The following is a 144,179-nucleotide window of genomic DNA, read 5'->3' on the forward strand; positions in this document are numbered from 1 at the left end:
AGACAGATAAAAGATTTGAACTTAGGTCAATGCATATATCTTACATTATTAGCTTTACTTGCCATTTCTGGCCTCTTTGTTCTTTAATGTAAAAATCATTATATATAGTTTATTCTCAGAATCCCTCAAGTTTTACATTACAAACTGGTTTTTGTTACATGTCAAAGTAGGAAGTTGGGCACCTACAATAAGGGGCAAAGAGACAAAATGTTGCATTGGAAAGGGCAACAGGAGAGCTAGTTATTCTCCCTTTCCCCATTACTAACCAGCCATATGGCTTTGGGCTTCCACAGGGAAGGCTACAAAAAAGAGAGTAAACCTGAATGGGCTATCCTTAAGACATCTAGTCCTATTCCTTCGTTTTTTTAGATAAGAGACTAAGTGGTTTATGTAATTGACAACGTGGCAGACCTGTACAGCAAACTTCCAACTAGTGTTGTTGAGTCACACTGCCCCTCCTTAAACAAACATTTACTGAGTGCCTTACTGTCTGAGGCATTCTGCAGCAGTGTTTCCCATTAGGCACTGTAGTACGGATTATAAGCTACTATTTTTGGCTACTTTCTTTCCTCTCTAATTTTTTTTTTCACTCGACCGCTTTTAAAACGCTCCATTAGATGCAGAATTAAAGGGGAATAAAAGCATAGTGCAAGGCTGGCGTCGGAACCGAGGGGCACGACCCGGGTCAGCTGCTGGTTCCATAGCAGACCCTACAAAGGCAGTGACACCTTCTGACCAAGGGTGTGACTCTCAGATTATCTAAGTGTATGACCGGGCCAGGGAGAGGCGAGGCTGTGCCTCTTAGAAACAACGCCTTTGGTTTTCCAGTGACCCTACTAGTAGGGCGACGGGAAGAAAACTCTACTGTGCAAGATTCCTACGCCTTTGGCTTCTGCTGTGTGGTGCCAACTGCCCCAGGCATTCCGCCAGATCTCTAGGGCTCTGTCTCTCCACCCGGGTTTATCCTGAATTCCAAGTCTCCGGCAACGTTTCTACCTGGGCGACAGCAGACCCGAAGGGGCATTTCATGAACGCTGTTGGCCTACAATACCCGACTCGCGCCGGTGGCCCCAAGGCCGGCAGGGTCACGCTCTTTTAGAAATCCAGGGAAAGGCCACAGCTTAGGTGTTGCCACGCGAGGTCTTCTGGAAAGGCAGCAGCCAATCCTCGTGAGGCATACACGAGCCTCAGCCAATCAACGTCCGTATTGTTCCTGTGTACCGCCCGCACCGGCCCTTTTTTCCTGCTTCCCCTGCCCTGTGCCTGTAATCGCGGCTGTAGCTGCTGCCGCGGCCAGACCTCACCGGAGTCTGGGGACCGGCCTTCCCTGGCGCTGTTCGGTTCCTCCTGTTGCCTTCATTGAGGATGAGTCCCTGCGCAGCTGTGTACCCACCCCGAGTAGACCGCTGGCGCACTTTCATCTAGCGACTGGTGAGGGAGGGCTCGACGTGGCCCTACCGTGCGGAGCGGGCTGAGAAGACGGCGTCTCTTTAGCCGGGGGTGATGGGACAGTATTCACTTTACAGACGGTGCGGGTGACCGTGGACTCTAGTAGCGGGGATGGACCGCGGGGAGGGGACCCAGCGGCGTCGAGGCTGCCTGGCTTCGCGCGAGGCGGCGCGGGGCGAGCAGAGTGTCCTGAGTCCCAGCATCCGCCTTCCCGCCTCCTCCCTAAGCGAATGAATGGTCTGTTCAGGCGACGTATAACGTTGCGGACCTGCCTGACACGCCCTCCGGCGCTGTTGCATTGCTAGTTGCATCTGATAGTTGTCTGGTCACTTCCTTCTAGCCATCAATTTAAAGCCATTCCTCGAGGCGTGTTTCTCCTTCGTGAGGTCACAGTTTTAGTCCGCTGTGGGGATACTGAAGTCTGGTGTAATCGATTGTGTATTGTGAAAACACCGGTTTGGGGGGGGGGGGGTGAGGGGATGGGAGTGGAGGACACATATCCTTTGGAGAATATAGAAGCCTTTTGCTCTTGTAACATGCCAGGTTCTAAAAAAAGTTTTGCTTCAGCAGCGAAATAGTTAACCCTGGACATCCTCGCAGCGAAATAGTTAACCCTGGATATCCTCGACTCCTGTTTACCAGCGTAGTTCATAAAACTGTGTTAACCAGACAGGATATCTTTCAGGAAGCAGAGATTGATATAGCACTTTTTTTTTTTTTTAATGCCTCGAAGTACGGCATTTGAGAAATCGAAATTCATCAGAATACTGAAAGAATGTGACTTTTATGAGTGGTAGTGTGTCTGTGCCCATGATGTGTAAATTCACATCCTTGCATAGCCACTTCTTGATCTTTTCAGTCCTTTTTCTGTTTTGAAATCCTTGATGTTTATTGGTTTTTAGAAACTGACATAAAGGTAGATGAGGACAGAAAGAGCTGTTTTTTTTCTAAATAAAATCATATTATAGATGTTTGCAGTAGCTTTAGTAAAAGCAGAGTTACTTCAAGAAATCTAAAAAATGGTTCTATTATTTAAATTAAAAAAAAAATTGTATTGAGGGATTTTAGTATGCTACATTCCATGTAAGGAACTTATTGCATTTTTAACCCTCATGTTTTGAGACCAAAAAGTTCAATAGGTCATAAGTGAATGTACCTATTACATAAAGAAGATCAGAATTACTTGGTTAATTATTATAAATGATGTCAAAGTTAGTTTCATTAATAGGGCAGTAATTCTTTGCCACATCTAGAGATGTGCTTGCCCCCTAAAATTTTGGGAATTCTTCTATTGCGAAAATAAGTTTTGCACTGATAAAAGTATTGACATTTGTATCTCTTGTACCCAGATGATAGTTGAGAAAACATTAGAGTGAAATACAATATTGATAAAGCTAAATTATTAATTACTTAAAATAGTAAGCATTTGTGTTTTAAAATTAATTTTCAAGGCTTACAGAAGGAATTTAAAATTTTTAAAATTCTTCCATTTTGAGTCACTAATTTGCAGTTTTGTAATAATTTAATGTAGATACAAACATATGCAACTCTTTAAAAAATCTACCTCCTGAATACATATTTTATGAGAAATATAAAGTATGACATTCTCTTCCCTTCCCTTAAGGAGCTTAAAATCTTTATGTGTAGGCAAAGTACACACTTACGAGGCAGGTTATTATCATTTTTCAGATAGAGAAATTAAGGATTAGAGAAATTACTTGGGCAAGGTTTTAGATAGTAGGAACCCAGTTCTGTGACTACAAATAAGAGTAATTTTTTCTACTACACTATTCTACTTCTCATTGAAGATTTTTTAACTGCATTTAGAGAGAGCATTTTGGGTAGAGTAGATAGACTCTAGAGTACTCTTTTGTATGTGATTTTGAATGGGTTACTTAAACTTTCACACCAATTTCCTCATTGTAAAATGAAGCTAATATATACAGGGGCAACAGTGAAGCTGAAAAGAGGATTAAATTAACCTACATTATATAAAACACTATGCTTGTTCATATGAAAGTTCAAAAGTTGGTAGATATGTTTGTACGCCATGGGCAAGTTGGGCGCCTTGTAAAGGTTTGTGTCAGAAGCATTCTAGGCAGCAAGGATTCTAATATAGTTTTGGCATTTTCTGACCTGTATACCAGTATGTCCTCCCCCCCCACTTTCCTAACATTTATTAGTTGCTTACATATGGATGAATTATCTTATTTATTTTTCAGAACAACTCGGGAGATAAGTAGTTGTTATCCCCTTTTTACAAGTGAGAGAATTGAAGCTTAGGAAATTGTGATGTGCCCAGGGTCATTTAGCTAGTGGCCTATCTGGGTTTCTCTCAGGTGTTCTGAATTCAGAGTCTGAACTTTGCTACGTGGTTATCAGGCCTAACTGGTATCCTCTTCCTGAGATCACAGGGCTGCTATTCTTCGCACATGAAATACAGGCATGCCTTGTGTTATTGCATTTCACTTTATTGCACTTCACAGATGTTGTCTTTTTTACAAATTGGAGGCTAGACCCTCCACTAGCAAAAAGATTACAACTTGCTTTATTGCGGTGTTGTGAAACTGAACCTGCAGTATCTCTGAGAGATGTCTGTGTAGATATTAGTTAATTTTGGTTGAATATCTTAAAATAGCATCATCAAATTTAGGTTTTAGGAAGACAACTGAACTCAACCAAGGATAAGTAAGATTGTGAGCCACTCTTGAGGGCTAAACCTACTAGCTAACACCTTTCTGGTAGATCAGTCTTTAAGGTTGAACAATTGCCTGTAGCCAACTCAGTTTCCCATCAACACTTCATACTCATCACATATGAAACAGAAATTTTCACCTTTTTTATTCATTCCTTTTTTTAAATTTGTTTTTCTGATTTCCAAAATATTTACCCCTCACACTTCTTCCTGGTTGCTTTGTCTGTAATCAAGCCAGAAACCTGGGAGTCATCACCACGTTTGATCAATTCAAGATCCTAAATATGTCTCTGAAATGCTCACTTTCTTTAGCTCTAAAAAGGCACATAAGGCTGTCCATAATCTAGTCTATCCTTGTATGTATAGTAGGCCTCACTCATTTTTGTCCTCTGAATTACTTGGAATTTTCAGAATGGACCAAGATGTTTCTAGTGCTTTTTTATTTACTGTTCCTTCTATATCCAGTGCCTACTCACCCTGAATTTATCAGGCAAACATGTATTCATCTTAAGCCTTAGTTTATATATCTCTTGTGGGAAATTTCCCTAGATCCCTCTTGTCTATTCTCCATTCCTATCAGTCACTTGTTTACCATAGATTTATAGTCATGATATATTTTTATTACTTAAATAAAATCAGTCTCCTCTATCAAACTGCTACCCTTTGATGGTAGAGACTGTATAATACATAATAAATTTTGTTCAGTTGATGCAGTTGTTAAATGAGCTATACTTTCACTTAAGTATTGTCCATGAATCTATATTTTATCATTTTATCTAAAATATTTAAGTCCTATTTGTTTTTGTTTTTCCAGTACCTTGTGACTTAACTGTAGATGCACTGGAGAAGAGATGTAGTACTGTAGAAATAGCTTGGATTTTACTGTTAAACAGATCTGTGTTTGAGTTCTAACTTGTCTTTTACTGGTGGTATGATTTGAGTGGCTTACTTAACCTCTCTGTGATGTGAAATATCCAAAATGTATTAGATGCTAAATAAATATTTGTTTCCTTTGCTTTCAATAAGCATTTGTTAAATGCATAAATAACATTTACAGTAGGTATTGGAAATATGGGCCTGGAATTTAAATGGGAGGGCAGGAGACAAATTTGGGGATTATGAACATGTAGGTTGAAGTTAACAGGAGAGATTGAAATTATCCTGGGAGAATATGAAGTAGAGAGGAAAAGGAGAATGAAGATGGAATATTGAGAGAAGCCAAATATTTGAATATCAGGGGAAAGAATAATACTTTTGGAAGAAGTGATAGGAGATCCCATGCTTAAAAGCTTCAGTGGCTCTCTAGCCTTTCAGCATCCCTTTCTAGATTCCTTAGGAGAATGTGATACTGATGACTCAAAAACAAGGAAGATAAGAACTGAAAGTATCCAAAAGTATTTGGCAATTCAGAGGTCATTGGTACCCTTAGTGTGTGTGGTTTTGTTGGAGGAGTTTGCATCAAAACCAAATAGTGGAAACAGTGAAGCTCAAACATGAACTTTGGGATTGAAATGTGTTACCTTTTCATTAATGAAGAAATAATAGTAATAAAAATTACTGTTTCTTGAATGTATGTTTGGTGCCAGACACCATGCTAAGCGGTTTTATTTATCATTACAGTAACTCTTTGAGGTTGGTGGTTATTGTCTCCATTTTCTGATGAGGAAATGAGGGCTTGGAGAGTTTATGTAATTTTTCGTTACGTAATTGGTAACAGCTGGCATTGCTGTATTTGAATCCAAATATATAGGACTCTAAAAAATTAGCTCTTAGTCATTTCCATGTTAATATTCATAGTATTCTCTATGTGCTCCTCTCTGTATATATATGTTTTAGTTTGCTATCACTTTTATATTTTATATCCTTTTGTTTTCCCTTTAAATTATATTAGGGAAATCTTTTCTATTGTATCTTAATTCTTTCACGTAGGGTTTGAGTGATTCACCGTTAAATAGTTCCTTTCAGGTATTATGGAGACCTTGAAAATATAATGATGGCAAGCCTCAACAGAATGAAATTAACTACATTTGAATTTTACTATATATCATGTGTTCTAGTTTTAACATTTTAAACTACTTGAGGCTTTGCTACCTTTTTCTTTATGTCATCTAACTACCAAACACTTTGTAGTTCAAATCAATACTTTAATGTGGGGGTAATTTTTATAAGGACGATATCAAATTATAAAACTTACAGACTGGTAGAAGTGGAACTGGAGCTAGAAAGGATGAAGAATCATATAGTTCTATGCTATCATTTCCAGATGGGGAAATCAGAATAGTTAAAAACTAGTTATATTTAGGACTTCTGAGTCTTGGGAGTGGACAGTGCAGCTTTGGAATGTTTTATGTCTGTACCTGGTGCACAGAAGTTTCCCCTATGCATATGTAAACTGATGTATGTCCCTCCAAATAGTCTTTTTATAACTTTTTCTCTATCATTTAAAATTTATATTTTAAAAATAAAGTGAAAAAAGTATTTTGAGGAGTATAAGAACAATAGTATGATATTTTGGAGAAAAGAATTTGTGTAGAATTTCTACTATAAAAGCTTTAAAAACTAGGCATTATGAATGAATTGACTAATTTAAAATCCAGAGGACAAAGAAGAAGATAATTAGGAGTTGATAATAAAAAGGTGATGAGAAATGCTTAGTGTAAAAGTAGTCCATTCTAGATATATAAAATTTCTAATATATTCGTGGTTAGTTTTCTAACGGGTAGTGAAGAAACTGAAGAATAGTAGTTTTATCAAATAGTTGACAAGTGATATTTCATTTCTCCAGATCTGAATGGGGCAAAGCAAATAGGGTAACATATTGGGAAAAAGGAAGCATGAGGCTCATATATGATGGTTGAGTTTTCTATACTTTCCAGTGGCCTCTTTAATCAATGTGTTAGCATTTATTTATATTTTTAGACATTTATTTTTGAATAGGTATATTCATGCACATGGTAAAGCATTCAACAAGGGTTCACAGTAAAAAGTACTGTTCACAGTAAAAAGTCTGCCTTCCATTCCTGTCTCCAACCATTGGTGCCCTTCCCCAGAGCAACCACCTTTAACCATTTTTTTTGGTGTATTCTAGACCTCTTTTCATGCATATTCCAGCATAAACATGTACATACATATACATTTTTTTCACAAATAGTATTAGAAATGCATCTCATTTTAAAAGACATTTTATAATATATCTTGGAGATTATTTCATATCATATTATGTAGCTGGTTTATTTATACATGAAAAGATTCTTTTGTATGGGCATACCATAATTTCTTTTTAACTATTTAGGTTTTTTCCATTGTTTCTATTTCAAACAATGATGCAGTGAATGTTCTTGTACTTATGCCATTTCACACATGGATATATTTTTACAGGATAAATTCCTAGGGGTAAAATTGTTTGGGTCAGAAGGAATGTGTATTTTACATTTTGATACGTATTAGTAAATTACTCAACATAGAAGTGGTACTAATTTATGCTCTCACCAGCAATGCTGTAGAGTTCGTTCCTATTTCCTCACAGCTTCATCAGTGTGTAGTAATATCAACCTTTTTAATCTTTGCAATTCTGATAGCTAAAAATGATATCTCATAGTTGTAATTTGCATTTCTTTTGTGTGGGGTGAGCTTCTTTTCTAAAAAATCCATTTAAATTTCTTCTTTTTGGAGAAATGTCATATTCTTTGACTTTTGTTTTGTTGATCTCTTAATGATTTGTAGAGACTATAAGAGAAGATTTTTCTCAAAAATTTTTTCATGTAGGTTTTAAATTGATTGAATTAATCTTGTTTATAATTTTTGGATTTCAAATCATACTTAGTCCTTCTGTGCTTTGAGATTATAAAAAAGAGTCTCCTATGTTTTCATCTAGTGCTTTTAAGATGTCATTTTTTTCTATTTGTCTTTGAGCTGTCTAGAATTTATATTGGTTTAAAGTATAAAGTAAATATCTAAAGGTTTTTTTTTTTGTGTAAAGCTCTCCAGTTGTTTTGATACCTGTTCTTTAATTATCATCTCCTATGTTGAAGGACCTTTTAGGCAGAGAGAATCTTAGCACAGAGCAAGGACTTAGTAAAAATTAAATGATTAGAGTGTTGTTTATTGTGGTGCTTGGTGGTGGTGGTGATATAGATTTAAGGGGTGAGAGTTTGGGATGAAATTCCTATAAAGATGGTAGATTTAAGTGTGTTTATAGCTTGTGGGGGACATAGCCAGTAGACTGTAAAAATGCAGGAGAGAAGGAATGAAAGTTTTAGAAGAAAAGAGGTAGACTCCAGAGTATAGACACAGAGGTTAGCCTTAAACATGAGACTGGAAAAAAGGTGAGGATGACTGATGTAGATATAGAATACTACAGATGTGAAGGTAAAAGTTGATACTTTTTTTTTTTTTTTTAGTAGGAGTTGGGGGCACTTAAATATGAAAGTAGTTGTATTGTAAAGTACTTTAGGAGAGTGAGAGATTTTGTATTTTTACTTTGTCTTCCTTTCCCTTTCTCTTATAGGTCACCCTTGCAATTATGGATATTTAAACGGATCAGACAGTGTGGAGGGGGAGTTCCCCTCCTCACTCCCCCTTGGTGCTTGACTCCAGGAATAATTTATAAACTGCACAGGTTTTTTTTAAATCAAGAACTTGTATTTGATATAAACTTTATAGAGCTATTTATAATTTTTTGATTTAAGTGCCAAAAGAAATTGTACAAAGATTTATAGTTTTATACTCTTGCCATGAGGATTTAAATTATAATCCTAAACAGGCCATTTATTCTCTATTAACCTTTCTGAAAGCACTTTTGTGTCCTGGCTTTTTCATTTTTTAAAATTAGTCTTGTCTGACTATTCTGAAGAAGTAAACAGTACAAAAACATTTAGGATGAATTCTTCCATCCCTGACTGCACATCAAAGTGTCGATCCCTGAAGCATGCTTTGGATGTCCTTTCTGTAGTAACCAAGGGGAACGAAAACCAGATTAAAGCCTTTCTCTCCAGTCATTGTTATAATGCTGCAACTATCAAGGATGCCTTTGGCAGAAATGCCCTCCACCTTGTTTCCTCTTGTGGTCAGAAAGGAGTGTTAGAATGGCTTATTGAGAAAGGAGTGGATCCATTGGTGAAAGACAAGGAGTCAGGATGGACAGCTTTGCACAGAAGCATATTTTATGGACATATTGATTGTGTTTGGTCTCTATTGAAGGTAAGTGTCATTTGTTTATTTAAAAATATATGGTTTGGCATGTGTTTTTCTTTATTCCATACACCCCACTTAATTTCCTAAAAAGTTTTGAGTTCTTATTAATTGATAATTTTTATGGTTATAACTCATCTTTAGGATCAAATCTCATATATTTTTATTTAAACTTCTTATGATATAAAATTGTAAACATATACCGAAGTTTACAATATATGACTGTTGGCCAGTTTTGTCTCACTGACTTTCTCCATCCCATGTTACTTTGAAGTCTCAGGTGTTTTATCATTCAGTCAGTATTGTGTGTCTCTTTTAGTATTTTTCAGAAGTATGGTTTACTTTTGTATAAAACTATTTTAACTACTTTAAAAGGGCACTAGTTATTGAAATACATGACTTAGGGTCTGTGCTTTTGAATAGTTAATTTCTTGTTTGGCTGGGATAAAATGTTTATAATTCTTTAAAAATTATTAGAATCAGCTTAATCTATTTGAATTTTTCCCATCAAGTAGATTAAGTCTATATTTGTTGTACTGTATAGCTAAATAATGAAATATTTTGAGATATGCCCCAATGTCATTTTACTATTGAATGCAAAAACTCACTATCAGAAGTCATGAGTTTTAAACTGAACAATTTTCTTTTGTATTGGCATTTTGCCTTGTTTGTGGAGGACCCAGAGAAGAACAAAGCAGTTCTTGTCCTCAGCGAACTTGTTGTCACATTCAGGAGCTTATCTTTGGTTTATTCATCAATTTTTGACTTTTAAAAAAGTATTTACATAGTGGTCTTTATTTAGTGACATTAACTGATCAAAGTAATTTTCAGTCTATATTTATAGTAAAATATCCTTTTTTGGAGTTAGATTATCTAGGTCTAATTACTGAGTCATCTTGGAGAAGTTACTAAATCTTGAACCTCAAGTTCATCTATGAAAAGAGAACAGTAGTACCTTCCTCATTTTTTTTTCTCCAGGGAGTTTCAATGAGGAAAAAACTTTCCTTAAGTTTAATTATTGTTAATTCCTCTTATATCTAAAAGTTTTGGGTATTAGTTTAATTCCCTTATTATAATCTTTTATAGAGAAAGATAGGTGAGTGTTGGTTATTGTGGTGGTGGTGGTACAAATTTAAGGGGTAAGAAATTTCTATGAAGATATTTTTCAGATATGATCTAACTGTGATTTATAAGAGGCCATAATTAATGCTATAAAAATTTTTAAGTAGAAAGGTGAGAACATTATCACATAAATAAAAATAATTATATTAATGCCAATAATATAATGGAATTCAAGGCAAAAAGATATGGAGCATAGGTGATCACATTATATTTATAAACAGTAAATCCTAGTATAAGTATTATTCTGCCATTGCCTTGAAATCTTTGCAGCCCTTGCTTGGACATAGAATATTGCTTTTCACATACAAAAAAAGTGTATACATGTGTACATACACACTGACACAGACAGGTCCAAGAGCTGGAGCCTCATAGGCGACCAGACCTGCCTTACCAAAGAAAACTCTCACATCATGTTCATTCTGATTTTGAATGTTATTTATTTTATTTTTTTATGTTTTTTTGACCCTTTCTTATTCCACCAAGTATTGGATATTTGATTTTTCTTAGTTCTCTTCAGTGTGTAAGAAAAAATGTGTTCATAGATAATTGTTAGTAAATATTTTTTAATGTATTTATGAGCTTGATCTTCTGGCTTTTGATAAATACGAATAAGAAGTTATTCTGATCATGCACAAACGTTAAAATATATATCCAATTATATACATACATACTTTTTTCCTTTTTTTTATTAGCATGGAGTTAGCTTGTATATTCAAGATAAAGAAGGCTTGTCGGCTTTGGATCTTGTAATGAAAGATAGACCAGCTCATGTAGTATTCAAAAATACTGGTAAGAAAATTCCACATATATATTCCATTAGAGTACAGCTTTAGAAAATTTTAATGAAATTTTATTCTTATTAAAATATCTGAGAAAATTTATTTGCGTGTGGATATCTGCAAAGAACTTTAACTTTGATGTTTGTTGGTTGATAATTTTGGTTTCCCATTCACAACACTTCAATTTATTTTGCATTTTTCAGTTTTAATCTGTATATGTCTATTAGAGTAAAAACACGGCCTAAAGAAGGAAGGCAGTTAGAATTGTTAACTACTGTAAAGTCATTAATGTGCAACTAGAAAGTAACATCAGCATTTAAGGTAGAGGGAAAAAGGAAGTGATTCTTCTACCCACACATTCTTCTAGTTCTGCTTATCCCTCCAATTTATTTACCCTTTGAGCTCTGGAAATGGAAATTGGTGGAAAAAGAGAAGAGATTTAAATGGGAGTACTCTGTAGTTTGTATTTAAGTAGTGAGCAAGCTAAGTAAGGACTCATTCTTCATTTTATTCTACCTTGGACACAGTTTTGCAAGTTACAGTTATAATGGAATTATATGAGCCTTGGAAAATAAAAATGAAGATTTATATCATAAACTTAGCTTTGATTTTTATCCCAGTGTAATGGATACTCTAATCAGCAGTGTGATTTTTGCGTTTGTTAAGAGCAAACTGTTGAAAGTTAACTCTTATGTAGAAACAGTAACATCACATTTGCTTCATTTAGAACCTTTATATATATATTAATAACATTTTAAATAACTATTATTTTCATGGAAACTAAGGGGATATGGTAGGTGGTATTTTACTTATTTGGCAGTTAAACTTGAACTGCCGAAGAAACAAGAAACAAATATTAGATTGCTTACATTGAGAGACAGGCCTGTGCTGATTTCGATTTTCTCATTTATAGTCCCAGAATTATATAAGGTTAATAGATTTATAATTTAAAAGAGAGCATTGGCAGCATCTTTCTAAATATGGTAGTTAAATTAGTTCCTGTAAAGACTGATGTTTGAGGTAAACTGATTAGTGGACTATATCTGTAATTGATCAAACTACACTGATGTTTGTTTTAAAATGTAAAAGAATGTAAACCTAATTTTTATTTTAGATCCTACAGATGTCTACACTTGGGGAGATAATACAAATTTTACCCTGGGTCATGGAAGCCAGAATAGCAAACATCATCCAGAGTTGGTGGATCTGTTCTCCAGGAGTGGAGTTTATATTAAGCAGGTATTTTGAAGTACAATCTATGTACTTTTAGAGATTAAAAAGAACTTCTGTATTTGATAGTTCATCTTTTCATTTGGATTATGCTAACTTTGTTGAAGATATAACAACATGTTCGAGTAAAGAAATCAGTCAACTTTATTAATTCTAGTTTAGATGCCTTAAATGTATTTAGACTGTGTGAAATACCATAAAACTGAGATGTGTCAAGCAGTGTTAGAAATTAGAAGGCATTATACAGATGTTAATTTAACTTTAAAAAAGTAGAGCTTCTTTGATTTTTCTAGCTTTTGTAACAAAAATTAAGAGTTCTTCTAGTTGTTTTTCAAGTGAATTCATTGTAGAAACTCAGTGTTGCTAGTTTTAGGTAAGTGAACCTGAGTACTTAAATATAAGTAATCATAAAATTAATTGATGTAATTGTAAAGGTTCTGTCATTATGCTGGATATCTTCCACTTCCTTGGATTTTACTACTGTTGATACACTCATCTTTCTTTATACCACTTTGTGTGTGTATGTGTGTATATATGTGTGTGTGTAATTTATATCTTTAGTCTCAGCTTTTTTCTTGAGCTTTATTTCAGTTGTACTCTGGACATTCTTTCAAAGTATTTAAATTTAACAAGACCAAAGTGTTATTTTTGCTACTGACTTATTTTTTAAAGCTATAAATCTCAATTTCTCGATCCTGAGGATTATACTTTAGAACATGTCTATTGAGTTCATATCTGTCTGATTATTTTCTTGGTGTAATATCATTCCCTCTCTTTCCCAAAAATATTCTAATGATAACTTATGTGGACACCATATGAAGGCTCTGTAGAAGAGTTTTTCACAACAAAAGTCATTACCTAATGCATCACAATTAGCAGTTTTTAAAAAAATGAAATAGAAGAGTTAAACTCTAGAGAATATTAAAATTTGAGAGGCCAGGAACAGGAGCCCCTATGGTAATGAAGAGTGACTAGAGAAGTAAGGGGTAGACTTGTGTCATGAAAGCTAGGATTCTGGTGAACCATCTACTTAGATATAGAAAGAACTTAGGACAATGAAGGAACTTAGATGGATAGGAGTCATAAGCCTAGTCTTAGAGTTTCTGGTGAATGTGAAGGAGATGAGCAGCATGGTAAGCAGTTAGAACAGGGGTGGCAAACGAGCTGCTCCCACCCTCAATTAGTCCAGAACATTTGGTAGACAATGCTAGTCAATTACAACATGTTCCCCAGCTCTCTCCCCTTCCCCCACTCTTCCCTCCCGCCTCGCGTGCGCGCGCGCGTGTGTGTGTGTGTGTGTGTGTGTGTGTATTTTAAACCTAGCCTGAACAGGTCTTCAGAATCCTCCTTAAAATGGTATTCTACCATCAGCAGCCACTAATGATTGATCAGAGTTGGGGTACTTCAGAAAGATATGTTTTTCTTTTTTTGAATTAGTGTATGGTATCAGAGTTTATGAACTAAGATCTTTTTCAAGAGCAGGGATTGTACACAAGAATGAAGGCATAATGGTGGCATTAGGAAACCAGAGGCTTATTGTACCTTCTGATCCCCAAGATATATGTGTTATAGAAAAACTGAGCACATTCCACTTGGTAGGGTTATGGATGAAACAGTACACCCAAAGAGAAAGCTACATTCAGGTAAGGCAAGAGTATTTTGTGAAGAGATTAAGGATGTAAGAGATTTTATTTACCACAGACGAAGAGTTGAAGCAAGCACTATGGGCATGTTTTAGAGGAAGGAAAACTGTAAATTTCAGTCAAAAAAGAGGAAACAAGTTTATGGGAACATTTACTGAGCGCCAGTTATATAGAGAGTCCCATTAGTCACTGATAAAATGCTGATTCTGTAGTATGGTACCAAATGAATTAACTACCATGGGATAGAGATTGTTAATATTAGCATAATATAGTCCTGAGAATTAAGATGAAAAGCCATGTTCAATTATTTCCTTAAAAAATTTAGAGGTTTTAAAGTCGAGGTCTTAAGTTCTGGTATTGGTTGTTTAATATAGTAGAAGTCAGAAATTGTAGAAAAGCATTCTAATATTGAATGTAAAATTGAACAAAATATGTTTCTGGTTTCATAACATGATTTTTTTCTTACAAAGTCTAACTATTATAAATTCAAATATAATTTTGTTTTCTTTTTAGACTTTTCCGGTATTTGTGAGATGATGACTTTTTTCATTACTTATGATGGGCACATGCATTTATAGAACTCGCCGAGTGGTTTAAGGATATGTATAAATAGAGTTTGCAGTCCGCTTATAATTTTTCCTATTTTCCAAAAGAATTTCACTTTCTGGAAAATAATTCTAGGATTTCTTTATTTCTCCATCATCTTTTTGTATCTTAAGTTAGAAATGTTTATAGGTGGCATGAGAAATATGTGTAAATAATTGTTAAAAATAAAAGAGGATTTTAAAATGGTATTAAGATAAAATAATACCCTGCATTATTAGATGCACTGAAAAATAGCCAAGTACAGCCTGAGGGTTAGATATGTAAGTACATGCATATTTGAAACTGCTCTTGGTTTCCAGTTCTTTTGCCGATGCAGTTCAACCATTTCAGTACCCTTGTCTTCTAGTAAGGATAAGTGAATATGTCTTTGTCAGAGGGTAAGGAGGGTGTTGAGAAGGAGGCAGAGAAGAAAGGAAGCAGGGAAGAGAGAAAAACTTGAAAATAAATATGAAATTATTTAAAGGCATATAATGATATTAAAGATATATTAGACAGAATTAGAGGTATAAAAAGGACATTCTGTCTACCCTGCACTCCCCACGTATAGGTGATGTTCTTGTTTTTAAAAAATACTCTTAAGACATTTCCACTATTTAATAATATAGTCACTATTTGGTAATCTTTATGGTTCATATTGCACTTTGCTAAATTGTTACTGTTTGGGCGTTTGAAGTTGGAAAGCAACTGGCTACTTCTGAAGACGGAAGATTTGCATTTTCCTTTGTTTAGTTTCTTCCGTGGGTAACACTTGCTTAATTCCTCGTTTGTTTTTTTTTTCCTGTATGACTGTTTTTAGACGTAATTTTAAAGTAAAACGTATATTTCTAATTTTTTATTACAGAAACCTTTAAATGTGTACAGAGAGAATAGTATAATGAATCCCACGTACCCATCATCCAGCTTAAACAATTAGCAATATTCTATTAATTTCTTTTTTTTAAATAAAATAAAGATATTTCATTCAGAGAATTTTAATAATATTCTCTTATTTTCCCATAGGTGGTGCTTTGTAAATTTCACTCAGTGTTTCTGTCTCAAAAAGGGCAGGTTTACACCTGCGGTCATGGTCCTGGAGGACGTTTAGGCCATGGAGATGAACAGACATGCTTGGTAATTGAAATGTCATTACACAGTTTAGGTAACTTCAGTAAAATTTTGATAAACTGGAAGCTTCAGTTAACTAAAAAAAGTTTTTAACCAGCATAAAGAGAACATAAAATGCCAGTTGATAATAGATTTAAAAAAATTGATAATCTCTCTGATATATCATGTTCAAATTAAGCATTTAGATACGCAAAATTATAAAGCATCAAAGAAAAATTATATTTTCCTTATAGCAAATATTGGGAAGGGACTACTGATGTATTTATCATTAATTTAACGGTGCTTTCAAAAGGAAAGAGAGAACTATGACAACAGCTTCCATTTTTTGAAAGTTTATTCTAGGCATTGTTCATAAAGACTGACAACAACCTGTGAGGTTATAGGTATTATCCTCATCTTATACACAATAACAATAGTAATGGTAATTATTTATTGATTGCTTTCTCTATGTCAGAGACTGTTATATTTTATAATTACCAACTCATCTACTTCTAACACCAGTCCTATTATATAAAATACTATTATTTTGTGTTCAGGTAAAGAAGACAAGAGATCGATTGAGATCAAATAGTTAGTAAATGCAGAATTAAGATTTGAACCCAGGACAGATGACTCCAAAGGAGGTCGTATGTTTGGTTACTCGTTAAAGGGATGCATTGTTTTCTGTATTTTTATTTGTTTCTTCAATACACCAATGAATACTTTAGCTGAAAAGCTCCCTTTATTCATTCCAAACAGATCTGTACTTGGTGTACGATAAGGGCTCCAAAATAATTTGTTAAATCAAATAATTTTATTGAAATGTCTTACTGGGGTTTTATATTTTCCTCATAAACCAGTGTCCATATCCTATTAAACTCATCTGCCCCTTGCTGAATTGTAGAGTTTACCTATGTAGAGTCATATCAGTCGTGTCATTTTGGCCATAGTATTATCAGATTTCTATTTGTATTTCTATGTAAAGGGTTAATATATTATACTAAAATTAATTTTATTTTGTAGGTCCCTAGGCTTGTGGAAGGACTGAGTGGTCATAATTGTTCCCAAGTGGCAGCTGCTGAGGATCACACTGTTGTATTAACTGAAGATGGATGTGTTTATACATTTGGTCTAAATATTTTTCATCAATTAGGAATTATTCCTCCACCTTCCAGTTGTAATGTGCCCAGACAGGTAAACTTCTCATTTTTAAACAATAAGGTAACTATTTGCTATAAAACCTATATGGACAAAAAGAATGAGTATATTGACAGAGTAATTTATTTTACTTACATTCAATGGTATATACTTTATTTTTCACAGGAAAAATTAAGCATAGTACAAATTAGTATTTGTTTGGAGTAAGAAAGAAAGCACTTGGGAAATTAGGTACCAAACTGCCTTAGATTAACTTTTAAGTACTCATAAACAGAAGAGGAATCCAGTATTTTGGATTTAAGACCTCCTTAAGAAAAAAATGTGATGTTTACAGATACAAAATGGGTTATGCAAGTGAGGCACCCAGAAACCTGAGCTTATTGGGTTCATTGTAAATATGCTTACGCACAGGAATCACACCTGGCAAGTTGATGTGAAGGGACATAGATCCAAAAGCCACTGTTCTTTGTTCTACTTTCCCTCTTCCATTTTCACAACCACCATCAGAAGGTACCCTTTTCTCAACTTCAGGACCTAGTACACAGAACTGGGACTGGTATTCTAATTTAATAGAGTCATTATCCATAACAAATGTGTTTTTAGCTCATAAAGTTTTGTATTTCTGTTATTAAATTTCTTCACTGGTTTAATCTTCCAGATTTAAAACTATTATTAGATATACATTTTGTTTGTTTTTGCCTTTTAGATATATATTTTTTTATTAATAAACTTTTAAATCCAATGATTTTCCTTCTCGAATAACTAATGAGTCAATAGGAATTACCAGAAAATAATTAGAAGTAGTCTCCAATCTGTGGTACTTTTTAGGAGATCCATTTTCTCTACCTGTAGAATTTATGGATATTTAATCATTTTGTAGAATTGTTTAGGAATGGTAAATTTTACTCCCATTTTTCTTATTATGTGGCTACCTCAGAGCATTGGGTTAATGTAGACATAACTAGTATTCTCTACTGGGGGCAGTTTTGCCCCCCCAGGAGCCATTTTGCCACGTCAGGAGACATATTTAGATGTCACAACTGTGGGCAGGGGTTGAAGCGGTGCTACTGACATCTAGTGGGTTGAGTCCAGAGATGCTGCTGTATCTCCTGCAATGCGCAAGACAATCCCCCAGAACAAAGAATCATTTGTCCCAAAATGCCATTAGAGCCACTGTTGAGAGACTCTGGATATGTCGAATTTAAAAGTACCATATTTTCTAATAAGAATGAGAATGCCTGTTTTGCATATTGCTTGTTAACAAAAGTTTAATGATTTGGTTTTTATACCATGTCAATTTTTTACATGTTAAAATCGTGTTCTAAGAGTTGGGGTGTCAGTATTAATGCTGAGATCTTTTAGTGACTCCTGCCATTAGCATTTGAGGGGGCACTGGTAGCAAGTATGCCATATATTTGTTACCCTGGTGTACTGGATCTTTGTAAAAATGTACTGATTCATACATAGTAAACTGCAGTCTTATTTATCTTTTCGAATAGATGCAGGCAAAATATCTGAAAGGAAGGACAATTATTGGAGTAGCAGCAGGCAAATTTCATACAGTGTTGTGGACTAGAGAAGCTGTTTACACTATGGGCCTAAATGGTGGACAACTGGGTAAGGAATCTTGGATGACCGTATCTGAAAAATAAATTGGATTCTTGAAATGGATATTTTGTAATTTGTTTATTTGTGTAATTTTTTAGGTTATTTATTAGATCCCAATGGAGAAAAGTGTGTAACTGCTCCTCGTCAAGTCTCCGCCCTTCATCATAAGGATGTCACTCTGTCTTTGGTTGCTGCAAGTGATGGGGCCACAGTCTGTGTTACTGCAAGGGGAGATATTTATTTACTTGCAGACTATCAGTGCAAGAAGATGGCTTCTAAGTATGTATTTCTATGAAAGAAATGTAACTTTAATAATAGTTCAACTCTTCCAGCATATAACAGCATTAGCTTTATGCTATGCTCTGAAATGCCAAATGGAGAAAATTGAATGGGGCCGGAGGGGGAGTCAGGAGTTTTTGCCTCCGATGATCTTAGTCTTTTGGCAAGAATCCAGTGAATATATGTAAAAGTTCTTTGTAAGTTGTAAAACAGTATTTCTGAATTATGATAACATATGGTTAGATATGACCTATAAGTTTCCTTTTTTTATGTTTTTGGTGAACAAAACTAGATTAATCATAATTTTTGCTTTGTAACATAATCATCATTGGTTCATGTGTAGTCTTTTTTTATATTGTACACTTATTTAAAAAAAAAACAATAATATGCCATAGACTGTCTATGCAGTCCAAGTGTTTATACCTAAGTGATATATTATTTATCTCTGTACTTGTATAGCCTGTTATCTGAAAGCATGTTATAGTAGCATGCAGTAAACTATTGGTTGGTAATCAGAAAGCCAGTTAAAGCAGAAATCATAAAACTAAAGTAGTTGGCATTCCCTGTCTTCCCTGCATAAACCATTACATTCATACTGTCACCTCTGATTTCATTTTGAATGATTTAAGGAGCAAGTGCTTAAAAAACAATCATGAAGTAAGTTAAGTGCAGAATCATCTATTTTTCATATATTTTCATTCTTTTATTCAGTCGATCCATATCTGATTTGATAGCAGTTTTTCATATATTTTTCATCTATTTTTCATATATTTTCATTCTTTCATTCAGTCGATCCATATCTGATTTGATAGCAGTTTTTTGTTGTTTATATTTATCATGGTTTTCAAAGTATTCAACTTTTATATAAAACATGCTTTTCAGACTAATATTTTATTGGTTTATATAATATTTCTTCATATTGTATAACTATAATGATAAATATAAATAGAAAAATAGATATTTGACTCTGGAAAAGTATAGCTCAATTAGTGAGACCTGTATTGTACAGGAATTCTAGAGAATAGCCATCTAACTTTGAAAGCAATTAGCATTGTAACTGAAATGGAACAAAATGAGGTTTTGCTAATGTAAATGAGATGGTAACTTCATAAATAGATATCAATCGTGAAGTTACAGCTCATGAGCTTAAAATGACTACCATCAATTTGTTATAACTTACTTTCTATGTACAACAATTGGAAGGTTATCAGTTGTAGGTCGTATTTCAGTTACAGAAACATGAAAATGTAAACATACATGTTTCTTAGAACTCACTAATTTTTTTCTGAGCATGAAATGATTTGTGGGATGTTAGGTTTTGTTTTCAGTTAACATTTATAAAACCTTCCCTGATAACATTTGCATAAATTTAAGATATATCCAAGTTTTCACTAAGGAAATTCTTTTGTTACAGATTTTATAACATAGTCATTTTGAAATGAAAAACATTTTTTTAATACAGGCATATCTTAAAGGGAGGACAGTCATTGGAATAGCAGCAGGCAGGTTTCACACAGTACTATAGACACATCACATATGCAGATCTAATGAAATATGCGGTTAGTGAATGAATTATTAAATTAACAATACTGATGATTTTCATGGTAGTTTATCAATTCATAGCTGAAATTAAGGATTTCTATTTTGAGGTTTAAAATTGTTCTTTTCTGTTAAAATGCAAATATACTTAGTAGTTTTTAATGTTATTTAATCTAGACTGCACGCATGCATTAGCATGCATATAGGTAGAGGCTTTTGGGAGTAAAGAACTTGCCATCGGAAGAAACAGCCATCATGTAGGGAAATATAGAAAGGAGGAACTAAGGATGCCAAAGGCTAAATTGTCTTGTCACTTTTCCCAATAATCAACCTAGGTTATTGTTTGAATAGTCATTTCTTTAAAAGTGAGCATGTGCATTTTAGAAAACAATTTAATCTAGAATTTTTTTTTTCCACCCAGACAGCTAAACCTGAAAAAAGTTCTTGTATCTGGGGGGCGTATGGAATGCAGGGTTGATCCTGAACACTTGAAAGAAAATGGGGAAGAAAAAATCTGCATTCTTGCAATGGATGGAGCTGGAAGAGTGAGTATATTATTTATGCAAAAGTATAATAATCTTATTCTCACTTGATAGCTGTAGGGGACCTGATAATGTGAAAATGTATTTCTATGATAGTGATGATTTCTATTGACTTTGTTTTTAACTTATTTTTGACATCCAATATTAATTAGTGTGGAGTTGGTATTTCAAAGAAAGTATGATGACATTTAACTAATGTTTCATGGCACTACTTTGTTAAACTGTAGTTTATAATTTTATTTACTGTGCTTAAAATGGAAATAAATAAGGGATTTTGGTGGGTTATTTGATCTGTACATTGAATACTGATAAGTGATACTGAGTTGTATAGATATGAGATATGTAACTAATCTTTAAAAAAAGTATAAGTGAAGTAGGCAATATGAAAAATTTGTTGCATAATTAGAAAAGAGAATTCCTCCCAGACTGAGTTTTAAACAAATGTACACATATATATATATGCAGGGATTATAACTATTATGTATAAAAGATATCCTATTTCTGAATTACTATATAAATAATATCTCTTTTCATTTACATAAATACTACAGAGTTTTAATTTTAGTTCCCTGTGCAAACATATCAGTATATTTCTTTAATAAAATTGTTAATTTAAAAATATATATTATATCTTAGTAACACTGAAAAAGTTTTACAGTGACAAGAAAAACACTGTTTTCTACTTTTTTCTTAACAAAATGAAAACATACAAAAAAATAAGAATTTTTTTGAGGTTTATAAAGTGCTATAAAATTTGATGTTATAGAAATTGAAGATTTAAAATCATAAAGCTCTACGTACATTACAGACATAAATATATTGTAGTTGATCATTTTAATAGCAGGAACTATGTTTAATAATTAGAGCTCTAATCTGTACTAATGGAAGGCAGAAGAAGCATGGGATTACATAAAAACTTAAGTATAAAAAACTTACATTTGACTTTGAGATGTGTTTAATTTATATTAATAGGGATCTACTTCTGGATGTTTACTTTCCATAAAATTAGAGTCAATATAAAAACCTAGCTGTGAAGAAATCAATCAATATAGTCTTTTTGTGTATATAACTTTTGAGTGACCTTGGCAAATACCATTTTGTGCTTTAATTTTCTTAATAATGAGGGGATTGAATTTTTAAAAATCAGCAGTATTAATTTTCAAATGAAATCTTATTTGGAATGCCAGTCTATAAAGCAAATAAAAGGGTTTCTGCTCTGGATAAAGTTGGATTGGGAAGCTGAGCACCCCTCTCTTGTCATTTTCTCTATCCTTGAGCAACAGCCCCTGAGCCATTTCATAGAAACACTAAGGTTTGCAGAACCACTAGGAAGTCATTGGACTCTGATGATTTTTCTGTCTCCAACATTTTGTTTTAATTAAAATTGAGTTATGCATACATCTTTTTTTTCTTGAGAGTGAAGGTTTGATTTTCATTGGATGATTTTCATTAATAGATGGTACTACAACAAGTCTGACATCTAAGTTTTTAGCTTTAAGATTTTTGTTTTTCTTTAACAATGCTGAAAATTGAGTGTCTTTGAAGCATACTTAATGCTTCATGTTTGCTTGATGTACTTTTTTGAAAGACACAGTTCTTTAAAACCATCTTGACTTTTATAGTGTTTCTTTTTCCCCTTTGGAAGAATGAACGTTGAAACATATTAATCAGAGCTTTTATTTTAGAAATATGATCTCTTCATTTCAAATTTTAATTATTTCAGTTTTTGGTTGTTTCGATGCTATATTGCTTGATATTCCAATGTAATTTGGTTTATTTTAGGTATTTTGCTGGCGATCAGTCAGTAGTTCTCTGAAGCAGTGTCGATGGGCTTATCCGCGCCAAGTCTTCATTTCTGATATTGCTTTAAATAGAAATGAAATTCTATTTGTCACACAGGATGGAGAAGGATTTAGAGGGAAATGGTTTGAAGAAAAAAGAAAGAGTTCTGAAAAGAAAGGTCAGTTCATATATGTAAATGGCACATAAAAGTTCTTTTTAGTTAACCTTTAATTTCACACGTTTATTATTAGGTTTAATTGACAAGTTATTAGTTTTTATCCTTATGTTTCTTTTGATTTAGGTTTGTGTATGTGTAGGTAAATGGAGAGAATTCTATCCATTTAAATCTGGAGTTTCCAACTTTTTATCTGTCTCAGTATATCCTGAGGTCTTGGTATATAGTCCCATCAGTAACAGCGGCTTACTATTGCTAATTGCTAGCTTTGGCTCTAGGGGCATAGAAGTATAAAGTTAAAAAAAAACAAAAATAAAACCTTTCCAGATGGTTGTGAACCATCTTTCAAGCTCCCTTTTTTCTCTTTCTAAACTGAGAATTTAGTAGCTTATGGCATATTTTAGTTTTGTTTTTTACATACTTCTGTATATAAAATTAAAGTTTGAAAAAGTATATCTCATGACTTAGGAAAATCATAGGAAGAATAAAGTTTTTATGTTCAGTGAGAATTTTAAAACATACAGTTTTTTAAACAGTTGATGAATAATTGGAGACAAATTTTATTCATTCCATGATGAATATAAAAATTAAGATGCCGCCATTGAAAATAGAAGTTATTCATCATGTAGTTCATTCTTAATTATCTGATTATAAATTTATAGATTACTTACACTGTTTTTAAACTCAGGTTAGTGACTTTTTACTTTCGTCCATAATTAATAATGTGTTGACTTTTATTCCAGAAAGCTAGAATTCATTTACCTCTTTACATCTTATTGCTCCTACCCTAGCCCATCATATGGATTACTGAAAAAAATAATTTTATTTCCACTTTTTTTTAAACATATTTTTAAATGATTATTAGAGTGAACTTTTACGATCCGATCCTAATCTTCCTGTGTTTAAAAACTCTTTAATGGTTTCTTCATTACCTAAATGTGGCCTGTAAGGCCCCTTCTCTGACCTTTTTTTTTTTATGTTTCTGGACTGATCTGGAATTGCTCCCTTTTATTTACCACTCCCTAATTACTGACCTTCAGATTTTAAATCTTGTTCAGCTGTGATTAGTCCTAGGGCCTTCCCTAACTTTTCACATCTCAGCTTAATTTATACTTCATCAGAGACGTTTTCACTGATTCCTCAATCTAAACTGAGTTACTGTTTCACTTTTAATATTCCATTTGTATTTTCATGATATAACTTATTTTTCTTTATTTTTATGTTTATCTTTGTGATTAGTTTTTCAAGTGTTTGTCTACTATCAGACTATAAGTTGGCAAGGACCATGACTGTTCCATTATATCTTTAGCATTCAGCATTTTTCCTGCTACATAGTAGCCATTCATCGAGTCATTGGTTGAATGAACAAATCAGTTATTGTATGCTAAAATATAAAAAAACATTTATAATTACTCAGAAAATAATAAACTTTCTTCAGAATCATCCATAAAGGAATAATTTGGGATAATTTATTGATTTAATTTTTTAAATTAATTTATAGATTACTCAAGTCTATAAACATTTAAGGTATATTTACTTAGGTGCCAAATATAGTGCTAGGTTTTAATAACATGAAAAGATATAAGATGGACCCCTGTTCTGAGACACTGATAAATGTGTAGGGGCAGTTAGACATGTATATAAGTATTTACAGTTCATGGAGACAAATACTAATATGCACATAAGTTTTTTGGAAGTATAGAAATTGGAATAACTAAGTGTTAGGGAAGATTATTAGTAAAGCCATCTGAGACTGAATTAAGACTGAATTCGAGAGAGTAACCAGAATGCAAGTTCTACTTGTAAATGTTGGAAGTCCTTAGAACTGTGTCTTAGTCATATTTAGTGGTCTAAAACTGAATTCATGATCTCATGCATCACATCTGCTTTTCAGTGTTTTCGATGTAAGTAAATGGTTATTTTTGACACCCCATATTCCGTCACCCTCTACATCTAATGAGTTACCAGTTTTGACACTTTTGTCTCATATTTCTGAAATCTTTCCACTTTTCTTCAGGTTCGTTAATATAACTTCAGTCTACATTGTTTATTCTTTTTCTAGACTCTGAGCACAGTGTGGTCACTCAGATATTTGCTAAATAAATGAGAGGAAGCAAATAAGCAATCAGATTATGAAGATGCTGAGTTTGTATATTTTTAATGCAAGCTGAGTAATTTTAAAAGCTAGTTTAACACTAGATTTGCTTTTTAGAAAGATTACGGGTTGCATTGTGGAAGATGTGTTTTTTGAAAGAGATAAATTCATGGATAATGAAAATTAACTCACCATAATTTCATGTATAATACAGCCAATATATGGGCTACAAATTGTGTTGAAGAGAAAGAAGGTATAGTTTTTTAAAAGGACTTAATACATTCAAAAGATATTTTCATATTCTCCTAATTGTTTACCTGTTCCATTTACTTCTAAGTCATTTTAAATAGTTTCAATAAAGCCTTAATGGGAATTTATTTTTTTTCTTTTTTAACAGAGATTCTATCAAACCTTCATAATTCCTCATCAGATGTGTCTTGTGTCTCTGATATAAATAGTGTATATGAAAGAATTCGACTTGAGAAACTTACTTTTGCCCATAGAGCTGTTAGTGTCAGCACAGATCCAAGTGGATGTAACTTTGCAATCCTGCAGTCAGATCCTAAAACAAGGTACCACCTGTATTAATAATTTTCATTTTTAAAAGAAACGATCACTGGGTTTTCTTTTGTTTTCCGTAGCTCCTGGAGCAAATTTAATTGAAGAGCTGTTTTCAAGTCTTGTAGAAACTTTAGACAGATAATCATGTTACCAGGATAACTCAAAGGTGGAATTTGTTATACTGGAAATGACAAATGTTCCTTTTAGTTTGTAAACTGATATTTATTGAAAATATTGAGGAAATATATGCGTGTTTATATAAATATATGTAGACACACACACAAAGTTTATTTGTATCTTTAGTACTTTATATACCCTTAATTTCTCAGATTCTGAGAAATATAGATATTTGTTATGTACTTTTCAACAATTTCTGACCCTTGAATACCATGAGAATTGACAAAAGAAGAGGTAGAGTCATCTGTAGGGCAGTCTGAATCTCTGTGCAAATCTTCTAAGTCACATTATTGGAGAGATGACACGTTAAGACAAATATAAAGGGTACTATTATTGAAAAGGAAAGAAGTCCTAGAAGTAGGGTGACCATCCATCCTGTTTTGCCCAGGTCTGTCCCGTATTTAGCACTGACAGTCTCCTGGGAAACCCCTCAGTTCCAGGCAAACCAGGTGGGTTGGTCCCCCATACCTGGAAAGCCGAAATGTAGAATGGGAATGTGTGATCGCATTCCTACAGTACTGAAAGTATCAAGGTTACCAGACCCATTTTATGTCTTTGTTTTTATCATTACTCCTTTGAGTTTCTTCTCTATTCTGGGATCTGGGACCTGAAGTATTTACTCAGTTCTCTGTATATTTACTTTTCTCCACTTGTAAAATTAAAGGATATAAAAGAGGAAAAGGTTGAGAACTGTATTCTTCTTTGAATATTTTTATTTATACTTTTAATCATTTAAAATTTCTATGAAATAGTCATTTGAAATTTATATTCTAGTATTTGTAGAAATAGAAAAGACTGCTTTCAAAGGAAACTTAATTGTTAGCATTTTAATTTAGGAGAAAAAACATAAAAAGGAACAAAATTTAAAGTATTACGGTCAGTGTTTAAGACTATACAGTATTCTTATATTTTAGGAAATGCTAATTTAAAAATTTTCCAAGTGATAAATTTTAAAAATTGGACTTTAAAAGGAGAATTGGCTAGAGATGCTTTTGGTTTTATATATTTTTCTTGAAAGTAAAAATGATTTTTGTTTCATTTCTAGTCTTTATGAAATTCCAGCTGTGTCCTCATCATCCTTTCTTGAAGAGTTTGGCAAACTGTTGAGGGAAACGGATGAAATGGACAACATCCATGATGTGACATTTCAAGTTGGCAACAGAATCTTCCCTGCTCATAAATATATTTTGGCAGCACGTTCTGACTTTTTTCAGAAATTGTTTCTTTCTGATGGTACTTCTTTCGACTTTACAGATGTTTACCGGAAAGACGAAGATTCTGCAGGATGCCACCTCTTTGTGGTAGAAAAGGTTCATCCTGACTTGTTTGAATACCTTTTACAATTTATATACACAGATACTTGTGACTTTTTAACTCATGGATTCAAACCAAAAATAAACTTAAACAAAAAAACAGAAGAATATCAGGGCACTACGAATTCTCATTTGAATAAAATAAATTCCCATGAAGATAATCAGAAGTCAGCATTTGAAGTTTATAAAAGTAATCAAGCTCATACAATTAGTGAAAAGCAGAAAAACAAACTAAAATCTTCCAAAAAAGTAAAAAGTATTGGGGAAGATGATCCTGTAAGAATGTTGCAAAATGTTGCAAGGAAATTTGGTTTCAGTAATTTGAGCAGTAGGTATGGCTCCTCCTTAATAACTATTCTTGTACCTCATTATGCCCTCCTTTTAAAAATTCTTTTCCTTTGCTTTGCACTTCTCTTTCCCTTCCTTCCTACCTCCCCGGCCCCACCCAGTCTTTTTGAAGGGAGATATATGGGATGTGTTCTTTTCCATTTTATGCTAAAGCTATCTCTGTGGGACTCCCTGGAATAAAACACTAAAGTATGGGAAGGCTGTTATTATGGGCTTGAATTCTTTGGTGTTTGTGTAATGGATCTAGAGTGGCAGGCAGTGTGGTGTGCTAGAAAGAGTACTGTCATTGGAGTTAGACCTATATGTGTCTCTTACCTTTATAACTAGGTGGGGCAAATTTCTTACTTCCTTTTAACTTTTACTTACTTAATATAGAAAATGGGAGGGATAATACTGACCTCATATTGTTGGTATGGTTTTGTTGTATAACATGGATAAAGTGGCTAACACAGTATTTGTCGTATTATAAACCAGACTTTTTGGAATTCTATTTTTAAGGTATTTATGTTGCTTGTGGCAGTATAACAGTTGTGTGGGAGTAGGAGAGGAGTATATATTTTGATTTTTTTGGTCAGTAATGATATTAATATATTTTGAACACTTAAAATTGAAGATGTATGATTATTTGTCACAGAGGCAGTTCTTTGAGATACTTTTCTAAGTGATATAAATTATATAATGTTTAGATAAATGTAAACTAATTTGTTGGGTTTTTATTGCTTGTTTTTGTAGAGGAATATATACACCAATTGTTAATTCTTATCTATTCTTGATAGGTTAGATGGAGTTAGATTTGAAAATGAAAAAATTAATGTTATTGACAAGAAAACTGGTAATAAACCAAAGCTAAATCAGAAAAAATGGTAAGTAAGGAAATGAAGATAAACTTTTCATCTTTAAATTTTGAGACCTAAGTGTGGATGGAAATGGAGCTCTTCTTACGTATGAAGCAAAATATATGGGTAGATACATCTTACCTTTACCTAGTGTTCTTTATTTTTGGAAATGTTGGAGAGTTGCAGGAAATGAATAAAATATTACTGCTCAATAAGACATTGGTACAATTCATTTTTTCTAATCACTTTCTAATTAGGAAAAGAATTTTGTATTTTTTTAATCAGGAAATGATGTAACCTCAAAGCCAAACTAATACCTCTTCACCATTATGATGATTTCTTTATAAACCTTTTCAGTAATAAATATGCTATTCTAAATTCATTTGTTATTAAAATTTTTTGTCTTTAGGTATTTATACTTTGTAGGTGAAAAGTTTATGGAGAAAGAGAAACTGGCAATATCTAGATTATGCTTAGCACAGAATAGGTCGTACAAATAGTGAATCAAAAGACCGTTGACTATGAAGTCACTTACTATTATATTATTAACACCTGACCTATAATGAAAAAGGAAAATTAGAAGAAAGACTTTTTGAATATTTATCTGCATTCAGTTCCCTTTTCAAATATTATTTTTATTGTAAGGCCCTTATTACCTTCCCAAAAGTGAAAGGAGATAAAGTATTTGTATGTATACCCTCAAGTTGTTTATTCTCTGCTGCCTTTAAGTAAGAGAGAAATCAAGTTAAGCCAAATCATATAATGAATTTTCTTAATTTGCTAAATGTAAAGAAATGCTCTTGCTTGAAATAAAATCTTTTTTTTGCAGTTCATTTCTATGTGATGTGACCATGAAATCAGTAGATGGAAAGGAATTTCCTTGTCATAAATGTGTTCTTTGTGCTAGACTTGGTAGGTACACTTTTTCTTAGGTGCTGATTTATTTGTTTATTGTTATTTCACTCTCCTTATGAATTGAAATTTTTTTTGTTTCAGAATATTTTCATAGTATGCTGAGTAGCTCATGGATCGAGGTAAGATTTAAGTAGAAACCACATAGGCTGGTAACAGTAGTTCTTTATATTTTAGGGAGATTATATACTAAAGAAATTCAAAATAAGAACCTGATATTTTAACTCAGTTTTTCTTTTGTATTTATGCTTTAGCCTGGTGGAAAATAGCAACATTAGAAGTGAAAATAGTTGCAAAACAGCTACTTAAATCAAAACTTTCCCATTATTTGGACATGTATTTGGAATACCAGTGTACTTCTTTTTTCTTGATTTTTCTTGATCTTTTTTCATGTTATAAGGCAATTTAAAATTAAATGTATCTCATTTTAGCTTTTGTGTTTTATAAATGTTCTTTTGTATTTAATGTGTTCCCTCTTCAAAGTTTTTTTGTACCAATATCAGTCAGAATATAGTAGTATTTTGTAGTTTAAAATTAATTGTTTTATTTTATTTTATTTAGGCTTCCAGTCGTGCAGCTCTGGAAATGCAAATACATTCTGACATACTAAAAGTTATTTTGGACTACCTCTATACTGATGAAGCTGTGGTGATAAAAGGTGATAATAAGGGTTGTGACATTTTAGATATTTAAGATATAATTGAATAATGGTAAATTCACATGAATCTTAATTTCTACTCTAATTGAAATAAGCCATCAATAGAGGCTTAATTTAGAATTAGCAATAGGGATAATTACTAACAGTAAAGGAGTGAAAAAGAAAGTTTCATTACCTATGTGAAAATGAACTCTAAGAATTTTATTTAATGATTGAGATTAAACAGTTTCCTGCTTAACAGTTTCCTATGATTGAGATGAGGAATTGACAACAAGGAGTATAATTTTGACAGTCTACAAAAGTTCTTTCTTGGCTATATTTCCTCTTGTGGTAACATATCTAAAATAAAAGAAAGAATTAAACCAAAATTTATGAAAAGAGTGCATTTATGTATTTTGTCGGACAATACACCCATATTTTAGTTAACAAGTGTCTTTAGTCATAGAAGTGGTATACTCCTTTGTTGCATTGTATGTTTATACCATATTTTCTTTACCTATTCACCTGTTGATAGACATTTAGACTGTTTCTGTATTTTGACTATTGTGAATAATGCTGCAGTGAACATGGGATACAGGTGTGTCTTCTAGATCTTGATTTCAATTCCTTGGATTGCTGTATCATGGTATTTTTATTTTTTATTTTTTGAGGAATCTCCGTATTCTTCATAGTGGCTATACCAATTTACACTCCCATTAACAGTGCACAAGTGTTCATCAACACTTATCCTTTGTTTTGTTTTTTTTTGATAATAGCCATGCTAATCTGTGGAATACGACATCTCATTGTGGTGTTGATTTGCATTTCTCTGATGATTGTACACTAGTGACATTGAACATCTTTTCATTACCTTGTTGGCAATTTGTGTGTCATATTTGGAGAAATATCTTTTCAAGTCTCTTCCCCATTTGAGTTATTTTTTTGCTATTGAGTTGTAGGAGTTCTTTATTGGATATTAACTCCTTATCAAATATGGTTTGCAGATATTTTCTCCTATCTCAAAGACTGGTTTTTCATTTTGTTGATTGTTCCCTTTGCTGCACATAAGTTTTTTAGTTTCATGTAATCCCACTTGTTTATTTTTACTTTTGTTGTATGTGGTTTTGGGGTCATATCTGAAAAATCATTGCCAAGGCCTATGTCTAGGAGCTTTTACTCTATTTTCTTTTAGGAATTTTATGGTTTCAGGTATTATGTTTAAGTCTTTAATCCATTTTGAGTTGATTTTTGTATATGGTATAAGACGTTGATCCAATTTCATTCTCTTGCATGTAGATATTCAATTTTCCTAATACTGTTGAAGAGATGATCTTTTCTCCATTTGGTATTCTTGACACCTTTATTAAAGATTAGTTGACTGTATAAATGAAGGTTTATTTTGGGGCTCTCTATTCTGTTTCATTGATTTGTGTGTCTCTGTTTATACCAGTACATTACAGTTTTGATTACTGAAGCTTTGTAATAGAGTTTAAAATCAGAAAATGTCATGCCTCCAGTTTTGTTCTTTCTCAAGATTGCTTTGGCTATTCAGGGTCTTTTTAGTTCAATGTGAATTTTAGGATTGCTTTTGTTTATTTCTGTGAAAAAATGCTATTGGAATTTTGATAGGATTTTGTTGAATCTGTAGATTGCTTTGGGTAGAATGGGTATTTTAATATCAGTTCTTCCAGTCCAAGAATGTAGTAAATCTTTCCACTTATTTGTGTCTTCTTTCGTGTCTTTCCTCGATGTTTTATAGTTTCCAGCATACAGATTATTCATTTCTTTGGTTAAATTTATTCCTAAGTGTTTTATATTAATGTAATTGTAAATGGGAATGTTTTCTTTATTACTTTTTGGGATAGTTTGTTTTTTGTGCATAGAAAAGCAACTGACTTTTTTTGTTGGTTTTGTATCCGGCAACTTTACCAAATTTATTTATTCTAATAGCTTTTTTTGGAATCTTTAAGGTTTCTATATGTAAGATCTAATCATCTGCAAACAGTAACAGTTTTACTTCTTTCTTTCCATTTCGGATGCTGTTTATTTCTTGCCTAATTGCTCTGGCCAGGATTTCCAGTACTGTTATAAATAGAAATGGTAAGAGTGAGCATCCTTGTTTTCTTGATCTTATGATGAACAGCTTTCAGATTTTTACTGCTGAGTATTATGTTAGCTGTGAACTTGTCATATATGGCTTTTATTATAAAGAGATACATTCCTTCTATATCTAATGTTGAGAGTTTTGATCACAAATGGACATCGAATTTTGTCATATGTACTTTCTGTATCTATTGAGATGATAGTATGATTTTTATCTTTCATCAGTTAATGTGTATCGTATTTATTGATTTGTATGTGTCGAACCATCCTCACATCTCAGGTGTATATTCCACTTAATCATGGCATATAATCTTTTTAATATATGTTGAATTTAGATGACTAGTATTTTATTGAGGGTTTTTGCATGCATGTTCATCAGGGATGTTCTGTAATTTTCTTGTAGTGTCCTTGTCTGCCTTTGGCATCAGGATAATGCTGGCCTAATGAAGTGAGTTTGGAAATGTTCCTTCCTCTTCAGTTCTTTGGACAAGGTTGAGAAAGGTCCATGTTGATTTTTCTTTAAATGTTCGGTGGAATTCACCTGTGAAGCCATCTAGTCTTTTGGGGGAGATCTTTGATTACTGAGTCAATCTCCTTACTATTATTGATCCGTTAAGATTTTCCATTTCTTTATGATTCAGTTGTGGTATATTGTGTATTTGTAGGAATTCATCCATTTCTTCTAGGTTGTCCAATTCATTAGTGTATACTTGTTCATAGTAGTCTCTTATGATGCTTTGTGTTTTTGTAATATCAGTTATAATTTCTCCTCTTTCATTTATAATTTTGAGTCCTCTCCTTTTTAGTCTGCTTAAGTGTTTGCTGAAATTTTTTTTTAGGGTTCGTTAATTTTGTTTATCTTTTTAAAAACCAATTCTTAGTTTTGTTGACCTTTTCTGTTGTTTTCTAGTGTCTAGTTCATTGCTTTCTGCTCTAATTTTTATTATTTCTTCTAACTTTGGGCTTCATTTTTTCTTTTTCTAGTTCTTGCGTGAAAAACCTTAAGGTTATTCTTTTGAGATCTTTCTTTGTTGGTAAGGCATTTATCAGTATCAACTTTCTTGTTAGAACTTTTTTTGCTTATTACCATAAATTTTGATATGTTGTGTTTCCATTTTCATATATCTCAAGATAAGTTTTGCCCTTCTTTGATTTTTTTTTTTTTTGACTTATTGGTTGTTTAGGACTGATGTTTAATCTCCACATATTTGTGAATTGGATTCTAATTTTTCTCCTGTTATTCTAGTTATATACCATTTTAGTTGGAGAAGGTACTTGGTATGATTTCAAATCTATTTAAATTGTTGAAACTTATTTGGTGGCCTAACTTATGATCTATCCTTAAGAATGTTTTGCATGTACTTGAGAAGAATGTGTATTTGCTGCTGTTAGATAGAATGCTCTACATGTGTCTGTTAGGCCCATTTGGTCTATAGTGTTGTCAGGTCTGCCGTTTCTTTATTGATTTTCTGTCTGGATGATCTATCCATAGTTGAATATGGGGCATTGAAATCCTCCATTATTATAGTATTGATGTCTATTTCTGTCTTTAGTTCTGTTAATATTTTCTTCATATATTTAGGGTGCTTCAATGTTGTGTGCATATATCTTTACAATTGTTATATCCTATTGAAGTATTGATCTCATTATTAGTGTATAGTAACCTTTTTCTCTTTTGACTGTTTTTGACTTAAAGCCTATTTTGTCTGATATAAATATAGCCACTCCTGTTCTCACTTTTATTACCATTTGCATGATATCTTTTTCCATCCTTTCACTTTCAGCTTATATATATATCCTTAAAGGTAAAATGAGTCTCTTGTAGCCAATATACAATTGTATCTTGTTTCCTTATTCATTTAACCACTTTGGTTTTTGATTGGAGAATCTAACCTATTTGCATTTAAAGTAATTATTGATGGTTAAGGACTTATTATTGCCATTTTGTCAGTTTTATATTTTTTAGTTCCTTTGTTTCTGTCTTCTTTGCAATTTAATGATTTTTGTGATAGTGGTTTGCTTTCATTCTTTATTTTTCGTGTATCTACTATAGGTTTTTGCTTTATGGTTACTGTGAGGTTTACATACAACATCTTATAGTTATAACAATCTATTTTAAACTAATCACAACTGAACTTTAATTGTATGGAACACTTCTGTACTTTTACTTTGCTCACTCCTCACCTCCACCGTTATTTCTTCAGGTATTCTTTCTGTCCTTTGTTTTTTCTTTCTTGGACTCCTATATGTATCTTGGTATGCTGGATGGTATTCCATAGGTCTCTTATGCTCTGTTTTTATTCATTTTTTCTTTTCGTTTCTCATTGGATAATCTCATTTGACCTATAATTTCTATTTTCATTGATACTATTGATTTTGTGAGATACTCTTTTTTTTTTTTTTAAGACATTTCTTTTAGTTCTTTGGTCATATTTCAAATAGCTGCTTTAAACTCTGTCCAATAGTTTAGCATCTTCTCTTCCTCAGGGACTTTTTCTTTTGGTTGCTTTCTTCCTGTATGTGGCCCATACATTTTCTTTGCGTCTGTCATCATTTTTTGTTGTTGTTGAAAACCGGATATTTAAATAATATAATGTCGCAACTCTTAAAATTAGATTCTTCTTCCTCCAGGTTTATTGTTTTTGCTGTTTGTTTAGTGTGGCCTTCTATTTTTACAGATACATGTTGCAACTTTTCAAACCCTACTGTGGACATCTGTATTAGTCTGCTCAGGCTGCCATAATAAAATACCATAGACTAGATGCCTTAAACAATAGAAATGTATATTTTTTTACAGTTCTGGAGACATAAAGTCCCAGATCAGGGTCTAGCAAGACTGGTGTCTTCTAGTGAGGACTGTCTTCTTGGCTTGTACATGGCTGCCTTCTCGTGTGTGTGTGTGTGTGTGTGTTAGACAGTGGCAGGGCATGCGGTGGGAGGAAGAGATAGAAATATTTCTGGTGTGTCTTAGAGGACTCTAATCCTTTCGGATCAGGGCCCTACCATTATGATTTCATTTAACCTTAATTACTTCCCTTAGAGGCCCCATCTCCAAATATAGCCACACTGGAAATTAGGGCTTCAACATGTGAATTTTTAATGGACAAAAACACTTACTTATGACATCTCTTTCCCTATTTAAAAATTTTTTTGATCTCTCGTTTGCTGTATCCGTTATCATTGACTCATTCAGTGTCAATGTTAAACAATAGCTGCTGATCGTTTTTAATAAATGCCCTTAAAGAAAAGGCTATTCACACTGTGCAAGCTTTGAGTAGATCAAATAAAGATAAGCCCTGCTAGTGGGTGGGGTCCAGGAAACTGACATACAGGTCAACTAATGACAGTTCTTTAATATTGCTCCATAGCTGTTCTGTCTCCTCCAGTGGTTTAGTTCTTCACTGTGGCTATATGGTTCTTGGTTTTCAAGACTACTATAGAAGAGTGGAGAGGAAGATCTAAATAGGAAAAGCTGCAATGTCCCAAAGCTCACTGTTCTTATCAGTATTCAGCTAATTTTTTTGAGTCAGCACTCCCCGACACTTTTGCAAGCCTTCAGCTAATTTCTAGAATTCTGAAAAAGTCAATTTTGACCATTTTTTGCAGTATTTTCTTGGCTTTTGTGGAGGAAAGGAATTTTGGAAGTAGTCCTTAGTCTGCCATTCCCAATGACTTCACCTCTCTCCTTTTTGTTTTATTTTATTTATTTTTTTAATAAAAATTAAGTTTATTGGGGTAACATTGGTTGTTAATACAATTATATAATTTTCAGGTGAACATCATAATTTGACATCTGTATAGTCTTGTGTGTCTACCACCCAAAGTCCAGTTTCCTTTGCTACCATATATTTGATCCCCTTTACTCACTTCACCTTCCCTCTACCTCCCTATATTTGACCCCCTTTACCATGTCTACCTTCCCTCTCCTCCCCAACCCCCTACCCTCTGAAAACTACTAGTCTGTAGTCCATGTCCATGAGTCTCTCTTTGTTTGTCCCGTTCTTTTGTTGCTTTTAGGTTCATATCCCAAAGTAAGTGATATCATGTGATTTTTAACTTCTGTCTGGCTTATTTTGCTTAGCGTGATTATCTCGATGTCTATCCATGTTGTCGCAAATGGCAGTATTTCATCTTTTTTTTAAACCTGATTTTATTTTTTTTTTAAATATTTTAATCTATTTTTTTCCCACCGTTTACCTCCTCCCTCCTCCCTCCTCCTTCCCCTCTGGTCACCACTAGTCCATTGTCTATGTCCATGAGTTTCTGTTTGTTTGTCCTATTCTTTTGTTGCTTGTAGGTTTATATCCCACATATAAGTGATATCATGTGATTTTCAAACTTTTCTGTCTGGCTTATTTCACTTAGTATGATTATGTCAAGGTCCATCCATGTTGTTGCAAATGGCAGTATTTCATCTCTTCTTACAGCTGAGTAATATTCCATTGTATATATTTACCAAAGTTTCATTAGCCAATCATCTATTGTAGGACTTTTTGGTTGCTTCCACATTCTGGACGCTGTGAATAAAGCTATGAACATCGGTGTGCAAATATCTTTTTGGATATGAGTTTTCAAGTCTTTCAGGTAAATACCCAGTAGAGGGATTGCTGGATCATATGGTAGATCAATTCTTAGTTTTTTGAGGAACCTCCTTACTGTTTCCCGTAGTGTCTGTACCAATTTGCAGTCCCACCAGGAGTGTATGAGGGTTCCTATTTCTCCGTATCCTCTCCAGCATTTGTTATTACTTGTCCTGTTGATTCTAGCTATTCCAACAGGTGTGAGATGGCATCTCATTGTGATTTTGATTTGCATTTCTCTAATACATAGCGATATTGAACATCTTTTCATATATTTATTGGCCATTTGTATGTTCTCTAGGGAGAAGTATCTGTTCAGGTCCTCTGCCCATTTTTTGATTGGATCGTTTGTTTTTTGTTGTTATTTAGTCATATGAGTTCTTTGTATATTTTGGATATTAGGCCTTTATCAGAGGCATTGCTCGCAAATATATTTTCTCATTCAGGTGGTTGTCTCTTTACCTTGTTGACGATTTGTTTTGCTGAGCAAAAGCTTTTTACTTTGATATAGTCCCATTCATTTATTTTTGCTTTTACTTCCCTTGCCTTTGAGGTCAAATTCATAAAATCCTCTTTAAGTCCAAGGTCTTTAAGTTTAGTTCCTATTTTTTCTTCTATGCATTTTATTGTTTCAGGTCTTATATTCAGGTCCTTAATCCATTTTGAGTTAATTTTGGTGTGTGGCGATAGACAACAGTCTAGTTTCATTCTGTTGCAGGTGGCTTTCCAGTTTTCCCAGCACCATTTATTGAAGAGGCTTTCCTTTCTCCACTGTATGTTTTTGGCTTTTTTGTTGAAAATTATTTGCCCATATAAATATGGGTTTACTTCTGGACTCTCAATTCTGTTCCATTGGTCCGTGTGTCTGTTTTTCTGCCAATATCATGCCGTTTTAATTCCTGTCGCTTTGTTGTAAAATTTGAAGTCGGGCAGAGTGATGCCTTCAGCCTCATTCTTTTTCTCAGGATGGCTTTGGCAATTCAGGGTCTTTTGTGCTTCCATACAAATCTGATGATTTTTTGTTCTATTTCTTTAAAAAATGCCAATGGGATTTTGATAGGGATTGCATTAAATCTGTATAATGCTTTAGGTAATAAGGTCATTTTAACTATGCTTATTCTTCCAATTCAAGAACACAGAATATCTTTCCATTCATTGTATCTTCTTTGATTTCTTGTAATAGGGTCTTATAGTTTTCATTATATAGGCCCTTCACATGTTTCGTTAGATTTTTCCTAGATATTTTATTCTTTTTGTTGCAGTTGCAAAAGGAATTATTTTTTCCAATTTTTTTTCTGAAACTTTGTGATTAGAGTATAGGAACGCTATGGATTTTTGAACACTGATTTTTGTATCCAGAAACTTTACTGTATTTGCCTATTATTTCTAGTAATGTTCTTGTGGAGTCTTTAGGGTTTTCTATATAGAGAATCATGTCATCCCCAAATAGTGACAGTTTGACTTCTTCGTTTCCTATTTGTATGCCTTTTATATCTTTATCTTGTCTGATTGCACTTGCTAGGACTTCCAATGTTAGTGGACAGCCTTGCCTTGTTCCTCATCTTAGAGGAAAGGTTTTTAGTTTTTCACCACTAAGTATAATGTTGGCTGAGGGCTTGTCATACATGGCCTTTATTAATGTTAAGATATTTTCCTTTTATACCAATTTTGTTAAGTGTTTTGTTCATAAATGGATGCTGTATCTTGTCGAAGGCTTTTTCTGCATCTACTGATATGATCATATGATTCATATTTTTTAATTTCTTTATGTAGTGTATCACATTAATCGATTTACATATATTGAACCATCTCTGTGCCTTTGATATGAAGCCCACTTGATCGTGGTATATAATCTTTTTAATATGTTGCTATATTCGGTCTGCTAGTATCTTATTCAGGATTTTTGCATCTGCGTTCATGAGAGATATTGGTCTGTAGTTTTCTCTTTTTGTGTTATCTTTACCAGGTTTTGGTATCAGGGTGATATTTGCCTCATAAAATGAGTTGGGAAGTATTGCCTCCTCTTTGATTTGTTTGGAAGAGTTTGAGGAAAATAGGTATTAAATCTTTGAATGTTTGGTAGAATTCACTGGTGAAGCCATCTGGTCCTGGACTTTTACTTTTTGGTAGGTTTTTGATGATTGTTTCAATTTCCATACTGTTAATCGATCTATTTAGATTTTCTTGTTCTTCTTGATTCAGTCTAGGAAGATGGTATTTTTCTAAGTACTGGTCCATTTCTTCCAGGTTATTAAATTTGGTGTTATATACTTTTTCATAGTATTCTTGTATGATCCTTTGTAGTTCTGCGATGTCAGTCATAATTTTCCCTCTTTCATCCCTGATTTTATTTGTGTCCTCTTTTTTTTTTTTAGTGAGTCTAACCAGGGGTTTGTCAATTTGATTAACCTCAAAGAACCAGCTCTTTGTTGCATTTATTTTTTTCTATTTTTTTTTTTTGTTTTCAATTTCATTTTTTTCTGGTATAATTTTGATTATTTCTTTCCTTCTGCTGACTTAAGGCTTCATTTGTTCTTCCTTTTCTAGTTTTTTAATATGAAGCATTTGGTTGTTTATTTGAGCTCATTCTTGTTTTTGGAGATAAGCCTGTAATGACATGACCTTTCCTCTTATGACAGCTTTTGCCGTGTCCCAAAAGTTTTGATATGTTGTACTATCATTATCATTTGCTTCTATGTATCTCTTGATTTCTATTTTTATTTCTTCTCTGACTCAGTTATTCTTCAGTAGCATGTTGTTTAACCTCCACGTATTTGTGGTTCTTCCTGCTTTCTTTTTGCAGTTGATCTCTAGTTTCAAAGCATTATGATCAGAGAATATGGTTGGCATGATTTCAAACTTCTTATATTTGTTGAGGCTATCTCTGTGTCCTTGTATGTGGTCGATTCTTGAGAATGTTCCATGTGCACTAGAGAAGAATGTATAAGCAGCTATTTTGGGATGGAAGGCTCTATATATGTCAATTATGTCCTGTTGGTCTAATGTATCATTTAAGGATGTTATTTCCTTATTGATTTTCTGTTTGGATGATCTGTCCATATCCGACAGTGGAGTATTTAGGTCCCCTACTATGATAGTGTTTTGGTCTGTTTCTCTCTTTAGTTCTGTTAGTAATTGCTTTATATATTTTGGGGCTCCCTGATTGGGAGCATAGATATTAATAAGTGTTATGTCTTCTTGGTGCATGATTCCCTTTATCATTATGAAGTGTTCCTCAGTATCTTTCTTTACCTTTTCTATTTTGTAATCTATTTTATCCGATACTAGTACTGCTATTCCCGCTTTTCTCTGAATGCCATTTGCTTGAAATATCATTTCCCACCCTTTCACTTTGAGTCTATATTTGTCTTTGGAGCTGAGATGTGTCTGCTGGAGGCAGCATATGGTTGGGTTTTGTTTTTAGATCCGTTCTGCAACTCTGTGCCTTTTTATTGGTGAGTTCAGTCTGTTTACATTTAGGGTGATTATTGAAATATGAGGTCTTCTTAGAGCCATTTTATCTTTTGCTTTCTGGTAGCTCAGTGTTTCCATTGTTTCCTTGTCCTTGTATTTCTGTTTTCTTTGGTTAGCTTTTGTGGGTTTTGCCTCTGGTTCTTCTTGTTTTATGTTATATACTTCAGTTCTGAATCTTCTGTGTGTGGTTACCATTACGAGTATGTAAAGGATAGGTATTTATATACAGTCATCCATTTTCTTCTGCGCGTGCCTCATTTCCATTCCCCTTTGTGAATTTGGATCTTTGAACCCTCCCCTTTTCAGTCATTGTTGTCTCAGTTCATCCCTATGTATACTGAACATTCATTACTATTTTGCTATAGCAATTCTCTTCTTATTATTTAAGCTTATAATGCCCTGTTCTTAGTAAGGATTGTACTCCTCTGCTTCTATTTGCCTGATAGTCCCTTTACTCCTATTTATGTATTTTTTTTTCTGTCATTTTGTTTTGGGTGAGCTGACCCCTTTCAGGATTTCCTATAGTGGAGAATTCATAGTAGGAATTCCCTTAACTTGTATGTCTAGAAACGTCTTAATTTCTAAAGGAGAGCTTAGCTGGATACATTATCCTAGGCTGGCAGTTCTTTTCACTTAATAGTTTAAATATTTGATTCCTTTCTTTCCTGGTTTGTAAGTTTCGCGCTAAGAAATCTGACGATAATCTAATGTTTTCCTTTATAAGTTACCGTTTTTTTCCTTTCTTGCTGCCCTGAGAATTCTGCCTTTGTTGTTGATTTTTGACAATTTTAATACAATGTCTTGGCCTTTTTGTGTTGAGATAATTGAGTGTTCTGTTGACTTCTTGAATTCCATGCTCCAACTCATTTCTTCAATTTGGAAAATTCTCATCCACTATTTGTCTGAAAATGCTTTCTAGTCCCTGCTCTATTTCCTAGCCTTTGATAATGCCCATTATTCTTATGTTTCCTCTTCTGATGATATTAGCTAGTTCTTGAATTTCTCTTTTCTTATTTTTTATTTTTCGATTTCTCTCTCCTTCCTTCTGATTTATTTCCAGATTTCTGTCACTGATCCTTTCCTCCATTTGGTCGACTCTGTTTCCTAAGCTTGCTATTTCATTTTTTAAAACTCTTGCAGTGTGTGTGTGTGTGTGTGTGTGTGCGCGCGCTTTATCTCCAGAAGATTTATACTCTTCTTTTTGAGGGTTTCAATCTCCTTGTTCTGCTCATCTAGGTGTTTTTTCAGTTCCTGAAATTGCTGATATGACTTGTTTCCGAACTCACTGAGTTTTTTCAGAAGTACCATCCTGAATTCTCTGCCATTTAAGTTGCATATTTCTTTGTCTGTGAGCTTATTTTCTGAAGATTTTTCTCTTTCTTTCTGAGATGCCTTGTCACCTTGGTTGTTCATGGTGTTTAATGGACTATTTCTCCACCTGGTCATTAATGGAAATGTATTCTGCCTTTTTTTCCCAGAAAGATTTATTATATAAAGGTCTCTGTTGAGCCTACTGCAAAGAACGCACTTTTCTTTTGGTTTCCAGCTGGTGGCATCTAAACCTCTTGGATCTCGTCTTTATAAAAAAGCCTTAATAATGCCTTTTTCTTTTCTTATAGATATTTAATCACACCTGCTACCCTCAGTTTCAGTCCCCATGTTGGCAGTTTCAGTAGCATTTGCTCAGATTCCCCTGAGGCTCCGTGGTGTTCAGTCTCCAAGGGTATTGGGGGAGGGGCCCTCTGGGATGGGGGATGGGGGTTGTGGCTCAGTCTCGATTTTCCAACCGCGGCCAGTCAACATCAACTGTTGTTTTTCTGCCGTCCCGCTTTTCTGCTTTCTGCCCTGATGAGCGGACCCTGCCTCTGGCTGCATGGAACTCACAGCTTTCCCAGGCTTGGCTGTTCAGAGAACTCGCCACTCCTTCTCCCCTCCCCCTCTTCCTGCAGGGAGCTTTGGAGGCTGCGCAAGGCAGCTTCTTTGTTTCTCCCAGTCCACCGCTTGACACCTGGGGTTATGACCTGTGGTAGCTCTTATGCTCAGATCTCACGCTCAGATGTGCTGGTGTGCAGTTTGGGTGTTTTTTTGTTGAGTTTTAGATGTTCAGCTTATTGTTGTTTCAAGGAGAGAAACCTGGGGACGTCTCTCACTCTGCCATGTTTATCTAGTACCTCTCTTTTTTAAAATGTTTTTTTCCTTCATTTTTTTCTTCTTAACCATTCTTCCCTTTTACCATCCCCCCTACACACAACACCCCTTCCCCCACTTCCTTTGGTGATGTTATTATTTTTTTTCTCTTTATGTTGTTATTCTGGCAGTGGCTCAAGGACATTGCTTAAGGCCATTAGTAGTACTCTGCACCCAGAAGGTTATTTTAAATTAAGGAATTCCTATAGTTTTAAAAAATGTACTCTTAGATTACCAATTTTGTTTTAATAAGGTAACCTAAGAGCATTATTTACCCCATCCTTCTCCCCTTTGTATATGTATATGTTAACATACACCTATATGTTAAGTTTGATGCTGAGATGACTTTCCCCTCTGTTTATTAATTGGATAAATGTTTGTCTAACATGGAAGATTTTAAATAAGTCAGGCATTCTAATAACCTTCTAGACTAAAAAGATCAACTCAGGTTGCCCATTTTATGGTTCTAGTGTGAACCAGGGCATTTTGATGTTTTTCTTTCTAGCTTTCTACTAAAAGGTAGAAATTTTTTGATATTACTACTATTTATCATTGTTGCCATTTTAACATTTAGAAAATAATTATAATTCTCTTTGTTAGCATCTTAATTATTTTAACTTGTTTTACTAGGTACAATGTTTACAAAGTAATAAACAGTGATGCTAATTTTTTTTCTTTTTAGAATCTCAAAATGTGGATTTTGTTTGTAGTGTTCTTGTGGTGGCTGATCAGCTTCTCATAACAAGATTGAAAGAGATTTGTGAAGTAGCATTAACTGAAAAACGTGAGTATTTTTGAATTAGAATATTACTGTTTTCAGGTTGGTCCAGGATTACTGTATTTTATTGACATTTTGATGGCATTTATATTAAATTCACCAAGATCTTTTGTCTTATGAAAAATTTCAAAACATTTAAACCATTTCATGTCATCATTTGTAAGCACAGCCTATGTGAAAATATGTTCATATGTGAAAATATGTACATCTTAGAATTGAAATGTTATTTTTTTGAAATGTCATAAAACTATGAATAAAAATTTTGGTGCAAAATTTATTTCAATAGAATTTTAAGGGTGAGAATTTGGAAACAAAGTTTTTACCCTTGTTCTGGTCTTGACTGTAAGTCTGTGCTTAGCTACTCATTTTTTACTATTTGCTGGAATGTTTATGTAACTTTCCCATTAATATAATTGATCAGACACATCTCTTTTCTCTCAAACTTCTTTCTTTCTCTGTTCATTATTCCAGTTAATTGCATGGTATTCCTCCTGAACACTCAAGTTTGAAACCCAAAGTTAGTTTTTGTATTTTGCTCCTTATATCCAGATTCTTTCAGCTGTCAAAACTTATTCATCTTAAATATGTTGGTCACATTTCTTCCACCTTTTTATTCTCACTGTGACTATGCTAGTTGAGGTCACTGTTGCCCATCTCTTCTATGTAGTGTCACAGTAGTCTTTTAAGTCTTCCTTCTCTCTTCTAACTAGTCTTTAATATTTCTGTAGGTAGTAAGTGTGTCTTTGCCTGTTCAGGTATTTTTAATTGCTTACTCTAGGATAAAGGTTAAATTTCTTTAGACTGATATAAAAATTTTGTGAATTTCTAATCTTATCTTTGTTTTCCTTCAGTGCCATATTGCCACTTCAGGAAGTGTGAAGGGATTTTTGGTCAAATTTTTCTAATTTGTACTTGCTAGTAGTTTGTCTTAGGTCTAGTATATTATTTATCCACCTTTGAGCTCTGTAGAGTATTTTGTCCTTGGTTATCAAAAAGAGAACAACAGCTCTGATCTTTTAAGCAAGAAAATGGAAATATATATAAAATAAAGAACACAACATACAATAGGTATAAAGTATCCACATAGGTGATGTTTTTAATTGTTCAGTTCACTTTTCTGGCATCCCTTGGATATTCTTTCTTGGCACCCTGCTGCATAGTTACCTTTATAATGACTTCCTTGATCTTCCTAGAATCTAGCAAGAGAATGGTTCTTCAGAAGTTTGTTCCCTGGTTATTGGCAATCCTTGTTCCCAACTGAACAGCTCTAAAGTTTTTATATGACTCATTTTCATATCTGTGAAATGGTGAACTTTGGGTTCATTATTTAGTAGTTGAAACTTTAGGTTAGTCAGGAGTGAAACTCAGACCATTATTGGCTGTAGTTTTAACTTTTATAGTTGCAAGAGAGAAAGAAAAAAGAAACGGAGGAAGCCTGGTGTATAAAACAGTTGTGTTCCTCTGTTGGGTGGGACTCAGAGCAAATAAGAAAAAGAATGGAGAGGTTTGGGAAGCCAAAGTTACATGCTAGGTCAGTAGAATATTCTGGGACAATCTTCTAACAAAACATACTTCATATATAATTTAATACAACTGTAACAAAATCCAGAATTTGTTGTGCAGTGTACTAGGTTCTGTACTGGCATGAATAATGTAAGATTTATTTTCCAAATATATAGTATGTATGCATTTATATATGTAAATATACTCATAAATTCTGATAGATTACTCAAATATATTTTATAGAATGATTTTTTAAGTTTCTCTTAGTCTTAAGCATATCTTTAGTTTTATAGGAGAGAGAAGGACTATTTTGTGCTACATAAGTGAAAAGGAAAGCTGTTTATCAGTGAAAGTTAAAAATATTCTAAAATATTAGATGGAAGATTGTTGATTCTTACATGTTTGCTTTTAGGTGACACTGTGATGTACCTTGTATATTATCTTAAAATTTTTTGTGCGTGCTTATTTTTTCTCCTAACTGATCATTTAAAATTACTTTGGCATATTGGGATGGAAAATGAGTTTTATATTTACTTTAGTGTAAGTTATTTTTGGTAAGAAACTACTTTCAGTTTTTCTTGTTTTAAATGTTCAAACCTGACAACTTAAGAAAAGTATATTTCATTTGCTGTAATAAAATTCCTTTCATTTCATTTTGCATATATTTTCTTCCTTTATAGTTACCCTGAAGAATGCTGCTATGCTGTTAGAATTTGCAGCAATGTATAATGCTGAGCAATTGAAACTGTCTTGTTTACAGTTTATAGGACTGAATATGGCAGCTTTACTTGAAGCAAGGTAGGTTGGGTGCATACATTATATTACTGTTGCAAAAGTGGTTATTTACATATAACAGCAGCTGTATTAGTAATTAAAAAGCGAATAATAAATTCCAGCTTTGTAGAAAAAAAGAAAATATATAAGAGGATTTAATCATCCCATCAGTATTTGATTACCTAATATATCCTAGCCATTGCTGAGATATAACAGAACAAAACAAACAAAATTTTTGCCCTCAATGGAACTAACATTCTGGTTGGAAAGTTGTAGAACAATATTATCAGTATATTTTCTATGTGTATGCATATCTCTTTTGCTTATTTAGGTTTGTAACTGTAATTTTTATCTTGGCTTTTGGAAACTGTAATACTAAGCCAGTACTTAATTAATTCACATGTAAGCACCCATAAAATTTGTTACTGGTTGATTTCTATTTTTTCTTTGTATTTATTATCTTTAAGATATTTCCTGTACAAACATATTGATTCTTTGGTAAAATTTAGGACGTTAGGGATGGCCTGAAACATTTAATTCCTCTAGTTTATTGCATGCTGATAGGTGTGTTGAAGGCTTTATGTAGAAATCAACAAGTAATGGAATGTTCCTAATGAAAAATGACACATTTTACATAAAAATTCATGTGCGCACACTCTCTCTATATATACATATGTATATTTATATACATATATATACACACACACTCTGTTTTATAAGCTAATATTTCATAATTTATTAAGGATTACCTGAATGAAAAGAATTTGATAAATGCTAATAGGAGTCCTAGACATTTTTAAATTAAAGGGATCTTGGAAACTGTCTCATTGTTTTCAACCGTTTTAGCAGTGGAATTTTTAATGAAATAAATTTACAGATTTATTTTTTAATAAGGTCAGAATTTCATTACATTTACTTACTATAAGGTCAGTGATGATAAAAATGAGTCTGTCTTGGTGAACAGAAATTTGAGATTAGAGATCTTGGTGTCAGTTTGCATTTTTAGTTTCAGTATCCAGTTTGTGTTTTGTTTTACTCGTAATAATATTACTGCCATAATAATTATTAATGGTAATAACTGATAATGGTAATAATGAAAACTAATGGTATATGCCAGGCAGCATTCTAAAAGTGTTACATAGATATAGTTAATTTCATGAAAACCCTGTGGAGTAGATTCTATTTATATTGTCAAATTACAGATGGAAAACCCAGGAAACTTTTGTAAAGAATCAAGAAAATCTTGACTCATATAATTTATTATAAATAACAGTTTTTGATAACTCACTTTGCACGTCATAATCTTTAATGAAACTGATTTCAAAACATGATTGAAATAATTGTTGTACTAACAGATTTTTTCTTTTTTTGAGAATTTTTATAAGAGTTTATTTGAGCTAAACTTGTGTTGGGGAGCAAGATCTCAAATACTCCTCTACAACATTCTTAATAATTGGCTCTTACAGTTTAATTTAGAGGAAATAATATTTTGGCTGTTTAATGCTTTGTTTTTTTTGTTCAAGTGCAAATTAATGTTATGGAGTATTAGCCAATATCATTTTTAAATGCCTCCGGTATTTTAGTGTGAGAGCTTGGCTAGGGTTTCAGAATAAATTTAATTTTTTGTGGACTTTATGTTAGTAATTCTAATCATAGCAAATTTTTTTTTACCAAATTAAGCTTACTTGGTATCAGATAAGAATCAACCAAAGTCTAAAATAGGCACCAAATCTCTAAAATATGATACTAGAAAATGATAGTCATACTACTATTGTTTGTTTATTTTGTGACAAGCATGTCAGCTGAACTATTAATGTTAAGAATGGCACAGAATGTGCTGTGGCGATGTCTCTATTTATATAAGTAGACACGCATAACTTGCATTAAAACCAAGATGTGTACAAACTTAACCATTCCTAACCAAATAGGTATTTGTTAGAAGAAGTGTAAATAAATATGCACAGAAATATTAAGAAAGGAGGGTGTACTAAAATTGACATAGCATCAGAAGTTACTTATCCTCAAAGTGTTAAAACTGGTATGTTACAGATTTGAATATGCAAGTTGTTTTGTATTAGTTGGGAAAATAGTTTTAAAATAATCAGAATGTAAACTTTGTGTTAAATTTTCACTGCTGCCTTAAAGTACCTCTTTGGAACCTGAGAGTTCCTTAAACTCTACTTAGAATACTACTGGTCTGGTCCCAATGTCATTTTACTCGTGAAGATAGTAAAGCCCAGAGAAATAGAGTGAGTTGCTCAAGGTCATGCAGGTAATTGGTAGTAGTGATAATTCTACATAGAATGTCGGTATCCTGATAGTTAGGCCACTGTTCTATCAATACAGCACTACAATGTTCTACAATATTTCTGTAGGTTATATTTGTAGAAAATGGTTGAAAATGAATACATACTTGCTGTTTTGTTATGATAGAAAAGATTTTCCTATCACTTACTCATATTAGTTGCTTGAGTTTTATTCAACATATTCATCTAGTGTGTTCTGTTCATGTGTTCTTTCTAGTGTGTTCTGAATATATCTATGTATATAACTACGCATCCAAAAAGAATTTATAGCAGCTAGCATATTAATGCTTTAAAAAAACTTATTCAGCAATATAAAATATCTCTACATATTTGAAAATCTTGACAGATATTAACTCACTAGGATATTAAGATAAAATTTTGTATCTTATTTGTTAGGTCTCTTGATGTTTTAAGTGTTGGTGTTTTGAAGGATCTTTCTGTATTTTATCGAAAAATGGTAAGGTTTATGTTTTTTTCAATGAAATTATCAATTAAAGCAGTATATTATTAGGTCAGTTGTCTCAATGGAATATGTTCTTAATGAATTCTAATACATTAGGACCTTTTAAAATAGGACTTAGTATTTCTTTACAGATTCTCATTAATAAGTATGATAATCAAAATTGAAAATAATGATAAAAATTAGTATCTTTTAATTCCTCTATAAGGGAAAGTTATTGAAAGCTTCAGAGAGTCTTTCATTTTTTATTATTTACCAAAGGTGAAGACAGTGCAAAAACATGAATTTACATGATCCCTAACAAATAGATTGATTTGTCTTTTTAATATAGGGGAGCTTTTTTGTTAAGGTTTTTTATTTTTTTTTTTTACAATTTTATAGAGTAAACTTTAATCAGTTTCACCCCCTTGATTTAAGTTTAGGAAGTCATTAAACATTCTAGATTTTTTTCTAGTTAATGTCACTGCATTTTAAAATATGGGATATTATACCTATTTAAAAAATATCTTTATAAATTTTGTATTTAAAGTGACATCTTTTTTCCTGTAGATTCCAGCAATGGATAGAAGAGTCATTACACCATATCAAGATGGACCAGATATTAGCTATTTGGAACTAGAAGATGGAGATTTTTTTTTTAAAGAAGAAGTAAATATTGAACAAAATTATTTGTAAGCACTGTTTCCTTTTTTCTTCTTTCTTTTCTTTCCCCTGTTCCCCACCTTGGATCTTGGACATTACTGACACTTTTATATTGATATTGAAAGGAAAAAGTTGAGAAACCTGACATAAGAAATAATGTATGTTCATTTTTAGCCTTGGTATATTATAAAGTAAATTAATAATTTATATTTACAGATATACCAAAATTACATATAAATGTGAAAGGAACGTAGCCTTCAGGTTAAACATTTTGGGTTGAATTAGTGCATTTATCTTAACTACCTTCCAAAACCCTGCTGAAGTTAAAGAAATAAAAAAAGGCATGATACGCTAAAGCAGAGAGAACAGGGAAGGAGAAAACAGCAGTCAGGATATGTTAACAGTTTTTGAAAGTTGGAAAGTGGTTGCTGCGTAGTAATGACTTAGAACAGAAAAAACTAAAACAGAATTTTGGAAAGACTTAAGAATTAGAAGTACCAGATTTATGAAGACCAGGGTGAGTAGTTGGATTTTGAAAAGAACATCTTTTGAGAGTCTTTCACAGAGCATTGATTTCTTCTTGAACCTCATTCAACCAAGTGATGGTACCTCCTCCATCTTGGTATGAAAGACTAGAGTTTGCCTTTTGGAGAGGGTGAAACAGAGAGGAGTGCATCAGCCACTTCTTTAGATTCCTCTCTGTAAAGAATCTGACTAGTTCAAGAGATATGGCCTGGAGTGACTGACATTTGGGGGGAGTCCAACAAAATATCCCAGGTTCTAGATAACCTCCCTATAGTGGGGCTGACCATTTCACAAGCCCTGCTTAGAATTTCCAATTCATGTTTTAGATTTACTTATCAACTGCTAACAATTACATTCCTTCTACTTGGTAAATGACTTGTTAAAATACAGTCTTTGGTTGTTCAAGTTATTTACGCATGTGAGTGTAGTAATCCACTATGTAGCTCACTGAAAAACTGCTCTTGGTTTCGAGAGATTTTCTTCTTAACCCCTTTTTTAGAGTGTCGTAGCATTGGGATACTTGGCAGTTTATAGATATCTTACTTATATATACGACATGTTATATTAAAATTTATAAAATTATTAACATTGACATAAATATGTTATCCTTTACAAAATAGTATTCACAGCTGACCTGTGTGATGAGTTTATAATGAAATCTTTAATTTTTTAGTAAAAAAAGATAGTTGTAATCCTAATAGATCATTTAATTTTTTTTCCTGATTAATAATAATTTAGGCAATTAAACATTCCCTGAAATGCTTTAAAAGTTATCAGCAGATATTTTTTGTTCAAGATTATAGTTTATAATAGCTTTTGTATGAACATGTGCAGTATTTGGCTTTTCAAAGAATTTTCCTATATACCATCTTGTTTCTAACTTTCACAGAAATGCTAGAGTTAGAACAAGTAATAGTATCACACTGAGGTTCAGTGAAATTGAGGAATTTGCACATAGCTAAATGTGACTACAGCATTCATATTCATATCTGTTTTCTGTTTGATCAGAATGCTCAAAATACATAGTTCTTCAGTTTCATCTCTAAATTTGTTTTTTAAAATGATTTTTATACTTAAAAAAATGACTTTTATGTTTGTTTGTTTTTTTTTGCTAGGGAAAGTATGTTCAAGAAGACAAAAACAAAAGCAAAAAAGAAGCCACGTAAACGTTCAGATAGTTCTGGAGGTTATAACCTTTCAGATATCATTCAGAGTCCACCATCTACAGGTTAGTGGAAAGTGTTTTAGGATATATTTCTTGATCTCATCTTTCATGTCTCCATTATCTAATTCATTTAACCTGTATTAAATACTATTATGTGCCATCTCTTGGGGCTACTGAAATAGAAAGTAGTCCTTGTCTTAGTGAGGCTACAGAAAATGATAGTATACTGTGATAAGTAATCTGAAGGTTGCTGTGGGACACCCAAACCAATCTGAGAAGATAGGAAAGATTTCTTAGAGGACAGTGATACCTGCACTGGATCTTGAACAATGACGAGAAGTTAGTCAAAAAAAGGAGGCAGATAGACTTACTAAGAGAAGGGGATAATATGTTCCCAAACCTAGAAGCAATAGAAAGAACTGCACATTTCTTGTACATATAGTTCAAATTGATTCAGCCAGATAGGGTTATGTGCAGATAGGAGATTGATTGGAGAAGGTCAGATTTTGGAGGGTATTATATGCCAAACTAAGGTATTTGGATTTTATTCTGAAGACTATGGTTAGTTAGTTATTGATGGATTTTTAAGGCAGGGTATGACTGAATAAGAGTTATGTTTTTGGAAAGACTGCTCTGGCTAGTGGCATGGGGGGTTAGCAGAAGTGGGCAAAACATGACAGATATCATGTGGCTTCAAATAATATAAGTGCTCTAAGGCAGATGCCAAATGAGATGCCATTCATGTACATAAGAAGGTTATAATCTAGTAGTAGTATACAACACATTTTCTAGCTAGACATTGTGTGAGCCTGGTTGAAAGTAAAGATTATGTAGCTTTATCTGGGATTTCCTAGGTAAGCTGAGGTGTATTGTCACTTCATTGTTTGGTATAATTATTTATAGTATCCCCATGCACTCTGAAAGTGTCCCCATTTGGGGCATTTGATTACATTAATGGTTCTCAAGCTTTTTGGTCACAACTCCTTTACCCTATCAAAAATTAATTAGGGACTCCCCCCAAAAAAATTAAAAAAAAAAAAAGCAAAAAACTAGTTTTCTAAAAATTTGTTTCCCAGTTTATTTTTCAAAATCTTTAACCTATCAAAAAGATGAAAGAAAAATAATGCCATGAACATCTTCTATCCTTCATCCACATTTATTGTTAACCTCTAACTACACTTGCTTTTTCTTGTTGGCTTCCTGTCGCATGCTCTCTTCCCTCATCCTACAAATATTCTACACACACACTTTTTTACTGATCCACTTGAAAGTAAGTTGTAGACATGATATTTAACCTCAAACTTTAACATGAATCTTCTAAAACTAAGGATATTCTCTTACACAAAGACTATCATTATCTAAGATAGTTACATTAATCCATTAATATTATCTAGTAATATAATCTATATCGAGATTTCCCTAATTGTTTAAAAGTGTCTTTTTAGCCTTTTTTGTTTTAACCTTTAAAAAAAATCTAGTATTTTATCAAGATTAATATTTCCTTTGTTTATTAATATCTCTTTAATATTTTTAAACTAAGATCAGCACCCTACACACCTTTTTGTTTTGTTTTCAAAAGTTCAGGCCAGTAGTATTATAGACTATCCCACATTATAGATTGATCTGATTAAATTCAGATTAAATCATCTAAATCTTATTGATTTCTTTAGATAAAAATATGAGGTGTGACTATAAAATGAGACTATAGTATGGCTTTCAGAAATGGTATATGTGTCTGTAGCAGTAACATAACTTGGTGCTATTTCTATCAGCAGTATTTTCGTAGTCAATCAACCTTATACAAGCAACTTCAATAAATGTAAGTGTATATTGTTTTGTATGTCTGTGGAAAAAATAACTGTTATTCAGGGAAAAAAAGAATATCATTTATGTTTAATAAGATACTACAAATGAGGTACTTGACATGCTTGATAAAGCTCAAAGGAATAAGTAATGTAAGGAATAGTTGTTTTAGATAACACAGAAGATATAAAAAAATTAGATAATGTATCTAAATTGATTGATGCAGCACTGAAGAATGGTTTCTCATTTACCACATCTCTCGATTCCTATTTTAAGACCTTAAAATTTTTTTAATTCTGTGATTTTGTGTTCTCTGTGTTGTGTGAATTACCTCTCGTCCTTAGAAGGAAGCATAGGTGGATTGATAGTAGGATGATTAAATGGATAGATAGTCATGAAACTAATGATTTTCCAGTCACCTAAAAGACTGTGGAAAAGCAGGCACTCGGTTTGTTTTATATAATGTTATTGTTAGCACATGTATTAGTCTTAGCATGTCACAGCTGGAAAAGACATTAGCAATGAACTAATTTATATATCCCTTCCTTTAAGCCTGAGGAAACAAGCTAAGAACACTTTAAGTGATTCAAGGTAAAGACAGACAGAAATAGATTTATTTTCTTGATTCCAGTTTTCTTCCTACTGAACCGCTTTTTCTGTGGCTAAAGCAGATAGTGATTGAAAGGTTACATTTAATTGGGGGCCAAAAAGACCCCCAATTAAAAAATTTTGAGTATGAGACAAATTTTATCAAAGACAGATGTGTAAAGGCTTAACATTTATTTGTGTTGATCCTTAAAATTAGTCAAAAGACATTCTGTGAAAAATGTTTTCTATACCCAAAATAATTGTTGGCCTCTTTAATCATCTTCTTTATTAGATTTATTCCTTTGATTTTTGAGAGCATTTGGTATTAAATATGCTCTCAGATAAAAATATTTAAAATATTGTGGGGGGAACAGTTTGAATGTTATTTTCAAACTCTGTTTTAGCAATGATAACCACAAAAGAGGCATATATCTTTTCAAGGTAGTTTACTTTGTAAAGAACAATACTTATTTGAATGTATAAGAGATGATATGTTTTATTTATTTAAAATCAATTGTATAGCTTTTAGTTACCATCTATATAATGTGTTTTTTTGGGTCATTTTCCTACTTCATTTAGATTTTACAAAATTTAAAATATGTGAAAATAAACACATGAACCAAAGCAAAATTTTACTTTTTAAAAAAATTTTTACTTTTTATTGTGTTTATGTTTGAAATGACTCTGATCTCCTGATGAACCTGGAAACCAGGTGTGGCAGGGAGACAGGTATTTAGCCTGGTTAAGAGAAGAAATGATATATACATTTCATAACAACTCTTTTGCTTTAAGTGATAAGCTAATTAAAAATAGCTTTCAATCCACAGATTTTTGCAGAAGGAAAAACGCTCAAACAGACCACAGTTAGCTTCTGCAAAGCCTCTCCTATTGAGCCTCTCCTACTGAGCCCCTCTGTGTGGGTGCAGAGATGGATGCGAAGGAAAATGGAGGGCGCAGGGTCTGAAGTTTATTTTGTCTTTATTTTTATGTGGAAAAAAGTTCTGAATCATTTTCTAAAGCAGATCCCAAAGAACTGTCTTCCTCAGGTTCATTGCATAATTTGTATATACTGGAAACTGTTTTAAATCCAGATTTTAAATTTCCATTGCAGTTTTCACTTCAACTGAAATCCTTTTTCAGTTAGCCGAATTAAGATTTTGCTACAGTGGCTATAATTTAAATGTTACATTTGGATTAATGGAAGCTTTTGGCTCTATTGGGTTTATTGAATATAATATATGTCTAATGTGCATGTGTTTAAATATCCATATACACACATATTTTTTAATTTACCTTTTAGGATTATTAAGGTCTGATAAGGCCAATTCGGTGGACTCTCTTCCCGAATTATTGACATCAGACTCTGAAGGAAGCTGTGTGGGAGTGGGTAGTCCTAGAGATTTACAGTCCCCTGATTTTACAACAGGATTTCATTCAGATAAGTTTGAGGTTTGTTTTTACTTTTCTATCAAAGTACTATTTTCGTAACTTCAAAATTTAGGTATATAGACAGTTTATCTTCAGTTTTATATTATTTTTACTTTAAAAGTGTGTTTAGTTGGTTTATAATAAAATATAATTAATGACATATGTAGTGTTAGTTTTTTCAAATTTGCATAATATTTCTAGTTTTATGATTTTAATGGCAGCTTTGAGCCCTTTATGTTTTATTTATGATCTTTCTGCAACTAAAATACATGTTGGTGTAAAATATAGGAACACTGTATAGATATATTGAAAAACATTTATAGCTGAACTATTTGAAAATTATTTTGTGAAATGTCAGTTAGTACCAGCTAAAAATTGTCAAAGGAAAATGATTTTGACTGTAAGCTTAATTTCAAATTCTGCATAGTCTCTTTCTTCTATGATGTTAACTGGAGCAATACAATCTGGAATGGAATTCCTCTCCTAATCTGGCACAATTCACATTAAGCTGCATAATTCCTAGTCCTCATCTGTGGGGAGGCCATTTTTTAGGCATCTCTTAACGTTTTATTCCATAATTGTTAATCTACAAGGAAGGAAACTGTCTGACTTATTAGATAGTGACATTTTTTTCTGACCACTATACATCCACAACACATTAGAACTAGAAATTCCTGAGACAATGGAAAATTTGTCTCAACAGGTTAACAGTCCCTTTTAAAGTGTCAATATTATTTGACTTTAATTTTATTCAGAGTACTTTAATTACATTCAAAGTGAATTATATGACATTTATATCAGACTTTCATTTTGTCTCATTTTAAAGTCATGGGCTTTAATTTTGAAGTTACTGCTTCATATCTTATTTGGATAAATTTTATTAACGTTTTTAATGATCATGTAAATAGAGATTTAATATAAAAACTTATTTCCCTAAAAATTATTCACAAAGCTCACAATTCGGTTATAGTCATTGATTTGGTGTGAGAATTGGCCAAAGCACTAAATATAGAAGAAGTAACTGAATTGAAAATACTAGATTATTGTCATAAAATTATACTCTTTAATATAATCAACCAATATTTAAGTACCGACTATGCGTTAGCTACTCTGGTAGGTGCTTACATTTTTATTCATCTTTTGAATGTTTTTTTTGTTTGTTTGTTTTTACCCCCAGGGGAAAACTAAACCATATGTTAATGGTACACCTACATATTTTAGAGAAGATTTAAAACCGTGGGAAAAATCACCAATACTTAAACTATCTGCTCCACAGCCTATTCCCAGTAACAGAATCGATACCTCAAGCTCTTCCAGTTGGGTTGCTGGCTCTTTCAGGTAGGATATTCATTTTGTGCAAACCTGTTAGTCTGAAGAATATCATTCATTTTGAGTCAAATAAAAAATTTCAATGAAGCACATTTAAAAATAATACAGATTTCTAACATACAGAAAATCACTTAAATGCATACAAATTACTAAGTAGGCAAAATAGGTTTTTATTCCCCCCAAATTTAGTTGCCTTTGTATTGTCATCTGTAAATCTAGTAAATCCATATATAACACATGTAATGATTTAATATCAGCTTTTTGGGGTGGGGGGAGGGATAGTATATATTAGTTAAAACTCCCACTCAGGAAGACCATTTTGTCATTTGTAGGCTTACTTTATTTTTATTTTTTTGCACATTTAGGGGTATTTAAGATCTCACAAAATGTGTTGTTTTTCACAGTTAATTTTCAGAAGATATTCATTTAATGTTATACTGTACTTTTAACATATTTTAACCTTTTTTTTATTTAGAAAAGTAAATATTTTGAAACTGAAGTAGATACAATTAAAATGAAGTGTTCTTTTTCGGTGTTTATTGAGCTTGTACTTCATCTTTATATACCTACTATGATTTATAATATTCTAAAACTATTAATTGATTTACTGTTTATATTATTATCTGAATGATTTATGTAATTATTTTGAAATATGCTGTATTTTACACAGTTGGGACAAAGATTATGACATCCCAGTGTATGCTGGCACATGGTTTAAAGGTAGTTCAGGAATTGGTTTCAATTTTTTTGCTTAAGTAAACATTTGCAAGAACATCTAGAAGCATCACCTAATCACTAATGTTAGACTGTTTTATTAAACATGTTTTAAGAATAGCTTGGTGTAAAGTCAGCAAAATATCTTGGATATTTTTAAAGATTGTAGAATTTTTCCTCATTACGATATAACTCCCTGTGGTGGGTTTTTAATATTGTTGAGCATCCCCAAGTTTTTCCATTAAATTTTTTTTTTGTTAACATTAGACGGTAGTAGTAATTTTGTTAAAAATAAAATAATTTTTAAGTTCATCTTAAAGGATAAGAATTTAAATTGAACTTTGAGTTCTGCCTAAGATAAGTTACAAATCTTTCTGTTGCTTGGCTTTTTTTTTTCTTTGAGTTTAAATTATTTACCATTATGACTTTTGATGCATTTTAGTTGTTATTTATTTATTTATATATGTATAGATAAAAGTAGCTTTCATTCAAAATATCTTTTTTGAAGTTGGTCACAGTTGAAACAAACCTAAATTGTTCTCTCATAAATCTTATATATAATTTACAGTTTCAGTTAAATTTGGAGGTTGGACTTTTTTTTTTTTTTTCAGTGGATTAACAAATGCATTGTAAAGTAACTTTTTATATGTCTTTTAGTCCTGTCAGCCCTCCTGTCATGGATCTCAGAACTATCATGCAAATCGAAGAAAATAGACAAAAATGTGGAGCTACACCAAAGACAAATTTGAGGTTGGTTAAAAAGTTATAAAAAAGGAAAGATCATGTTGTTATAGTTTTCCCCTAAAGAATTAGACCTACTGGACCTTTTTTATTATTTTTCTGCATTTTAAGTTAAAGTTAATTATAAGCTCTTTTCTAGGTAATTTAGCCTCCCTAACATTATTTCTTAAATATATGGTAAAGATTTAGTTGGGTTGATAGTCCAGCTTCTGTGGAGTATAGAAGCTTGCCTCTAAAATGATCATTGTGGATTGGTTCTGATGCAAGTGTATTTATAAGTAAGAGGCTCATATGTAGCTATTACTTGGTCATTAATGCTATAAACTGATATTGTCACTGTTAAAACTTGTGGCCATTTTGATCCAATAATAGTAAAACCACATCAGATAAACAGAAAGCAATATAATTACCTGTAACCTTTGTTAAGCAGAAATTAATGTGATTGGTTTAATTTAATTTCTAGTAATCAGATTTCTTTTGGAATTAAACTTTCTTAGTAGTGAAACTAATTGGTTTTAACTTAATTTCTAGCAAAATGATTTCTCCTGGAGCTAAACTTTCTCAGAAGCAACGAAAAATGATCGCAATGACTACCAAAGAAAATAATTCAGGAATGAATAGCATGGAAACAGCTTTAATGGCTCCTTCAAAAACCTCAAAACCAGCACATGCATGGTATGTTCTGATTTCTATTAAAATAAGCATAGATCTGTGCATTAAGCGTTTAAGGTAGTTATGGCTTCTGGGTTTTTTTCCCCTGTCTTTTCAAATATTTCATTTCCCTCTTTGCTTTTAAGTCAAAAACTGGAACTTTGGAAATTTTGTTTGTTTGTTTGATAAATACATCATGTTTTTAAAAGTTTTTTATACTTAGATATAATTTCTTCTTGGTATTTTAATTAGTGTTTAGAGAAGGGGCACCACAGAGCTCTCCAGGAGGTGAGGGAACAACCCAGGATTGGAGGAACTGGTGAAGACCATTGTTTACATTTCCCCTGTGGATAGTGTATGGAGCTCTATCCAGGTTTTCTGGCCAAGCTGCAGGGAGCTGTGGTGCGTTCCTGGTCACCCCTCCTGGAACTAACTCCATCAGAAACAGGAGGGTGCTATAGCATGCAAACAAGGGACCCTTCCAGCCAGAGATTGATCCAGCCGGTATAGCAGGATGCTGTTTCATGTACCCCAGCAGTGCCCCACCTGCAGGGCTACTCTGTATAGAAGAAGTGCAGAGATAGTGGAGCACTACTGTGTGCTCACATGAGGATTGTCTCTCTTAGAGAGTGTGTAGAGCTAGTAAAATGCTATGGTACTTGCATGTGGAACTGCCCTGTCCAGAGAAAGTGTGGAGATAGTGGGGCACTGCTAAACACACACGCGGGGCTGCCCCACCTGAAGAAAGTGCGGAGCTATGAAAACTTTGTGGTACCCACATGCAGAGCTGCCCTGAATGGAGTGAGTGGGGTGTTGCTCTGCGCACATATGGCTGCCCTAGCTAGAGAAAGGGCAGAGCTAGTAGGTCATTGAGAAGCAGGCATGCATAGTGGCCCTGCTCAGAGGGCCTACAATTAAAGTAATAGGGAATGCAGTCAGGGCTGCCTGTATGGAGTGAGAGGGGTGTGACACATGAAGAGATGCATTGGAAAGGGTACAGAACTAGTAATGTACGGCTATGTGCGCATGGTAGCTGCCCCACCCACAGAAAGGGCAGAGCTAGGAGGGCTTTGAGCTGCAAGTGTGCAAAGTAACCCTGCTCTGATCACAGACAGTTAAAGCAAGATTAGGAAGCCCTACCCAGATTAGAAAGGCAAGGGAGCATGCGCACGCCAGGCGACATAGTAGGCACTGCATGTTTCAGCTCTGACTATAACCAGCCTGCCAAAACTATTCAACACAATCTATACAGAGACCACTCTTTCAAGACTGGGAGATAATAGCTGTTCTCTCCAACTCATAGGAAAAAAACACAGTCATACAAAATGAGGAGGCAGAAGGATATGCCCCAAATGAAGGAACAAGAAAAGACTACAGAGAAAAACTCTAATGAAACGGAGATAAGTAATTTGCCTAATAAAGAATTCAAAGAAATGGTCATAAGGATGCTCAACAAACTTGAGAGTACAATAGAGGAACTCAGCACTGAAACAAAGAGAAAATATAATAAAGAACCAGTCAGAAATGACAAATACTTTAGAAGGAATTGACATCAGTTTGGTTCATACCGAATAATAGATTAGTGACCTAGAAGACCGCATAGTGAAGATCACCCAATCAGAACAGCAAAATGAAAAAAAAAATTTTAAAAATGAGGATAGTATAAGACATCTCTGGGATAGAAGAAGAGGAGGAGGGGGAGGTGGAGATGATTGATCGAAAGAGAGAGAAATGGGCAGAAAGAGTATTCGAAGAAATAATGTCTAAAAATAGAAAGCACAGAGTTCCAAGCCTAGAGCAGGACATACTGTAATTTAAGTGGCAAACATTAAGAACAAGGAGACAATCTTAAAGGCAGCAAGAATGAAACATCAAGTCACATACAAGGAAAACCCTATAAGGCTATCAGCTGATTTCTTAGATGCAATTTCACAGGCCAGAAAGGAATGGCAGGAGGTATTTAAAGTGATGAAAAATGGAATCTGCAACCCAGGATGCTATATCCATCAAGGTTATCATTCAGATTTGAAGAAAGTTTCCCAGACAAACAAAAACTAAAGAAGTTCACAACCACTAAACCAGCCTTACAAGAAATGTTGAAGAGTCTTCTTTATGCAGACACGGCCATTACCAGAAATAAGAAAATAAAGGAAAGGAAAAAATTTCACTGCTTAAGGCAAATATACAATAATCATAGTGAGTTGACCACTTACAAAGCTAATAGGAAGGTTAAAAGACAGTAGTAACAAAAATAACTATAAGGACAATAAGTAATCGAGTTACACAAAACAAAAAGATATAAAAGAACCAGTGGAGAGGGCAATAAAAATGTACTGCTTTTAGAATGTAATTGGACTTTAATGCCTATCAGCTTAAAATAGACTGTTAGATATAGATGGGAATATATTAACCTCATGGTAACCATAAACCAAAAATACACAAAAAGCGCACAAAAAGCGAAGAGAAAGGAATCAGTCAAAACAGAACCAACAAATCAAAAAGAAATTGTAGAGAACAAAAAAACCCAAAAAACAACAAAATGGCAATAAGCACATACCCGTCAATTATTCTAAACATAAATGAACTAAAAGCTTCAATTAAAAGACAAAGAAGGGGAAAAAAAGACATAAGGAGAGACACATAGAGAAATTGCCATGTGAAGAATGGAGTTATGCTGCAACAGTCAACAAACACCAAAGAAAGCAAACTACCCGAAGCTAGGAGAGAAGCATGGAACAGATTCTCCCTCACAGCCTTCAGAAGTAACCAACTCTGCCAAAATCTTGATTTCAGACCTCTAGCCTCCAGAATATGAGACAATAAATTTGTTTTTTAAGTCAAAAAATAAAGACATAAGGTGGCAGAATGGATAAGAAAATATGATCCACCTATATGCTGCCTACAAGAGACTCACTTTCGATCAAAAGACACACTCTGAAAGTAAAGAGAGGGACAAAGATATTCCATGTAAATAGAACCGAAAAGAAAACTGGTGTGGCAGTACTTATATTGATAAAATAGACTTCAAAACAATGTAAAAAGACAAAGGAGGACATTACATAATTCTGAAGAGGTCCATTCAAGAAGGGGATATATCATTTGTAAATACCTATACAACCAACAGCAGAGTACCCAGGTATATAAAGCAAATGTTAATGGACATAAAGGCAGAAATTAACGGTAATACTATAATAGTCGGGAACTTTAATACTCCACTTACTTCAATGGATAGACCATCTAGACAGAAAATTAATAAAGAAATAATGGCCTGAAATACATTAGACTAGTTTAATTTTATAGACATTAATAGAGCACTTTATCCAAAAACTGTAGATTACATATTTTTCTCAAGTGCACATGGAACATTTTCATATACTAGGATAGATCATATACTAGGCTACAAAACAAGCCTCAAGAAATTCAAGAAGATTGAAATTATATCAAGAATATTTTCTGGCCACAATGGCATTAAACTAGAAATCAACTGCAGAAAGAAAACTGGAAAAAGACACAAATATGTGGAAATTAAAAACATGCTTCTAAACAACCAGTGGATCAAGAGGAAATCAAAACTACTTTAAAACAAATTAAACTGAAAAACATAACCTTATAAAATTTATGAGATGCAGCAAAAGCAGTTATAAGATGAAAGTTTATAGTTATATGGATCTACTTCAAGAAGCAGGAAAAGTCCCAAATAAACAATCTATAGTTACACCTAAAGAAACTAGAAGAAGAGGAACAAACAAAACCCAAAGTAAGTAGAAGGAAGGAAATAATAAAGAGCAGAGCAGAAATAAATGAAATAGAAAAATAGAAAGTATTTATGGAACCACAAAAGATCACAGATAGCTGAAGCAATCTTGAACAAAATTGGACATATAATGCTCCCTGATTTCAAACTATACTACAAAGCTATAATAATCAAAACAGTATACTAGCACAAAAACACACATAGATCAATGGAACAGAATAGAGAGCCCAGAAAGAAACCCTTGCTTATGTGGTCAGCTAATTGACAATGGAGTAATAGTAGTCTCTTCAACAGTGGCGTAGGGAAAATTGGACAGAAGCAAAAAAAAAAAAAAAAAAAACTGGACCACTCTTTTATACCACATACAAAAATAAACTCAAAATGTGTTAAAGACCTGAAACCATGAAACTCTTAGAAAAAAAAACAGGTAGTAAATTATCTGACATCAGTCTGTAACGTCTTTTTGGATGCATCCCCTCGAGCAAGGGAAACAAAAGCAAACAAACAAATGGGACTTAATCAAACTAAAAAGCTTCTGTACAGTAAAGGAAACCATTAACAAAACAAAAATAACTTAATGGGAGAATATATTCATAAATGATATATCCAAAACATATCAAACTCATACAGCTCAACAACAAAAACAGTCCAATCAAAAAATGAGCAGAGGACACAAAAAGACATTTCTCCAAAGAAGACATACAGATAGCCAGTAGGTATGAAAAGATGCTCAACATCACTAATTGTCAGGGAAATGCAAATCAAAACCACAATGAGATACCACCTCACACCTGTCAGAAATGGCTATTATCAAAAAGTCAACAAATAACATATTGGCAAGGATGTGGGGTAAAGGCAGTCTTTGTGGTGGGACTGCAAACTGGTGCAGCCACTATGGAAAAAAGTACAGATATTCCTGAAAAAAACTAAAAATAAGTCTACCATATGACCCAGCAAATTCTGCTTCTGAGTATTTATCTGAAGAAAACAAAAACACTAATTAGAAAAGATACAAACCACCCACCTCTCTGTTCAGTGCAACATTATTTACAGCAGGCAAAATATGGAAGCAACCATTGATAGATGAATGGGTAAAGAAGATTTGCATACACACAATGGAATAATACGCAGAAATAGAATGAAATCTTGCCATTTGTGACAACATGGATGGGCCTAGAGGGTATTTTGCTAAGTGAAAAAGTAAGAAAAAGACAAATACTGTATTGTTTCACATATATGTGGGATGTAAAACATGAAACAAACAGACTCATAGAAACAGACCATGGATGGTTACCAAAAGAGATGGGGTGGGGGGATGAATTAAAAAAATGAAAGGGAATATAGTCAATAATCTGATGATATGTTTGCATGGTGATAGATGATTACTAGACTTAGCGATCACATTGTAAGGCATAAAAATGTGAAATCACTATATTGTACATCTGAAACTAATATACTCATTGTACCTAAATGACAAAATTTACAAAAAACTGATCGTGATGATTAAAAAAAAAAACTTTATAATTACATTTATACAAGTTAAAAAGTCTTCGATTTACATTCATGTTTATATACTCTTTGTATGTTTTGTAGTTTAATTATGTTTTATTTTATTGTTTTTAAGTTTTGATTGGAAGCTCTGTGTTTCTGTGTGGAACAGGTTGACTGTGTATTTCCATGTTTTTTCTCCTGGGTCTGTCTCTTAATTTTCATATTTGGTTGCCAGCATTCTGGAAGCTGATTAGGGAGGGTAAAGAGGTTAGGCTCAAGGGGCTAAGGTTCTCACCATTTGGTATAGATTTTCATATACCTCTCCATTCAATGTGGACTTTACCTGCCTCTAGTGATTTTCAATCACACTTTCCTTCTACTAAGGTAGAGGAGGTACAGTCATCTGACCACATGGAGATAGGGAGGATGTCTGACATTCTTTACCACTCCATAAGTAATCTTTAGACTAATTTTCATGTTTTCATCCTCATGCCTACTTCAGGATCTGATAACATAAGATGGCTCCAATATATGAGCCTTTTCAGGGTTCTGAGCTTTACACCCTACTACCATTTCAGCTGATGAGAATTAGCTTTCTTTTATTTCCATTACATCAGTGATCTCTCTAGCTCTTTTCCATTTTAGTTTGCCATTGTCTTAATGCTTTACTTTTTGCCTTTGTGGGTTTGTGCCTTTCTAATTACTGGCCACGTTTACTTTATATGGGATTTCAGGGAGTGGATTAAAGTAGTCATTTGTCTGAAACTTCAGACTTTGATTTTCAAATTCAGAAAAAATTTTCTCCATAATTATTAGCAATATGAGCTCAGATTTCCATGTTGAAAGGACTATCTAAATTTCAAAAGAAATCTATAATGGCATGTTAAAGAGAATTCTAGAAACATAAGAACAAAGATGCCATAAAATTTGGCCAACAATATAATCAGGGTATTTTTTTCTTGACTGAAACCTAAGAGATGTTTATTATACATTTATTTTATGAAAATTTAAATACAAATGAATAATGAATTTTATGTATTTTGGGACACCAAGAAAATTTGACCAATTATTTTATTTTGTTAAATTTCTGCTAAATTAGTGGAGTGATCACATTGTAAGACATAAAAATGTCAAATCACTATATTGCATACCTGAAATTAATATTGTATATCCACTATACTTAAATGAAAAAAATCATAAAAACAAAATAAACTGTAATTATTTAAAAAAAATTATTCATTTGTATTTAAATTTTCCAATCACATTTTCATAAAATGTCATTTCTGCTAAATTCTTTAAAATTTATGTACTGCTTTTATTTATACTCATTAAACAATGGACTGTGAAATATATGTACGTAAGATATGTATGTTAATATGTATGTATAAATATATATGTATAAAGCATATATAAAATACATATAATTTATTATTTGATTATGGAAATTTTTTCCTAAATTAATGGCACAGATTAGAAACCATTTGTTAGAAATTTTAAGAACACATTTACATAAAGTGGTTAATGTTTGATATTCCTGAATTTTGATGCATGCTTAGTATAAATGGAAATAATTATTAGGTTGTTAATTTTCTTGACTCCTTAGAATGCTGCATTAGTGTGTTGCTTGATTTTAAATCAGATAGACATAGGGTGTAAATACATATAGTATATGCTTGAAGAAATTAAAAATGGAATAGATTTGTTTTCCTGAAAATATCCCTTGTGAACACGGCCTAAACAAAGTTTGTAACATTTAAACTTTGTAAAAAATTTAAAGTTTGTAAAAAGTAGAAAATTAATCTAAAATTAGCACTTTACTCTTATTTACAGGTTGTTTTTATAGAATGTATTAATTATTGTAGTGATTTATTAAGTTTTTAAAAATATTTCACAAAGGTACATCTTCATCTTCCTGATGAAGTATTTAATGCGATTTTATTTCCTTAGATGTTTTTATACTCTAATATTAAGGTTAATGTACAGTTCATTAGCAGATCACAAAGCAGCTCTCTAAGTTTGCTTCTAGTCATAGTAAGGATTTTCACTAGTTTCTTCACACATTAATTCACCAAGTCTTTATGACTTCCAGTAAATAGTTGTACTCCTGCTACCAGCAGTTAGGCGTGTATGTTAAGTATTAAAAGTAATTGGTTCTTGCATTACAACAAAGTTCTAACCAGGCGGATTTTAAATCAAACATGAAATCATCAAGTGTATATGGGAGTTGGCCACTTTTCATTATCCAGTGTTTTACTTGGAGAAATAATACAACATTTCTCACCAGTCATCTTGAGTGAGAGAATGCACAGTCTTTGTTGCCTGACTTGATTTATGATATAAGTTCTTTCAAATTCCATTTAGAGCTAACCAATAAATTTCAATTATTTAATTTCACTAATTTTAATTATATAATTTTTTAGAACTAGAAATTTTATTCATTAAAGCAAAAATTTCAGGGCTGCTTTAGCCGAGGAACAAATCCTGATTAATTTTTTAGGTGGCTACAGATGTCTACAAATGCTTCTCCATGAAGTTTCTCTGGCTGCTGAGAAGGAAAATAGCCAGAGTCTATGAGTTAGGAAAAGTAAAATTGTGGGAAATCAGATACTGTTTCAAATTATGGCATGATCAGTGGAAAGAATAATATAACTAATTTAAAGAAATCTACGTAAGACATTTTATAGGTAAATACTGTCCATGATTAATAAACATGTGAATTTAAGATATTTTGAATGTACTGTTATCTGTACTTATTTTTTTTTGTTTATTGGAGTAACGTTGGTTAATACAATTATATAATTTTCAGGTGTACATTATAATTTGATATATATATATTCTATTATGCGATTACCACCCAAAGTCCATTTTCCTTCAGCTACCATGTATTTGATCCCCTTTACTCACTTCACCGCCCCTAACCCCCATATTTTGACCCCCTTTACCCTGTCTAACCTCTCTTCTCTTCCCCCCCTACTCTCTGGTAGTCCATTGTCCATGTATGTCCCGTGTCTCTGTTCGTCCTGTTCATTTGTTGCTTTTAGGTTTATATCACACATCTAAGTGATATCATGTGATTTTCTACTTTTTCAGTCTGGCTTGTTTTTCTTAGCATGATTTTCTCACGGTCCATAATTGGCAGTGTTTCATCTTTTCTTATGGCTGAGTAATATTCCATTGTATATATGTGCCACAGCTTCTGTACTTATTCTTAAGGACATGTTTATTATAACTACCTTTTTATAATATCGCTTACTACATCTAGAAGTCCCCAGATTACCATTATAGTGAATCTGACAACTTGTGCTTTTTCTACACGTTATTGTGAAGTTTTTGTATTTAGAGGCATGAATTGCTTATAGGAGACATTTATTGGATTTTCTGGTAAGAGTAATTGCCAGCAGTATTCCCAGATGGCTAATGCTAACATTGTACACCATAGTTAGCTTGTTTATCAATAGAAACCTTCAGGTATGTATGCTTTCGTGAAGAGAAAAGAGTGGTGAGACAATGGGGAGTGGTTCTTTCGTATATGTATATAATTTATGTTCTGTGTATGCATGTGTTTGAAGGAAATTTTTGTGATAAAGTCAGATTAAGTTCCTTTTGAAGAAATATTTTTAACATATATACCTTAGTAGGTCATGTTTTTGATATAAATAAGAAAATCTCTCATAATGATGTAAGATTTTACTTAGAGTAAATGACTTAAATGTGGACACAACAGTATAGTGATTAAGCTGGAGTTCTGGAGTGAGCCTTGCCTGAATTTAAATTGTGAATCTGTTATTTGGTAGCATTGTGAACTTAGGTCAGTTATTTAACCTTTCTGTCTTACTTTTCTTGTCCATAAAGCGGCTAATACAGTACCTGATTCACAGGAGTATTGTGAGTTAATACATGGAACACTTTAGGATAGCACTATCAACATCGTATAATCAAATACATAAATGTTTGTTATTATTTAAATGAATTATTACTTTTGCTATATGTTCACATGATTAACTGATTTCCTTAACAAGTATTAAGTTTTGGTGAACTTTTTTAAAGAAAAATCTTATGTGAAGCAGTTTGTACTGATTTAATCTTTATTGATTAAACAGAATTTTGATAAATTTTAGCTTATTTTGTTATGAATGGATGCTGAGCTCATATGCTAACAAAACAAAGTGAATCATTCTCATTTTCCTCCCATCTGTGTTACCTTTGGCACTTTTTGAGGAGCATTGTTGTCTTGATTTCTTATTGAGGGCAGTAGTAGACTAGATGGCAGAGTATGAGTTTTGTGGTCATTAAGAATTGGGTTTGGATCCCAGTCCTGCCTCATCTCTGGTGATCCTATGATTGTTGAGATCCCTGAACTTTGGTTGTACTCTTTTAAACATAGGTGGTGATGAAAATTCTTCTCTGTCAGGATTGTTGTAAGGATTAAATGAGATGATGTATGTAAAGTGTTTTGCAAATACGATTTGGTCAGAGTCAGAAGGCCTTGCTTTTCTATGAGTTACCCTAAATAGTTTATGAGCTTAATCTGGGTGCAGATTTTATGATTTCTTCAAAGTATGAATTTAACTTTTTAGGGAATTATCCAGTTATCATTTGTGTTCACTTATTAACAATGGCCATTTTGTTTTCTGTAAATAGGAAAAAAATTAAAATAAGATTAGGAATTTGTTTAATGATTGTTCATAATTTTGATTAATGTTATGGATTCTGAAAACTGTACTAAAGGTACACTGTAGTTCTAGTGTACAAATGTTATGGATTCTGAAAACTGTACTAAAGGTACACTGTAGTTCTAGTGTACAAATTAACTGTATTAACTAATGGTCCTTTTTGAATTAAATTTTTTAAATCAGATTCTAGGAAGGAAAGAGATACTAAGCCTATTAACTGTTTATATATTTCTTCATGCCAGAACTTCTGTGTTCTCATTTTCTTCTTTTTCTCTTAAATCAAAATTTTAGTTTTGTTAAATGCTGTGAAAATTTCGGATAGTAATAGATCTACATAACACTTCTCTGAATCAAGTAGTTTTAAATACATAAATTAATATTTGATCCTCATAACCACTATTATGATGGAGAACATGTTATTAATAAGGAAACTGAAGCATAGAGGTTAAATCAAAGTCAGAGTCAAAGCCAGCATGTGGCAGAGCCAAGATCTGAACCCAGTCTAGCAACAGAGCCTATGTGCCTATGTGCCTAACCCGTTCTTGATTGTAAAGTAAAAAAAAAAAAAAAAAATTGCTACATGAAAAGATTCTGATACCATAAAAATCTGAGTATGCAGTCTTTGGAAGCTAAATCTGTATAGGTAATTTTTGATTATTTTGTCTATTTTGGTGGTTAGTATTCTAAAATACATTATACTTAACTAATTCTCAAAATATCGTGTTGGGTGTAATTGATTTTATATTTTTTATTATTTAGGTCAACTTAAATTTTATTTCTTCTAGTCTGTCCATGTAAAATTAGGTTTAAATTTTAAATAATGTTATTGAAACATATATATATACAGAAGTGCAGTTATGCGTTTGGGTTGTTGAAGTTTCACAAACCGAACACATCTTAAATGCAAGCAGAACTCAAATCAAGAAGTAACATTTCCAGCATTATTCAGCAGAAGTAGCATTTCCTCTACTGAGCTTACTTATTCTCTAATTTGCTGAGCATAGTTTTTGTTGTTACCTGAGACATAGTTATAATAGCTGTTTTTAATATCACTGCTATCATTCAATATCTGGGTTCCCTCCAGTGTTAGTCTATATTGCTTTTTCTTATCACATAGGTTTGATTAGTTCACAGTTGACAGCAAGAATCCAACATTGCATTGAAAACTGTAATTATATAATATCATTGTTAAATTTTTGGCCTGCGTTCTTTCCATTGTCCCCTTGTGGCTTCTAGCAATGACGTTTTTTAAAAAATGGATATTTTACACGATATTTGGTGTCTTTTACAGGTCATCTTCTCTACATTCATTTTCATCCAAGTCATTCCGGGATTTCTTAGAAGAAAAAAAATCTATTACTGGCCATAATTCAGGAGATCATATCAAAAAAGTTTGTTTTAAAGGAATTGAGAATTCCCAGGCTCCAAAAGTTGTAAGGTAATAAAATAAACTTACACATTTTCTACTGTAAAATGTTCTATGGTGGTTTTATGTTCTGAAGTGGTCTTTAAATTTTTATAAGGCAGATTTTTATACATTCTTTTACATTCAAAATTAACATGTCTTTTATAAGTTTTATTTTGGTATAATTGGCTTACAATAAACTGTATATTTAAAGTAAACAATTTGAAGTTTTGGCATACACATACACCTGTTAAACCATCATCACCAGCCACCTTCGACAGTGAATATAACTGTTATTCTCAGAAGTTCTCTTGGTAATCCCTGCCTCCCTTTCTCATCCTACTCCCTCTGCCACTACTAACCTGCTTCAGTCAGTATAGACTAGCTTGTCTATTCCAGAGTTTCATATCAATAGATTCATTCTGTATGTAATTTTTTAAATAATCTGTTTTTTTGACTCAGCACATATTGAGATTGGTCCAAGTTGTTATGTGTATCAATAGTTCACTCCATTTTATTGCTGAGTAGTTTTTCACTATGGATATGAAACAGTCTGTATACATCTGTTGCTGGACCTTTGAGTGTTTCTAGTTGTTTCTTTAGCTATTTTTGATACTGATTTTTAAAGTCCAATGTTTTTAAAAGAAGTTTATATCGTAAATGCATACATGTACCTTTAGTGTTGTTAAACTTTGACAGTAAAAATGATGTTTATGTCTAACTACATTTGAGTGCCACTTGTACACATACATACCACATATGTTTTGTATCTATTACATACATAATGATAATCAAATGTTTTAAAATAGTCATATATACATCTCTTATTAGAGTTGTCTATTCCAGGCAAATATTTTTAATTAGAAAAAATTCAGTTATCTGTTATCTTCTGTAATGACTCTACATCTTTTGTATTTTTAAAAACTGAATATAATACAGTCTTTTTTGACGTAAGAAAAAGTTTTTTTTTTAAAGTTGTATCATGAGTGATGGCCTGTAGTGATGTCGATGTTTTTAAATAGAAAGGTATGTAACTTCTTTATTTTCCTACTGTGAGACACACAAATCTGCTTCTGTTTGTATTCATCTTATCCTCCTCTTTTGTTTTGCAATAGAAGAGTTACCCTTCCCATCTAAGGCTAATATTTATACTTCTGCTTGTATCTTAACCCTTTTCCACTTCAGAAGCCTTAAAACTAATAATTATCCCTGTCTTTTCTTGTGGATATTTAACCTTTTCCTTTTACGTAGATTTTTCCCATCTGGTTTTGAATATGCTCAGGTCTCTGTCTTCTGGGATAAGATAATCAATTCCTTACTCAACCCCACACTTTTTTCTAGCAATTGTTCTCTCATTACCAATCACCTACTCCCTTCACAGCCAGATTTCTCAAAAGAGCTGGCAGCTCCTACTCACTTCATAATCTATTTTGGCTTCCAGTCTCATTACTAAACTGAAACAATTTAGGCTAAGTTCACCAGTGACCTTCATATTGCCAACACCATGGACTTTCTATATGACTTGTACTCAGGTCATCTTCTCATTTCATTCTATATTATTTCTACACTGTCTGTTCCATGAGCTATGTTCAATTATTACCTGTACACTAGAGACTCAAAGTTTATATTGCCTGCCCACATCTATTATCTGAGCTTCAGACTTAGTTATCCAACTGCCTTCATTCTATTTGAATGTTAGAAATACCCTAAACTTTATGTCCAAAACCAAACTTAATGTTTTTTTCTTATACCTCTCTCATAAAACCAAAATCTGAAACAAAAATACAGGTGATATATTGAAGAGCTCATTCTTCCTGATTTTTCTTACTCGATAAGTGGCATTTGCAAATCTTTGGCATGTCCATCTTCCTTACCAATGTCCAGTCTATCATCAGGACATTCCAGTTTTATCTCAAATATTTCTCAAATCCATATATTAAATTTAGTCTCCACTCCCGTCACCTTCATTCAGGCTACTGTGATCTTTTACCTAGGCTACCTGAGTAAGCCTCCTAACCGGTCCTGCCATGGCCTTTCTTCTTTTCTTTCAGTACATTAAGGCAGTGTATTCTTTTTCAAGCACAGATTTTACTGCTCTTAGGATAAAAGCTAGAATTCTTATATGGCCTTCAATGCCTACCTAGTCTGGCTCCTGCCAACCTTTTGATGATCATCTTTTAACATGATTTCTGTATTCCAGCCATCTTGGCCTTCTCTTGGTTTCTCAGATACAATTTACTTCTTCCCACCTATATACCCTTTGACTAGTTGACTCTGATTCTTCTTTCAGTTTCCATTCAGCCATATTCTTTGGCGAAGTTTGACTTCCCTTTCAGGGTCTGTTTCCTGTTATATGATCTCAACGCACTTCTCACTCATCACACTTCTCACTCTTCAGTTTTCACAGTTATACTTAATATTAGTGTGATTCTTTGTTTAATGGTTTCTGTTACAAGTATTTTAATGTCTGTGTATTCAACTATGTGTTCAGTGAGAGCAAAGAAGATTGATCTCTTTGCTCTTCACCAATGCTTAAAATGTTTCTTAGCATCTAGTAGGTGCTCAGTCAGCATTTAGTGAATGACGGGATAAATAAATGAAATAAAATTGTAGCTCTCTCTCAAGTAACATTTGTTTCTGATATAGCAAATTTATGCCTTAAGTGTATAAACTTTAAGTTATAAACAACTTCATTTTTGTAAATTTTAAATATTTTAAATACTAACAATATATATTAAAATATCTTATTTTGGATATTTTTATTTGTCATGGAACTCTTAATATTAAGGATCTGTGGTTTCATAGTTGATCACTAGAGTGTGCTATAACATCAGGGCACTTAATTATGAAAAGTAGGGTATGCCGTTATAGTGCTTTGGAAATTTTAGTTAAAGGAATATGTGATAGTATCATTCTATCCTTACCTTGGCTGTTTGGTAAGTGGAAGTTAATGTTTTAAATAGCTGTGTGTTATCTGATCACTGAGAAAGAAAACAGCTTGAGTTTCATTTTTTAATTTCATCAAAACTATGTAATCATAAGTTTTTTTAAAAAGGAAATAATAAAACATAACAGATGAAGTAGAATATTAATTCACTAAATTATGGGACACCTGATATATGTACAACAATCTGTTGGCCTCTCAGGTATATAGAAGTATATAATACACAGGCCCATCATTAAATGTATTTGATATCTAGTTGGTAAGTCTAAATATGCATACATGGAAATTAAATGACAGAACAAGAATGAAATTATAATACAATATAACAGTATTAAAGACATTACAGAGTAATATATGATTAAGTGCCAGATGAGTGGCTCAGAGAAGGACAAAATTATGGCTAGAGTTGTAAGGAAAACTTCATTGAGGAAGAAAGGCTTGAGTATTAGTTCATAAACATTTCAAATTCAATTCCAAATATTCCATCATTATCCTTATGGTCATATAAATAATACTAGAAAAAATATTGATCTATTTCATTGCCACAAGCTTTTGAACATAGGATGGGATTTTTAAATGGAGAGGAGAAAGGACAGTGTAAACAGAGGAAATAGTGGGAATTAAGCAAGAAGACAGGAATGCTTATGGTTCTTTAGGGAATTGGGGAGGGGGAGTGGCAGGGATTGGGGGGCTTATCTCAGGAAGTTCTACCAATCACACATTCTTGTTTTAATTGTAGAAAATGTAATTTTTTTCCCCCAAGGCTAAGGAAATCCAAGAATAACAATGTTATTTGGGAGGTTGGTTAAATGTAGAAAAGAGGGATTTATGCAATTTCTATTTGTTTATTGTTACTTATGGGTTCTTTTTCATTTTAAAGTGTTTTATTTTTATTTTACAATTACAGTTGATGTGCAGTATTATTTTGTATATATTTTATATCATTAAAACTTTTTAAAAATCTTTTTCATAAATAACTCTTTATATAATTCTGAGCAGAAAATGTGGTCTTGTGTTTCTAATTAGTGAGAAAAACTAATTGTCAGTCAAAATCACTATATCAGCTCTAATCTTATATAAAAATCTTTGTAGTTAAGCTAATAACAAATTTTTTAAAAAGTCACTTGTATGAGCAAAAAAGTAATTTATTCCTCTTAAAGTCTAAATTCAGCATGATTAATATCCTTCAGTTGAAAGTATTTGAAAGATTTTAGTTAGCCTACATAAATTTTATACAAATTGTCTATTGAGATGTCTATTTCTGTGTTGCAAATACCTTAAGCTTAATAATGCTATATTTTCTGAAAGCTTAGAATGTTTTTTATACTTGTTTAATAATAGTTCCATTTTGTTTAGCAATTTTGCTTCATTCTGAGATGAAATTTTGACAGACTTCAAGTTGTTTGGATAAATTTGTAATTAATGAAATTATCCATTGAAAAGTCATTAGTGGAAAGAATTCTAGGATTATAATTCTATGATCAGATTTGAGTTTCAGTCTAACACTTAGAATAGCCCTTGCATGTGGACCTTTCTGAATATGTTTCATTGCACATGAAATGAGAACAGTGATTCCTATCTCATAGGTTTATTAAGGTTTAATCAGATAATATATATGATAGTACTTTATAAATTATAAAATGTTACATAGTTATACGTAAGCTCTGATCGCTTAACTTTGATTTAACAAGGCATATATAAGATACTTTAGTCCTAATATTTAATTCTGTTAGCCAGTGATATACCATTTTTTAAGACAGAGCTTATAGCTTAACATTTAAATACTGATTGGTTCGACATTATTTTTGAATTTCTTTGAAAGTGTCAAAACACGTTAGCCGATCTCCAGACATCAGGATGATTTTTGAGCACCACTTCAATCATTATCTGTTTTTGTTTTGCATTATGCTTTTATGCCCCAGAAGGCCTTAGACTGACTTTAGGACCTTTCAAGGAACTTAACCAAGACTCTGTTTAAGGTAGTTATCTATTCCAACAGAATGTAGAATTTTTCCATTTATTTTATAGTCATCTTAATCTAGATTCTCATCACCTCATAACATGTTTATCCCAAAGCTTTCTAGTTCATCTCTTTGGCTTAAATTTTCTCATGGTCATCTTTTATTTTATCCTGGAGACTTCTCTTATTTTGGATGTCATAGGTCAGGAATGCAGCATAGAACTTCCTTAAAACTAAGAACCCTGTAACTATACCTATTTTCATTTCCATTTGTATTTCACTGCTTACATTTGGAGAAAAAAATTACTAGTAATTCAAAGGAATAAGGAACTTTTTAGGAAAATACTCTGCTTTTATTTTATCCCATATTTAAAATTCTTTGGTTTTCTGCCTCAGTTATTTATTCTCTAATTACTTTTTCACAACAGCTATGTTCCAGGTGTTCTGCCAGACACTGAGATACAAAGATGAATGAAACATAGCCCTGTACCTTGAGAGACTACTGTTAAGACAGACTTGCAAACAATAAGAGCACAGCATATGAAGCTCTGTAATAGTAACTGAAGTGCAGTAGGAGCAGAGAGAAGGTGATATTTGAGCCAGTTTTTAAAGAATGAGAAGACATTTGTAATGGAATATATTCTACACTAAGGGGAATACTAGAAATAAATGAAGCTTTGTGATAACTGAAAAGACTGTAGACTCTGAGTCAAAATAGCCTGGATTTGAGTTCTGTGTCTGCCATTTACCCAATTTGTGAATCAGGCAAATTATACTCTGAGTCTCTGTTTCCTAATCAATATAAGGGAAATTAAATACTTCCTTCACAGAGTATTGCAAAGATTAAATGAGATACTGTATATAAAAATACTCACTGTAAATTTGCCCACACGTCAGGTCTAAACATTTTAGCTTTCACTGTTTCATTTTAACTTTATTTCCCTTTTAATCTCTTCCATACTTTTAATTCACTCATTCTGTTTATTGAAAAGAACAGCCTACCTTTATTTGAGCCACCAGCATCTTTCACCATTTCTATATTTGTACAACCAAAACTCTTATCTCAATGTCACTCTCCTCATTTTAATGTCATTTCCTCAGTGAAGCCAACATCATATACTCCCTTCTCTATTATTTTAATTTCTTCTGCAAATCCATAGTAGTTTGTACATGTTGGTGTAGATATCAATTATAGTACACTAACGTTGTTTTATCATTGCTTAAATACATTTTAAAATCTCTCCTACCAGAGTTTTTTGAGGAGAAGGGACTTAGTTTTAATTAGCCTAGTTTTCGACACCATGGTGCTGCCATATTTCTAATAAATGTACATAAATGAATCAGGAAGTCATTATTTTAGGCACTATTTGTTCACACTCTGACTTTGTTGTTAAACCTGTCTAGGCCTACGTTTGCTCATTGTCAAAAGACAACGTCGGATTAATCGACGTAATCTCTAGGTACCTTTCTAACTCTAAAATTCCATACTTAGACCAGTCTCTATAATACCTTTGCTGATTTTCCCCCTTACAGGAATGCTTCCTACTCTCCTCATCCTCTTTTATTGACTTCTCCGTGAGGTCCTTTCAAATGACCAAATCTTTTTGATTTTTATAGTCTTTATAGTTAGTAGACCTCAGTTTCTTAGTGTCTTAGTGTCATTTTTGTTGTACTATATGTCATTTTATATGTTATTTCCTCATCTAGTTTGAGTTCTTGGAAGTCAGAGATCATGTTTTATATTTCTGTTTTATCTGTAATCCCTAGCTTGTCAAAACTATTTACTATATTGTAGTCACTCACAAAATTTGGCAGCTAATTATCTGGTTTCTATATACAGTGAATCCTCACTTAATGTCATCAACAGGTTTTGCAACTTTAAGCAAAGTGAATATAATGAAACCAATTTTACGGTAGGCTAATTTATAAAAATAAAAGTTCCTGTGGCATTTCATCAACATAACTAAACGACATTGAACAAAAGGATGAACAAAAGGATGTTACTCTAGGACCTCCTATATTTTGAAACAGTGCTAATTTGTCACTTTTAGTCATAAAATATTAATGTAAAACATTCTTTGCAAAGTTGTATTTCTTAATATACGTTTGATTACAATAAATGGCTATATGATATTATTTAAAAAAGAAACCATTCTCACAAGCAAGATGTTCCCCTATGGTAAATAATACCAAGATTTTATAAGACCTCTAATTTTTTTTCTTTGCTTATAATTTTAAAGGTAAGTCTGACTGCACACATTAATTTGTCTCCTGAGTTAGGGGGTTGCAATTCCTCCTCTGTCTTTCTATTAATAAGCTGTTTTACTGATGTTACTGGAAGCTTTAATTTTCAGTTTTGGCATTTGTTTTGCAGATGCTCTACTCATGGTATCCCAGGACCAGAAGGCAACCATATTTCAGATCTGCCACTTCTAGACAGTCACAAGTAAGGTTAATTAGCTTTGGGACCTCCAAAGGTATTCTTTTGCTTAGCACTGAAAAGAATATTAAGAAATTGGGAATAGTATGATATTGAATAGAATGTATTATTTGAATACTTTATGCTGCACAGTTTGAGTTATCTTTCTGTTGTCACATTGCTCTTGCTCCATCTCACTTTTTGATGTTTTCCAAAATTTTCTCTACGGCACTGGTCCAAATGAAATATTAGTTCTTTTCTATTTCTCACCTCATCATTCTGTAAATGGAATGCAAAAGCTTCCAGACCCCTTATGTCGTAAGTCACTGGGAAAAAATGTAACACTGTTAAAGAGGAGGTTTTATGTGCAAAAATTCGAGAAGATGAATAAGAACTCATTATTACTATTCTTTCAGTCCCTGGCTGTCTTCTTCATTGACTGCTCCTTCTGTGGTAGCCCCAGTCACTTTTGCGTCTATTGTAGAAGAAGAACTACAACAGGAAGCAGCACTTATCAGAAGTCGAGAAAAACCCCTGGCTTTGATTCAGGTAAAGAACATGCCTTAGGGAAGAATTACACTACATTCTATCCTTAGGTCTTAAGAAAATTATGTTCGTTTGCTTTGTGTAGGTGCATATATTTATCACATTAAAATGTGAATGCAATGTAAAACTAAACAGACATTCATCAATTTAAATATTAATTGCAGTATTCAGGATAACTAATTTAGAACTAATAAATTGTGATAAAGCTAATATTTTTAGTACTGATGATGCTTTGAACTGTTTTAAGAGACCAGAAGAGAACTTGGCATTATTTAGCACTCTACACTGCCTCAGAATTTCAGTAAGAATCATTAAGAGTTCTTAGGTTGTAAGCAGCAGACCCCAACTCTAGCTTACTTAAGGAAAAGAGAATTTATTGAGGGGTATTAAGATTCTACAGACTAAGCTGAAAGACTAGAGAGCCCTAGCTGCCCTAGAGAGTTTAGAAGCCAGTGTTAGAAAACTTGTACACTAACAAAGTATCTCACAGAGTGAAACTATTGGAATGAATGAACTCCAACAACTGCTTTCAGTTTGTTTTTTTTTCTACTCAAGATTAAAATTCAAGGAAAGGCAGGTATCTGATTATTCTAGCTCAGGTTTCAGGCCTTCAGCCCTCTTCTTGCCAATAGGATAGCAGGATACCTAATTTAATTTCACTGTATTATACCCATAGAAAATGGTAGTTCCACAAAAGGAAATTGGAAAGCTGATATAATCTTTAGTTTATAATTAAAGAATAAAGCAAATCTTTTTTTTTTTCTTCCCTCCTTTCAGATTGAGGAGCATGCAATACAAGATTTATTGGTTTTCTATGAGGCATTCGGCAACCCTGATGAGTTTATCATTGTTGAAAGGACACCTCAGGGACCACTGGCAGTACCTATGTGGAATAAGCATGGATGCTAGTTTGCTGTGGAATTAAGATGCATTTTTCATAAATCATGATTATTATAAAGAAAAGCTGTGGAAAAGAGTTCTTACAAATTTGGTAACATCATTCTAGATAGAATAAGAAAGATCTAATTTCTTTACTGCAGTTTAAGCATATATTTGTATGATTAAAAAGAAATCCCTTAGAATTGTGATTTTAGTAATTTTATGTAAAAATGTGAGAGGAAAAGCTAGGTTAAGTTTAAATAGAATCATTTCTTCTGAATTGTCTTAAAAGGAAAACATGAGTGATTGAAGTGTATAATTTTAGAGTGATGCATTAAAAATAACTTCCCATTAGAGAATTTGGGATAATTTAGGTTTTTGCCAAATGTCTGTTGTCACTTTTTTTTAATATGACATTGATGAGCTTAAAGTATGAGCGTTAGCCATTATTTCTGACCCATTAATGGCCAAAGTTTTGTGTTTACTACAGTAGTTATGTCTCCATTCTTGTCATTTTTTTCATCAGGCTATGAACGTTCTAGTCTTTTTAAAGCTTGAACTGCTCAAATGCCATATTATTTTAGTTTGGATAGCACATTCTCTATTTTGCATTAAACTATGGAGTTTAACAGTAGAAAGGAAATATGAACACTTCTGACGAGCTTAGTTCAAGATAATAGTTCCTTTGTAAGATTTGGAGTCAGTGTGGGTTGTTTCTTGGTGGGGAGGGGAGATCTTATAAAAGCCTAATTGGGAGAGAATCAATTTCTCAAAGAGTTAAAATTTTGTAAAATAAATGCTTAATTATACATTATGAGAATTAAATAATTTGGAAGAAGATTGATTACCTTATTTACAATGTTATGTAATCAGAAATTCTCTGAGCCAGGTTATATAAACAAACATTGTTTTCTTTATAGTATGTTTGATTTTTGAGTAACCACTCAATATTTTAAAAACAAATGTTAAATCTGTGTTCCAGTATCTAGACAGATTGGGAAGGTTTGTTTTAGTTTCTGGGACATAAGCCTAGGGTAACATACAGGAAATTTACTGCTATAATTCAGTTGATGGAAATACAGCTGGAACTAACTCAGCACTTGAAGTTTAGCTCTACTCGAAAGCAGCAAACTTATAAGCAAATGTCAATAAAAATTAATATTGATCACTGCTAATGTGTGTTTGATATCTTGTACTATATTAGCATCTATTATAGAAGGAATTACTAATTGTTCTTCCCGATGTCATATATGACAGTCAGTATTTAAGTTAATGCTTTATACTTCTTTGACTACTTAAAAGGGGTTTTTTTCTAAAATACACTGTGAAAAGTTTAATATTATGTGTTTGAGTAAATTGAGAAGAAATGAATTTTATGTTTTATTGATATTACAGTAGAGGCCTTATGAAGTAATTGATTTATTTTATTTGAAGCTTCAATTCTTACATGTATATTGTCATCTTTAGTATATAAAGATGCTATGAAGTGATGATTTTCATGGTGTACTTCATGCCATTTGGGAAGCACCCTAACGGGCCTTTTTTGGATGGGATGTAAAAGAAAGACAAGGGCCGACCAAATCTGTGGGGCGTTAGGCCTTTACAAACCTCAATCAGAGCAGTTGCATTTTATGACCTGTTTTATAGTGAGATATTATATAAAATTTCATTTGGAAAAAAAATTATTTTGCTCGTAAAATGAAAGATAAGCACGCTATAAACTATAATTCATAAACAATTCCATGAAGATTGCAACTTGATACATTGCCACCGAAAAGCCCAGGAATGTGATGGCTTTTTTCCCCCTAATAATAACATTATTCTGCCAGCAATTATTCATCTTTAATCCTATGACTTCAAGAAAGACTTAATAGAATTGAAGAAAATATAGAAATGGGCAATTTAAAGGATCAATGGGATGCCGGAGTTTTTAAGATTAAGCAAACAATCAGAACTCTTTAGCCTGGAAAGGTGATGGGAGGTAGAGAATTGAGAGTAGGGGTTGTGGTGTTAGAGCAGAATACACTTAAAATATGCAAAACCAAGAGGTCTGTCAGGTAAAGGCAAATTTGTTGACTAAATACAAGATTCAGGACTACTCTGAAAGTTCTGAAGAGGTGGCTTTTAAAATAAATTTAAAGACAATCCTACTTTACATAGGAACAACAACAGATAGTTGAGAAAGATATTGCTAGTTAACATCTAGGTTGGTTCTGTAACTCTCGGAGGCTGGGGTGTATATGTTTGTTCATGATTAAGGGGGCTGATAGCTGTTTCATAAAATTTTAGATCTAAGAAAGCCTTATAGATTATGCATATTCACCTTCTTTTATAAGTTGAAGAAAATGACCTTCAGAGAAAGTGACTAATGAGAATGATGTCTTCTGTCATTTCTCTGGTTCGCCTATGACTACACTGACTGCCTCTTAGAAATTGCTAATTGTCTACAGCAATTTAGCCAAGACTAAGAAAATATTAAAAAGCACTTAGTAAAAATAAGTGTAACTCAGAAGCTTCTAGAATTGGCAATATAAGAGATATTTTTTAGAAAAAACTAGAACAACCTTCCACCAAGGAACTGAGGACAAGTAATGTAAGATATTTGCAGTAATGCTCGTGGATATATTTTTGCTTGAAATGATGCTCAGTTGTGCTAGATACCAAAACAATGTGACCTTTCATTACACACATGACCATCAAACTATATCCTACCCTTATATATTTTATTTTCTTATATGTCTCTCCTTGGCTGCTTGGCTGGCATTTCATTTGTGTCAAAACTGAATTCTGGCCACCCGCAAACTCTCTAATCTTTTTTATTTCCTTATCTCTTAATCTGTCATTCTCCCAAATCATTTAGGCTGAACTTTTGGATTCTTCTTTGTCCCTTTTCCTATTTTGCCCCTATATTTATATCAATTCTTTCTCTGCAATATCTTTAATCTTTTCCATTCCATTCTTATTACCACAATTATGTTTTATGTTCTTAATTCTTTTCAAAAGTTCTGAACCCTTTTGGGCTCAGACCCTTTTATACTAAAAAAATTATTGAGGACCTCAAAGAGCTTTTTTATATGGATTGCATCTATCCACATTTAATTAATTCAAAATTAGAACTTTAAAAATTCAATTCATATTAAAATTATAAACCATCACATGTTAACATAAATAACATTTTTAATGAAAATGTAACTATTTTACAAAACAATTAGCAAGAGTGGGTTTTTTTGTACTTTTATACTTAAAAATATATCTCGACTTTTCAGTTTTAAATCTTTACTACCTTATTTAATAGAAGACACACGTCATATAGTATCTGGAAACTTGAAAAATTGAGATTGAAAAGGGCAAATAACATGTCATGAAAAAATTTTTTTGATCTCACCACCTAACTCCTGAAAGGTTGAGAAAATGGTTGAGAATCACTGCTTTAGTCCCTTAACTGCTACTATCCCTTTCTGTCTCCCTTATCCAATCCATTAAACTTACTACCTCCCAAACTACTACTCCAAAGCAAATGGTTTGTCTTTTTCCTGATCCGCACAATTAAATTACTGTGTCTACACTTTAAGTAAGTTCATATATCTTCTGCTTGGCCTTCAAGTGATTCTTTTCATCTGTACATGTAATGGTGGAGTCAAAACTGAATTATGTTTCTCCCAAATAGTCTTCAAGCTTTGCTCATGCAGATCTCTACCTAAATTTTTCTTTTTCTTCACCTAATTGCAATTTTACCTAATCATGGTTAAAGCACCCCAAATCTTATTTCCTTTTTAAAGTTTTTCTTGTCTTTTTCTTTCCATATCGCCTCAAAAATAAAACCAGTAACATAAATAGATGAAATTATTTCCTCTTAATACTGTATACCTTTTAAAGAAGGTAGTTGTCATATTCTGCCACAATTTTTATTTTTCTATCAGTTTTTATCTTTTACTAAATTACTTGTATTTTGAAAGCATAGACTAGGCATTCTTTTCTTTATTGTATATGTATTTAAAACTTTTAAAACCTTGAACCATAACACAGGTAAGTGCACAAGACAAAAATATTCAGCTCAGTGATTTACCAGTAGGTCAAGAAATGGACCATTAACAGCACTGCAGAAAGAGGTATTTGGTATAATTTACTAATATTTAATTGAGGATTTTGCTATAATTCAGAAGTGATGTTGGCCTGTAGTTTTCTTTTGCTATCTTTTTCTGGCATTTCGAATCAGCGTAATAATGGCCTCATGGAATGAGTTGAGAAGTATTCACTTTTCTGGAAGTGTGTTATAAATGATTGATATTATTTCTTATTTAAATGTTTGATAGAATTAACCATTGAAGCCATCTCCCCGCCTCCCCGCTCCCCACTAAAAAAAAATTTCAATTACAGTTTACATACAATATATTAGTGTCAGGTGTACTTTTGTTTTTACTTAAAAAAATTTTCCTTTCAATTACAGTTGACATACAACACTGTATTAGTTGCAGGAATATAGCACAGATATTAGACATTTTTATAACTTACCAAGGGATCACTCCAATAAGTCTAGTACCCATCTGACACCATACATAGTTATTATAATATTATTGACTACATTCCCCACTGTCATTTTTGATTTTGGTTATCTCTGTTTTCCTGCCTTTTTTCCTGGATTTTATCAATTTTGTTGATCTATTCAAGTAACCAACTTTGGGGTTCCCTTTGATTTTTCCCTATTTTCTTTTTCATTGGTTTTAACCCTGACCTTTATTATTTCCTTTATTTCCTGCTTGCTTTAGCTTCAATGTGCTGTTCTTTTTTCTAGATACTTAAGCTTAGAGTATGGATTTAAGATCTTTCCAAATATAGGCATTTAAAGTTATAAATTTACCAGTAAGCACTACTTTAGCTGCATTCCCTAAGTTTTTATGATTTAATTTTCATTCAGTTCAAAATATTTGCTAATTTTTTATTTCTTCTTTGAACTATGGATTATTTAAAAGTATATTGTTTCATTTCAAAATATTTTGGATTTCCCCAAATATTCTTTATCTTTGATTTCTTTGATTTTGTTAAATTTGGAGAACTTATTTTGTATTGTTTTAATAGTTTTTAATTTATTGAGGTGTTTTATCTTTTACTGTCTATCCTTCAGAGAATGTTCCATGTGTTCATGAGAAAAATATGAATGAATTGACATCAGCCTCTTATGAAAACATACAAAGTCCTATGTTGAGTACACAAATTTGTTACCTAAATAAAGGACAAGACTAGATGCTGAAGAACAAAAGGGGCAGACTGTGCTGGATATCATCTATTTGTAGCTAGGATTCATTCTCTATTCTCCCACTATTATGTCTCGTGAGGTCGAACTTTAGGATGTTATCGACCAGCTCATTTCCCCTCTGGCTTCAAACTGGCTACTACATAATATTGTAGTACTACATAATATTGGCAGGAGGAAAGAGAAAAGATTTTTTAAAAAATTTTCTGTCCCCACTGCTCTGAAGTGTGTCTTGGCTGTACTCATGGGAAAGTCCCCGCTCCTTTCAGGCAGCTTGCTCTCCACACAGCACTCTCTCTCCAGATTCTGGTAAATGTTTTTTTCCCTCACCCATTCAGATCTAAGAACGGCAAAGGATCCATTGTTTCTAGCCTAGGTTACTGCAGTATCCATTATAATTTACCTGAGTCCTGTCCACAGTTTTATAAAGGTTCTATTAATAATTTACTCAAGTTGAGAGTGCTGTTTTCTGCTGGGACTGCTTCAGAGATGATGTGAGTAATGGAGAAAAATATGAGAATGCAGAGGTTTTGGTTCAAGGATATTTTATCTAGAAATTTGGCAGTGAATGAGTAGATGCTTAAGCCACAAATGGTAGATGGAGTGCTTTGTGTTTGAAAAAATGGAGGACTACACATTAAGAAAGAAAGTGAGTAGTCAGTGCATATAGAAAGATTGGAGATGCTGGGAATAGAGGAAATAATTGCAGAATGGGCATGAAGATGGAATTAAGAGTACAAAGTAAAATTTGTTAGAAAGTAGAGAAGTGCTATTTATTTCTCCTAAATTTAAGGGAAGAAATTGAGGATAATCATAGATGAGTTGTTTTCAGTTTGGTCTCCAGGTCAGCAACATCAACACTACTGGGAGCTTGTGAGAAGTGAAAATTATTGGGTTTTACTGAATCCAAAAATTGGGGAGTTGAGCCCCACAATTTTTAACAAGCCCTCTAGGTGATTCTGATTCGTACTAAAGTTTAAAAAAAACCCACAGTACTGAGGACAGATATTTTGAGGTGAAAGAAGAGAGAAGCCATTTTGGGCTTGATGATCTAGACAGTTATTTTCCATACCACAGAGAAGGTTGGTAACTAGAAGAGAGTGGAAAACATATTTGCTATATTTAATTTTAAAAACCTTAATTTGTGTTTATTAAATCAGGGGCTCTTTATTGATAGCAAAAGAAGATATTTACAAATTGCTTACTTTTTAAATCTCAAATATTTACTAAAACTTAAATTTAAAAAAAAATGTCCTTAGCTGTCCTAAAATCTCCTAGTCCTAATTATAACTTGCTATTAAGAAAATAAAAGTTTTTCCATAGATCAACTAGACAGAAAGTCAACAAGAAAATATCGGCCTTAAAAACCATGTTGGATCAGATAGAATTAACATATGTACAGATCATTCCATCCAAGAACAGCAGAATACACATTCTTCTCAAGTGCACATGGAACTTTCTCTAAGAGAGATCATATGTCAGACCACAAAACAAGTCCTAATAAAGTTACGAGAATTGAAATCATATCAAGCATCTTTCCAACCACTATGGTATGAAACTAGAAATTGAACACAAGAAAACTGGAAAATTCACAAATATGTGAAGATTAAATGACATGTTACTGAATACTGATCAGTGGTTCAAAGAAGAATTCAAAAGAGAAATAAAAAAATAATAAAACAAATGAAAATGGAAATACAACATGCTAAAACTTATGGGATGTGGCAAAAGCAGTTTAAGGGATAAATGGCTACATCCAGAAATCAAAATTTCAGATAACCTAACTTTACAACTCAAGGAACCAGAGAAAGAATAAACAAAGCCCAAAGTTAGTAGACAGAAAGAAATAAAGATCAGAGTGGAAATAAAGAAATAGAGATTAGAAACACAATAGAAGAGTTCAATGAAACTAAGAGCTCTGTTTCTTTTTTTAAAGATAAACAAAATAGACAAAACTTTAGCTAGACTCCCCAAGAAAAAAACTCAAAATCAGAAATGAAAGATGAGCTATTACAGTTGATACCACAGAAATACAAAGAATCATAAGAAACTACTATGAGCAATTATATGCCAAAAAATTGGACATAAAAGAAATGGGTACATTTCTAGAAACATACAACCTACTAAGACTGAATCTTGAGGAAACAGAAAATCTGAACAGACTGATTACTAGCAAGGTGATTGAATCAGAATCAGAAATCTCTCAACAAAATTCCAGGACCAGACGGCTTCACTGGTGAATTCTACCAAATATTCAAAGGAGAATTAATACTAATCCTTCTCAGACTCTTGCAAAAATAGAGGAGGAAGGAACACTTCCAATTCATTTTATGAAGCCAGCATTACCCTGATACCAAAACCAGACGATGCCACAGAAAATAAAATTACAGACCAATATCCCTAATGAACATAGATGCAAAAATTCTCAACTAAATAGCAAACAATTCAACAATACATTAAAAGGACCATACACAATGATCAAGTGAGATTTATTCCAGTGATGCAAAGATAGTTTGAAATATGCAAATCAACGTGATTCACGGCATTAACAAAACAGGATAAAAATCATTTCAATAGATGATAAAAAGCATTTGACAAAGTTCAACATCCATTTGTGATAAAAAGTCAACAAATTGGGTATACAGGGAACATACCTCAACATAATAAAAGCTTTATATGACAAGCCCACAGCTAACTAACATTGTAACATTGTGCTCAATAGCATGCCTCTGTTGGCATATCACAAAGCATGGCCTCACTTTCCCTGTACTGATTTTTGTGTGTGCGTGTGCTCTTTGCCCAGTTGGTTAGAATGGGCCAGAACTTACTTATCTTGCATAAATAAATTTTGGAGATTTACTATACAGCATAGTGCCTATAGCTAACAGTATAAATTTTATACTTAAAATTTGCCAAGAGTGTTGATCGTGTGTTGTTAACACACATGCACACACTACTAATAAAGGAAATAGGAGGAAACTTTGGGAGGTGATGGTTATATGTCTATGCCCTTGGTGGTGGTGTGTTTTTACCAGTGTATACCTATCCCCAAACTCATTAAATAGTATACATTAACTATATACAACTTTTTACATGTTAATCATACCTTCATAAAGTGGTTTAAAAAAATAAATCTAAAGAAACAGTTAAAAGAGCTGAAGGAGCTGAGAGTGATGGCTTCTGAGCTGGGGTGAGGTAGCAACTATTTTGGCACAAATCTTTTTAGCAGGGTTTGATTTCTAAGCTCTACAAGTGTATTACTTTTAAAATAATTTAAAACTTGTAAAATTATAAGCTGAAAAATGTAGTAAGTAGATTATTTTATAGAAAAGAGAACTAGACATAATTCTTGCTCAGAACAAATATTGATTTAGCTTGTGTTTAATATTAAAATTTGAGACTATGTAAAACAAGTATCCTGAATTTGGTTAACATAAAAGCTTTAATTATCAAGCCAAATTTCCCTCATAAAATAAGCCCCAGTTTCAGAAAATGTGCAGTGTAAAGCATCTATCTTTATGCTGTTAACTATCAGATATTTTAAGGCAATATCTATGGTAGAGTATAACACAAGCATTTAGATTATTTACATATATTAAACTTGTTTCATAGCCCTGAAAACAATTACTTATTAGACTTGTTAAAAGTAAACTTTTGAATTCTATATTGATGTATTAATGATATGAAGAGATAAATTATATATTCTGATAAATTACCAAAGTAGATCATATGGCATAGCAGTAGATAAACATTTGAATAAATCCTTTTCTAATAATGAATTTCTGGGTCCTCCTGTATGGATTATCAGTGAAGAATGTAAATCTAAAGTAGGAAGTTAACAAAAGAAGTTACTTATGTTTGAGGCTGATTTTTATTAAACATTTTTAATATCGGCTTTAATTTTATGTTCTATTTGAGCCTTAGGTTCTTAGGAATCACTATTTTGAGACTTGCATTTTAAGAATATGTGAATTCTAAAAGTATTCCAAAATTAGAAATTAGAGCTTTTTTTATTGGTTACTGGGCATTCAGAAGTCCAAATTTTCATGTTTTAATGTAATGAAAGTCTCCAAATGAGGCACTAACTTTCAGATTAATAGGCCCAGATGGCAGGTTAGTTTAGAATTTTAAGTTGTGAATTGTATCACAATTAGAACTGGAAAGGTAACAGTTTTGTATTCTACATGAAAACATCTAAAGTTGCTAAGTGGATAAACATTTAAACAGAATTTCACGAAATGTATTTATCAGTTTATTTTTCCTTGTTTTTATTTTATTGTGAGCCAAATCAGCTAAAAAGTCAGAAGGCAAAATGATTTTGTTTGTTTTTTTTTAGGTCGTCATGAACTTCAAATCAAGCTAAATGACCAGTGTGAAAGTTCTGGGAAACAATATGTTCTGGAGTATCATAATAGTATATTTTATATACTTTTAGGAGTTTAGGACAAAAGGGAAGTAATAATATCCACCCTCACTGGAAAAACTATTTAATAAGATAGAAAATAAAAGTATCTTAAGTTCAATTCATAACAAATTATGCCTGAAGACTAAATGTCTTAGTTTAGACCCTTTTAAAGTGTTCTATAGGTATAAATTACAGATAATTCTATTTAAATATTGTATTAGTTATTGTAAATCTCAATTCTTCATTTCTTGTGAAATAGAAATAAAACATTTTTATTTTACTTTAAATTAATTTTTAGAGAAAATGAATTTATTACTATTGTATCTCTAAGTGCCTTTTGTTACATAAGTCACTGGCTTCAATTAAGTCATTTAAAGGTTTATAAAATAATTTTGAAACTAATAACAAATTTCAGTTATTTGTAAAAATAGAAAAACATTAAAGTTTTATAACTCTAGTATTTCTTTTATTTCCTATCCCAGCAAAATGGAAATAACAGTAAGCTGGAATGAAAAGATAATTTTACCTTCTAAGAATAACATAACTGACCAGGCGTGGGTTTGCTCATTACTCTGATGTTGTTACTATAAAATAGAATAGTGTATGTGACTCATTTTGCTGTCATTAGAAAAGGAAAATTTAGAAAAAGAGGCGTTTAGTATGATTTCATGTTAGATATATGCCTGTAACTATGAATCTAAAACCATCACCATCAACATCACACTCATTAGGAAGAATTTGTTTAAATAGCTACGGTATAAGAGGGTTGACATTTGAGCTGAGAGTGGTGGAAAATAATATAATATCTGTGTTCTAAGAGCCTTTAAGAAGAGATATAGGTAGTAAGTACCGGAATTAAAGGCAGCGACTAAGATTTAAATAATTTTATTTTTTGGTTGTATGTTAAACAACGTTCATTTTGCATTAGTTAAATAGAATCCCTCCTCAAATTACCTTATTTTAAACTTTTAGTCTTAAACATTTTAATAGCACATGATTCAAGGTGAAAAGAAGGCTTATTAGGAAGGAAATTTGCGTTCCTTTTAACATCATTTGCTCTCAGAGTTGTTAATGTAAACTTGCTACTCCTCTAGGGTTATCTTCAGAAACCAAAGGCACAGTATGTATAGTTTCACTAAGTTTGCCAAAGGCTTATTACTTTCATTGGTAAGATGCTATCATGCCATATAAGTTATTTGTAGAGTTCTTGTGGAGCTATAGCACTTTGGTATCACTCGTGTCAGGATTAGATAGTTTACGGAAATATCAAGCATTTTAAAACAGGGCAGAATGTACGCTCAGTGCAGGGTTTCCTACAATGTTTTCTATGGAATACTAATTCTGAGTAGTGCTGATAGTGCTATAGATTTCTAAAAAATCCTGCAATTACGTTAATTTGGGAGACGTTGGGTGAAAGACTACAGAACTTCTCAGGACCTTTAATTTGCTAATATGCATTGCAAATTCAAGAAGGGCTTTTACAACATGCTTTTAAAATTACATTAAATTTATGCAATCAATGAATTTTTTTTTTGAACAATATCCCTAGGGATTGGAGTTCCGTGGAGAATATTCTGGATTACACTGACATCAAAGTTAGATATAAAAGCTCTGGAATTAGACAAACTAGCAAGCCATTTTACCTCTCTGAGCCCTGGGTTTTCACCTATTGTTAACAATAATAATTCCCACCTAATGAGAATTTTAGAGATTGCTAGTGCATGTAAAGAATATAGATTTTTATATGCTTTAGAAAATGCCTATTACAACAGCATTAATTAGAGAAGCAGAGATCACAAGTGCAGCTACTGTAATTCCCCAGCAGAATGTAACAAACCTAAGAAAACTGAGCAGTATGTCACCAAAGATGACTGTGAAGCAATAGGAAAATTTGAACTGTTTTATATTAAAATATAAACTTTGGTTTATGATTCTAATTCAATTTCATAATTGCTTCAAAGTTTATTAAAATGAGTATTTTCACATACATTATCTCATTTAATCTTCGTAAAAAATCAGCTATTTTGTCTATGGTTACATTTAATTTTACAGATGAGAAAACTGAAGTAATAAATAACTTTCCCAAACTCTAATAACTAATCTGTGGAGTTTGTATTGAAACTGATCCGACTCCAAAGCCCATGCTCCATTTTTTAAATTAATTTATCTATATAGTTAAAAACTTATAAACAGTATAAAAAGATGAAAAGACACCTCCTAATCCTGCCCACAAGATTCCCCACTTTAATTAGATCAGGTGTCCGTACAGCTCTTTTATGCACAGTCATACAAAAACGTGTTCCTAGTTTCTCCTATAGGTACAGAATTCTTAGACATGACATCAAAGGCATGATCCATAAAAGAAAAAAATTAATAGATTTAAAAACATTTGTGCTGTGATAGACCCTATTAAGAGAATAAAAGACAAGCTATTACATCTAGAATATAAAACATTTAAAAAGAGAACGGTTATAAAATGGGCCAAAGATATAAACAGATATTTCACCATAGAGGAGATAGGAATAAGCACATGAAACTATGTTCAACATCATCAGAAAAATGCTGATTAAAACAACAGTGAGATATCATTATACACCTACTAGAACGGCTTAAATGAAAGATAGTGATAATAAAATGCTAGTGAAGGAGGATGTGGAAAAACTGGGTCTCTCGTTTGCCAGTGGGGATGTAAAATGGTAGAGCCACTCTGGCAAATAGTTTGGCAATTTCTCATAAAACTAAACATGTATTTATCATATGACCCAGCAGTTGTACTTTTGGACATTTATTCCACAGAAATGAAAACATATGTTCACACAAAACCTATACAAATAAATGTTCATGGTTGCTTTAAGTGTAACAGCAAAATACTGGAAGCAAATTAAATCTCTTTTAACCTAAATGTCTTACATTTTGGGTGAATAGTTTTCAGTCTCTCTGCTACTGACTGTTTACTCATATTGCTGGAGGATTGTGTAATCTGTCTCCAAGATGGTGGCAATAATCCCTCCTGTCCCTGATTCAACTGAACAAACTGGCATATCTCAACAAGAGAATGCTACCCATTATTGTAAAGGGATGAACTCTTGACACGACAACAGGCTGGATGGACCTCAAGGTTCTTATGTTTAGTGAAAAAAAGATCACGTACTATATGATTTCATTTAACTAACATCCTCAAAATGACAAAAGTACAGAGATGGAGAAGAGATTAGTGACTGGCAGGGGACAGACTTGGGGTGTGGAGGGTGTAATTGGGAGAGGGTGGCACAGATACAAAGAGGCAGCACGAAGGAGTTCTGTTGTGGTGGTGATGGAACAGTTCTGTATCTTGATTGTGGTGGTCGTTACACAAATCTATACATAGTATGAAATTGCAAAGAACTATATGTACATACAAACACATGCGCAAAGATAAAAATGGTAAAAATTGAGTAAGGTCTGAGGTCTAGTTAACAGTAAAACACTAATATCGATTGCCTGGTTTTGATGTTGTACTATAGCACGACATATTTGTCTTATAATTTTAATATCATACTATAACTATACTTTTGACATTACCATTTGGGGAGGTTGGTTGAAGGCTACATGGGACTCTACCATTTTTGCAACTTCCTGTGAGTCTATACCTTCAAAATACAAAGTTAGAAAAAAAAGTATGTGTAGGATGAAAGGGATTATTGCCACCATTTTGGAGACAGATACACAATCCTCTGGCTAAGTGAGTAAATAGAGGCGCAGAGACTGAGGACTTGAGCTCTTGGAGCCAGCAATCAAGAGTCATGATCCTGAAAGATCTGCCCATGTCTGGATGACAGGCTGGGGAGTGGAGGCAGGAGCCAGCCCCTGCCATGATTTGGCGAGAAATACCAAGGCTCCATCTCAACTAACTCAGGCTCAGGATGTAACATCCTGTTTTTGAGGATCAAGAGTCTACTAGACAGGGTAACTAACTGGCAAAAGTTAAAGGGAAACCTAGGCAAAGACCCAAACCTGACAATGAGGCCAAATTGGGGAAAGGAATGGGCAACCTGGGGATTAGGCAGACTGGAAGAGTTTTGGCAGTAGGGGGACTCTGAGCCAGTGGGCCTGTGCTGGCAGCGTGACTCACCAACAAACTCTACAGTGTGGGGTTCAGAGGCAGGTAAAAGGCAGAGACTGTTGAAAGAGCTAGCAGAGGATATTATGGCGAGGGGCTAGAGAATTCAGACAAGGGAACGCGAACAAGGGTCAAAGCACAGAGAGAAAACAGGTACTTTCCTTTTCTAAGGAACCCTAAATTTTACCTCCTTTCCTTCTCCATTGCATTTCTTACATATTTTCAATTAGAAAATGACTGAAAAGTACTTCTGTTTATAGAACTAAAAGACGGATTTACCAAGAATTGTTAAGGTTATACTTGGATGAAATCAAACTACGTATGGTGACTGAAGTTATTCCATTTCTTTGGGGTGTGAGGGAGTTCTGAATGGCAATGTGCTTTAGGGACACTGTCCTTTTTTAAAATTTTTTTTTGAACAAGAAAGAACTTTTAAAATAATCACACTGTAATTCCCCAACAAAGCTAGGTCAATACACTTAAGTGTTTGGGCTAAGAAATTTCCCTGACCAAGTAGCTCTCCTGTTCACTTTCCAAGACAATAAAAAGGCGAGTCGCTTTCTCTTTTGTTCCATCCTTTCCCCCAAGATACAAGGAGGAGGTCACAGGGTGAGTTCTGTGTTCTCATTAATCGCGAATGCTCATGCTGGATTATGAATGGTCCTGTAAATAAATGCTGACTGTCGTATTCAGGGGCCCTGCCTTTCCATCTCGTGCTCGAGAAGAATGTTTTGTCACAAACCTACTCCATGGCCTCGCAGTTGCCCCAGGGTGTGGCTTAGTCCCCTATCGGAATGTTAGAAATGTCGGGTACTGGGCACACATTCCAAATGCTTTCTTAGGTCCTAGTTCGCTTTCTAGAGATATTCAGAAGGCCTGGCTCTACACAGAGCACATTTAAAAAATCAGTTTGATAGTCAATTATTCCACACAGATGAGAAGCCTGTTTTCACTGGCTACTGAATAAACATTGCTTCATAACCCTGGATTCGTGTGGGATACTATTTAAATGCGTGCTTCCAGTTCAACAGAACACTTGGAATAACAACACCTGAAGAAATTGTAAATAATAGTTTTAGTGATAAATGCACTTGCTTAGTTGCCCTTATGACTTTTAAACCTGGCATTTACTTCATACAGATTTTTCATTTAGAACGCAATTCCAAGTGGGACCAAGCATCACAATGACTGTATTTTAACAATAACGGTAGGGGCTTTAAGGGCTCGGATTTCAACTCGTGCAAGTTTTATACGCTAATTTAACAGGAAGATGATTCTGAATTTAGTTTTGCACATGAAAGCATAAGAGATGCTTCAGCAGGAAGCTAGTCTGGTGACACATAGACCGGAAATTAATGCAAAGATGTTGAACCCCAGTTGTTCAATTGTACTGCAATCTGCTTGCTGGCATACCATGCCCTTCCCCACCTAGTACTACAATCTTCCCATCAGAATCTGGTTCACACCAGTTCCTATCTCAGTGGGTTGCCATCGAAGTTAGTTTTTTTAAAAATCACAAAGCTCTTTGAGCTTCTCTGACATAAGTGAGAATTACCTTTCATTTTCTATTCTAAAATAGGCTATTCTTGGGAAAGCAAGACCTTGAATTCTGGGCCCCGCCCGAGGGATTAGCTCATATCCCCCCTCATGCAATGGCCATTAAGTTACCCTATTCCTCTGTAGAAAGCACAACCTGCCCTTGACCAGGAGCACCGGAAGCCCTGAGGGACAGCCAGTATCATACACTGCTATCAGAAGATCCAAAACTATTTCCTCTGTCAGTAGGAGAAATCTGCAAATACTTTTTGTTAGAAAAATAATATGGCTAAGACTTGTGCCTAGTTTTATATTTGACTGAGTCTTGGTTTCATGACTCTTGCCTACAAAGCATCTTGTGATACTTTGAGTGACTGAGTGTGTATTTCCAGACTCAGCTAATCACTGCATATTTTAATAAAAGAGAAAACAAATTCAGTATGCATTATAAATGTCAACAGAGAATTAATCAAACTTTGTTCTGAGCATTGAGTAAAGATTTTAGTAACCAAGCAGGGAGTGGACTGCCCTTCATTAACACACCTTCATCCAGGTAACTTTTACTTTGGGCTAACGCCACCCAGAAGATGTTTGTAGTCAGCTGTCCAACTTATAGGATAGTGCCAGTGTAGAACATTTTTGGTTGAGAAAAAAGCAATGTCATTCATCTGTGTCACTATAGAGGTGGTTATATTCTTTAGATGACTTTGCAACTGATCTTCTGGTGAGTTCATAAAATAATGGTAAATGATACAAAACAATAATTTGCATTCACATGTTTACTGACATACACTAGGTTGTCAATAATGGCTTGACTTTTCAGAGCACATCCTTCAGGTGGCAAATCCCACATTAAGAAATGTGTGAGAGGATTAGGTGTTTTGGCAATACTTAATATGGGTGAAACACATGGTAGAACTCCAGGAAGGCTAAAGCTCTTAGCTGTGGCAGTGAGGACTGCAGGTGGTTTTCCTTGCGTTAATTGGGGCCAGAAAGTATTGATGATGTGACTTAAGAAGAAGATGCTCTGACACCTGAAGTGATGTACGATGTGGGATTTTAGGACTTTCCATGAAGAACCACTTTCTTCTCCAGTGGCTTTATGCTACATACTTTAAAACGTCAAGCAGAAACTTTCAGCTGCATTAACTGTTTGAGCATTGTAAGCTCACAATGCATAGTGGCCACAGCAGTTTTGGCAAAAGGTCTTGATGGAAAACTCTGGAAACTTAAAGGTCCCAGCAACCCACATGGTTTAGACTTTCTAAGGAAGTATTCATAAGCTTTACTGCCTTGGGCATAGAACAGCCAAAGGTTTGTCCCCATTCTCACTGAACCATCGATACATAGATATGGGCTCCTGGTTTTCTGCCCGTCTGCTCACCTTAACAGAGGGCCTTAGAAATGTGTACTTAGATGCTCTTTCTGAGCTGTATTGTGGGGAGGAGGCGACTCAGACAAAACAAGGCTTGCTTGCGCTTGTAGACATGAAACGAAATAGTTTCGGAATCTATAGTTGAGATGAGGATATTAACATCCACATAGTGATTTTGCTTTTAAATTGCATCAAGAAACATTGGAAGGTTTTAAAACTTACTTTGAAATTCAAGCTTGGAATAGGATAGACCCAATCCGACTATGGAAACCTTCCCATTGGATCTTGAACTGCGCGTCTGTGCATGCACACACGTGCTCACTGTTTTCTCTTAGCTATGTAGCACACATCAGCTTATTTATACTCTAGCACAATGAGCAGAGGGGTAATCCTGTAGTTCTGTTGGGTCCAGTAAAGCTGGGATTCTGTGAGAACGTTTACAATATCATCTTTTCTGTCTCTCTCCTCCTAAAGGGCAACTAAGGGAACCAACGATCCCTCTGGGGCTTTTACATGAGTCAGTCAGCTCTGCTGCCTGAGAGATGTTGGCAGGCACCAGCCACCCCTCCTTACCCTTCCCCTGTCCTGGGAAGCTCATCTTTTATCACTTCCATGAATCCCTTCTTCTGTTGTGAAATTTTTTTCTTAAAAGAGAGGTGTGTGTGTGAGTAGGGAGAGGGAGGTAGAAGAACAGGTGATTTATATGCTTCAAATTCTCTTCCATTTTATGGGGGGCAGGTCACATGCTATGTCTAAGACAGAGACATCCTATGAGAAACAGATTTCATAAAGCATCTGAAATGACAAGAATAGTTTAAGTTTAACATTGGGGTGGGAATGGTGCTTCTAGGTAACGTACGTCTGAAATGATTCCCAACTTTTTAACTGATGCCAGCTGTGCAGCCTTCTGGATAAATCATGTCACATCACACACTCAAGAGCATTTAAGGCAGATGTATCCCTTGGCCACAAAGATCCCTAACGGAAAACGAGCAGCCACCGTGGTGCCACCACCCCAGAAAGAGCTGCTCCCTCAGCCTACCCATGACGGCACTTCCACCACCAGCACCTCGTCCCCTCGGCCCACTGACAGGGCTCTGAGAGGCACACCCGTCTCCTCAGCCTACCAGGGCTGAGCTTCCCGGGAGACACTGGTCATTCACTTCCACTGATGATTTTCCTGGGACCTGGTGAATTTTCTTTGTACCATCTTACGTCGTATGACTCACTTAAGGCTACTTTCTGCCCATTCTTGGCTGTGTGGCTCGTTTGTGGAGAGGGCTCTTCCTCATCGGTTACATGAGTCATAACACTGCACTCTGTAAGAACTCCAAGCCCACTTCACTGGAGTTTAGCGTAAACAATAGGAGTATAACAAAGACATTGCCTTCATGTGGGCGAATCTGCCCAGGCCTTTCTTTCTCTAGCTTATTTCAAGACCCTCATTTGCATATTGCTTTATGGTGATGACAATGTTGGACTTTGTAATTTTGTTCCCTTGCTTTTATCAGGAAGCATGGGTATATCATATGCAGAATGTGAAATCAGCATTGGCTTAAAGAAGTTTGCAGAACAAATGAGGCTGGTGGGCTCCTCTCCCGTTTCCTAGCAGCCCCTGTTTGCTTCTCCTCTTCCATTTTCCTTTTCTCCATGTAAATTTTGAAGCAAAAAAATAATAATAATTTCTCCTTGCATGCCTTTTCTAATTCATGACAAAATGGTTTTTCCAGAGGAAGCATTACCAGTTTGATTAGAAAAATAATGAGTTTGTCTAGTATACTTATAGTTGATAAACTTCATATTTTCCGGAGATTTGAGAACATTTTGGAGAGTCTCTTAATATTAAAGAAGCTAATAATAATCACTCCTTCCATTGGAGCACCAAGAACACAAGGCAGGAACGTTTAGTGTGTGGTTCTGGTCCTTTGGTCAGGCCCGGCCGCCTTCACATATTATTACCTCAAGTCCTGATGGCCAGGGCTGTGGCCCTGGGGCAAATGTTGAATTTTCTCATCAGAACAAAGGAAATCTTTTCCCACTTGTTTTATTTAATTGCTTTTTTTCCCCCCCACAGGACACAATTGAGGTTTATCCAAGGGTAAGACTCAGCTTTTCCTGGATTTGGAAACAAATTGTAAAATATTTAGCTGGGTCAGGACACGAAATACCTCACTCTGAGATGAGCTCAGGATCTTGCTCAAGGCTCAAATGCCTCGAAAGTTTAGGTTCTGAAGAAACTGTGACAGGAAACAGTTGAATGCATACTAGACTGTCACTTAGTGAACAGAAGAGGTCCTACGTAATCTATGCAAGAGTTCTGATGAATGGAGAGTATTGCTTCTAATAGAGGGTCCCTGACCGAGCCATGGAGCCATTGTTGGCTTAGAGTCTTGCAGCCACTCCCACAGCTGCAGTCCAGAGAATGTAAGGCATGGCATGCTTTTGATACGTGTTTTAAATTAGCTTAGTCAAGCTATAAATATTTTTGGTAATTTCTAAAAAATGAAATGTTTCTGTCTAAGCCAGACTGGGTTGTGCAATACAAATTAACTTCTTATGGAGGTGGGGTCTGGAAAACAGAATGGAAGTGTGTTTCTAACCCTGGCTGGTCCAATAGGGTCATATATAATTGGTCAAACTTGCTCTGAGGATTTTTCAGTTACCTTAGGCATGAAATTCAAGTTCCTGCCTGTGGATTCTAATAACCTCTATTAAATGCCAACACCAGCCTCATATAACTGTCTCCATCTCTTGGTGCATACTGCCTCGTGAGCTGCTTCTAAACTGATTGGTTTCACTCCACTTTCCTCAACTAGAGTAATTTCTATCTTTCTTTCTGCCATACCTTTTCTCGATTCCCTTGTCAATACTAATGGAGACAGTCATCTCAAGAACCTTTCTGAAGAAATTTAAACAATTTCCAATCACTTATGATCATCTCTCCTCTTTTGATTCTGTAAGCAACATTGATTATATATGCAGTAGACACTAGCATTCACCGGAGATCCATTCTGATGGTCCACAGAACAGGGAAATGCTCCAAATACCATATTGTAATAAATAAAATAATGATAATATTTGAGAGGGTGGAAATGAGAGGACATATACAATTTTTTCTTCTCTTTTTCTTCCTTTATCTCTATTCCTTCTACTACTTCATAGTATGAAAGAGATAAGGAAAAATCAAGGAAATACTAGGCAAAGCTGAAATTTTTAAGCTGGACAATCCTAGGCCGAATTAGGTGAGGCTAAGATTTTTTCAGACTCTGGGACTAATCTTGATGTCTTAACTGGAGCTTCTGCTAGGGCCCTGGCAACATTATCTATTTCCCTGGTCAAGGAAACTAAATGTCATTGAGGCAGATAACACCTAATAATTACTATAATATACAGAAAATAATGCTGGTGCTAGAGTGTATGGGGAAGATACAAAAAGGAAAGATTTAAACTTATAAAATGCCACCATACCCCAGATCATCAAGTCTTTATCATCTGCTGGTTGTGTCTTGTGCTGGGTAGCACCCAGTAGCAGTGACACAACCATACTCTCTGGTTCTAATGATTGGAGTGGGAACTGGATTAATGAGGTGGGTTCGATACGAAATTCAGATGTAATAACAGAGTGATGAAATGTAGAGAGCGTGAGCTAACCGAAGGAGGGATGGCCAGCAGGGAAAGGGAAGGCCCGGTCTGGGATGACATTTAGGCTTCTCCCTTGGGAGACAGGGTGGATGGTGGTATCTATCATTCCATTGAAAGGAAGAATATGTCAGTCTAAGCACAGCATTGAAACTTACTAAGTTTACATTTACTTGGACTATTAATGACATTGCGAAGTTAACATGGTCAAATCAGAGCTCTTAATTTCCAATCTTTATCCTTCAATCTATTTCTTAAGCGTTTTTCTCTGTCTCAGTCAATGGCATCCCCCAGCCACTCAGTTATTCAAAGGAAAAACCTCAGAGAAATTATCGTGTTTTCTTTTGTTGGTTTTTTGTTTTTGTGTTTGCTATTTCCCCAAATGTCTACTTCCAAAATATATCCCAAAGACATTCTTTTCTATTGCCTTTGCTACTACCTGACTATACAAAATAGAAGGTTGACTCCATGAGTGTTTTAATGGCATAATCATAGTTCTCTCCTCTCCTTTGAAAACAAAAATAGGAAACTAACATCAAAGCACATGGTTACGAGGCTTTGGGGCTCCAGGCACATCACATTGTCCAGTACCCTCTTCTTTCTCAATACCACACCCTTGCACACTCACCAGTATTATGTATGGTGAGATCCCTCTTTGATGGGTGAAAGAAGACACAAAAAAATATCGTGTAGCTTTAGGTAGGATGCAGTTTTTTCCCCATCTGTTTTGGTAGGGTTTATGGGTTTATGCCTATATTTTATGAGCTTCTAGAGGAAAGCTCTCCTTCTCTCTTTCTCTCTCTCCACCCCGATCTCCTCTCAGCCAAAATTCTTCTTATGAATCCCTCTTCAACCCTCAAGCAAGTGCATAAATTCTAAGGCATTTCTCTTTGCCGCAGGAGGATATCCATCTGGGGATAGTTCTTTCAGAAAGAAAAAATTGAATAACTCTCCATTTCAGGGAAATTCAAGGTAGAGACAACATGAAGGGTCAGACATATATTTTTCTGATTCCTTTCTGAACCACGATAAAATTTTGTTAAGATTTTGTTTATTTCAAAGTATCTGTAATTTGAAAAGCTCTTGATAAGAACTCAAAACACTTGTAATCTATTTAATTTTAATTTAAATTCTGATGGACATGCAGACAATTTTCTAAGGTGGCTCTACCTCAGTAGAGTAAGCCGAAATGGTACTTAGTCATGGTATTAACTTTTCACCAAGTAGATTAGCAATCAAGAATTTAAAATAATATGACCATAAGTTACTCAATTCCTGAGTAGTCCAAGATCTTCAAAAGATTCCTGAAGATGTTTTTAAAAAGTCAAATACATGAAGGGTAAAAAAAAAGAAGAAACTAATGCAGCTTTACAAAATAAACTTAGCTTCCACAAAAATGCTCAGTTTAACTCTTGTCCTTTATTCTTGTTCTTTATATTTCTATTCTTTCTGAGTTCAAAATAATTTGAAGATACTTTGTTCTCTAGTTAAGGCTAACTTTAATAACTATATGATTTTTGATGTGTACTTGATAAAAATTATATTAAAAGTCTATTCATCATTTCATAGGCGATTATCTTTTTGAGCAACTGTTAACATTTATACACCAAAAGATACTGATTTTGGTGTATTCTGAATTATAAAACTCAGCCTTAAGTTCTTTCTAGGACACAAAGAAAGAGAAAAATCTACATGATAGAAACACAAGCTCACCTAAATCTGGTCATTTGCAAACTTTTTCAGGGACATTATTTACTATAGATAGCAAGAGAAATGGGTAAATTCAAGCCCCAGACCTATATCCAATGGCCATTTGGGTCAGTTTAACCCTTGCCTCTCAAACAAAACATAACCAAATAGAATTAATAATATGTCTTACCAAAACTGCTCTCTGATCAATATATTGTTACAAAGATCAAGGCACAGTAATAGAGAATCAGCAGTCCCTTCAGGATGGAGTTTCAAAATATAGAATATGGAAATTTTGCTGGGAAAATTGTATGACTATATACAGGATTAAGGATAAGAGACATATATCCTAATGTAAATGGCCTAAATTCAACATAGATAGAGGAGAGGAAATGGATTAATTAGCTTCTAGAAGTCTTTTGCATATTTGATTTTATTTTAAAATGTATGTTTTGATGTGCTGCCCATTGTATATAATAAAGTCCTCTTACCAATAGACCATACAGTTTATTTCTTGAATAGCAGACACATTTGTACCGAAGAATGAAGGAAAGATAAAAGATAAGAATGGGCAGGTTGTTAGAGTCTAGACCATGATGGTCCATGCATAGATCAGAGAAGGTTCAATTTCATCCTTTGGCAATTTAGAACCACTAGGGAATTTTGAGCCAACATGTATAACGGAAAGTCCTCTCCAAAAAAAAGTTCGATAAGATAGATTACATGTGTGCAGGATGATCTAGAGACACAGAGAACATTCAGGGCTACTGCAATGGTCCAGAAAGAGGTGACAAGTTCCTGGATATGGAGGCAGCACCTAAGCAAGGATTTGAGAAGTATTTAGGAGGAAGACTCACAATGGGATTTCACTGGGATGAGGACAAAGAAAATGGTGTCAGCCATGGAAACTAGCAATGCAGCAGTAGTAGCTTTAGAGGAAATACAATGAATTATAGTTTATGCCTGGGAGATATTAATATACAAATGTATAGAAGACAGTTAGCTATACAGATCTGGAATTACAAGGAAAAAAAAAGGTTTGACTGGAAAAAATTATCGGAGTTATGTGCATTTTCATGGAGAGCTGATGGTAAAGCATTTCCCAGAACACAATGATCCAATCTTGGTATTGGACCCTGGGTATAGTGTGCATGGTTTCTCCTAGAGAGGATTTTCCCTTCTGATAAAAGAGATACATGAAGAGATCTCACTATGAACTCTTCTGCGTTTGACAATATTGAGTGAGGCAGTGATACTTAAAGATGAAGGCCACACGAGGAAGATTGCAGAGTGGAAAGATGGAAAGGAATCGGATCCTTTATGACATCAGCTATTGCACCAGCCTTGAAACTTCAGACATTCTGTTATACGAAGGTTTTCATGTCCTTGTTGTTTAAACCACATTTGGTTTAGTATTTTGGTACTTACAGCAGAAATCAAACTAAAAGGCTTCTTTCTGTGAGATAAGGTAGAAACAATTAAAAGTGAACAGAGGCATCTTATTTTGTGGGTAACAGGGCAGTAGACTGAGGGAGCCTTTATTTTTTCTGTGGTTTAAGAAGTTAGATGATGAGAGAGGAGATGACATAGAGGATGGATGACAAGGGAATGGAATAAGATCTGTCTAGAGATGTGTATGTTTGTCCAACGGTACACTAGGCATAGTTAAGACCAAAGATCACATCAGACAATTGGCAGTAATTTGCATGGTCATATAAATTTTTTCTATGTTGTCTTGGCTGTATAGGAAGGAAGTTCAGGTGGAGGGATTGTTATACTTGAGGATCAGGGAAGAGTCAAGGGCCTAGAGAACATAAGGAGAGACTGAAGTAATAGAGTGAAGGGACTAGAAGGACAACAAGTTAAGGTCAAAAAATGGCCATTGGGATCTAAGAGTTCAGTGGTGAAAGTTGTTGCTTTTCCAAGCTGACCATGTGTAGGATGGGAAGAAAGGCTTGTGTCTGGAATTATCTTGCCTCTGGACTTTTCAGTTATGTGAGCCAATAAACCACCTTTATTGAGACAGAGTTTGATTTTTGGTTACTTGCAGTATGAATCCTAACTGATGACTCTGGAGTTATTAGCATATCAATAGTACTTAATCCCAGGGAGAAAATGGAGAGAAGGAAGATTAAGTCCTGAGGCATTTTAACCTTAGAAACTGGACCAAGGAAGAGAGGCACAGAAGAGAGGGGAGAAACTGGCAGAAACACGGAAGGAGAACGAGGAGAGTAGGGAGTCATTGCCTCCCAAGGAGAAAAGTGCTTGAAGAATGAGAGAATGGTCACCAATTCGAGAGTTCCTGCGAGCTTGTGTAACATGTGGGCAGATGCGTGACCCTTGGAAATGCCAGCACACAGCTTGTCAGTGACCCTCACCAGAGCGGTCAGTGGAGGGCAGGATGAAAGACTGGTAAGAGTAGACTGACGGGAAAAAGAGGTCAGGAGTGGAGACAGTGAATACATTTAAAGAAGTTCTGCTGTAAAGAAGAGCAGAACAGTCAGTTGGGAGTAGGGTGTTCTGTGAGATTAGAAGAGTTTGTTTTAATCGCTATTGTCACTTGCTTTTTGAGACTGAATACGTAAACATGTCCACATGCTGATGGAATAATCCAGAGGGGAAGAATAAATAGAGGATGCAGGAAAGAAGACACTGTGGAGGAAGTGATATTCTTGTAAAGGTGGAAGGGGATGGGTTCTAGAGCACAGGGGCAGGAAGGAACACTCCTTCCTTTGCCAAAGGAGAGAACGAAACATATGGGTATGGGTAAAAGTAGATGTGTGCATTTGTAGTAAGAAGATGGAGAAGCCTCTGTTCTATTTTCTCAGTGGAGTATGATTGAGCATCATCTGCCAAGATGTAGGGGAAAAGTGCGATAAACATGTGGCTATTACTTCTCAGCAGGACAGAAATTTTCTGTTAGGCTCTTGGAAAGCGACCTTTACATACCGGACGTTGCAAAACTCTTTATGGAGAATTTCTTGTCTACCATAGTCTAAGAGAGATGCTTTATAATTTTTAAAAAAATTTGCTATGCGTAAATGAGTTTGGAGGGGGTGATGGGAGTGGTGTTTCTTCTACTGTTGGTTTAAGATTTAGGCAACTAGATTCAGATTCTCTTAAGTGGTTTTTGTAAAAGAAAAATTTTAAACTTTCCACCTAAAATATTTATAAGCCAATGACATTATATAATTTTCTTTTGAGCATGGAGTACCTGTTTGCTATAGTCAAGTTTGCTCATATCTATGGTTTTCCTTGACACAGCCTTAGCTTTTTCTTCTTTCTTTAAATTTCCTCTACTTCTCTGGTATTGTGAAAAGTTGGAAAAGTAATTTATAACACCGATCCAAAGCTATAACTAAAAAAATATATTCTTAATAGCCTAGATGAATTAAATATTGTGTTCCATTTCTCTGGACGGTTTTATAATAAGCATCAGATTGAGAAACTTCTTGATATTGCAAGATGATTAGCTGTGACTTCTAATTATAAGTTAGTGGGAGGGTCTTATTCCATTTAATTACAGATTTTTGCTAACAAAATAATTTATTAGACTATTACAGAGACCCTGTGGAGGAGGAAAGAGGGTGGGATATTGTTTTGTGAACACTGCTTGGTTTGTCCTCATTTCGGGTACTGCAAAATAACTTATTTTGCATAAATCTACTTAAGAGACTTGAAATACAACTTTTCTTGTATGTGACCTCTCTAGCTGTGCGTTTCTGAAGAAGTAGCACATCCGTTATATCCACCTACAATTTTGTTTTCAAATCCTGATGAGACATGGCTGAAAAGAAGGATATTTAGGCAAAGTCAAATCCAGGTCAGCCCTACTGTCTGTGAACCAAGGAAGCTTGGGGACAGAGAAGAGATGAAAATACAATCCTTATGAGTTGTGTTGTTCAAAACACATGACTCAGGAGAGCACAAACCCATACATTCATAAAATACAGTTATTGGGTCAGTTCTCGGCTTTTTGAAGGGGCATCAGTTAAAACCATCCTAAAGATATTTTGTTACAATAGAAGATTTTAAATATGGTCTCTCTAGCTATCAATGTTTAACTTTGAATTTAAAACTATTGATATATATATATATATACACACACACATACATGATATATGTGTGTATATATGTGTATATATGTGTGTGTATGTATATATGTATATACACATATATGTTTTAATATATATAAATACATATGGTTTTTTTGTGTGTGTATGTTTTAAAAGTTCTTTTAATAAAGGGACTTTTGTGAATGGTAGGGGCAATGACAGGTGAGATAGAGTCCAAAGCTGTGATCACATTTTTAAAGCTGGATTTGAAAGTGCTCCTCTTACTGCGTGAGTAAGAAGGTCATGAGTATAAAGGTGCTTCTTAAAGAGTGGAGCTCCCTGCATTATCCTTACTCCCTGCTCGTGATATAAGCTATGGATTTGTTGGGGGTAGAACTGTTATTGGGATTATCAGTAAAAATTTCAGCGTTTATTCAGGTTGCAGCCGGGAGAGTAAAATTTAAGATCAGTAATTACCTTAGATTTAGCCACTCAGTAATTAGTATACTTATTGTTTTTATTTTTTCTTAATTGGGGCAAGTTATCTCTCTCCTCTGCCCAGTTCAGAAGTAACAGAGGCGAGAGTAAGAAGTAGAAAATGAAAATAAAGTCCCAATTGTTAACCTTGGATTTGTGCCTTTTCTCATGAATCATCTTCTTGTTCTCAGTAAGAGAACATCACGCTCTATCGTGGGGATTTCAAAGCCTTCCACCAGCTTTGTTACCGGTTCAAATATAGCCCAGAGTCAGGTACTTATTTAGACAAAACTGTTTGCTTTTCATCAAGTCATCCAGGCCTATCTGCAGTGACACACTGGCGAGGCCAAGTGGGGAAGCGTGCACAGCCTTGTGGGAAGCGATGAGCCGAGTGCCATGAAGAGAGCAGGGCACTGGTGGGCAACGTTACCTCATGACTCAAGGAGTGCCATCCCATGCACTGCTTAAAACCAAGCAAATCCTGTTCCCTTTCAAGGGAAGCAGGCGGCCTTCAATTTGCTTTTGGATATGTCTGCCATCCAAATTTTTAGGCGGAACGGGAAATTTAATGTTTTTCTTCTTTTAAAAATACCGAGGCATAATAAGCTAAAGGGATAAAATTTTGGAATAATTATACCATATTCTTTTGTTTACTTTTTTTCTCAAATTGAAAGAAAAGCATAAACTACAAGTATAACAGATTTGGGATAAAATTCGACATTCGTATGTGGTCTAATTTTGCACTCCTCTGTGGTTCTGATTTCTTTCTCTGTCAGAGGGAATGTAGGGCGTCCCAAGCCCTGAGTGACTTTCAAGTTCTGTGTCCCTAATGTGGGGTTTTTAAAAGTGTGTTCCATACAGAACCAGAATTGCTAAAAATGTTCCCTGTGGGAAGATGACACATCTCCTCCCTATTTCCGTCAGCCTCAGTCTTATGACTTGCTTTGGCCAATGAAATGGCACATAAAATGCTGTGTGCCACTTCCAGCAAAAGCCTTAAGACCATCACAAGTTTCTACCATTTCCCTTTTATCTCCTCCATGAGACCAGCAATGGCCCAAACGGGAGCTGCCCTTTTAGCCTTGACCCAAGAGAGAAGAAGATGTTGAAAAGAGCTACATCCACCTAGCAGCTGTCATGTAAAGTGAACAAGAAATAAAGCATTGCTGTTATAAATCACTGAGATCTGTTACTGCAGCATTACATAACTCATCCTTACTGATACATTCCTAGAAAAAAAAGGGTTCTTTGTGTCAAATAAATTTTGGAAATGCTGCATATGCTATCCTACTCAAAATTTAATAATGTACATTGGCGTTTTAAAGACTGTAAAACAATCTTACAGGAAAGAAACCAGTTTACTACTGCGATCTAGCATTTTCCCATTATCTTGGTTAAAGAATTATTTTAAAATAATACTTAGTAACTTTTGACCAAACACACTTGTTTTAAAGAGCTGCCCTAATGTGTTTTTTTTTCCCTTCTCTGATGCCCGAAAGAGAGATTGATTCAAGGAGCTGGTAGCGCTTATAAACTTTTACAATTATTAGCTTCATTCCTTTGTTCATTCATTCAATAATGAAAAAATATATTAGATACTATAGTTAGTGTTGGGGATACTAAGATCGCCCACTGCTATCTTATGGATGTGTGGGAAATATCATTGTCATTAATTTCTATAACTTGATTTAACTTCTGACTGCATGTCTAAGCATTAACATAGTACCAGATTTTGAGAGTACAATTACTGCTGGTCACTTCTCAGATGTCCATTGGCCAGCTCCACATGGTGGCTTCAGGACAGGGAATTTGACATTGTCATACTAATTTCAGGCCAAGCCTCGGGCACGTGAGAATCTTTGCAGGTCTCCCTACAATCCTCTGTTTGTGGGCACATCATCCAGCCACTCCTTCTCTGGCCTTAATGGAACTGCCCAGAAACAAGGTTCAGTTTTTTGTTCTAGGACTACAGTAGATAGAATTCAGTGATGGCTTCCAAGATTCCTAGTCCTTGGGGTACACATACGTTTTCTCAGTTATCCAACAAACAATAATCTAGGTACTGCTGTGAAGGGATTTTGCAAATGTAATGTAAGTCCCAATCAGTTGACCTTAAATTGAAGGGAGAATATGCAGGAAGGCCTGACCTAATCACATAAGTCCTTTAAGAGCAAAGGACTTTTTTCCTGCTGGTTGCAGACAAGGAATTCAAAGATTCAAAGCATGAGAAGGATTCAACACACAATTGCTGGCTTGAAGACAGAGTGGAGAGCAGCCCAGACTTACAGCCAGCAAGGAAACATGGGCCTCGGCCCTACAACCGCAAGAAACTGAGCTCTGCCAACCTGAACGAACTTGTAAGTATATTTCTCCCAGAGTCTCCAGACGGGACTTCAGCCTGGCTGACACCCTGTATCAGCCTTGTGATACTCTGAGCAGACACCCAGCCACACCATATCAGACCTAAGGAACTATGAACTGTAGAACTATAGAACATGCTAGATCTGTAGAACTGGGACCTAATGAATGTTCTCAGTGGCTGGGTTTGTGGCAATTGGTTATTCAGCAATAGAAAAAAACTATCACAGGCACCAAAGGCCTTGCCCTTGCTCCTCTCCTTCTGCCTGGGCCTCCATTTCTGGTTGGAGGAGAAGTCAGAAAGCAAGAGGGAAGCCGGCCCCTCACTTCTTCATTATTCTCTCAGTAACCTCTTCCTCTCGATCCTTCCAAGTGCCATCTATTTTTTCTTAAAGGTTTAGACTTAGAAAGCAAAATCTGGAGAGACTTGCAGGCTGCCTCTCCCCTCTCCTGTCCTCCAAAACACATTCAAGGCCACTGCCTGCTACCCCGGGTCAGTAAGAGCAGAACCCAATTCTCCATTGAAAGTGGGGGAAAGGAAAGAGGCAATTCAGGGAAGGGAAAATGCTCCACACCAGTCTCTTCACATTTTGTGCCATCCAACCACTTCGCTCCACAGCCCTGTGGATTTAGACAGGCAGAGGAAAGCAAGCTCTTCCCTTGCTACAGCCCTTAAGTGGTGCAGGATGAATGGCCAGATCACCCATGAGAAAGAGAAAGGAAATCTGTGCCCCAGGCTCTGGCCAGTGGGCATGGCACCTGCAGGGAGCACTGCCCTAAGGGTGGCAGCAGGTAGCAATGAGGGCGTTTAGTCGTTGGACATCCTGGAGACTCTCAGGTAAAGGGAGAAACCATCTGGTGACATCTCCTAGTGTCAGGCTCTGGACACTGTGGACCAAGTCCTCACTGGCAATTTCATAAACACATATGACTCTCTGGGATACAAAGCAGGGGCAAGTACAGGCCCTGGAACATGGACTATAAGAGATAAAGCTTCTGAGAATCACAGAGAATCATTTCGTCCGTGAGGGCGGTCTTGAGGGAGAAGGGGCAAATAGATCAAGCAGTTTCCAGTTATTCAGTGTCCGTTTTCTGCCAGGTAGTGTGCCATGCATTTTCTATGTGTTATGTTGTTTGGCCCTTACAGCACATCTGCAAGGTTGGTCAATCCCTGTTTTAATGATGAAGCAGCTGAGACACAGAGGTTAAAATAAGCTGCCCAATTCACATACCTCCTAAATACTGAAATCAGTCAACCATAAAAGAGAGCCCAGGGGGCAGAGTTGTCAGGGCTTAGCCCAACAGATCTGACTGTCACTGCTCTTGCCCTCCACTCTCTGAAACAGGTTCCATGTCATGCGGCATCCCCCAAATGAGATCATCTGTAGGTTGGAGGTGGGAAGGATAACCACGTAGCTCAGAGGCAGTGTGAGTAGACATCTGGGGAATCTGTTTAAATTAGTTGGCAACAAGTTCAAATTGGATGGGGGAATTGTGATTACTTTGATCTGGGTGGCTGCAGGATAACCTAGACACATTCCCAAGGTACCTCCAAAATGTGGTTCTATTTGTTTACACTCAATACAGCTGCCTGAGAGGCCTCAAATCTAGCTCAGCCCCATTTTTATGTCTTTTTAACATGGGAATGGTACAAATTACTCACTCCCTCCTCTTGGTCCAATAATGTTTGATTCTAACTTCTTCTGTAATAGTTACCATGTTGCATTAAAGTGTGTTGTCACTGAGCAGTGCACCTATCACCATTAGTATTTATTCTTGTTTCCCCAAGAGCCAAGTAAATCTAGCACGTAGTAGGTCTTTAGTATTTGAGAGGAAAAACAGAGAAATCTTTGCATTGACCTGGCCACAGAGATATAAGGGTTTTGTTCTAGAATACGTTCTTGCAAAATGACCAGGGTCTAGTCAGCTCTGAAAATAGAAGCATCTCTGACCTGCCCCTCTGGTACTTAAGTCTAAGGATAAATGACATTGCACTGAGATAGGACATCCTAGTCAAAGTGGAGGTCACGGATGGTTATCAGAGTAGGGTCTGAGGCAGTCCCTGGAGCCCCGGTGAGTTATGGATCTAAAACCACAGCTCAGTAAGGTTCATTAGAGGGGCCTCTACCAGAAAAGACAACAGTGGAAAACCTTGATGGCTGCTGTTCTCCTTGGGCTTCCAAAGGAGGCCTGCCAAAACCACTGCCTAAGAGAACAATGGCCCTTCAATCCTCTGTTCACACCCTGGCTCTCCCTGCCCTCTCTATCTGGCTGTCTCCACCTCCTCCCCCACCTAAGTCTTCTTCCTGCCTCCACCGGACCTAATAGGGCTATCCCTGTAGAATCCCCATTGAGACCCTCGCTGGGTCTTGGCTCTATGATTCTCATCTCTGGAGGCTCTCACACACTTCTCCTTTGCTAGAGGCTTCTATTCACCCTGCAGATCCTGAGTGCTTCCCAGGAGCTGAGGCCCCCTGCACTCCTACACTAGCCTTTGCTGGGATGAGTTTGCCATGTACAGGGAGCAGTCCTCCTGTGGCTCAGCAAGATTGGAATTGGAAGATGGGGCAGATCTTGCCAGTCAACTGGGGAAAGAGAGAGGGCTGTGGTTCTGGTAACCCTATTTGAGATTCATGATATGTTTTCTCAAAAGCAATGATAATTAGGTTCTAGAATGTTGTTACCATAGCATTATCTTGGCTATGTGATGGGTACCATTGGCTGCGGTGAGCTGGTCAAACATATTTCTATGGCAAAATATATTCTGAGTTCCCAAGGATGTCTTAGAAATGAACTTTGATTCTAGAACTGATTGGGACCCACCTGTTTCTCAAATTTATCCCAGGGAGCTTAGATTTTTCTGTGTCATGATTCTGAGTGAATTCTGGTTTTTGTGATCCGTATAAATCAGAGTCAATTCTCAGTCTCTTGGAAGTGAGTAATGCTGAAAAAAAGTTTCCCTGAAAATATATTCCCAGAAAGCAACACAGAAGCTGGACTTCTCATTCTGAACAATATTCAGAACATTCTGACCTTGGATTTGATTCCTGTTTTGAATATCCAGGAGGAGGGAAGCAAGATAGGGAGTCTAGGGGCTACCTGTCTGCAGTGGTTGTGAACTCAAATTACAGGTTTCAGTGAAGTTGCTTCCTCCTTTGACATTTGCCCTTTCTTTGCCCTTTGTTTTTTTCAAGATAGAACATGTGTCTAATGTGATCTTAGGAATGAAGATTTCAAAAAATATCTCTTTATTGAAGATTTTGTCCTTAATGTTACCTGATTAGGTCTAAGTTGTATGTTCTTTTCTGAATGAAGGATATGTGATGATCCACTTCCTTAAATTGGTGCAACTCTGACAAATTTGGCTTAAGATGTTGGATAAGTTCTAAGGAATAATGAGAGGAATTGAGGAATAATGAGACAGTTCATATTTCCTTTCAACTTGCTCCTCAATCTTGTCCATATCGACCCTTGAAATGTTAAGTGAGCAGAAAAAATAATCTGTCTTTTCTGGTTCTTTGGTTTCCCTCTGCTTGCTGTCATTGAAAGGGGCCCGAATAATTCCACAGTTGGTTTGCAGCATCCTGAAGCAAACTTAAGTGCATGTTTGATGCTCTGAACTAACTTTAGAAAAATAGGCTTTTTGAAATGCAAGGAGAGAGGTGAGTAAATGTTTATTATTTTATTAACGAGGCAGGTTTTTTTTTTTTTTTTTGGTACCTCTGCAATGGAAAGTAAACTTTTCATCATCTAAGAAAATTCACAGGCAGAGAATATTCTACCCTTTCATTTTCACCTCATGAAAGGTTCCTATTTAAATCTTAGAAGAGTAAACCTAGAACACAGAAGAAAACAAAAACAAAAACGAAAACAAAAAAGCAAAAAAAGTGAAAAAAGCAAAAACCCAAAACCAAAAACAGACGAACCCTAAGAAGCTGCCTATTGACACTCTGCTACGCTCTGCTCCACACATATCCTTCTACTGGGGTCAGAAAACTGTTCAGTGAGAATCAGAATCTGAAGCTCAAAGCTTCTATTAAGAGGCAGGCCTGTCTTTGACATTTTTGTTTTCCTCCAGAGACCTTTCACAGAATCTTACTGCAGAAAATGACTTTGAATAAGAGCTGGTAATTACCACAATGAACATTTAATATTTATCGTGTTAAGGTCTTAATAATCTTTAATAGTCATTAATCATGTAAACTTATTAAGAAGCCTACCAAATTCGTGAGGAACCATTTCCTAAGGTGATTTATAAAACCACAGAGACTATCAAATTTCAACAAATCACTCCTTGAAGATAATTTAAAAATGAATATAAATCAAAACAAATTTGGTGTCTGATTTTGAAATAAACGGAATATTAATGTAAGTTCTTAGATGCTATTTAAGTCACGGAAAAAAATAACTTCATGTTTTCATTATTAACAATTAAGCAACTTTACTCAAATATTCATGATTCTCAAAGGCTTGCACAGCCTCAATGGATCTATGGTCTGTGATAATGAAGTTAGAAGAACATTCCCTGTGGGTGTGAATTTTGTTTCATTTTGTTTTTTTTACAGGCTTACATAGTAGGACAGTGACTGAGTTTTTAAAAAAGGTGAAATAAATGCAAGTTTAAACACAAGACTTGTTGGATCACATGTTAGGAAACTTGAATTCATACTTTTTCTAATGTGTATGCTTTGATGATTAAAAAACCCTTGCTTACTAAAAGACATGTATATGTTGGTATACATCTCTATTCTTCTGTCTGAAATGTCACTGAGAGAGCAGAAAAAGTAATGCATACTGCAGTCCAAAAAGTTGAGCAACTTTTCCTCACTTCCTATTTTTTTGGTTGATCTAAGCAGGTTTTCTACTAAAGTGAAATGAGAGAATGAGCACTGACTTTCCAAATAATTTTCATGTGATTTCTGATAGCAGGATGTTCATGAGTTGTGGATTATGTACATGTGTGTGTGCGTGCGTGCGTGTGTGTGTGTGTGTGTGTGCGAATGCGATGCAGTGTGTGCAGGAATGGGCAGAGAACCACTTCTAGGGTAAAGATGTCTCCTTAGAAGCAAGACCTAATGTGGAGGGAGCACATCTCTTGACATTTCTATGTAGTGCCTGGGCACATCGCGTATTGATGCTATTTAAACCACTATTTTAATAAAGTGTGTAATTGTTTTTGAGGAAGGCATTGTAGTCAAGCTTCAATAATTTGTAAAGCAAGGAGTAGATTTCTAGTGTTCAAAACTTCTATTCTCTTTCTCTGCATCTCCTGCAGGGATGGGTCAAAGGCAAGGATATTGTATTGCATTAGATCACATTGCTAGGAGAAAGTTCTTTCCCCGAGAAAACAGAAGGGTTAAGGATCTGAGGCCACCAGGGAGAGATCTCTCTTTGGCCCTTCTGATGCCCTTGGAATTGCCATTCCTATTTGAAGTGCCAGTTCTGCTCCGGACCTTGGAAAAAAACACTCCTATTGACTTCTTTTCTGGTGTTTAGCCTAATGAAAGGCACCTTCCCTAGCTTGCTATGGCTGATCTTCAGGCTCATATTTAAAGAATAGCCAGATGGTTGTGAAGCTTCCTTTAAAATGTCATTGGTATAAGAGAAGGCCAGTAGTTAAATGACTGAACTCTTTTTTTTTTCCATCTGATGGACAACCTCAAGTTCATGGCTAATTAAAGAAACTCTTCTCCTATCTGGGCAGGGATTCAAAAGAAGATTCCTTTTGGGTGGATCTCTTCAAATCTTCACATCTGGGTAGGATCAGGAGTATGCCAGATACAGAACAAGTTCTTGGAAAGAAAACAATGCAAGTCTCAGTACTTGCCATCAAGAAGCTCATCTGGTAGAGACAATGGAGAAAACAATTATAATATGAGAAGTGTTATGGGAGGCCATGGAGGTTGAAGGTCTAAGTGTGTGAGTGTGTGAGTGTGAGAGTGTGTGTGTGTGTGTGTGTGTGTGTGTGTGTGTGTGTGTTAGGAGTGGTGAGAGATGGAGATGGAGATAGTTCAAGATTTGCTGGAAGAGGTAGTACTTAAATTGAGCCTTGAAGACCTGTAAGAGTAAGCTAAATAGGAAAATCATTGCAGAAACAGCACTGACAATACAAAGAGATGGGGGCTGCACACTCAGAGACCTGCATGTTAGTGTGTCTGGATTCCAGAGCAGAAAGAGAGATGTGACCAGGACTCTGGGAGGAGGTGGGTCCAATCATGACAGGCTTAGTGAGCTTTGCCAAAGGGCTTGGATTCACACTGCGAAACACTGAAGAACTATAAGAGAGTGTCATGACTGGACTTAAGCTTTAGAAAAATATAGTTTGCAATAGCATGGGCAAGCGACAGGAAGGGTCGTGAAGAACAGAGGCAAGATGGCCAGTTAGAAGTGAGAAGTAAACTAGAGAAGTAATGACGGGAGCGGATACAAATACTTCTGTCAACAGAATTTAGGAGTAAATGACGAAGCAGGGCTGGGCAGGGGTGGGGAGATAAAAACGACCCCCTCCCAAGTTTCTGGTGGCATTGGATGAATGGTGGTGTCATTCATTAAGAAAGAGAAAACAGGAGGAGGGGTAGACTCAGTTTTTGCTATTTTGAGTTTGAGATTGTACGATATCCAGATGAGGCCTTGAACTTAGAATCAAGGTTGGCTAGATCTACAGGTTTGAGAATCATCAGTATTTACATGTTATATTGATCCTATCTGTGGTATTTAAGAGTCTCTGTAATGGGCAGGAACAGGTCTCAGTACATTATTTGAATATTATCTTACACAGTGCACTATAAATAATTATATTTATTTTTATAATTAATTTTTTTTTTTTTATTTTTAACATCTCATGGTTGTCACAACAATTCTGAAAGATGAGAAAGGCACTGTTAGTCTCGTTTTATAGGGGAGGAAACTGAAGCTCAGAATGAATGACTTCCTGAGGTCACACAGCCAGTAAAGTTGCACTGGTCTGTCTTCAAATCCAGGGCTCCTTCCCGCACACTATGGGGCCTGACATTTCAGTAAACAATTGCATAACTAACCACATCCTCTTTCCTGTAGCAGGCAAATGTGGTTCCCTTAAGAGTTTTAAAGACCGAATGTACAATACCCACACAAAGATTATACCACAGCACTCTTGGCAGGCACGGCACCATCCTGGAAGTCCTTATTTGTTGCTAAATGTATTCTTTGCGCATGCTCATTGGCTGGAACAGGGTATAAAAAAAGTATGGTTACATAAAGGACTCCTTATCTGGTCCTTGCTAATATCTTTCTTTTAGTGCCACGGAAAGAAGAGTCTCTGGGGTTGGCACAGTGTTGAGATAAAGTTATTCTGTCTTCACCATAATGCCTATCCTGCAGCTCAGCTGTTGTAGTTGTGCTCCTTGCAAATAGATTGCACAGAAGTATAAGAAAAGCATGGGAGTACCTAGTGAATTCCCTATCCCATTCCCCAGGTGGAGAAACTGTGACTATTCATACCAGTTCGAGTCCTTAACTTTGCCCTCCTCACCCACAGACCTTCCACAAAAACTCTTTAGTGGCTCTCTTCAGGGTCTGCCTCCCACTCTCTGTCTGAGTTCAGGTGACTTGACATCCTTAGGCCCTGGCCTCCCTACGGTGATGTTTTGGGTTGGATGTTCTACTGGACTAGCCTTTCAGATCACTCTTGGTCTGAACTCTCTAGCCATAGGCAAATCACACGTCACTCTCACTCACATCCTTTCCAGATTCCTGGAAACCCTGCCAGGTCTAGCAACCTTGACTTCAACACTAGAGAAGAGAAGATAATCATGTGAACTCAGGAAGGGGATGGACCTTAGGTTTTATGATGGAATTTTTATTTTCTAGATCAAAGTGTGTAGTCAGATCATGAAATGATACTCTTCGTTCTCATCATAGCTTATTTACCCATTTCCTTATTATTGAATGTGTTGGTCATTTATACATTTTTTTAATTTTTTCATTTTTTTAGGTGAGGCAACCCTTGGTTGACCTCACAGATTGCAAGGACCTTGTCAGCTTGCAAGCCCTTATTTTTTAATTTTTATGCCTACAGCACCTGGTCTTCCTAGATGGTCTCCCATCCAAGTACTAACCAGGCCCGACCCTGCTTAGCTTCCGAGATCAGATGGGATTGGCTCTGTTCAGGGTGGGATGGCCATAGACATAAATTTATGCTCATAGATAATAGTACAAATATATTTGTTGATAAAACCTGTTATTCTGTTGAATTATCATGACTTATTTACCTCAATTGGTATAAGTATCAGGAGTCCTGTGAATTTTTCAGATTCCTCTCCGCTAAGATTCCTTCTAATGTCAAATCCACTAATATCTCTAGTTTATCTTTCTCGCCTTTGTTTTTATTCCATGACTGTAATTCAATTCCTTATTATTTTCCTTTACACTATTTTGATGCCCCCCTACATAGTATCTCTGTCCTGGATTGTATACTCAAATATTCCTCCTAATATCCCATCTGGTATTTCTCCTTACAGTGACACTTAATGTCTAAAAAGACTTGAGAGTCTCCACATCAAAAATGACCAGTCTTGGTGATTCAGGAGATCTCAGAATTAAAGCCCTACAGTCTCTGACAAACACAATTCTTGTGTAATTGGCTGTTCTTCATGAACAGCAAATAGCTATTCATCCCCTTCCCTCCTCCTCCCACGCCACCCCCTTCCCCCCGCCCCGCCCCGGCCTGCACCCGCCTCCCCCTCCGGCCCGCCTGAGAGCTTGTGCTCCTGGGGAAAGTGTTACAGGCTGGAATCTAAGAAAACTCAACTATTTATGATTCCTTACTTTGGTTTGTGCAGCTGAACTCCTAGACATACATGATTAAAAGCACTCTTCTCCTGTGAGGATAGGGCAGGTCTTTTAAACTCCCAATTTATGCCTACAGCTATGTGACTTCCTGAAGGATTTTAAAATAAGGGATCTGACTTCTTACTTCTATGAGGAAAAATGAAGGTCATGGCCTCATCTATGAACCAGGAGCTGAGTATAATCTCATTTATCTGGGAACGCACTAATCCAACTAAAAACAAGATGTACTCCACGAGTCTTATGGTAGAGGAGTATAACTAACTGTTAACTCTTAGACTCACGATGGCCAGGCCCAGTCTATCCTTTCATGTACTGTGGCTCAGAACTTTGGAAAACCAATTGAGACATGCGAAGGCATCTGGACCTGTGATACAGCTAGAAGACAAGTCAGATACTCTGATTTTTACCACAAAATGTCAACCTTGCTTTGTATAAGCCTGGAATCTTTAGCATATGGAATTACTTGAGATCAACTACAGAATCCTTTCTTCTGTATCTTTCTAGTGATTCTAATTTTGAATTTTTACTTTTTGTATTCTGAAAAAAATCGATATCCAACAGAAAAAATTGATAGATTTTAGAACATACTCATCATGCACTCAGCTTGGCCCCATATTGTCAGATCACTTGAGAAGTATATCATAACTTTAGGCCTCCAAATAAATGCTTCCAGAGATCTGTAAGTTAGCATTATGCCCTTGGCTTTTACGAGTTTCAGAGAAAGAATGGCCCTGTGAAGAGGAAAGAATTTGCACTGCTGATTAAACTGGTTCTGAAGAGTAACCCATCACATTATCTATGATCCTTCCTTCTGTGATGACCTGCCTGGTATCACCTTGGCTCTCAGAGCCAGGAGAACCTGGATTTGGAGATATTATTCAGCATCATGGTTCCAAACTTAGCTTCATGCATCCCTAAGGCCTTCAAGCTGGGGTCTCTGGGAACTTGCTACTCATAGAGAGAGGGACCTTGAGAAATGAAGCCAGGGAACATCAGTGAGGACCCTACCCCAGCCTGCTCTCAAATGTTCTGTAGATGGGCCTATTCAATGATTTTGTTTAAGAAAAGGGTTTGTTACCATTATATTAGGAAATGTCTGTATAGTAATTGAAAGAGCGTGAGTTGTGGCATCAAACAGTTCTGAAACTGATTTTCAACTCTATCACTTACCAGCTCTGTGTCATTGGCCATGTAATCTACCCTCTCAACATCTTAGTTTCCCTATTTAGAAAATGAGAATATTAGTAATCCTGTTCTTGAGGATATGTAGAGAGGATTTAGCAAGATTTAGTAAGATTAAAAAAATGCCCATCATGTAGTTTGGTTCTCAACTTTTGGTGTCCACTTAGTATCACTGCTGGAACCCAGGGTCCATCTGCACTGAACAACATTCCCAGGCTTATAATTCTGCACATAGTTTAAAAACAACCTGCAATGTAACTGATACTCAATAAATGCTTTCAAACTGAGCTCCTGGCAAACTGCTTCCATTTATTCACAGTGAGTATAATGTAGTATATCATATTTTTGTGTTTGTTTTATGTTCTTGGCTCACGGCAAGTTCAAAATTCAGTTTTGCACTCAGCTGCAGGTTTCATTAGTTTAGATTATCTGGAATTAGTATCTCCTAGCAGATACATTATTTAGCACTCTTTTTAATCTTATTTTTTTGTGTGTGGTTTTGTTGCATCTCCATTTTTCACTGTATGCCACTTCAAAAATATTTTGGAAATATTTAGTACATAAATAAGTTTTTAAAAGTAAATATAGCTACGTTTATATAACAAACTTTCATCTGTGATATTGCAAGATAGGCACACTAAATATTTGCCATAATAAAGAGTCTGAAAATGTGTAGCAATGTAGAAGCTAAGCTAACTGGAAACACTTCAACATCTTACTTCAGAGTGATAGGCCTGAATAAGTGCAAATAGTTTAAGAGGTAAGTCCCTAGGAAGTTAGTTATAAATCTCAATATATTCCTTGGAGACCAGCAACATAAATAAAGTTATGCCTCCTTGATCTATCACTGAATATTTCCACTTTTTCTTTTGAATAGTAAATCATCTTGAAAAAACACTCATGTATGGATTATCAAGGCACATCCTGGCATGACAATAGATTGTCAGCACGTTTACAGATGCCATTATTAAAGGAAGTGGTTGATTGATGGAGAAGCACCAAACTAGAGTTAAAGAACAAACAAACAAACAAAAAACAACTTTAAAAGAAGTTGTACCAAACCCCAGGCAACTATATCCAGTATTCTTAGGGCCACTGAAGTTATATGCTGTATCTATTTGCAAAAATGTAATGGCATTTGATAGATCCCATAAGAGTTTTAGCACAGTAGCATAGCTGATAAGGGAAATTATAATTAATATCTTTAAAACATTTAAACTGTCACTACTTCCAACTACCTAATGATGCTGAAGTCATATATGACCACCAGAAAAACACTTTGTGCTATTCTAAAGGATATCATACCTTTCTAAAAATCTTACATCAGATGTTTTTATGATATGTTGTATTATAGAAAGGTAAAAATAAGGTGTATAGAGTTTAACCGAAATACAATTGTAAAAGAAAGAAATAAATTAACCATGGCCAGTTATTATGATTGGTTAAAATAAAAAGAGTAACTTAATGTTAAATGGGAATTTAACTCATGTTCAAGACTGTTCAGGAACATAATATATAAATATTTTCAACACAAATACAGTGAAATCTACAAGTGTGTATTATTGGAGTGCATTATTGTGATAGACTAATATTCCTTTGTAACAAATTAAGAGAGAAAATCAGGAAATCTAATTCACTAGAACTGTTTCTATTGCCTATTTTCATATTTATTTTCTTTGCTTCTAAGTAGCATTGAGTTTTTGATATTGTACTAAACAAAGATTTTCCCATTGACAGGAAAAATCTTCCAAAATAAATAGAATGTTACCTTATTAAAAAAGAAAAAAATTCTTAAAAAAAGTAAATACAGCCTGTCACATACACTTTGCCCCTGCCAAATCGGAGTTGACTTTCTCGGTGCTTTTGCTCAAAGAATTCTCTTTGCTTACAATGCACTTCCTTCCATGATCTCAGTTGCTGAAATCCCTGATACCTTACACAGCCCAGCACAAATGCCCTTTTCTTTATGAAGCTTGCTCTGAACTTGCTCTGATCATCCATCCAGCAGTGGCAAAATATTTGTGAACTCACTTCTGTCATTAAGTCAGACAAAGAATAATCTGTCATTTAACATTGTGAATGCAATTGTCTTTAGGAACTTCAGCTGTAAGGAAATGTCCAAAGTTCCAGGACTCATTTGAGGAAGGCAAAAGACAAAGAAGTAGTAAGAGAGCGGGCTCCTGGGAAACAGATGTGAATTTGAACCATGGCTCTGCTTCACATCAGCTGTGTGACTTTGGCTAGATAAATGGGCCTGGATTCCTCACCTACGGAGATGAATGTATCAGTTAGGGATTGTGTTTGGCTCAAACTGTCAAAACTACAACGGGTGAAATGCGTAGGGCTTTTCCTCATGTACAAAGAAATACGGAAGAAGCAGTCCAGATGAGATGGGACATCACTTGTACAATTTTTAATCTTTTAGCAGGAAATGAAATGAGACATCTCTTGCAGAGTTAATCTTTTTAGTAAACTTAGTTTTCTTTCCTCCTTTCTTTGGAAAAAAGGCCCTCTCTCTCAAATCCTGATAATTGCCCTGGGTACTCAGATCCTCTGGCTATTGATAAGGGTCATCAGCCCATTGTTAGCAGAAATGGTGTTAAGTCAGACAGGGCCCTTAGAGTCAGGAAGAAGGAGGGGACTTTAGGCCGAAGGTCTTTGTTTTTTACTTTTTAAGAAATATATTAACCAAACTTGTTTCCCTTTACTCACTTAATAGACAAATCAATAATAGAAATTAATAGATATATGATTTAAATAATAAGTTTGTCTCTTCTTTTCCTTGTCTAGGGACTGCGGTGGCACTTCAGCAGAAAACCCAAGACCCCACCCTGACTGAGGCAGAAAGGGAAAGAGCTCCATGAAACCCCTGTAGGCAGGGACTACGGCCATTCTTAGCAGGAAGCAGATACAGAAGAAGAGACCTCCCGTCCCTCAACATCCAAACTAATAATGGGGTTCACGGCTCTTCGAAAAGAGCTAGGCAGGAAAGTTAATTAGGGGGTTTTGGGTCTGCCTGCAAAGACACTGAGGTCATCCTATCCTAGAAGGGGTCCACCCTAATCCATCCACAATTAAGCAAGCCAGAAGGCATTTTTCTAACTCACATGAAGAAACCAGTAGGTAGAGAATTAGGTTCCAGTTTAAGCCAGTCACTTGCACCTGAGCAATGAAGACCCCAACAACCTTCAACTCACCTGAGCCTCATTATACCATATCATTATAATATGATGCATATGCCCGGAAGTTCATTATCATTATAATGGACTGAATTCTGGGAACAAACATGCGCAGAAAGCAAAATGATGAATCACTGAGTCCTGTCAACCTTAGCTGTCAATCAAGGAAGCCCACTCCTCTAAGAAAAGTAACCACCCACAGCAAAAAGGGATAAAAACCCTGAAGTCTTTGTTACCAGGCCTTTTGAGCCACGCTTCTCTTGCTCAGGCCCGCTTCCACTTCTGGAAGTGTACTTTCCTTTCTAATAAAACTTTTCTTTTCTACTGTGTTTCGGTGTCTTGCTCAATTCTTTGTTTGAGACATCAAGAACCTGGACAACATGCCAGGAGAGGCCCTCACTCTCTGGTAACACTGGAGCTTGGTCCTTCTGCCCTGCCTTCTGTGCTCCCTGTGCCCCCAACACTCTTAGCTGGGCCTCTCTTCCTCATGATTGTAACTTGGCTCCTCTACCTCCAAACATGGTGCCTTTAAAAAAAGAAGAGGGAAGGTGAATGGAAAGAGGCACAGGCTACTGAGTTTGCTCCCTTTAAACAAGATTTTCCAGGAACCCACTGTCAACCACCACTTACATCTCACTGAACAGAACTATGGCATCTGGATGTCTTGAGCTACAAGGGAAGCTGGAAAATAGTGTGTGTTTGTGTGTGTGTGTGTGTGTGTGTGTGTGTGTGTTTTAGTTTGGACACACTGTTTCCCCCAAACAATTAGTAAGAAAGAAGAGGAGGTGGGTACTGCGTAGTTGTGTTTTGCCACAGCGAGAGTGCTATGCTCCCTTGAGAATGTGGTAGCAAGACAGCATAAAACCCAGAAGCCTCTGACTTCTGTTCTTCAACCTTCCGGGTTGCTCTGTAACTCAATATTCTCCTGTATTTCGCCATTTCTTTTATATCTCGACTATATATAAATGGAATGATCAGGCAATATTAATATAGGGAGGAGGCAAGAGAATTAAAATATTAATCAAGTTACATCCAGAGACTGAAATATGCCGATCAGCCCTGCAGCCAGGCCAGGACACCTTCAGAACAAAGGAAGATTCTACTGGGATTACTAACAACCCATTCCCCACACCTGTGAAGGAGAAAAAAGAACCAAGAGTCATTACGTATGGCTGAAACCATGGGGAACCTATGGATTGAAGGTTGGGAACTGCCAGGCCTTTCACTCTACATATTATTACATTTTCATGCTACATACTCTTCCCTTTTCTCAGTGTATGTCCATATCAAAGGAAATAGGCTAACAAAGTCTTTTAAACTATAACTGGCAGGAACTAGAATGATATATAAACAGAATTCCACCAAAACACTCTGGGTCCATCTTAGTGTCTCTTCTCTCTCTCTCACTGTCCTCGGCTCTACTGTCTCTGTCCCTCTGGGTCCCTCTCATGCTCCCTCTGATTCTCTCTTACTGCCTTTCCACGTCTCTATTGTCTCACTGTCCCTCTCAGTGCCTTTACACTGTCTGTCTCTCTCACTGTCTCTCTCACTCTCTGCCTCTGAGAGGAGACCACACTCTGTCTGTTGACTGTTACCCCTTTTCTAATAAACTTTCCTTTTGACTCTAATGTTGGCGTGTGTGCTGAATTCTTTCTACACTCTCCACCAAAGGACCCTCCTCTACTCTTTGTGCGGTGCTTGGTCTCCCCCCAACTCAGGGAAATTTGCCCTGTCCTGGATTAATATCACCATTTCAAATCATGTCCACTTGAGGATGGTTATCCAATTCAAGTTTGAAACTATCAAAGTGAAATGTGATAGTGCAGTATTAAATATTATTTTATGAAGATTCATTCTTCCCTTTAATGAAATAGATTTGTGTTAAGTAATAAGGAAACAGTTGATTTGTAAAGCAGTAAAAAACACTGCTTTGTTGTAAGGGTTTAAGTGCCAGCCAGCACAGGCTGGGGTGAAATTTGCTCAGTGACTCTAATATTTTCATATTGACAGCTTAGCCCAGAAGTAGATGACTCTCACCATCTCTTAGCTCTGAGCTCGCTGAGAGAGGCCATGAGCCCTGGTGACAAAAAAGTTTGGATGCCATTAAGAGAAAAGCCTATCTGATGCCTCCTTTACTCCTCTCCCTTCCTGGTTCCTTCTCTCGTTCTGATGCTCCATCTTTTAGCCTCAACTGAAGAAGGTGCCAAATCAGGCACCCCAGAAAAAGGCAAATCTAAGGGAGTTTTTGTGGGAAGAAAAATGAAATAAAAGAGGATCACGTTCAGGATCTATGCACTGCAAAGTTGGATAAAGCTTGTCAGAAACCACAATGGTTGACTTCATAGTGACCTCTGCCTGAAAACCTGCAATAAAGGAAAAACTCTTGTCTGAACCACAGTCATCCACCCCCTTTAAATTGTATCGTGTTATTTTTAGTTTAACCATAGTCTTTGTGGCCATGGTTTCCCAAAGTTATTTCTAGCTCTAACTGATAGTGTTTATGGTTAGAAAAATCAGACCTACTCTATCCACACTGATTTCCCTTCAGATATCATTATAGGATTAAGAGTGAATTCCTCTAAAAAGATTACAACTACAAGAGAGAAGAGAAAAAAAGGGAAGCATGAGTCACATCCCATGCCTATTCCAGATACTCTCCTCTGGGAAATTTTAATTCTAATGTAGAATGCAGTAGTCTGACTCCTGTACTCTATGGCAGGGGGGGGTGGGGGGATGGGAACCCAGTTACTTGATATTAAGTTAATCAGAATTTGAAAACTGAAAAAGTCTATTTTCCTACAGGTCAACTTTTGACTAGGTATTAATGTTAAATAGCCTTTTTTTTTTTTTTTTTTTCTGTCCGTAGTTTACATTGAAGCCTGAGCAGGAGGTAAACAACAAAATCAAGGTGGAGGACAATTCCCCTTTAGTACCTTTTCTGAGCTCATTTATTCACTCACTCATAATATTTCATTCCAAGAACATCCTTGAGTTTTCAGCCCTTAAGGTCACAACTCCTGTTGCTGGTTTTTCTACAACTGGAGATGGAAGATGGAGGGCCTCAGGGGTGGAATGTCTGTTTTCATCACTATATAGTGGCAGAAGAATAGATCAGTGGCATGGTGGCCTGAGGTCAAAATAGCCTCTGAGCAGATACATACTAGGTCTTCTTGAAGAATAGTGTTCAGTGCATCATTTCCTTGTCACTTCTTTTCAATGTAAATTACAAAAGAAAGTGATACTGTGCCTTCTCTGTGAAGACTGCTGCCAGATTCTATGAAACTCAAAGTGAGAAAATTATAGAAAAACCCTCTTTATCACAGATCCAATCTTTCACATCTAATTGTTAAATAATGTTTTTCTTTGCCAAGTGACTTTTACATGTCACTTCAAGAATGTTTGGCCCTCAAACCAAAGTCTTCCTTTTATTTCATGAAAAAATACAGCCTAGAGAGTCGGAGCATTTTTGTTCTCACGAATGGTTTTGCTTTATATTTCTGGGTTGGTGGCATTATTGATTTGCCCAGTAATAACTTAGATGTAAGCATTATTACTCTAAACATTTTAATTTTGGAAATAAGCATCACATGATAGAAGTTTATATGGACCCCCAAAGCTAACCTAATTTACAAAGTGTTTATAGAAAAAGCATTGGCAAACTACAGCCCACAGGCTAAATCTAGCCTGTCACCTGTTTTTGTGCAGCTCACAAGTCATAAATGGTTTCTAATTAAGAAATACAATGAGCAGGACATTCATTAGGGACTTGAGTATGAAGCAGGGTTGGGCAGATGGAGTTGAGCTAAAAATGGACCTCTGCTGACCCCAGGGGGAGCTCTGGAGCTAGGACTGTCCTTTGCAGTTTTTGGGGATGAGTTTCTGTGAATACGATCTGTCCCTGGTAGGAGGGATAGCTGAGGAAGGCAGCTTTCTTCCTTCAGGCAATCCTCAAAGAGAATTGATGATTAAAGACGATTAATATTCTCAGCAATTGGGGTCACAAGTCTTTCTCTCCTGAAGATGCTCCAGACTGGTCTATGGACTTCCTTAAGAGTAGGCCCAGCAAACTTCTGGTCCCTTTTTTCTAGCTCTGCCCTATAGTTCCTGGGTTTCAGGATATGGGGCAGCACAGGAAGAAGGAACTAAGGAAGAAAGCACCTAAGAAGAGATGAGAAGGACATTTTTCTCTGAGAGCTAGAGTTGCATCTAAGTTATTCACCCCAAGCCTGCCCAGGGTACGAATCTCCCAAGAAAGAAAAAGGAAGCAATAGAAAGCAACTATCAATCTCAACAGTGGAAGAGTCAAAGAGACAGACCCTCAGAAGGCACAGAGTAGGGCCCATATACTTCCCCAACCAGTTAAGTATTCTACTCTCTGCAAAATGGCTCTGTTACTGCCTGACCCTATAACCCAGGGGGTAAAGTCGCACAGTGATAAAGAAGAGGAAGTCTTGAGCTCCCTATTAAAGATGACCAACACTTTTCTTCCCTTTAACACCAAATCTCTTTCATTAACCCTGACTTCTGCCCTAAATCTCTTCTGGTAAGACAAGGATCTTTTCTCATCTATTGGCTACTGTTTCTCTCCTGCATAACTCACTTCAGAGTTCATCTCATCTAGTAAGTGGTCAAGATCAAGATTACTCTCACACCAACACTGGACTGACAGCATCACCTCCTGCCTTCTTGGAGACTGTAAGTTTGGTGGTGTAAGTTTACAAAGTAGAGAGAACAAACTCTGAGACGGCTATTATCTCACCTTCAAAGATGATGCTTTGTGTGCGATAAGCAGTCAGTTAATATTGAAGCAGCACAACAAATTAGATTCACAGAAATATGAATGACTCAATGACATTATATGAAGAGAGTTATCCATAAAAGTGGACCAGAGGTCTTGGTTCTAAATGTTCTTAACAACACCTAGTTATGTGTCTATTATTACTGTTGTCGTTGTTTTCTTTCATTCTTTTATCTTTTTCAAATTTAAAACACCCCTTCCTGGAACATTGATGTCGACGTCATTTTTTTCTTGAAAACTTGTGCTACAGGGCTCATTTCTATTTATTCTTTAGTATTTGAAATCTAATATTGTTATAGTAGTTGCTGATCAATCTAAATTTCTGTGAGAGAAATGACTGCATCTGGATGGATAAGGAGATTAAAAAGAAAGTTGATTTGAAGGCATTTATACTTATGGCTGCTCGGTAAAGAAAATTACCCTCTTGCAGTGACAAAAATCTTGGTGGAAATGAAGCAGAACTTCAGGAAAAAGACTAGCAAAATTTAATGCTTGAACTGAGATATAGCCTAATTTTAAAAACACAACAGTTTCAAACACATAATGAGATAAAAGTGTATAGTAAAAAGCAAATTATTTTTCCCTAATTTGAAAAGATACAAAATAAAGTTTAAAGTTAATGCCTCAAAGCACACAAAATAACATTTACTCTAGTGTTTTCCTTTACTTATAATAATTATTTGTTGCATAATTCATCCTTGCATCAGAGGAAAACTTCTTGAGGTCAGGAGCTGTGTAGTCTTTTCTTTTGTCCTCCCTCCAACAAGAACAGTTGCTGGCAACCAGTGCTTAATAAGTGAAGGAATTTTGTGACACCACATTTCCATCAAAGATTGTATCAGTCCCAATTAAGGTTTTATTGGAACAATTTGGATGGATTCACTACACATGAAAATACAGGAATAAATATAGTAAAAGTTATTCTTCTCTCCCCATAAAATGAGTCCATTATTTTGAATTTTATAGATGTTGTGTTTTTCCCTCATCAAATCTGTCCTCAAAATTTTCTGTATAAATAATTTATACCTTACTGTTGATCAGTTGTTTTGCCTTCTGAGCCTAGGCAAGAGGAGGATATGTTTTCATTTTAAATCTTGTTGCTAATGGTAAAACTAAAGATTTTATTCATAACAAAAGCAAATAGAAGTACTAAGTAAATTTGGGGCTATTTTCATATTATATCCACTTACTGTGTTTTTGCAAAAAGTTGTCTTCAGACCTAATAATGCCTATGCATACAGGCAATATTAAGTAAGTTGCTTGAAGACTAGAAAAGTTAAGTGATGTAGAAAGTGAAAGAAATATTCGGATAGAGTCAGAAGTTTGAATGGAAGGTATCATTTATATTTACTGTACACTATATTGTATTATCCATTTTAACATAATTATCTTAATCCAACCAATGACTCATTTATTTTGTTCTCGGAAGTAAAACTAGAACTTTGAGAGTTAGGTGGCTTTCAACTGGCCGCACATACAATACGTGATAGAACCAATGTTTCAACTCAAGCCTCACTTCAAAGCTCATGGTTTTAATTATTATGGAATCTCCCATTAAGAAACTTTGATGCTAATTAAAAACTTGGCCCAAAAGCTAATTCTTACAACACGCTGCACTTTACAGAAAACTTCTGAAATGACTGTTTCATGCAGAAATGTAAGCCTACAGCCATGCCTCAACTCAAGAAGCTACACTTGAATTAAACACTGTTATTCAACCTGGCTTCTCAAAGACCATTACCCTCTGGATCCAGCTCAAAGTGTCCTCTTTGTCAGAGTTCTGCCTGCTTTGTATGACTTGCCTTCCTTGATTAGAGACACTCTGTCTTAAACTGGCTAGAGAAAAAAAAAGAAACAATGCCCTATAGCGGCAACAGAGAATTCAGAGTTTTGACGGTAATTTTAGGGTTAAGAGTCAAGGGAAATAGTGTCCAAGTTAGGACAACCCTTCTATAGGAGTTAGGGCCCAATGTTCTTCCCACGTTCTATAATAATGTCCTTTTAAACTTGGAGAAAAGAAAATTTTGCCCATAGGAAGGAAGATGATAGCAGGTCATTAAATTAGAAAAATTAGCCCATTTAATTTGAAGCCAGAAGACTTGAGTTTAGGTATTTGTAGCTACAGATCTAGAGCAAATTGTTTAATTTCTCTAGGCCTTGACTTTTCTGTAATATAAAGGCAATAATGTCTACCTTTCAATGTGTCTTAAAGCTAGAATGCAATAATATGTCCAAAGGTGTTTCTTAAACTGTAAAGAACTAAGCCAATGTTACCACTACAAATAAAACTTTTTACCAGTATATCATTCTCAATGATGCTTTAAAAATGTACTCCAATGTTCTGTTTAGCTCTAGGCAAGTATTTAACAGATATTGTGAATTCTAACCAATCGTTTTTTAATCTGTTCAAAATTGAGCAGGATGTGGGCGCGTACCAGAGAGCACTTTATTTTTCCATAATTTCTACATTTAGAAATATTGCGAAGATTTATGGAAAACTGGAGGGGGTCACATGCAAAGTTTTAACTAAAATATATGACAAAAATGAAATAAATGTAAAACAGTTGTCAGATTGCACTGTTCAGATAGAAATTAAGATATTTAGTCTTAAAAGCAAGAGTGAACATAGACTCAGATGAAGAAAACACCTCTAAATATTTACGTCAATTTTGATTGCTTGTTGAAAACATTAATTCTCTTAATTCATAATCATCACTAATATTTGTGGTCTTATGTAGCTTTATTAAACAGTTTTAATATTTCAGTGAGTAGGGACATATGTACAAAGTTATTTTATATTATTTCACAAGCCCCCTAAACAGTTATGTTAAATATTACTTTCCCACCCATAACATTTTGTCTAGAATCCATAATTTCCTATCAGTTTCGGTTATTTAAAAACTCAATCTGGTCCAATCTTAAACATAAACCTCTAATTTCAAATCTGACTTAAACCTTATCTCCTCCTACCTTCCAGACATTCTCATCCTGTGGTAACTAGTCTCCAAAGATGACCCTTCATGAACCACGGCCTTTGTTGTCCCCTCCCATATTGAATCTCAGCTGGCCTATGTCTCATACTAACCAGTGGGAAGGGTGCCGTGACAGTTCTGAGGCTAAGTTGGAAGAAGACCTGGCAACCTCTTATTTTGCACTTTTGGAAGCCTGATCCATTGTGTAAAAATCTGGTATGTCAACATATTATGTAGAGCGACCACTTGGAGAGGGAGAATGCCTAAGCTCCCATGGAGAGAGCAGCCCAGCCATTCCACAGTCCTAACTGAGTCCAGTCTTCTGTCTCTGTCAGGGGCCAGATATGCAAATGCGCCATCTTGGGCATGAAAGCCAAGTCAAGGCACTAGATGACTGCAGCTCTGGGTAATTATATATGGAACAGAAGAACCACCCAGATGAGCCCAGCTGACTCTCAGAACCATGAGAGGAAAGCCACTACATTCAAGGGTGGTTTATCCACCCCAGCTATCCAGCAGTAGATAACCAGAACACTTCCTATTCCCATCTCTCTCTGGCCAGGGAGGATCACACATGTTTATTTTCTTTCCTTTCTCCCCCTTCCTCTCCTGCTGTGTTGGGGACTAGTGAGAGGAGTAAAAGAATACAGACAGTCTTTTTTCCAAACTGCTCCTGCACCAAGTAACGAGCTGGAGTTGGCCTGTACCAACTCCAATCAAGTTTTTAGAAGTGATTGTTAAATTTTCAGGAATTTTATGGGCAAATTGTTAAATATGCCCTTATTAAAAATTAAATTATATAAAATTATAATTAAATTGCATTAAAAAGAGGTAATAAATACTCAGAACCTGTCACATCTCATTTTATTATATTTTACTATTACCTATTTTCTTAAGGTTATTTGTACTTGTATGTACTAGTGTGTACTGTACTTGTATGGTGGAAATATCATGTAATGGTGTGCTGCTGCACATTTATTTCCGACTTCACAATCAGTGATGTCACATCGATAACTTAAAATCAGCCATGGTGGGAATTTTTACGCCATGAAAATAAGCAAACATTATAAATCGGTGCTTTTCTCCCCCTCTGTATTGATTACTGATTAAAAAACTTTCGCCAACATACCACTGGCTATATTCCTGTTGTATACATGTGTATCACATTTGGTCACCCCTGGATAGTGGATGATGTCTTCTCTGTGTCAGGCATGAAAACGATGGCCCTCTTAAGGAGTAAATACATCAGTTCTTTTAAGGGTATACTGTGAGACACCCTCTTATCACAGTTCCTAATGGAGGCAGCTCCTACTCCATCTCCTCGTTTTGGCCTGTAGAAAAAACCTCTCAACCTGTTGTAGTAGGTTGTTTTTGCTAGTGGACAGATCTTATTTGTGTAGCAGTGCCAAAACATATCTTCCTTGATGTCCATCTGACCCACTGGATAAGTTAGGGCCTGAAGATGAAGGACTATGAGTATCTAGATAAAGAGCTTACTGTTTGTCTAAGTAATAGAAAGTGCCTGAGCTGGGTTCTCCAGGAAGTAAATTCTGAGATAGAGCTTAAATTCTGAGATGGGGGTTAAAAAAGAAGAAAAATTGGGCGGAAGGAGAAGTTGGGCTGAAGTGTGGTCACAAAGGCCTCTCCCTACGCTGTGGGGGCTCTGAAACTGGAATGGCCCTTCGGAGTTGTCCTAACTTGCATTGACTAGTCATCATTTACGGTCTGCTCATAGGGGTGCAGGACCCTGGAGCAGGCAATTTCCAAAGATGGCTGACAGTCAACAGCATTCCCACCAGCTCAGGGAATGAATCTTTCAATCTTAAAAGGAGGATCTGCAGTGACATTGCTCTCATGACAGCACTTGCCTTGTTCTGCTCGGGTCTACTTTGTGTGAATTCTGGGGCCAGATCCTCCAGGATCCTGATAGGGCTCTGAGGCAAACTTACAGGAGGACAATTATTGAGACAAACACTACCCCTACTGCTGCAGTTAGTTTCAAGGCCACAAATGTTACTTATTCTCTTTCTATCCTTTGCTAACCATTCAAAACTCCCTTCGCCCTTGGCTAGTGCTTCTGCTGGTCTATGGGGCTTACTTCGTGGGAGACCCCTCATCCCTGAGGGGTGCAAGGCCCTTCTCAGATTGTGGCTGCTGCATTTATAATGGATAAGTTATGGTAATGAGTACCGTAATCAGGCAAGCGGATACTGAGAGAAGCTCAGGTAGGTCACCAGTGTGCCAGAGATGACCTTCCCTGCTCGTTTTGAATAACAGCAGTTCTTCCCCTCAAGAATGATGATCAGGGTAGATTACCTGCTACCAAGGTGGTGATGCTCCCTTCACCAGATAGTCCTTTGGCATGAGTTATCAGAACTGGTTGGGCAACAGGGATAGCTTAACGTGCAGTGGGATTCTTGCTAGGTCTCTTGGCATACACGTTCCCTCTTCAGGATCCAAAATTCTAAACTCACAGAGGTCAAACTTATGGGGACCAGAGAATGACTTCCCTAAGAGGATGTTAGAAAGTGTTATTTAGCCTAATAATTAATTAAGCTTCTACTATACATCTTAGCGTATCTCTATGCTAAGAATTAGAAAAGATAGAATGTTTACATAAAACAAGTAAAATATGAATAATAAGACCCAATCCCTAAACCATTTATAGCTAGTAAAACAGTAAAATATAACATAAATCAGTTACGTGATCGGTATTAGTGTGAAATTTTTCAGAAACAAATTTGAGCAGATAAATTGCCAGCATTTGGATTCCAGTACATCGAGATTTAGTTGTTCCCATAGATTCCTTCCTGTTTGACTAAGAAGTTGGCCCCAGAGGATATGAGAAGCCTCTGAAAGAATTTTCAGAGAATTAGGAGAGTACAGACTGGAAAATAAAGCACATCAGGTGTGCTTCTTGATGTTTGTAACACAAATTTTTAATTTTCTCTGACTCACATTAACACTCTGTTCTGCTTTTTTACACTTTCAGTCTTAGTGAGGAAAGAGATCAGTTGTCTGCCCATACACCACACTGTTTCTCATGCCAAAATTGACACTAACACTAATATGAACACTAACAGTATATTGATAAAGGTAAATTTTGATGAGAGATGTGCTAAGCAGTCTACGTATGTTGCTAATTTTAGTCCTTATAGCAATATTATGATGAAGACTTCATTGTTATTTTTATTTTACAAATAGGATGTGGGGGCATAGAAAAGCTAGGAGGAATGATTAATACCAGAAGGAAGAGAAAACAGAGGAGGAGCTATAAGATTTCTGTTGCATCCTTTAGCTGCTTTTCATTAGTGGCATTGCCTGAGTTCTTTTGCTCTAGTGATTACAATTTCCAAATAAAAATGAGGACATAGGGCTTTAACAGATGCTTTTTGCATCCCTTGAGAAAATATGAGGCAGCTAGTGCTGTCAGTTTGAGGAAGTATAGGGGCTAAGAGTGCAGGCTTGAAGACAGGGTGTTGTAGTTACACATCGGCTCTGTCACTGCAGACCACCTGGGTGATCTGGGCAAGGTGCCCTCTCTAAGCCCTGGTTTCCCACCTGAAAAATGAGGTTTAATGCAAGATGGTTTTGACAATTAAGCATGATAGCCAATGCAAAGGTCTTAACCTAATGCCCCAGTTATGCAGTTTCAGCATCAAAATAGTTCTGAGTTATATTTGAAATTTAAAATCCATTGAGGATGACATGTGAACTCTGTTTTGGAAAAACATAACATCCACGATGGTTCTTTTTAAGCTTTATCTGGAATTTGTTTCATTCCTAGCTCAGAGTTCAAGGCTAATTGTCGAGGTACCTTTCTTTCTTATTTTTCTCTTCTTAGATCTTATTTTATACGTTCCTAGAGCTGCTTCTCTGACCAGCTAGTTTTTTGGTCCAGCTGATGGTGCTTTTTGTCTGGATGTTCATGATTTGGTGGCTTCTGTGTCAATTATCTGATTAGAACTCTCATTAATTACCTTCCTTTTAGCTTGTCAACAAAGAAATTCAGAGAAGTTTTCTACTTAGATGTTCACCATAATGATTAGTTGGAAAATTCTTAAGGATGAGGCAAAGATTTTAGATCCATGACTCATTTTATCTAAGTTAAACTCAACATTAGGAGAGCTGCCTCTTGATGGCACAGGGATTCCCTGGCTGGCATTTCTACTTTAGGAGTCTCGGGCGGTATCTCTGTTCATTACTTAGGTAGACCACTGCCACATGACCACTTCATTTCTAAACTGAAGAGCTCACCTTCAGCAAATAGGTGCCATGAGAAAACTGCAGAGTTTATCTTGGACTCAGACCGGCTTCGTAGGCATCCCCAGTGTCCTGGCACCAGACTCTGCTCAGAAGGGCTCCCTGCTTGGGGATTTAATGTTCTGTGGTCACCGTTGTGAAATTCTTAGTATTTTATCTTTGAATTGTGTTTTGTAGGGGCAGTCTAATGGGACCACAGAGTACGTGATGGGGACTTGGAGTCTACCTCTTCTTGCCATGTCACTGCCTCTGAGACAGGTTCTTGGCTGCCCTTTCCTCTGCCTTTGCCCAGCCACTGCTGTCCCCTTCTGACTCCCTATCCCCTTCCTGTAGGGCTGCATGCAAGTGTGAAGACAGGTGAAGGTAATAGTAAACCCTATGTGCTGAGTTGGGGGAGCCCTATGTTGTTGAAGTTCTGCATATGTCCAGGGAGTACCCTTGTGCCAAGGGAGCATCATACTAAATAGAAAACTAAAGCTATGGGAGGTTGAAAGACTTCAGAAAAAAGGAAAAAGCTGTTTTCTTGCTTTTTGAACAAGAAGCCCTACCTTATCATCTTTCACTAGGCACTGCAAATTATGTAGCTGGCCCATTCAGGTACTTAAAGGAGATACAGGGGCTTATGCCATCTTGTAAGGTGTGTAATACTGAAGTACGCCTATCCTAATATGCAGAGCTGCTCAGAGGTCTTATGACCTCTGGAGGTTATGGCAAGGCCAAGTCTCCCTGCAGCCCTTCCACTTTTTAGGCTCCTTGAGGCTTTGACTAAGTTTCTCCCTTACCGTGCCCCCCACCCCTCCACACACACTTATGAAACCATGTGATGTGGCATAAGCATAGTTTCTGTTACTGCTCTTCATATTCAGTGCAGGGAAAATGCAAGCATGTATTTGCAGAGTTTACCCAGAAAAGTTGATTTCAAGAGCATCCCAATATTATAATAGTGAAGTGAAACAAATCTGTGAATTTTTTGCTGGACTATTTCTAAATATATTTTCTACATACTTTATACAGCATAGTTATATAAACTATAACTTAGCTGTAAATCAGGACATCTAATTGACATTTCAATTAATTGTCATTACTACCACGGTCATTACTTTTGAACTGTGATCACTAGGCCCTTCAGAGCAGGTTGGGAATCCACATGGAAGGAGTCTCAGGCTCCTTTTCAAATACATCTAGGTAAATATTTGTGTTCAATTTGACGCAGGTTCTCCCTAAGGAAGTTAAACTGGGTGGTTCAGTTTTGTTCTGTTCAAGGGCATTATCATAAACTTTGACTTGTTTCTCCTTCTTAAGAAAATAGTGGCTTTGGACTGTCCCAATCGAGGTTGCTTATACTCCCTGCCTAAGTGAAAAGTCTCATTGTGCTCAATGTAGGAGTTTTTAATTGCACACTATCTCTCCAAAAGAAATTAAAAGCAACTGTTCTCATTCTCAGTTTTACCAAATTGGTTCCTCTTACAAAACATATTACATAATGTCTACTAAACAGCCCTAAGAAAGATTTCCAAGTAAGGTCACAAAGCAAATGTGGCACCTTGGTACCCTGTGTGTGGTTCAGAAACCCTGGATTCTAACCACTGCTCTGTTATTTACAAGTTGTGAAAAGGAAAAGAAATGACATATGACAGACTGGAAGAATCAGGGACAGAGTAGGTATCTAGTAAATATTGTTAAAGGGTACTAAAATGACTTTTCTTTTGTGTGCTTTAATAACCTCACTTAAGTTCTTATTATCTCCCAGAATGGAAGAAGCATTACCTGTTACTTTATAATTTTATTAATATCTTATTTAGGATAATGATTTATTTGAGTTAATTTAATTGCATAAGTAATTATGGGATTTTAGGTTCCCATTTTGCCTTTCTCTATACAAATTTCACAGGCAGCAACCAGGGAGATTGGGATTTCCCACCAGTAAGTTCTAGTTAGTTGTGTGTCTGAGAATCCCTCTCTCCGGAAGCAATGTGACTGGATTTTCTGTGGTTCTAAGGGGGCCCAGCAAGGAAGCGTGCAGGCTTCCTCACCAGCTGTGATTTGTTCCCTATCACAGTGCCAGCTACCACCGAGTATCACAAAGCTGACTCAGAAAGCAAGCATGGCTTCTTTTAGGGGAGATATCAGGGTTTCAGATCTTGTTTTAGGTGCTAGAGGACTATATATAATCAAAATACCCAAGTAAAGAAAACTTTCCAAAATAAAGTAATTTTAATAATATAGTAAGCATTCCATATGTTAAGTTGGAAATCTGTTATAGAAGGTTGAACAAGACTCAGCTGTTTCTGACCTAAAAAATATCTGATTTATATAATTCTAACACTCACACACATTTATCATATAACAATTCATTTTGCTAATCCTGTATAATCAGCTGAACTCTAAAAGGATACATGGTTTTTGTATAATTTTCATATTAATTATACTTTTGGACAGGGAGTTATGGAGTTTTGCATTACACTATGACACCTCATGCTTTTTGCTCAGGGGAAGCATTCTAATTGTACTAGTTATTAACTGAAATAATTTACAATTTGAAGTCCTCATTTGAAACATGTGGCAACTTCCTATGATATCCAGAATATTGTCTATAATTTGATCAGTACCCTCGCTGCTGGCCTTGCCAAATAAGGGGTGGTCAGAGTACTGGAAAGTTCCAAGTCCTTAATGTTTTGAACTGTTCTCAGAGTGATGATTACTCAGCCAAGGACCATCTGATGTGAAGCTACACATAACAAAGCTATTTCCACTTGACTTTTTTTTTTTTTTTTTTTTTTACTGATTAAAGAGTCAGGAAAAATGACACCCATATCAGAGAATCATCACACCATTAGCCAGAAAACCATCTACTGTTTCCAGTATGCTGGCCAGTAAGGGCCTTTCACTGGTGCCAGAGGCTTAGGACCCAAAGCAATCTTTGTATTTTCCATCTCTGATGGTTCCTTTTAGAGATGGTAAAGCTTAGTCTTCTCTTTCACATCTAAGTGCATGGCATCGGTTATCCCAAATATTGGGCTGATATTATCAGCAAGGTGTAAAGACAGAAAGACAGATGATTTAGCTTCAGTTCTGCTTTGCACTAATCATTAGGTTATGCAAAGATGAATGATTGTGATATGTCATCTGGAAACATAAATGTTATATTGTTATTTGTATTGGGAGGCCTTTGATAAAAGCTTCATTATTTTACAGAGGGAAGAAGAGTTCCTACTTGCCAGCTACAGGGAATAGAGTTCTCTTTACTTTTGCTTTCTGTGGCTTGATTGTCACCAAATGTCTGACCTTGACTGTACAGCTGAGTAAATGAGGAAGTTAAAGGAGGCAAAGAGTTTATAAAAGCTTGGAAAGGGGTAGAGAAAAGGCTTGACTCTTCCCCCATATCTTCATCCTGTAATGTAGCCCCCAGCATGCTTCCCAGTGGCCCGGCATCTTTATGTCAGAGAGATTTAACAAGAGGGACATTCCAATCAATATGTCTTTTTCTGTCGGCAGAAATGTGGTATGTGGGCTGTCGAAAAGGATATGCACACAGAGAAGATAGTCTCCATTATACCATACTCTATTATTTACACTACACTAATAGAATGTAGTTAGCTGTCTTACCTTAGAAAGTAACATAACCACTCTTTGCTTTAATTTCCTTGTCCCTAAAATAGGGCTACAGTAGTACCTACTTCATAGGTGATTGAAAGGATTAAATGAGCTAATATATGTAAAGTGCTTAGAACAGGGATTGATAAACCACGGTCAGTGGACCAGATCCAGCCAGATGACCTTTTTTTTTTTTTTTAATGACCTATAAGCTAAAAATGCTTTCTATATTTCTTAAATGATTGGACTTGGAAATGGTTATATAAATACCTACCTAATATCTTCACTTTTGCTTCTTGACCCATAAGCCTAAAATGTTTACTATCTGACCTTTTTAAGAAAAGTTTGCTGACCCTGGCATAGAACAGTGCCCGGCACATCGTGAGTGCTATTAAAGTATAAACTAATATTAATAGCATTATTTACTATACTATATTATGTCATATCAAACTATATTCTGATGCTCTTTGAATTTCTAAAGCCAAGGAAAGAGACCTAAGTGTTAGCAAAACACTTCATCCAACCTATTCTGTAGGCTCACAAGATCCTCAGTTCTTAGTCCTTTTAAGGGTATTTCTATTATATGGGTCAGAGAGGGTTAATTCAAGATTAATAAATTAACCAGACTCCAGAAGTGAGATTCTGCCATCCTTATAGATCACCTGTTTATTCAAAGTTTGAGAAATGGTGTGTGTCCTTTGTAACCTATCGAGAAACAGAATTATTTAGAATTCACAGCTACACACAGCAGTATTTAAAATTCACCCCTTAGGATTAAGGGTACAGGTTTCCTCAGGTTCTTTTACCTGACCCACTTAAGGGTGGAGAATGTCTCTAAAGGAATTTTGCCAATTCACATTTTTCAAGTTTCACCAACCAGGGTCAGTTTCTAACCTTTATCATGCTAGTTAAGAGACAACAATTTTCACTTAAAGAAACCCATTTCTGATGTTGCATATGCAAATTTACAAAGCATTGGTTGTTGATCAAGATACAGAGAACAGATATCACATCACATCTGTTAGAATGGCTATTACCAAAAAGATAAGAAATAAGCGTTAGAGAAAATGAGGAGAAAATGGACCCTTGTATCTTGTTGGGATTGTAAATTGGTGCAGCCACTATGAAAAACAGTATGGAGATCCCTCGAAAAAAATTTAAGAATAGAACTACCATATGATCCAGCAATTCTTCTTCTGGATATTTATCAGAAGAATCTGAAAACACTAATTTGAAAAAATATATATACTTTTATGATCATTGCGGCATTACTTATAATAGTCAAGACAGAAATAATCTAAGTGTCCATTGACAGATGAATGGATAAAGTAGATGTGCCCCCCGCCCCCCCTCACATACATACAATAGAATGCTACTCAGCCACAAAAAGATGAAACATCACTATTTACTAGAACATGGATGGATCTTTAGAGTATTATGCTAAAGGACATAAGTCAGATGGAAAGGACAAAAAACATATGTTTTCACTCATGTGGAACATAAAACAAAAAATAAACAAACAAAAACAAACTTATAGATACAAACAACAGATTGGTGGTCACCAGATGGTTACCAGAAGGGAGATAGGGGAGGGCAAAATATAGATAAAGGGGGGTCTAATATACAGCGATAGATGGAAACTAGACTTTCAGTGGTTGAGCATGCTATAATATATTCAGATATTAAATTCTGTTGTACACTTGAAACTTACATAATGTCATTAACCAATGTTACTGTAATTAAAAAAATTTTTTTAAATAATGATAAGATACAGAGAACTGATTTCTTCTAGCACCACCTTTGGATAATAGGCTTCCTGATTAGAATACCAGCAAATTATCCAATCTAGGTTAGCATTTGGGTTATGGCTTAGCCTAAGTAATATACTCTGTCACATTGCATATGCTGAAGTGTTTAAGCTAAATTATTGCTATTGAAAATTGGCTACTTAGAAAATACTTGCTCTATGTAGTTTGTGTATAAGCTTGTGAGCTTCTAGATTTCTGTTTATTTCTGTGTAGTTTCTAAATTTATTAATTTACAATAACATTTGTTTTATCTAAAAAAGAAAGGAGGAAAGCATCAAAGAGTCTTTTGTAAAGTTGACTGATGATTCTGTATTTAAAAATCAATACTTATTAAAGTGCACTGCACCAAACTTGGGACATAGAATATATTTTAAAGAATGTACTATGCTCTTCTCTGAAGAGAATCTGTTATTTCCAAGTATATTTTATCTTCCAGTGTGTGTGTGTAGGAGGGAGAAGGGTAAAGGGTGAAGAGGGTTGAAGGAAGAAAGACAATAGGGAAAGATCTATTTGAGAAGTGAGACAGTTAAAATTCTGAGCCAGAAAGGAATAGCAGAAAACGAAGGAGGAAGGATAGAAAGCTGGGAAATTTCATTAGTGTACAAACTGGCAAATATTTTTAAGTAAACTGGAATGTTTTAGATATATATATGCATTGCAGATGAAGATACAAGATATAGAAGATAGCACAGTGTGTGGACCTTTACACTGTGTCAGATTTTCTTATGTATCTTTATTATGTCTCACCCAGATTAAAAGTTCCTGAGACTGAGGACCTTGCCTTACGCTCCTTTTATTGCTTAGTTCCTAGAATAGTGCTTATCTATGATCCTCAGCTATCATTACTATTGATAGCTTTCATACCTACTATACAAAAAGATTGTTATGAATTTAGTTGTAATCCTCAGAGCTTTCTCTCTACCCCCAACCCCTCTTTCTTTGGGCAAGAAATCACCTGGTTTTATTTAGAAGCTGCTGGTCATATGATGGAAACCTACATAGGGTACAAAATTATAGCAGTTTAGCTTATATACAAATCATTACATCTTTGCAATTCATAACAGAGTCTGAATTTTTTGAACTCACATTTTATGTGTGGCAAATCAATATCATCCCCATATCAGAATCACTTCTTTATATGCGAACCCATCATATTTACAGAATTCTACATATAGAGCTCCAACACTCTCCCAACACAATTAGTGTCAGCATCCTGGCGAAAGACATGAAGGACTTTTCTGAGAGAAAGATGTGATTGGGTACAATCGAGTCAGTGTTTTGGCTATAAAATACAGGCTACACTCCCAGTCCCCTGAGGTAAGGCAGACAAATAGGTAGGTGGCAGTGCTTTTCTGGGAGTTGACTGCACCTTGAGATGCAGGCCCATGGGTAGGCCTCAGGCAAGCTGGGCTAATCTTAGTCAGGAAAATAAATATAGGGAACATATAGGGAACTTGAAGCCAAGAGGAGAAAGTGGGAATCTAAATGCATGCAAAACCTTTTAAACTCCAATGGTCTGGTTCACAGCTCAATTCTCTTCTTAAACACCGAAGGCCCTTCTCAGCAAGCTGTGGCCACACTCACTCGTCAGGCCTGAACACCTGGGACAGCTGCTGCCCCACTGCCTGCCTCAGTCCCCTATAAGTGGGGAGCCCATGGTGACTGTGGTGTGCAGAGTGGGAGGCAGAGGCCCAGGCAGGTCCCTGCCCAGTCTCTGACATCACTGCATGGTGGGTTATGGCCCCTCCTGTCTTCCCACTGCCTGGGGTTTTGCATGTGGTGTGCAGTGACAGACTCTCACTACCTACATGCCCCATACCTGGCCCCAGCGTCCATGTGGCCCATCCCCTCTTGCTGTTGTACTAAATCCCAGAGCCTGGGACCCTCTGGGAACCATATTGTGAATCCTAATGCTGATATTTTATTTAAAATTAAGTCTGTCTATTAGTAAGGCAACAGAAGATGGACAAAATGGACCCCTTCCCTCTATCTCCCTCCCTCACACTACTTCCAAGCCCCAATCTTTGGCCAAATAAATGCTGGGTCATTGGGACTGCCTGGGCTTATTGCTTTAGTGGCAAGTCTACTGGCATGTCACCGCTTTTCCAGTCACAAGTTAACATTAGTCTGCACTAAAAAGTAAGAGCAGAAATGGTATACTGGAGCGAGGCAGGCTTCCTTCAGACACACACTGCTCACCACCTAGGAGGAGGAGGGCCCCCCTGACCTGCCCAGGACAGTGGTCGGCTAGGCCAATGCTGTGAGCATCCTGCAGGGTGCCCTGCTCCATCCATAGACAGACACGCTGGCCCTAATGGATGTGCAGGTTGTAAGACAAGAGACAGAAGGGTCAGGACCACAAACCCCTGCTCCCCTGCAAGGATCCAGCATGAACCATCCACACTATTATTGCAGGGGCTGCCTCACCTGCCCTTGTGGGTCATGGTGACCAGATGTCCCTAGAGCTGCAGCTGGGTCCAGGAGATCCAGGTCAGAACACTGCATTCTGACAGCGACGCTGAAGGATGGGATGCCCAGGGTGGGCAGACCAGCCTCCCCACAGCACAGGCAGGCCTCTGTGTTGAGCTCCCAGTTGCAGCAACAAGAACGTTAACAGGACAAATGTCTCCTCTCTAACATACTACCAGGACAGGGCCCCAAACATGCTTCATTCTAAGAAAAACTCAGGCAAGCCGAGTGCTACGGTACTTGAGAGCAGAGATAGAGGTTTTCTCCTGAGAGAAATAATTACTTTTCCACACAACCAGCATGAAGGCCTTGACCCTACAGGGGCAGCTGAAAGCTATGAACAAAGATGTCCCGGCCCCCACCGGTTTCGGTCAGCTGCTCGCAAGTCTCGGAGAGCTTCAGCACAAGGCTGAAGGATTACGACAGGCTCTAAAGAAAGGGTGCTTTCCTGGGAGGCAGACAGGCTAGGAAAGGTCCAAAGGGTGAGGCAGGGCGAATGGGAGAATCTCAGGCACAGGAAACTGGGAATGTTTAAAAAGCAGGCCTCAGGGAGAAAGTGAGGCGGTGTTAGGCTGAGAAAGTGAGGTTGGGAGAAGGAGAAGGTGGTGGCCCTAAAACCAATTCAGATTATAGGGCTGGTCCGAACTAAGTAATTCAAGGCTCTTCCATTGTTCCTGTGAGTTCCCGCTAATAAGAACCTGTTCAAGTCAATAATTCCGTTGCAGTCTATTCATTTAAATAAAGCTAAAGAATGAGAGCGTTTACATCCTTCATTCTCCAACTGACCTGGTTGTACGGAAGGTTGTTGACACCTTGTTACGGGGAAGATGGGATCCAACCAGTACTTCACCAAGCAAATAGGGATAGTCAATATCCAAGCAACCTGCCATTCCTACAGTGTCTGCTTTTGAAGGAGCTCGGTGCACAACTGTCTGCCAAGGACCAGCCATCTGATGCCGCGGGAGCAAGTGCTGGGATCCTGCTGGTACCTGTGTCAACGGGCCTAATTGATGTTGGTGTACACAACAGAAAAATCTCTAACTAAAAACAGATTTTTTTAAAAAAAAAATGTCTGTGCATGGAGGGACATAAGGGTAGAAAAGTAGAGCGCAGAATTGACACCGTCTAATTTTGTTCCCCAAAATACCAGCTCCCAATGGGCAGGAATACAAAGTAGTGCCAGCCTCCAGCTGGATGGGGTCCCCACAGACCTGGGGCTGCCCTGCTAGGCACCATCTTGCCCCCTAATGTGCTGGAGACAGGATTCTCCTTACAGGGCCCTCTTGGAGGGCAAACCACCATTCCCATGGGCACACTGTTCTCTGGCCGCCGAGACAGGAGAAACAGAAAGACACCTACCTCTCAGGCCAGCGATGCTGTACTGACGAGGACAGGAAGCTGAAGGCGGCTGCCACGGTACGGGTGGGAAGCTGACCGTTTGGGGCCCAGCAGCTCTGCAGGCACCCCGCCCCCCGCCTTCGGCTGGCGGCTGCCCAGGGCCAGCTATCCACTGGGTGCTTGGGGAAGCAACTTGTCATGAGAGAGCACTGGGTTAAATTAGTGAGCACTGGGTTAAATTAGTAAAACCTGGATGATCCTCTGAGCCTCCAGGGATGTTTGCCCCTGGGCTGGGAGAGATGGTGCAATTTAGCCACGCACGGATACCATGGGAAGGGAGGGAGAGAAGCTAATCACCTGGCCAACGGCCGACTGTTAGGAAGCTGGGCTGCAGGCAGCAGGACCGGTGATCACTAAAGGTAATAAATGGAAGCTAATTATCCTTTGGCTCCTTCCCAGTGGGGATCTGAGCATGCAGCAGCTGTGAGCCCCCACGGAACCCCAGGTGGGTTCCACTTCCTCCGACGGCGGCAGGCCCCACCCAGAGGCGGGAAACTACTTCTTGAGAGGGGCTTCAAATTCCTAGAGAACCAGATATTTTTTCAATAAAAAAATTCCTGGATGTCCTTTTGAGGAGCCTACACGTGAGAACCGAAAGCAGGCAGCCAAGAGTGCTGTGTGCAGATCCGGATTCAGGGCTTCTGTCTCGGAGCTGCAGGAGGTAACAAGTAGGGAGGGCAGCTGAATGTTTAGTGCCTGGTCCCTGGGCTACTTTTTAGGAAATACACAGAAGCACGTCAGATCTCAAACTAAATATTATATTTTAAAAAAGAGACTTTATTTTGAGAGGAGGGTATTCACAGTATTACAGGAATGGCAATCCATGCACGGAGAGAGGCGGCCTTTTTTTCTTTTTAATTTTTCTGAGAGCGATGCTGTGATTTTGTTAATATTATTAAAATACACCATAGACTCAAGAGGAATGAATGGTTGTTGCCAGTAAAGTTTTATACTTTTATTTTAGAAGCAAACATATAATGCCTCATAAAATAATTACAGTGTCTAGTCTAGAGATAAAGAATTATGTCTTGAAAATATTTTCAAAATAATTTCTCAACAGTAAGAGCAAATAAAAGTTATAATAATGTGTTCTCTGTTACCTTGGTCTTCCTCTCCTATTTTGAATTGGAGAGAGGGACAGGCAGGGACTAATATTTATTTTCATTTTGGTTAATTAAGCAATTAGTCAGTTGTAGTGTTATTAAAATTAAACTATTAGGACAGCAATAAAGAAGCTTCAACATATATCCTAAACCTAAACCCCAGCCTAATTATTCCTTAATTAAAGATTAAGCTATTGTCTTAATAATAAGCCCAAAGGCCATGGGTCTTGGTTTTCATTCTTATAGATATTCAAGAAACATTCTTTTGATAAATGACCCAAACTAACAAGTTTTCCCTCCCTCCTTTCCTTTCCTTCCTTTCCTCCTTCCTTCCTTCCTTCCTTCCTTCCTTCCTTCCTTCCTTCCTTCCTTCCTTCCTTCCTTCCTTCCTTCCTTCCTTCCTTCCTTCCTTCCTTCCTTTCTTCCTTCTGTTCTTCCTCCTGTCATTCTTTTTCCCTCCTTCCCTCCTTTCTCTTCTTAGATCTTCAAATCATGAAGCTATCATATTAGAAAGGCAAAAACATATTCTATCATTAACTTTCAAAAGCAATTATTATATGTAAATTAGAAAAATTTTGTGGTACCATATTCTAATATACATATATATTCCTTTAGAAGTTTTTGGATGAGTGTTTAAAGTTTTGCAGTGGCTGTTTTTGAGTTCTAGAGTGTAAAATAAATGAGTAATTTATTTGAGTTATTAACTCTGTGACATTTTCATTGTAAATGTATCACAATGAAATGATTAGAAGAATAAGTTATAAATTAAAAAAATACAACATATATTGGGTTTTGTGTGGTTATTTACTATCCTGCAACCTGACTGATATATATATATACGTATATATATATACACGTATATATATATACGTATATATATACACATATACTCTACTTATTAGAGATTTTTTTCTTCCTTTCTAAGCTGTATGCCTTGTTGTAGTGGTCTTCCATTTTTGTTGAGAAGTTGGTCAATAATCATATTGCTATTTCTTCAGTGTAATATGCTATTTTTTTTCTCTTGCTGCTTTCAAGATTTTTTTTCCCTTTGGCTTTTAGTAGTTTGGCTATTATATGCAAAGCAGATTTTTACTCTATTTAGAGTTTGTTGAGTTCTCCGGATCTGTAAGTTAAGTTTTCATGAAAATTGTGAAAATTTTAGCCATGATTTCATCAAGTAGTTTTCTGACCCCTTCCTTCTCTCCTTTCTTTTTTGAAATGTAATTACGTGCATATTTGATATTTGATCTTGTCCCATAAGTCTTTGAGGCTTTGTTCATTTTTTAAAAAAATGTATTTCTATTTTCCGGAGTGCAAAATTTTTATCAATATTTTCTCAGATTTATTGATTCTTTCATTATTTCAAACCTGTCATTGAACACATCTGCTATATACTTAATTTCAGTTATTGTACTTTACAGTTTTAGGAAGTCTTTTTGATTCTTTTTTATTTAGTTTCCATTTCTCTGTTGAGATTCCTTATCTGTGTCCTCATTAATATCATATTTTCCTTTACTTCTTTGAAAATATTTCTAATAGCTGCTTCGAAGTCTTTGGTAAATCCAACAGCTGGACCCAGTTGATACTATTTTTCCCCCTGAGAAAGAATCACACTTTCTTATTTCTTTGCATACCCAGTAATTTTTGTTTGAAAAGTGGACAATATAGATAATGTCACAGTAAAATTTGTTATATTCTTTTGAGGATTGTTGGATTCTTGCTATATTAGGCAGTTAATTTTCCTGGACTCAAACTGTGAATGCTATCTGCAATGAGGAATGCAGCAGCTGCTTGCTGTCTTTGCTCAGTTTTTCTTTGGCTTGCTGAGGCTGCTGTTTTAGATGGGTCTCCATGGAAGGCTCTTCTGCACTGTGTAATTTAGTGGCTAGGAATGGATTTGGTCATTTCCAATACCCTGAAATAGTTGTTTTTAATAACTGTTCCCAGTTTAAGTAATTGTTATCTTCAGGAGGAACTGCTCAAATTCTTCATACCTCTATTATCCCAAATCTTGCTTCTTAATGGCCAGTATCTTCACTTTTAAAAAATAGGATAATATAATATCTAGTTTATATAATTATTATAAGAATTAAATGATAGAATGTATACACAGAACTTA

General features: G+C 35.3%; 1 protein-coding gene and 1 pseudogene across 2 annotated transcripts; one reads left to right on the top strand and one right to left on the bottom strand.

The window, feature by feature from the left end:
• The first annotated feature begins 1,232 nt into the window (after positions 1–1,232).
• On the top strand, positions 1,233–78,756 carry IBTK (inhibitor of Bruton tyrosine kinase). 2 transcript variants are annotated; one of them, XM_039853002.1, is made up of 29 exons: positions 1,233–1,431; positions 8,652–9,343; positions 11,149–11,245; positions 12,350–12,474; positions 15,714–15,824; positions 16,821–16,991; positions 18,455–18,572; positions 18,662–18,842; positions 20,803–20,926; positions 22,706–22,883; positions 25,373–25,547; positions 26,759–27,358; positions 28,151–28,237; positions 29,040–29,122; positions 29,207–29,244; positions 29,684–29,780; positions 42,786–42,887; positions 45,065–45,182; positions 47,861–47,921; positions 48,474–48,595; positions 50,207–50,319; positions 53,948–54,096; positions 55,352–55,413; positions 56,776–56,868; positions 57,391–57,534; positions 68,720–68,866; positions 76,112–76,183; positions 76,573–76,705; positions 77,480–78,756. In XM_039853002.1, the coding sequence occupies exons 2-29, from the start codon at positions 9,023–9,025 to the stop codon at positions 77,609–77,611; spliced, it is 3,954 nt and encodes a 1,317-aa protein (XP_039708936.1). In that variant the 5' UTR covers positions 1,233–1,431; positions 8,652–9,022; the 3' UTR covers positions 77,612–78,756. The 2 variants fall into 2 exon arrangements, with proteins under 2 accessions (XP_039708936.1, XP_039708935.1); XM_039853001.1 differs by having other exon boundaries at positions 1,234–1,431; positions 55,253–55,413.
• Positions 78,757–114,512: 35,756 nt separating this feature from the next.
• LOC120595165 (uncharacterized) lies at positions 114,513–114,631 on the bottom strand (annotated as a pseudogene).
• Positions 114,632–144,179: the final 29,548 nt, after the last annotated feature.

The sequence above is a fragment of the Pteropus medius genome, unplaced genomic scaffold, assembly GCF_902729225.1.
Source record: "Pteropus medius unplaced genomic scaffold, Ma_sr-lr_union100, whole genome shotgun sequence".
Classification (NCBI taxonomy): Eukaryota; Metazoa; Chordata; class Mammalia; order Chiroptera; family Pteropodidae; genus Pteropus; species Pteropus medius.

What these genes read in the sequence shown, in the direction of transcription:
- IBTK (XM_039853001.1), top strand. Translation starts at nt 9,023, where the DNA reads ATGAATTCTTCCATCCCTGACTGCACATCAAAGTGTCGATCCCTGAAG. An exon ending in TGCAAGAAGATGGCTTCTAA is followed by an intron (nt 18,843 to 20,802) that starts GTATGTATTTCT and finishes TTTTCCACCCAG; the next exon opens with ACAGCTAAACCTGAAAAAAG. An exon ending in TCAAAACCAGCACATGCATG is followed by an intron (nt 57,535 to 68,719) that starts GTATGTTCTGAT and finishes TGTCTTTTACAG; the next exon opens with GTCATCTTCTCTACATTCAT.